The sequence below is a fragment of the Onychostoma macrolepis genome, chromosome 19, assembly GCF_012432095.1.
Source record: "Onychostoma macrolepis isolate SWU-2019 chromosome 19, ASM1243209v1, whole genome shotgun sequence".
Classification (NCBI taxonomy): Eukaryota; Metazoa; Chordata; class Actinopteri; order Cypriniformes; family Cyprinidae; genus Onychostoma; species Onychostoma macrolepis.
This window is the reverse complement of record NC_081173.1, coordinates 11,617,685-11,761,863: the sequence shown is the minus strand read 5'-3', so window position 1 is coordinate 11,761,863 and position 144,179 is coordinate 11,617,685. Positions and strand designations below refer to the sequence as shown.

The following is a 144,179-nucleotide window of genomic DNA, read 5'->3' as shown; positions in this document are numbered from 1 at the left end:
GCGGGAATCGCTTCGATCGATTCAAACTGAGGATGACTTGTGAATTCGAATCTTTTCGACCGATTCCTTGAAGCGAACCGACTGAAAATAGTCATTCATTATTGTTGGTATTTGTTGATGAAATATTATCAAGAAAAAATATGTTTGTGATTCACTGACTTCTAATAATCAATAAAATAGCTTAATTACTGAAAATGCATAATTCCTGCACAATGTGGTTGAATTATTCGCTACTTTTACTTACAGTCAGGCCCGGATTCACACTGTGTAGTACCCTAGGGTGACCACATTTAAACTCCAGTATTTTGACTTTTGAGCAGTGAGTGGATTCTGAATAACATTGCATTCAAGGAATCAACATATGTCTGTGATACATTAGCCTACTAAACGCTGCAAAAAGACATAAGTAGACATCTTTGAAGCTCCCCTGAGCTCAAACACAAATATGCTGATCAGGTTAGTTGCAAAGGTGCACCTAAATATTTTTTGATAGTCGCATGCAGTACTTTTCAGTTTCAAATGTGACTAAAATGGTCGCATTGTAGAGCCCTGTCTATGTGTCGTGATATTTTCTCTCTTTTTTTGATGCTTCCTATCCACTCTGACAGGGGGGAGGGGGCAAAACTGTGACCTGACCCAATCGCAATTCTTTATGTATATATTGTATCATTAACTGTTCATTTTGTATGTATCTGCATCTCTTCCAGCAAAATAATATATTTACAAAACATGAAAAATATTTTAAAGGTCTAGTCATTATCTTAATCACTTGGTGCCTCAGGGCACTCGTCCAATCCCGTCTATGGATAATCCGGCCCTGTTTACAGTAGGCCTAGGCTATTAGGCCTAGGCTATTGGACATGCTCAGATAGGCCTAAATGAATGTGCAGCAATGGATGTACGGTGGCCACATGTTTTTATGTTTTTACATGCCCAAAAATTCATTCCAATATAAACATCATATTCCATCTGTTAGATTCAGATTTCTAAAAATCTGAATATTATCTCTAGACATTCAGGTTAATGTGTTTACATGACATTTAGAGACAGAATTTGACCAAAGCATAATATTATTGTTCGTGTAAACAGCCAGTGATTAAAAACAATGTAAGTGACCATTTTAGGGCTTTAGACTTCTTAAATAGGACTCAATGCACAGTGCACACATCCAAGTGCAATGTGTTTTACACAGGCAATCTGTTACAGTGGGATCAATTCCATGGATGATTAAGCATGATAATGAAGGTTTTTGGACATTCTCCACAGAGGCGCAGACACAGCAGCTGGTGACATTCATGAGCGCATCACAATGAATTCCCATTACTTTCAATGATCATGAAGTCTGCTTTTGGCAATGTTACAAACCCAATAAAATCGCTAAAGTATGCCATATGTGTATGTTAAGAGGGGAATTAAAGTCAAATTGCTTTATTCATAGTAAAAAGGAATGCAAATCCAGCAGATGATTTTGTGCTTTCATGCTATTGACATAATGATCAAATTAATTTACAGAGGGCAATACATTAAACATATAAGCAAGGAGGAGAAAAATGCCAATGGATAGGCTATGGTCATTTTCATATGGACTTTTAATCTTAAAATTCTAAAACCTTAAAGAATGAACATTGTCACATCATGGGATGTATGCCTTATATAGGCTAAGTGAACATTAAAATATTGTATTATGAAACAAATATAAATGTCTGCTAATTTTACATTCATAAACACGTTTACAGAACCTGTATTTGGTGTTGGGAATGGAAATGTTGGGAAAAAAATAATAAAGATTTTTTTTTTTTTCATGTATTCTCTTTTTGATATATTATATTGCAAACATTTTATCTTAACATAATTTAGGCCATTTCATTAGTCTATCTAGACAAACTATTCACGTTATTTACCCATTATTAATCATATACTGCATTGACTTCAGCGATATTTTTTTTATAATTTAATATTTTTTGTTTGTTTTGTTTTTCCTTTATTTGCCTTTAGAGGGCGCATCTTTAGCTCCATGGTAACGGAACGGCGTTCTTCCAGATTTCCTGCTGCAGCTTTAGCACAGAGAATAGACACAAAACAGTCTTTAGCTTTTTAAATACGTCAAGATTCACATCGCTTGAGATTTTATTTTTAACCAGTACATATACATTGGTTTCTAGTAATCATGAGCCGCACTCCTGATGCAAGAGCGAGGTAAAAGTTGTCCAGATTTGTTTTGACGGTTGGGAAGCTAACGTTAGCTAGCCAGCTAACGTTAAGCTAAATGATACAAGCAGCAACGTTAGTTCATCAGCTAGCGCGTTTTATAATATCATTGACCGTAAATGCATAAGCAGAACTTCTTTCAATTTATTAAAACAGAAACTACATAATTGTCTGTGTAGCCGAAATGTAAAAGTGCTAAAAGTATAACATGTTTGCACATTTTCAAGATACAAGAGGATAAAAGATGCTACATGTGAAGCGTCCTCAATTAATGTGTCTTAAGACATGTCTGCTTAGTTTTGTATTATAATTTATCACGCCATATAAACGTTGGTCGTATTTTTAGTGTGCGACAGAAAACAGCATTTTTAAAATAACTCTTACCTGAAGGAATATACACCATGATATGCTTGTAATAACCGACTGTTTCTCTCTTGCACAATAACATGCTGATAGAAGGCAAAACCTGTAGTCTAATTTATATCAACAACATTACCTCAGTCAGATCATTTTAATTTTTCTTTTTTGCACATTACAGAGACACCCAGACCAAGCAGATCCAAGACAACATCACCAATGTTGAGAAGCACTTTGGAGATCTCTGCCAACTGTTTGCAGCTTACGTCCGTAAAAATGCACGACTGCGGGACAAAGCCGACCTTCTGGTTAAAGAAGTTGGCCTTTATGCTGACACAGAGACACCGAACCTGAAACTTGGATTAAAGAATTTTGCAGATCAGCTAGCCAAGATTCAGGACTATCGACAAGCAGAAGTGTGTTTAAAATCATGAAAACTTACTTCAGCATATTTGTGTTTCCTGCTAATATACACACACATATACTGTTGTTCACAGGTGGAGAGGCTGGAAGTGAAAGTTATAGAGCCTTTGAAAGCATATGGGAATATTGTCAAAACAAAAAGGGTAAGGTTTTTCTCTATAAGCCCCTCAGATAGAAGGATTTATACTTTATAGTTCAAATATACAAATGACCTTCTCCCAGTGATCTCATGAGGGCAGCATTGCATCACATTCTGAGTAAGCATGAGGTACAGTAACTGTTGTCATAGGTCGAAACCTAAGAACTAGAGTGCTCTTTTTCTACCAACCTTTTGTGATTTTATCAAATTTATGTACAGGAGGACCTGAAGCAGACACAGATGGCACGGAACAGAGAGGCCAAGCAGATGCAGCAGCTTGAAAGGATGAGGCAGAGAAACCCCTCAGACAGACAGATTATTGTATCCTACGGTCCAATGTTATTATTTCTTCTTTCGCTGACAATACATAGCTGTGAAGCAGAAGAGTAGGTCTGACGGATTTTGCATTCAAGATGCCACAGTTCTCAAATTACCCTGTAGGTTAGGGCTGTCAATCAATTAAAACAAATTAATAGATTTAAATGCATGATACGCTGTTTAATTTGTCAAAATGAATTCCATACATATCAATATTTGCATAAGACAATTATTGTGTCAGATGAGTACATTACTGAATAGATACTGTAAATAAAAACGTGACATTAAAAGTTAGTTACGTCTGCAAGTTAAAATGTTTTTAAACATATTTACAACAGTATAACTCAAAATGTCTGCATATTGCTGCATATTTGCATAAGGTTCTGAATTAAATGTGTTTAGTTTTTAACACATAATTTTTAATACAATTAACAAGAATCAACAGCCCTACTAGACATTTTAATGGCAATTAATTTGAAAGATATTTGTTGTAAACCACAATCACAGATTTACCTTAACAGCCTCTCTCAGTCACAGGTGGGACTTGTGTGCAACGAACTGTAATATTATCTTGAAACTACTTTTAATTAATTCAGTTATAATCAAGTAGGTCCAACTCAGTCTGGCACTAATATGTCAGTTATACTCAACCTGACGTGAGTTCTCTTATCTTTCTCAATTCAAAACGTCTTTGTGAGCTGATAGGCTCAAATGGTGTATGTCTGCTTCTTGAGGCCATTTTGTACTTTACATTTCTTTGTTGTGTCACGAAAGGCTGAGAGTGAACTCCAGAGAGCCACAATGGACGCCACACGCACGACTCGCCAGTTGGAGGAGACAATAGATGACTTTGAAAAGCAGAAGATTCGTGATATCAAGGTCCTTCAGACTGCACGATGACTTATTTAATAAGCAATATCAGTTTATTTTGTGAATGGATAAAAGAAACTTTAATATTATACTGTATATTATACAAAAATAATGTAAAATATATTTATATCTTAGTATACAAATATAATCTAACATAATACAAATTCAAACAGAGTCCCTGAAAACTTTACTGTGTTTAAAACTGAACCCGCATTATTAATAGTTTTATTCAACGAGGATGCATTAAATTGATTAAAGTGACAGTAAAGGTATTTCTGATGATACACGAGATTTCTATAATTACACTGTTTCATACATCAAATCCTCCAAAGCTACTTCACAGAAATGGTTATTTTGACTGATGTCCTCATGTGTTCGATGCAGAAAATTCTTGGTGAATTTGTAACAGTGGAGATGGCATTCCATGCCAAGGCTTTGGAAATTTACACGACTGCCTACCAGCACATTCAGAATGTTGATGAGGAAGGAGACCTTGAGGTGAGCGCTCTGCACCAGCACCGCTGCTCCGGCAGTCCTGCTGGTTCGAGCTTGTCTGTCTTAATGTCTAATCAAATTATATTCTTTCTCCTTCTGAGAAACCCCCTGCTGTCATAATGATGAAAGCTCTGGTTGCTGGGGTATAAGGCCTCCTCCAATCCTGATGCTAAAAGAACCATAGAGGCATCTTGCAACGCATGTTCAGTCAGCTGTGGAATGTTCGCACTGGCTAATGCATTTATTTTTTAATTCATAGTTTGGCATGCCAAAACGATTTTTTTCCCTCAACTTTGTTAATATTTCCTTGTCTTGCCGGGGAAGAAAATCACATGAATATTATTTCATCAGGGATTTTCTGGGAAACGTTTCCTCGTTCTTCTCTGAACTTTGCCTGTAATTGAATGTGTAAACTTGTAATAGTCATATATTGGCACATGGTGACAGGTTTATGAAGACACATCTAGAGCATATAGAGATAGGTCATAAATATTCTTCCTGTAATATTTAACTGGAGTTAATAAAGTTGAGGTGACAATGTTTGTTGGCACACCCTCACCAGGACCAAAATGTTTTGTAAATGTTTTTCCCCAATCTAAATGACATGGTTCTCTGTTGCTACAACACAGTATGTGATACTAGTTTGTGTTGACTCATTTCTCTTTTTAATGTATCTTGTTTAATGTCTCTCGGCTGTACTTGTTATTGTTTTATTATGTGGGGAGTGATGAGATGACATTAGGTTCCTGGTGGTCCATATGTAGAGTAGTCTACAGACCCTTTTTTTTTGTCTTGACAGGTGTTCAGGAACTCACTGCACCCCGCTGATTACCAGTCTCGATTAGAAATAGTTCGTGCCAATTCTAAACTGTCCCTAAATCGAACTGGTACATCAATGAGTAAGTCAGGAACAATGCAGGTTAGTTCTTCCCCATATCTTATGTTACAAATAAAATGACTTTCTATTGTTAGATGGATAATTAATGTGAATGCATCTTATTCAAAGAAAACATCTACTTCAATACAGCTCATTATCTATTTATACCAAAAAAAAATTATACCTAATGTAAAATGGCTTATAATGCTTTAAATACACGGTTTGAATTCAAGACTTCAAGTCTTAATAGCATATACAGTCATGGCCAAAAATATCGGCAACCTTGGTAAATATGATCAAAGAAGGCTGTGAAAATTAATCTGCATTGTTAATCCTTTTGATCTTTTATTTAAAAAATTCACAAAAATCTAACCTTTCATTGGATAATAAGAATTTCAAATGGGGGGGGAAATATCATTATGAAATAAGTGTTTTTCTCTAATACACATTGGCCACAATTAACGGCATCCATTTGTCAGTTTAACAGCTCTAAATTTTCTCCTATAATGCCTGATGAGGTTAGAGAACACCTGACAAGAAATCAGAGACCATTCCTTCATCCAGAATCACTCCAGACCCTTCAGATTCCCAGCTCCATGTTGGTGCCTCTTCTCTTCAGTCAGTCACTTATTGATTTTTTTATCTGTTGGTATTTGATAGAATCACTGATGCCATGCGTCTAAACAAGATGTCCAGGACCTCCAGCAGAAATATAGGCCCACAACATCAAAAATACAGCAGTATATTTCATTGTACACATGGGGTACTTTTAATCCCTGTGTTCACCAAACCCATCTTGAGTGTTTGCTGCTAAAAAGATAATTTTTTTAGTTTCATCTGACCATAGAAGCGAGTCCCATTTGAAGTTCCAGTCGTGTCTGATAACTTAATATGCTGGAAATTGTTTTTGGATGAGCGAGGAGAATTTTTCTTGAAACCCTCCCAAACAACACGTGGTGATGTAGATGCTGTTTGACAATTTTTTTGTTTTGTTTTAAGGTTTTCTGAACTATTTTCTGCAATTCTCCAGCTGTGGTCCTTGGAGAGTCTTTAGCCACTCAAACTCCTTCTCACCGTGCATTAGGACGATATAGACAAACGTCCTCTTCCAGGCACTTTCGTAACATTTTATGTTGATTGGAAATTCTTAATTATGGTGGAAATGGGAATTTTCACTGCTCTAGCTCTTTTCTTAAAGCCACTTCACTAATTTGTGAAGCTCAATTATCTTTTGCTGCACATCAGAAATATATTCTTTGGTTTTTTTCATTGTGATGGATGATTAAGGGAATTTGGGCTTTTTTTCCCCTCCTATTTATATTTCTGTGAAACATGAAGCTGTGGCTGGTTAATTTCATGTTCATAATCACCCTGGAGTGCTCAAAATTGTGAATATGAATGGGAATATACTTCAGAGATATTTTACTCATAAGAATTTCTAGGGGTGCCAATAATTGTCCAATGTGTATTTGAGAAAAACATTTATTTCATAATGATATTTCTCCCCATTTTAAATTCTTGTTATCCAACGAAAGGTTAGATTTTTGTGATTTGTTTTTAATAAAAGATCAAAAGGATTAACAATGCAGATTAATTCTCATAGCCTTCTTTGATCATATTTACCAAGGGTGCCGATATTTTTGGCCATGACTGTATCTTTGTGGAGAAATACTTATTTTTGATGTTAAAACGACACAAAAGAAGATATTTTTGTAGAATTTTAGTAACCAAACATTTGCTGGTCTCCTTTGACTTTAGTAGTATGGAAAAAATTGTATGGAAGTTAACCAGAAACTGTTTGGTTGCCCACATTCTTCTTTTGTGTTCAGCAGAAGAAAGACATTTATATAGGTTACAACCTGAGGGCAAATAAATGACAATTTTTGGGGTGACCTATTCCTTTAAGGCCCATTCACACAAGAACGATAACTGTAAACATAATAATAATCATAACTGTATTAATGTCTACACTAAGAGAAGATAACGCTCTGTTTACTATAAGAGTGTGCTGCAGTTTTGTCTTCTGCCGCTTTAAATGCTCAAGCCTTTTAACGCTCATTAAAGGGTGGATTCTGATGACTGCCAATGTTCTTTAATAGCTCGTTAGCTGGAAGAAAATCATTCTTAAAGTGATTCCAATGATTTTGATCCTCTGTGTCGTTATTGTTGTAGTTGTGATGTGGACTTCTCTGTTCTCACAGAATTAGAATTTTATAAATGGCCCTTTAGTTGTATCTTGTATCCCAAAACTGAGTTTTTTTTTTTTTTTCTGGTGTAGTCAAGAACGTCTAGCAGACAGAGGAAAAGGGATGACGAAGAAGATGAGGATGAGGAGGAAGATGACGAAGATGAGGATGATTTAGAAGAAGTGACTGATGATGAGCATTAAAACATTTTCTTTGCCATTTCGTCAAATATTTTCAGACAGTGACATTCCTGAACTGTATTTAAGAGCGTTTGAATGGAGATGAGTGATATTATAAAACTAATTTGCATCACCAGCAATAAGTGATGTAATGATAGCTCAGTTATGTTAGGTAAAGGTGAGTGTGTGGTTAGTTGTTTGCTCTCTTGTAAATCATATACTATAAAATTATATATATACTGAAAACACCTTCGAAGAGAGTGTAACTTTTTTTTTTTTTAAATGATTTTAAATCTCCCATTATGTTTTTTTGTGTGTACAAAGTGCCAAGCAGTTTATGTGGTCAATATATTTGGTTAGAATGTGCCTTAGAGCATTTTGGTTTACCAATAAAGCTGGCTCTTGCTTATGCATAATAGCCAATTTTCATGACTTCAAATGTCTGAGTGCGTATTTGTTCTTCTGTTTACAGAGTGTGCATACCGAAACACTCACTACGTTATACACACAAACAATAGTGAGCCCCTGGAAGTTGACCCACCCTGTGCAGGGTATCATTGTGTCTCATAGCTTTTATGTCAGTCATGAATGAGTCAGAAACAGTAACCAGTACTGCTCGTGTAATTATGACTTGGAGCAAAAGTGTTGAAGACACATAATTAACATTAAAATGCTATGTACATTGTTGAAATGTATGTTTATGGGATCACTGTATTTGAACCAAGAACCAAGTCCGCTGAAAAAATAAAATAAAAAATGAACAGGCAATTATTTTCTAATCAAATGCATGCATCTCAATTATCTATACAATATATTCACAGTGTTTAGCATTTGTGAAGATTTCATTCATTTAAAATTCTAATTGGATGCACCTTTGGATTGTGAACTGAATGGTCGTAGGGCTTTGTCTCCAGGTGTGCGGATACGTGGCGTTTCGTGACAGATGCACAACGTGGCCATTCATTCAGTGGCATTGAGGATGACAATATCTGAGGAAAGGATTCCCTCCTCACCCGTATGACTCATCCTTTACAGAGGCCGTAATGGGAACCAGTGTGTGTTTGTGTGCGCTGTAGCGCCTGACTGTACTGAATATTAACACGATGGTTGCCTCGCAGCGGTTTAAAAAAAAAAAAGAACATAACTACAGCATGAGTCAGAGAGAGAGAGAGAGGTGCTGCGGGCTCTGGGTAAATGTTCCCCAGTATATACACTCTCTCTATCCATCAAGCAGATGCAGAGATTTGGTTGTCACGAAAACCCTCTTTGACCGCTGCAGTGGCGTGATTTTGGCATGTATCATCTCTGAATGACAGACAGTACTGCACGACTGAAATATTTCTGATCTTTTTTATTATTGAATGACACATACACAATTAACCATGTAAAAATAATTGTTACTAATTTTATTTTTTTCATCTCAAACTAAAAATAGTAAATAAATAGATTATTTTAACAATTTTTTTTTTTTTTTTTTTTTCTGATGTAATGTCCCAATGAAAACGAAGTAGTGACAGATTTTTTCTGTATTGTGGCATACATAGTAGAGGATTGTTGTAAAAGGAAAAATGTAGGGCGAGGACATGGTTCTACTGATTGGTTGTTGATTGGATGTTGAGATGGCATTGCACTTAAAAATCAATGCAATCAATTGTGGAGAGGTGGGGTTTAATGATGGGAGAAGTCCTGCATATGTCACCAGAAAGATGTCTGACGTTTGACTGGAAGATTGAGTTGGGATGTTCAAAGATGAATTGTTTGCAATAAGATCAATTTTAAAAATAGATAGGGTGAATTTTCATTCCATGCCGACTTTAATAGCACAACAGGGGCTTTTCAGCATGTGTTTCCCTCTGAGAGTGACCAGAGGTCTTGGAAAGGAAATCAAATGTCATGTGGCTTAAAAACTAAATATTTTTAGTTTCTTCAATACAATGTGTTGTCTTTCTTCTGAATTCCTAGAAAGCGAATGCAAATTATGTTGCATTTTCCCCTTTCAAAATTCTTTGGAATTATGAGTAATGAACTGAGTAACAGTTGAAACATGTCTCAAGTCAAGACTTATTTATCAAGAATTAGCGTGATTCTTTATTGACAGATTTCATTGTCTCTGCATCAAATGAATTCAAATGAAAGCAAAAAACTGGTTTATATACTACGTTCTGAGTAGAAGTACCTGCACTCCAGGTTTGTTCTGTCACTCTGCTTGTTTTTGTTAATGGTTTCGACATCCGCCTTCAAAAGCATACTGCTGCCACATATAATATTGCGCAAGTGCTTATCTGAGTCTAGGATGATACAATCTGCCAGAGATGCCTTGGGGTCATAAGCTACAGCAGGCGGAAAAGAAAACAGGCATCTGTCTTTGCTGGCTCTGACCCACTCAGCTGTGCAATGATGAGGATATGCAAATCTGCATGCTTGGATAAGTGTGTTTGTAGAAATATCTATGTACATTCCATTATTGGTGTTCAAATATGCAGCAGGTTTAAGTCAGCAGCCACTATGCAGCAGTTTCCTCTGTTTTCAGTGTCAAGAACTAACTCTGATTCATTGGAGAAGCATGTTGTATGAAGCACCAGACCCATACATTTTGCTCTTAGTTTCACAAATAAGGAGTGGCTTCGCCCCCTGAACAGAGTTTGGAGACACGAGTCAAAATGCTGATTAAAAGTGATACTTGAAACTGCAGAGTCTGGGTGAATACGTGACACACACCTACTCTGCTTCAGATAGTCTGGATGGCAAAAAAAATAAGCTAAATAAAAACCTTTTCTGATGGTTTTACACACAGAATCAGTGGTAGATCTGTGAGGAAGTTGAATTTTTCTATGTACTCTTCAAAAAAAGGTTCTAAAAGGGGGTTTTTGCAGTGACGCCATAGAAGAACCATTTTTGGTCCCCCAAAGTACCTTTCAGTAAACAGTTCTTAACAGAACTATTTTTGTGAAGACAATTTTAATAATCTAAAGAACCTTCTTCCACTATAAAGAACAATTTGTTCAATGGAAAGGTTCCATGGATGTTAAAGGTTCTTCGTGGAACCAACAATACCAAAAAATAACCATTATTTTTAGGCGTGTAGGGGTTCAGGAAATTCTCACAAGGTCATAGAGCAGGAGTCCAGACCCGCAGGGGCCTGTCAACCCCTGAAGAACCATCGTAGGTCTTGACCTCATTGGCATAAATCCTCCTTGTTTGAATTATACGACATACGAAAACGTAGACTGGGTGCATGATTGAGCTATAGCCTGCGATATGAAAGCAATTCATTACCCACAGTATGGAGCCAGTGGTTTTACTAATGTCTGGGAACAGCACGCTAATTGGGAAAATCCCATAGGATTTCTACAACAAAGAGGAATGTGTCCCAACTCTTTATGACCACACATGTTGTCAGCCAAGCACATTTTCTATTTCCATCAAACGTGCCAACTTTGTGCTGGATCCACAGAAACAGTGTATTTCCACAGGTGAGACATTGAAGAAAAATGTCTTCTATTGCATTAAAGTGTTTATATTCTCACACGGCTTAATGGTGCTTTCATTAAACTTCCATTAAACTAATGAAACTTATGTCATGAGGACTGCTTGTTTGATAAGCAGTGCCGTATTTCATGTGAGCAAAAGCCCAGATTTCCTTATCAAGTGACATACGGCTTCTCAAACTCCTTACATGGGCTGCTGGGCCATGTGTCATCGGAAATAAACAGAGTAGGCAGAGACGAACAAGCGGTGGCCGTTTCAAAGGAACCGATAAGAGAGATGGTTACGGCGCTTTGTTTTGGAAAAAGTGGAGAGGTTTCCATGGAGCCACTATTTGATCCCATGATAATTAGCTTAGTTCAATGATTGCACAACATCCTCTCCATTGGCTGCGAGGTGGACTCATCATCTGGAACGTGCCTCTGTTTATGCTTACGGTCGCCACAATGCCTGACTTGAGTTTAAAACGGCTCATGATCAACACAGGAAACACAATGGAGGGATGTTTGTTGTTGTACATCTGCTCTTGTTTTCACACAAATGACGTTTAATGGTTATTGCTATAGCCGTATGCCAGGGTTACCAGATCAGCATAACAAATCCAACCTACTGGCCAATCAAAACTAGCCCACTGACCAATTAAACTAGCCCCAAATCTAGCCAAAATACTTAAACTCAAAATATGAAATTTCAGCACCTAAATACATTTTTTAAAGTTATGTTTTACACACAATATCAAAATTACATACGTTAACACTTTAAGGTCATATTAGTTACTAATTTTAACTAACAATGAGCAATATTTGTTACAGTGTTTATTTATTTTTGCTAATGTTACTAAAAATAAAACTGTTCATTGTTAGTTCATGTTAACTGTGATTCATTAAATAATATTAACAGATAAAACTTTTGATTTTAATAAACGTATTAGTAAATGCTGAAATGAACTAAGATTAATAAATTGCTTTTTTTTTGTATATTTGGTTTTTCATTGTTAGTTCATGTTAACTAATGTAGTTAAATAATATTAATAATAATGATACCTCATTGTAAAGTGTTACCAAAATCACAATTTCTTTAATGAATGGAAAATGCTTTTAAAAATTGACATACTTTTTTTATTTATTTGCAACAATCCTTGAGAGACTCGCCAAACTGTTACCATGGTAACGGAAACAGCCACATTAAAGCTCATTACGTCTCATCATCTAGCACAGTTTTATCATTGGTATTAGGTAGAGTAAAATATTTCAATACAAGCTTTTCTGTCAAATATCATTTACGCAATATGTCAAACCTTTAACCCTAGGGGAAAAAAACCAACCCGCTGCAACTTGGCAACCCTGCTGTAGAGCTGCAGTGCAATCATGAGCTGTTTAAAACAGGAATTTGTGTATATTTGCCTTGAGAAATGTGTAGAGGCATCTTAAAGAGAGAGTACACCCAAAAATAAAAACTCTTCATCATTTACTTCGCAGATGTTATTCACAACCATTGTATGTTAAAAAAATTAAAATAAGAGCAGCTTGCACATTCTGCTAAATTTCTCATTTTGTGTTCTACACAAGACAGACAGTCTCATGGTTTTGGAAGAAAAAGCTTGTGAATAAACTTTAAGGATGCAGTTTCAGTATCCCCCAAATCCCATAAACCACACCAGGCTTTGGATAGGAGTTACAGTAATAGAGGATTAACCTAAACCAGTGTAAACCCAGAGTAATATAACCCCATCAATATCCAGTCTATTCCACAGAAGAAAAGCTTATCCAATTTACAGTTTTGTTTTTATGCAAGACAATGCTATGTTCAAATATATGGGTTTCATTGAACTTTCGTTATTTCGTAATTAGACTGTTTCCATAGGCTGCAGCTCTAATCTATTATTTGCATCAGAGAGTGGCTGGGGTTAAAAAGGTCTTGTGTAAGTGTGGCGGAAAGGGGCAAAAAGGGTCTGTTTGAAGGCTTGGGGGGTGGATTTTGCAAACCGGCACTGCTTGCTTTTGTGCCTTTTGTTTACAGCAGGTTGTTGTGAGAAGCCGTTTGAACAGCATTGGTAGAACAGTTGTGCAACTGGCCCATTTGCCCAGAGCAAATAGCAGTCTTCTGAGAAGGGGGGCGAGGCCTCATACTGAGCCTCTGCTTTTTTCCACTAGTGTCATCGCTTTTAATCTCCTTGACTCCTGCACAATTCGTTTCAAATTCTTATTGTGCAATGTGTTGATAAAGGTCTCAAAGAAAAGTAGCACACAAAACCATTACAGACGAAGCCGATGTTTGCCGATGACTCACACGGTGCCCATTATGATCTAATTATGCACAATCACGTTCCCATTTATGGAATGTCTCTTCATGAATAATCTCAGGCGTCGCATGAGAACTTCTAAAGGTCAACACCAACAATCGGCTGTTTGAATTAATGTGCATATACGTGGACAAGCCATGTTGAGTAACTGGATGCTGGCTTGTAAAGACCTGCAAAGTTAATTTACACATTCCAAAATCTCTAGAACACCTTTAAGAGCTGCAGATAAGAAACACTGTGGGTCATTGTATTGCATTTTAGGAATTCCTGCAGAATATTCAACTGTACATAATCCAAATACAATGATGCATATGCATACATATAAATTTTGTTTTAATAATTTGTTTTAACTAAAACATTATTCTGGTCTGACAGTGGGGTCCAATATTCTGAAACCAAATTTTGGATGTCGCTACTATTGAGTTTAGGATTTAGAGTCAGTAAATATTTTAATTTTTACATATTTTTCAAAATAAATTCATATTTTTATTCAGCTAGGATACATTAAATTGATCAAAAGTGACAGTAAAGGTAAATGCTGTTCTTTTTAGCTTCCTATTCGTCAAGTTTCCACAAAACTATTAAGCAGCACAAATGTTTTCAACATTGATAATAATAAAAAAAAAAAAAAGGTTTCCTGAGCACCAACGATCATGAGACACTGAAGTCTGGAGTAATAACTGCTGAAAATTCAGCTTTCCTATCACAGGAATAAATTATATTTTAAAATACAGTAAAATGGAAAACAGCTAATTTAAATTGTAACAATATTTTACAAACATTACAGTATTTTTCATCAAAAAAATTCAGCTTTGGTGACTTTTTTCAAAACATTAAATATCTTACTAACACTAAAGTGTATATAAATTATAATTAATAAAGGTAAAAATAATTTACAAATATTTTTATACTAAATTAATTAATTGTAATTTTCTTTATTATTATTTCTTACGTTTTAGTATTTTGAAAAATGTAGCCTAATAAAAAGGTTACAAAACGCAGAAGGTTCAGCCATATTTTTAGTTCACTAATGAAATAAATAATCTTGTGACATCGATCATGAGAACACCTTCATACAGACAATCAGATGTTCTTGCTTCCATTGATACACAAAATGCTTTTGGGAACATTCTCAAATCATGCTCAAATGGTTTTACACACAATAAGATTCATTAAGAAAATGTATGCAAGATAGAAGCATTTTCACTTGTGGTGTATATTCCATATATGACAGATATAGGATGTAATGATGGAAGAAGCCCAAAAAGCCCAGTGGGGCTGAATTATCATCTGTTCTGAGCACAGCCGACAGACAGAACAGGAACAGCTGGTGTAAGAAGTAGAAGCAAACCTGACCTTTCCATAGAGAGGGTCCCTTCTTTATTAAGAACAAACACTGGGCAACAGAGCAAAGACAGGAAATGATACGTTTGTGTCAATATGTCTGAGCACAAACACACTCATATAAACAAGTGTCCCTTTCTGTTATCAAAGGCAGAGGGATGTTGCTCGTTGGCCAATGATAAAGCCAATGTTGAATGGGGACTACTGGGAATCCGTGTTTACTGACCGTCCAGCGGTGTTATTAAGAAGTGATCATCCGATTCAGAGCATGGTCAATATTTCAATTCAAAATTTCCTCCTGTTGCCACTTAAGCAGCTTTCCATAAAGATCCAGCTGGGATTCTGAATTAAAACTGGTTCTTGGGTCATCACGGGTGTGAATATGGTTTTTGTACTGAGATGAAAAATATTTCTTCTATTGAAAAATCCTCTGAAACAATGTTTTGATGGCCTATTGAGACAAAGCAGTCCATGTAGGATGGAATTCCTCACATTAATTTGTTTATTTTGAGTCATGCTGCATCTTTCCTTTGTCGGACTACTGACAGAAGCCGGTAAAACTTCCCATAAACAGAGCTGCCTTTGAAAAACGGCGAATTTGAAATGTAAAAATGTTCTTTTCAGCCGGCGCTGTGATTAATGCAGCAGACCACACACTCAGTGGGTGAACAAGCGAAGGAATTTTTCCTTTTAATGAGCATCTCAGGTCATAACAAGCAGTTTCATTCATATTCATGTGTAACTGTCTATACGCAACCAGCCTAATGTTATTTCACATCAGAGGCATTTCTTCAAAGCTAACAGGGGTGTTGTCAACAGACCGTAAATCTCTAACTTTAATGATTTAAAATGAAAGAGCTTCTTAACATTAATAATTGTCTCTTCATATTCCGGTGGGTCCGTGTGGTTGATTGATTGTGGAGATGCAGCAACTGTTGCGTGATCATAAACATTCGTGATGAGATAATAACCCAAGTTACCACAGCGATTGCATAGCAACCATTTTTATATAAGAGTGTTGCAGGCTAAAACTAAGTCGATTTAGGCAGAACCGGAAAAACTTCAGGTAAAACAGCTGGAGCATCCTCTTTATCTCAGCATCATTAATTACTCACCCTCATATCGTTCCAAACCCGTAAGACCTTCGTTCATCTTCGGAGCACAAATTAAGATATTTTTGATGAAATCCGAGAGCTTTCTGACCCTGCACCTGACACGTACAATTCAAAATTATGCAAACATGCAACTTGATCAGCTAATTCAGCTGTAATCCATGTAATTTAATTACATTTAATTGCATTACAATTTAATTATCTGGAATATTTCACCCAAAAATGAAAATTGTACAGTAAATGGGTGCCATCACAATGACAGTTCAAACTGCTGATGAAACATCAAGTTATCCACATGTCTTGTAAAGTGAAAAGCTGCATATTCATGAGAAACAAATGCATTATTAAGGCATTTTAACTTTTGTTCTGGCCAAAACACCAGTCCATAATCTATAATAACACTTCCTCCAGTGAAAAAGTCCATCCTCTGTTGTCCTCTCACATTAAAATCCACCAACATAATTGTTTAGAACTGTTTTTGCTTATAATCTGTGCATATTTCTCTCCTAATTCAGACGAGATTACATTTCCACTACAGAAAGCAATATTATGTACAGAGGACTATTTTAGCTGGAAGCAACAGTTTGAATTAAAAAACATTAATGATGGATTTGTTTATTATAAACACAGCTTTTTACTTTAGAAATCATTAATTGCTGGATATTACATGGATTATTATCATGTTTTTATCATTCTGATGGCACCCATTCACTGCAGAGGATCCATTGGTTAAATTTCTCCAAATCTGTCCTGATGAAGAAATCTTGAATGCCTTGAGGGTGAGTACATTTTCACATTTCATTTTTGGGTGAACTATTCCTTTAAATTTGCAAAATAAAAGTTTGCTTAAACCATTTGCATTGGGATTACATTAATAATTTTCTTTGGCGCTAATGTAGCTGGGCAGGGAATTTCCAGTTCCATGCAAAGCAAGGCATGAAGGGAGTAAATGTTGAAATTAATCGTTATTTTGTGTTTTTGAAAAAGAAGAAAAGGTTGAGACTAGTTCATGTTTAATGTTCTATTATGCTGGGATTTAGACACGTTTCTGTTATGCTGTGGTGAAGAGCGGAGCTTGTACTGCTGTCAGGGCGGGATTTTGTGCATGAAAAACTACGCTGTATGTTGCTTTAATCAAGGAGCAATTACTGAACAAATGTCTTCCAAGTGCAAACACCATAGAAACATGATTGCTTATTTCTTGTTAGGTTACATTTAGTATGCTAACCCTAGCGTGCCATTCAATTCAGTTACACAAATTTGAGTTCACGGCTTTATTGAATGACCAAAAAAATTAAAAGAAACATGTGAACCATTGTCCAACTGAATTCGGCTCAGCTAAAGAATTTTTTGGCCATATATTTGAGCAAAAACACATCCTACAAACAGGAGACATGTAGTAACAGATAGACAGTAACTGAGTGTGCTTGGCATCAGACTTGAAGAACACAAGAGCACAGGGAGGATACACAGTGTAATGGAGCACATGCAGGATCCCTGCTTTGTGTCCCTCTGCCTTTGTGCTGAGAGTTTGTTTGGGTAGGACAGGATGTAGAAAGACATCTGGAGGAAATCAATCCAGTGTTTGCTATACCCATCTCCGGGACCTTTAAGGGTTTCTTGTGCATGGATGGTCATGGAGAGGACACCACTGACTCTGATGCTCAAAGGTTAGATATGCTCGAGCTCGAATATGTCCAGTCTAGGTAATATCTCTACAGTTTGGGATACTTCATGACCTAGAAATCAATGAGACAATGTTTAGCAATACCATTAGTCAAATCCTTTCAAAATAAAGAGCAGGTATAACCTTTGGAGTTCATGAACCTGTTTAGAGGTAACTGGGTCAATGACATGTTAATTGCATTGTCCAGATCTATTAATTCATTAAAAAACACATTAAAAATGCAATTCATACAATGACTTGAAAACACCTCTTACATGATCAATTAAAAATAATTTTTACAAAATGTTTATATAATTTTTGTCTAAATAAAAATTCTATGAAGTGATAAATATCTGGGTGATAAAACTGTCCTGCAAGGTCAGGAATTAATGAGGGCTTGGGACAAATAAAAAATAGTTCTAACTAAGCCACAGCAGAAATGTTGCACATACTAAATGAATCTGCATTTTTGAATGAATCAGTTGGATAAATGATTCAATGACTTATCAGTTAAATTAATGATTTACTGGCTCATCACCTACTGGTGATTTTAGTTACATATTTAAAGTATCATTTCATTTTTAATGATTTCATATTATATTCAAAATATCACATTTGAAACACAAATATCATAACCTTGTTTATGCAGCTATAATTGCAGTGTAAACACATCTATACCACCAAACATCTAAATGCCACTAAATGCGGCTTCTGTCCCACCTATTGCAAAGATGGATTTTCCTGATACAGATTTCATTTGATTGGTAACAGCCGTATAGTTTTTTATTATTCCAATAAAATGTATTAAAGTTATGAATTCGACATTAAAGATTATGCATACATAATGATTAATTAAAAGAATGAAACTCTCTCTCACACACACACACACACATATATATATATATATATATATATATATATTAGGACTTTAACATGTTTTAAACTACACTGTAAAAAAAAAAAAAGTTGAGCCAACTTAAAATTTTAAGGCAACTGTCAGGGTTCTGTCACTTCGGTCTAGTGTTATTCATGGTTTTGTGACAGAGCCCTGACACTCCCGTCTTGTCCTGTTTTATGTGGGTGCGCGCGCTCTCTTGTCTGCGTGCTTTGTTTCGTGTTGGAGCGTCGTGTTCGGATCCCGGCACTCATGTCTTGAGTTTCGGTTTTGTGTCGGGGTTCGGACACTCACGCTCCATGTTCTGTCTCGTTGTGTGAGCGTGCGGTCTCGAGTTCGCTCGGCCGCGCGCTCTTTTGCCCGCGTATGTTGTGTTTTGTGTTGCACGCAGTTCGTGTTTTTATCGGCTGCGTGCATTCATGTTATGAATGAATGAATGAGGCATTTATATAGCGCTTTTAATGTGTATTGCAATACACCCAAAGCGCTTTACAATCATGTGGGGGGTCTCTCCTCAACCACCACCAGTGTGCAGCATCCACTTGGATGATGCGACGGCAGCCACAGGACAACGGCGCCAGTGCGCTCACCACACACCAGCTACAGGTGGAGAGGAGAGAGATAGAGCCAATCAAGTGGATGGGGATTATTGGGAAGCCATGATAGACAAGGGCCAGTGGAGGGAATTTGGCCAGGACACCGGGGTTACACCCCTACTCTTTACGATGAGTGTCATGGGATTTTTAATGACCACAGAGAGTCAGGACCTCGGTTTAACGTCTCATTCGAAAGACGATGTTATGTCTTGTGCTTTGTGGCACGCAGCTTGTGTTTTTCATTGGCTGCGTGCTTTCATGTTGTCATGTCTTGTGTGAACGCGCGGCTTATGAGTATTCTCATTAGCTGCGTGTTCGTGTCCTGTTTAGCACATGGCTGGTGATTTGTGTTGCTGGCCATGTGCTTGTGTTTTTGTTTTGTGTGAGCACATGGCTTTTGTCTTAGTTTGTGTGCCATGTGCTCTCATGTCAATTGTCTTGACCCCACCCATCTTGTTTCCTGATTATTGGTTAATTTGCCCCACCTGTTTTTCTCCTTGCCCTCCTAATTTGCTCCCTTTATAATCTCCTTGTGTTTGCAGTCCTGTACCAGTTCGTCATCTATATTCCTGTGGATGTGTCCTTGTGTTTGCCTTGCCTTGTTTTTCCCCTACGGGGTGGTTTGGTTTGGTTTGGTTTGTTTTGTTTTGTTTTGTTTATTTTTATTATTCAATAAAAGCCCATTCTCCTGCACCACTGAGTCCTCGCCTCATCCCTTCACCCCAACCCTGACAGCAACCAGCTTCAGCAGATTTTTGAGTTTTCTCAACTTGTTGTTTTAAGTTTATACAACAAAAATTTGAGCAAACTCAAAAATCTGCTGAAGCTGGTAAAAAAAAAAAAAAATTGTAATTTTGGTTAAAAATTTATTTATTTATTTTTTATTTTTTTTAAAGTGTAGACTGTTAAAAGATTTCTCCTTTTCTTTACTCTCTTGTATGTCATTGACTAAACTAGCAGTGGATTTAGCCAAAAGTCTTTTAGCATGGCTAACAAAATAATTTGTTCTATTGGTTTAAACTTGTGATTAAAATGTAGCTTGCCAAGCAACAAGATATTTAGTACAAGCTACTAATAAAAGTAGCTAATAATCAAGCTTTCGTTGTTAAGTTGCACCACAACTTTAGTTAGTTTGCTTGAGAGCGCAATAGTGAAAGTCTAATAACAGAGTTCAGGCAGAACACAAAACTAATAAATCTTTACATCTTCTGAATATGATCCAAAAGGTTGCTGTTACTCATACAGACCAAGACACGAGCATGGTGGTCTATTACGTTAACTCACTTTCTTCCATCACGAGCGTTGCAGGAGCTGGCATGTTACATTGCCTTCTTCTCTCACCATGCAAGTGTCAGAGAAGCAGCAGGGGAATGTCTCTCCTCCTCGGCCAGCTCCGGCTGTTTCCATTTACCTTCCAAACTGATGAAAATATTTACTCCTGAAAACCAAGAGGATCATTTTCCTTCTCTGACTCTACTCCAAAGGCATCTGGACTGTGTTAAGAGCTTTTGTGTGAGGTGGGAACAGACGGAGTGTGAAGACAAAACCTGAGGAATGTCTGCGCAGTTAACTCCTGAACCCAGAATGACCCATCATGACACTGAGACATCGTTGTTTGCTTTGCTTTACCAAGAAATGTTGCGTCTAATAATACAAACACTGTGAGATATTCATAAAACTCCAGTCTTCAATATCAAAAGATCCTTCAGAAATCAATCTACACTGTAAAAAGTGATAAGTTGACTTAACTTAAAAAAAAATTGAGGAAACCTGTTGCCTTAAAATGATTAAGTACATAATAATTTTAAAAAATTAAACTTGACAGTTCAATTAACTTATTTTTTTTAATTATCATTTACTTAAAATTTTTAAGGCAACGGGTCTCCTCAATTTATTTAAGTTAAGTCAACTTATCACTTTTTACAGTGTAATATGCTGGTTTATATACATTTGTTATTATATTATCATCAATGTTGAAAATCAGAAACTTAAAAAAAATTGAATAAAATACATTGTGAGAATATAAATTACAATAATGTCACGTTTAATCTATTTAATGTAATTTAATGGTAATTATTTAACCAAGAAATTACGCATAATAACACAAAGAGAGAGAGAGAGAGATGTTCATAAAAGGCATTGAATTGCTTTGAGCACACAAAATAAATTGCACTGGCATACTGAATCGTTAAGAACGCAGAAGAAATATAGGGTTTATACTAAGTTCAGTAACTTGTTAAACTATGCAGAGCTGGCGCACAGACGCTCCTGATGAGCCTTTTCTCTGTTCCCATGTATCAAGTACAGTGTGTTCAAAAGCACACAGGCCTCATCCCAGCTCCAGACTGCACATACTGTATGCCAATTCTCCTTTGGACTGCACAGCAGCTGATATTCAATCTAGTTTGTTTTGTTCCTCTCAGTATGGAGAGATAGAGTCTCATTATCCATATAGGGCTATGCTTGCCTTTGTCTTGGCTTGTTCAATTCCCATGAAGATTTGATTCGCAGCCTCATTTCATATCATTTCCCCATTGTGGGAAATTTGGCACTCTGTAGCAAGCGTGTTGCAGTCAGAGAGGCAATTTGCATAATGAGTTTGTTTTTGGTGTCAGCAAGAGCCGTCGGAAAGCTTTCGTCATCCTGTTTATAGTAAAACTAATCTCATCATCAGCTTTGGAAGAGAGACAAAGCAAATACGGCTATTGGTCTTTACTCCTCATATGGCATGTACAGCCTTGTGTCCCGAGCATATCACGACTCAGCTGAGATCGAGAGCTCTCGATTTGGTGAGTGAGAGTTCTGACAGGTCCAGGGAACAACAGCGGGTACATCAACATGCCGACGACCCAGGGTGGTGGTCACGACAGATCATGCCACAGACTATTATTGTAACTCATTAGCATTAATAATGCATGTTTCCTTCTCTTAATTACCTCCGCCTACATGCTATCATAACACCTTCCTCTCAGCACTCACTTCATACCCAGTCCATATGACAAGTACGAACCAGTCGCTGACCCCGAACAGAGCTCTCACGAGTCCACGTTTATGGAAATAGCGGTTGCATAACCAGTGCACACCTCTGAACAAAGCTGACAGGGGCACTTCTTTTCTACTCGAGTTGAGCAAGTGCTGCTGGGGTAAATGCACTTTAGAACTGATGTTAACAAGTCTTTACTAAAATGACACTCAACTCCAGGGTTTGCTGGGAATTTCTTGACACTGATCCAGTGTCAGAAATCAACATTTAAGAGCAATATTCACACCAACCCCGGAAAACATTTTCCAGTGAATTTTACTTTTATATGGGCATATTGCTAACATAGGATCCCAATTATTTGTATAAAATAAAAAATATGGTTGTTGCATACAAAATTAACATAAAATATACACTACCAAAATGTTTTTGAACAGTAAGATTTTTAATGTTTTTAAAGAATGCTCTTCTGCTCACCAAGCCTGCATTTATTTGATCCAAAATACAGAAAAAGCAGTAATATTGTGAAATATTTTTACTATTTAAAATAATTATAATATAATGTAATAAATATAATGTAATTTATTCCTGTGATCAAGGCAAATTTTTTAGCATCATTACTCCAGTCTTCAGTGTCACATGATCCTTCAGAAATAATTCTAATATGCTGATTTGCTGCTCAAGAAACATTTATTAATATTATTATTATTATCAATATTTAAAACAGTTGAGTACATTTTTTTTCAGGTTTCTTTGATGAAAAGAAAGATCCAAAGATCAACATTTATCTGAAATAAAAAACTTTTGTAACATTATACACTATACCATTCAGTACAATTTTTATTTTATTTATTTTTTGGGGGTGGGAAGAAATTATAGAAATGAATGATTTTATTTAGCAAGGATGCTTTAAATTGATGATAAAGACATTTATAATGTTACAAAAGATTTTTATTTCAGATAAATGCTGTTCTTTTGAACTTTCTATTCATCAAAGAATCTGAACATTTCTACTCGGCTGTTTCCAACATAATAATAATAATAATAATAAATGTATTTTTGAGCAGCAAATCAGTATATTAGAATGATTTCTGAAGTATCATGTGACTGGAGTAATGATGCTAAAAATTCAGCTTTGAAATCACAGGAATTAATTACATTTTAAAATATATTCAAATAGAAAACAGTTATTTTAAATAGTAAAAATATTAAAAATTGTACTGTTTTTGCTGTACTTTGGATCAAATAAGTGCAGGCTTGGTGAGAAGAGGAGACTTATTTAAAAAACATTAAAAATCTTACTGTTCAAAAACTTTTGACTGGTATAGTGTTCTAAAGTATGGGATAAAAGTATTTTATGTTTTAAAGGAAATATCTTATGCACACCAATTTTTTTTTTACCAAAAACAGTATTTTTATGAAATATTATAGTGATTTATTGTTGTGTTTTCCTTATTTAATATATTTTAAAATTGAATTCATTCCTGTGAAGCAAAGCTGAATTTTCAGAATCATAACTCCCTTCTTCAGTGTCGCATGATCCTTCAAATCACTAATATGCTAACATTAGTCATTATTATCAATGTTGAACCGTGATACATTTTTTCCCAGAATTATTTGATGAATAGAAAGTTCAAAAGAATAGCATTTATTTGGAATAGAAATTGTTTGTAATATTATAAATGACTAAATGACTGTTCCATTTAATCAATTTAATGCATCCTCGCTGAATAAAAGTATTATTTTATTTTTAAAAATATTCTTACTCCAAACTGGTAGTGTGTATTTACATATCAAGTCATTTTAAATAATTGTGCAGTCCATAATGTTAGATGGATTCACTATATAGGGGTCTTTTTTCTTCCTCATTTTAAATGTGGGTTTTAAAAATAATGTTCCATGGCATATTTGATTAATCATGAGTCAATTAATATCAAAATGCAAAAAGTTAATACAGAGGTATCCCTTTGCTCAAGCACTACTGTGGATAATCTGGCTAAAAACAGCTTATAGACACTCAAATTGTTCTACTACAACACTTTCTTCCTGGTCTTCCCTGGCATCCTGCCATAATGCCTGTGAAATTATTGCTTTATCCTTTCACGGTATTATTGGTGTAAATCTCCACTGTTGCAGTACAATGCTGAAGGCCATTGAAATCCTGTTAATATGCTGCAATTAAATTCTTTTTGAAATGCTAAGCTGTCCCTCCCTTTGATAATTTAAGAACGAGTTACTCACTCTTGATGACTGAAAGGTTTAGAAGGATTCACGCTAACGGACTCAAGACGAGTGTAAACTGTAGGCCTGTGCTTGAGTGGCATTAATGCGTTTTTAAGAGGTTCCCCTCCTCTGTTTCTTTTCCAAATGGAATTAAACCCAGCTACTTAATGCTTTTTGAACCTGCAAGAAGCTATTAGCAGAACTCAAGGCGATATTGCGGCAGACGTCGCTCTCACTATTTAACCTCTCACTTAGGCATCATATGAGAATCTCAACACAGCTCCACATTCCAAACCTCTTTCTTAAGGTCATACGGTTGTAAGCAGCGGCGCCCTGCCTCTCAGAATGACTGTACTTTTATTTTCTCGACTGAAGGAGACTGGCGTCTGTGTGGTGTGGGGAACTGCCCTTAGCCACCACATCACATTTTATTTCCTCAGGCTGACAGGATGAGCTCTTACTCATCACGGCTGATTGTTGATGATAACACTTACCACAACAAACACTTGGTATTTTCTTGTGTAACTGGATCCTGAGGAACATGGCGTAAAAAAAGACAGCAACACTACAGCACATGGGAAAAGTTCTCAGTAGAAATACAGAAGCTGCATGGAAGCTTAATATTGGTTCAACTTGGCCTGTTTGAAATTTGATGCTGGTTAAACCATGGAATGTTTACAAGAGCGTTTTAGTGGTGCTGAATGTGAGCCAACGCGGCTGAATGTATTATGTCTTGTAAACCGTGAGGATTTCAAAATCTTGCCACTTGAGATTTTATGAGCCTAGCAGTAGATGTCTAGGCAACACTTCAAAAGTCCCTGCACACATCTGTGACCAAACCACAGCCGCCGAAGAGGAAAGACTCCTGATTGAATTACCGTGGGGCTGTTTGTTTCACAATCTGCTCACGGTAGCCCCAGACCTTTCTGACCTCCTGACCCCCACACTACATCAGCTACTAAGATCACTGTGTCAGCCATTACCATCATGACTTCTGATGTTTTTGATAATAATTACGCATATTTTTAATGGCATTATTAATTCATTCATAATTATTGACAGGAATGTAAAACGATTGTTTACCTGCCATATATAAGCATGTTTCTGCATTCAAGAAATAATAAAAGGTAATTGTGACATTATGTCTTTTATTTCTCACAAATTCTACTTTCTTTCTCAAAAGTGCAACCTTAAGAGGAAGGTTCACTTGTCATTCCAATGTTGTTCCAAATCTCGTTCTTCTGAATAAACATGTTTTGAGAAATGTCTCTGTGGGTTATTATGTTTTCTGACACCTAACTGCATGTTATTTGCAATCAATTAAAATTTATTATAGTTTAAATTTACACTAAATGCAAGCAGTTTTTTGACCCACTTAAGTAGGACTTAAGTACATCGTTATATGCAATAGCATAATTATTGTCTTCGAAATACAGTTAAAATGTACTACCAAATGTACAGATACGTATTGATGGTAAACTAAAATACACTGTAAAAAGTGATAAGTTGACTTAACTTAAAAAACTTGAGGAAACCTGTTGCCTTAAAATTTGTAAGTAATGATAATTAAAAAAATAAGTTAAGTGAATTGTCATGTGACACTGAAGAAGGGAGTTATAATAACAAAGTGTTAGAAGATATTAAACAGACAGTCTACCAATACTCTAATGACTGCTAGTTGACATGTAGTTGCAAAGTTACTTACTGTTAGTAGAATGTCTAAAGTGGACTCGAATTAAAGTGTTACCAAAAAGTGTACTTACAGTGGGGCAAAAAAGTATTTAGTCAGCCACCAATTGTGCAAGTTCTCCCACTTAAAAAGATGAGAGAGGCCTGTAATTTTCATCATAGGTATACCTCAACTATGAGAGACAAAATGAGGGGAAAAAATCACATTGTAGGATTGTAGGATTTTTAAAGAATTAATTGGTAAATTCCTCGGTAAAATAAGTATTTGGTCACCTACAAACAAGCAACATTTCTGGCTCTCACAGACCTGTAACTTCTTCTTTAAGAGGCTCCTCTGTCCTCCACTCGTTACCTGTATTAATGGCATCTGTTTGAACTCGTTATCAGTATAAAAGACACCTGTCCACAACCTCAAACAGTCCAACTCCAAACTCCACCATGGCCAAGACCAAAGAGCTGTCAAAGGACACCAGAAACAAAATTGTAGACCTGCACCAGGCTGGGAAGACTGAATCTGCAATAGGTAAGCAGCTTGGTGTGAAGAAATCAACTGTGGGAGCAATTATTAGAAAATGGAAGACATACAAGACCACTGATAATCTCCCTCGATCTGGGGCTCCACGCAAGATCGCACCTAGTGAATGACCTGCAGATAGCTGGGACCAAAGTAATAAAGGCTACCATCAGTAACACACTGCGCCGCCAGGGACTCAAATCCTGCAGTGCCAGACGTGTCCCCCTGCTTAAGCCAGTACATGTCCGGGCCTGTCTGAAGTTTGCTAGAGAGTATTTGGATGATCCAGAAGAGGATTGGGAGAATGTCATATGGTCAGATGAAACCAAAATAGAACTTTTTGGTAAAAACTCAAAGAATGCTGAGTTGCATCCGAAGAACACCATACCTACTGTGAAGCATGGGGGTGGAAACATCATGCTTTGGGGCTGTTTTTCTGCAAAGGGACCAGGACGACTGATCCGTGTAAACGAAAGAATGAATGGGGCCATGTATCGTGAGATTTTGAGTGAAAACCTCCTTCCGTCAGCAAGGGCATTGAAGATGAAACGTGGCTGGGTCTTTCAGCATGACAATGATCCCAAACACACCACCCGGGCAACGAAGGAGTGGCTTCGTAAGAAGCATTTCAAGATCCTGGAGTTGCCTAGCCAGTCTCCAGATCTCAACCCGCTGTTGCCCAGCGACAGCCCCAAAACATTACTGCTCTAGAGGAGATCTGCACGGAGGAATGGGCCAAAATACCAGCAACAGTGTGTGAAAACCTTGTGAAGACTTACAGAAAACGTTTGACCTCTGTCATTGCCAACAAAGGGTATATAACAAAGTATTGAGATGAAATTTTGTTATTGACCAAATACTTATTTTCCACCATAATTTGCAAATAAATTCTTTAAAAATTCTACAATGTGATTTTCTGGTTTTTTATTCTCATTTTGTCTCTCATAGTTGAGGTATACCTATGATGAAAATTACAGGCCTCTCTCATCTTTTTAAGTGGGAGAACTTGCACAATTGGTGGCTGACTAAATACTTTTTTGCCCCACTGTAAGTATATAAATAAACAGCCATTAAAATGCACTTAATTACTATTCAGTAATATTATATCATCTGCACATTTTAAAAATATGCCTTTAAAGATTTGAAGTACACTACAAGTGTGCATTTAATACAATTAAGCTCCCGGTTACACGTTATTTTAAGGTGTCCTTGTTACAGTGTAATTATACATTTAAGTAGAGTAATATTAATTAACATGTATTTACAATAGGGTTAGGATGAGGTTTTGGCTTAGTGTTACGTTCATGTAATTATGTAAAATTATAATTATAAAAATAATTATCTTTATTTCTTATTTTAAATTCTCTCTCACAATTACTTTTTTTAAATATATTTTTTACTCTGAGGCAGAAATGGGCCTCCATAAATAGTTTTATCTTGCTGAAATGCTTTCTTGTGCAGTAAATATTGTGTGTATAGTACTCCGAACTTCCCTATTTCGTGATTGCTTTTGACAGTCATATTCATGGTTAAAGTTCAGCCACACTTATGATGTATTCCTGTCAAGGCCAGATTCACCAGTATTTTTTTCTTTTCTTCCGAAGCAGCTGGTGTATGTGCAGACTGTCTAAGGAGAACGTACCTGTTTCTGGCCGAGTTGTTCTGTGTACAGAATGATCAGTTTGCTTTGTCTTTGCTACTGGCAATGAGTCAGCTAATTACAGTGGAAAAGAGCTCTGTTAGGGCTCTCAAGCGAGAATGACCTCAAATAGCCATGTTCTCTGAATCACATGCAAACATAACACAAATACCGTCCAGTGTGGTCTCAGTGACACCTGTTTATGTCATAACAAAGGAGAAGTAGATATTTCCCATGGAGTATAGGGTGTTTTACTCTACAGGGAGAGGAAGCGCAGAAAACCTGTTCTGTTCCTGCTTAACAGCATGACAAACGCACACATCAGATACTGAGTCATCAGAGAGATATTTTACAGTCAAAGAAAACATGGTTACTAAAAATAATCCGTCTTTAATGTTAAATCCTCAATCCGACCACATTTGAACTCCAAACCTGCAGGCCGTAGATACACCATCTATTATACACAGTCACGAATTCAGGCAAGCAGGACAGGAACGAAGCACACTGAAATATTGCACACTTCTTTTTTGGAACTGCAGAAACTTTCTCATACCGCAAAATCACCCTCAGAAGACTTTTAATCGGCACATATTTTAGACTTTGATCATTAGCCCACAAAACCACTCATTTATCTTTCTCATTAACACTGAAAAAGTACAATCTGATAAAGCTCTGATATTTTAAGCATCAAAAACAGCCCACATTCCCTTGAGTCTGTTCTAAACAGGGCTCTCTTTTTCTGTCTAGTGAAACAGGTGCTCGTTCAATTACACCCTTCCAAATTAAGAGCGTTCCCAACCAATGAAATGGGGACAAAGGTTTCAATAGCCACTTACTTAACAGTCTGTGTGGGATATATAGCCATATGCAGCCAATTAGGAGCTGTGTCGGATTTTATTTTGTCACACAACTGATGTTTCAAATACAATGTGGGAGTCACTGTCTTGCGTGCCCTGCAGGCTATACTGTTTGCCGAAGTATGCTAATAGGCCGAATGACACGGTGAGACACAAAATTATTTTGTGCGTCATAGGCATATGTTTTCCAGCTCTTTGTGCATTACCCTTCTGGTTAAATTAAACAAATATCTCCTTCCTAGTAAGATCTATGGTTATTCTACAAAGGGCACCACCACCACTCCCATGTCTTTCTCTTTATGGCGATGACTCACCAGCACATTAACAAATATGAACTGCAAATATGAAGTACAAACCCACCGATTCCTCAGACACAGACATTTTTTTTTTTTTTTATGCCAAGCGGGATAAATATGTAATTGTGGTGGTTGACATATTTGCAGGAAGATGATAGGCCTACATAAAACATTTTAGTAAGAAAACAGGCATATAGTGCAGCAGAATTAATGAACACAACATAACCCTCTGAGCCCTGAATGTCGAAATAAGTTAATCATTGCCGCGCCATGTGTTTTGATGAAGAATGAAAAATATGAATGCAACTTCCTTGGATTTCACAATGACAAACATTTGGAGTAAATTGTAAACATTTGAAAAGAATACAAAGGCAGTAGTTTTACATAAGTGTTACTTAAACGCTTTGCGTGCAGATTTGACTGCTGAGGGGAAAGGAAAGTTGATTAAACCAGCGCTTTACTATTCATCTGGAAGGTGAATGGCATGTGGCGATTGCTCAATCGTCGAGACTGCAATGAATGTGTCACTAGAGAGAGTCTGAACCGGGCGGAGTTCCAGCTTTGGGAAGTCCGATTCATTTTAGCGAATCATAAAAGCGATTCAATGATTCTTTTTAGTCATCAGTCAAAGGTTCCGCTAAAGTACCGACAAGCGCGATATTGTGTGCGTCACGTATGAAGTAAAACCCATTTTAGTTAAGCTAATTATCGCTGTGTTTGGTTTCGGCTGTATCGATCGTGTTGCTTTTGGATTCAAACACCTCGCAGTTTTGCTGCCAAGGTTCTTCCATTCAATGGAATGATTAAAGAAGCTTCCGAATCGATTCAATTGAATCACTAAAATGAACCGACTCGTTCGAATCGGACATCAGCTGAAAGTAGAGCTCAGAAAACAGCATCAGTAGTTCAGTGAGTCAGACAGCCCTTCTCTCGGGCTCAGATCTACACCGGGAATATTTCACACCACACAGCTGCCTCATACAGTATCTCTTGGGCTTGTTCACAAAGCTCAAACGGACTAGCTAATGCAACAACAACAAAAAAAAAAAACTGAAAAACAATGGATAAGCGAAACTGCAAACCTATGATACAGACACTTGCATATCACATTCATTGACGAGTAAGTAGGACCTTTTTTCCTTTTTGCACCGCAGTGCACAGATCCTTTCCTGGAATATGCTTGCTTGAAATCAGCCCGGTTATATCAGTTTCAACTACTGCAGTTTGTAAGAATGAGCGTGCAGTGGCTTCAGAATCCGGTACCGGGAAGACACGGACACAAGCGCTTTGACACAGACGAACCTGTGACCAGATGTCCGCGGCTCAGCGAGTCCTCGGCAGATGCGGGTCTCCTGGGTTCTTCACCTGGATCCCCGGTAAGCGGAGCACCTCTGAGCCTCACCTCAGCCCACCAGGGTCCCGCTCGTATCGGCCAGTTCCTGCTAGTGCCCCTGACCGACCGACCGGGGGTGCACAGCGCTTTGGACATGGACACAGGAGAGGAACTGCTCTGCAAGGTAAACCGCTGCATAGCCTACTATAATGTACATGACCTACATAAGTATGATCCACTTCGGTCAACTAAAACGTTTTATGCCTCCGAGACCCAGCACAACATATTTTTTTTTTTTTAATGAAAGTGTTAAGAACGCAATGATTTTAAAGTTTCAATAATAATAATAACAAAAAATTATTATTATATTGTTTGTTATTTATATTATTTATATTTATTGTATAAATATTATAGGCTAGTCCTATATTATATAGAAATATCCTAATAAAATAGAAAAAAATACTGCAACTTAAAACTGGCAGGTACTGTATGATCTCAGAGATATTAACAAAAAAATCTATAGGCCTATGAAAAACAGAAATTGCAAAAAAGAATTGCAAGGTCTCATAATCTTTTTTTTTTTTACATTAAAAAAATGTTAAAATAATTATACACTTTCAGTGGGGAAGGGATATCAGAATTTGTGTGCAGATTACATGGATGCCATTTTATTTATATCTATAAAATCAAATATGACAGTCTTGTGTATCTGTATCAAGTATTTGCAAATGCATCTGCAACTGTGTGAGAAAAATGGGGCTGACGTGACACACAAAAAAAGCTGTATACGATTATTACTTCAAAAGACATTACATTTTTCATAGTATGTTTGTGCTTTAATCTTAGAGCATCACCTCCATTCACTTCCAGTGAACTGACTTTATCAGGTCAGAGCTGTAGTTGACTTATAATACTATACTGATCACTTTTTTTGTTTTGCCATCTGCAGGTGTTTGATATGGGCCATTACCAGGAGAAAATAAGAGCCTACAGCATGCTGTCATGTCATAAGAACATTGCACAGATCAAAGACATAGTTCTTGGGGAGTGCAAGGCATATGTGTTCCAAGAGAAGGATTTTGGCGACATGCACACCTTTGTAAAGAGCAGCAAGAGGCTTTCCGAAGACCTGGCTTCCAAGCTTTTCTACCAAGTGGTATCTGCAGTGAACCACTGCCACCAGGTCGGCATCGTTTTAGGAGACCTCAAGCTTCGCAAGTTTGTGTTCTCAGAAGAGAAAAGGTGAGAGTTATAGTTAGTGTGTCTGTGTGAGAGTGTGAGAAAGCAGGAGTTTTTTTGGGCATGCCAGGTGCGGTACTGTAACTCATGCATCAATGCTGTGACATCAGCAGCGTTTTACTGGGTGAATGGTGTCAGTTCTAGTTTCATTCAGTTTTCGCTTCCTCACAGCAATGTGTCACATTGCAGGTGATTGGTGCTGCTTCCCTAGAGATTCAATGGAACAAACATATTAACACTAATTTACTCATGTTTCTCTGTAAGAGGAACAAATGGTAATCCGACCTCTGAACCAGAGATTTTTCTGTAGAAAACGAGAGTGCTCTGAATTATGCAAGTTAATTATGTATTAAAAATAAAAGTGACTGAATTTAATTATTTTTATCCACAATCCACAATGAAGAGAACATTGGAGCATGCTGATCGATCTATATATACTGTATACACTGTAAAAAAAAGAAAAAAAAAGAAAGTTGAGCCAACTTAAAATTTGAAGACAACCAGCTTCAGCAGTTTTTTGAGTTTGCTCAACTTATTTTTGTGGGAGATTCTTAAATTTTTGTTGTATAAACTTAAAACGACAAGTTGAGAAAACTCAAAAATCTGCTGAAGCTGGTTGCCTTAAAATTTTATGTTGGCTCAACTTTTTTTTCTACAGTGTATATATATATATATATATAGAGAGAGAGAGAGAGAGAGAAATGATATATATAAAGAATAAAACTGATATAAAAAAATATTACTTTATATATACATATATATATATATATATACACACACACATACACACACAAAGTATTTTTATTATTGTTATATGCATTGTATAATGTCATTTTTATATATATTTTCAACTTTTACTTTTATATATTTTAACATGTTTATTAAATATTATTTTATTTTTAGATTAAAACTATTTAGATTTTATTTTTAGACTAAAACTATAAAACTTACATATGAAACATTGTGTATACATATTTTATCCTTTTAATATTTTATTAAATATTAGTTTATGTATTTTTAGATAAAATATTACTTATTTTTATATAAAGATAAATATGAAACATTACTTTTTATATTTTAACACAGATGCTTTAATTAGCATGCTGTGTTTTGGCTGCTAGACGATCACTTTGAAAAGTTACGCTTCCAAAATAATTGTGTGTCAAATTAATCCAGTTTATACACACATGGCTTGGGATTCCTGCATTCTGTTACATTACATCATGTCTAAATGTTTTTGAATGCAAAAAAAACAATGTACATTTCCCTTTAAAACGCATCTGTTTAGTGTCAACTATACTCCAAACTCACCTAATTATACTGGGCTTCCTTAAAACCAATTAGTCAACTAGTCTGTCAGGCAACCCACCAATTAGCCGATTTAGCAAATATGTTGTTTTTCACATCCCTCAATACATACAGTAGGTTTGCCATTTCTGGGCCAACATTTTAAGCCTGACCTTTGGGCATCGTTTTTCATTTGAGTGAATGTAAGCAGACAAGAACGTGTAAGAGGACGTAGTCACCCTTCTCTCATAGCAGCCAACGGGTGCAGCAAGATGAGTCATAGCAATGCACACAGAGGGGAAACTCACCATTCAGGATCCAACACACTCGACACTCCACTCCTGAATACGGCACCGCTCGTAGGTGAGGCGCGCCGGCTGTGGCCATTGCGACACTTACAGATTGGCGGTCTGGCCTGGCAGAGGCGTCCGTCTAGCGCAGACGTGACCAGGGCATGCTGACATTTGGTCAGACGAAAAGCGCAAAGAAGCGTTTGTGTATTCTTTCACTTTGTTCGGCACCAAGCAGCGTAGTGACAGGTTATGCAAACCTCCTGTTCGTACACACTGTATCTTTCCGAATGCAATTTCCATAGCTAGAATAGCTTTTGCGAAATGCGGTAATGATGAGTGATGGATAAGCAACAAAAAGGCCGAAACTGTGATAACGCTGAGATACGGCGTGTGATCGCATACACAGAGACGCTCATTGACCTGGAATGCGTCTGTAGTTAGATTGTGAAACATGCACACAAACAGGCAGGCTGAGCAGGGGCCGTTCATGCGTCACTGATGTAACAGCGCTGTTCGTGGGTAATAAGGCTCTGCCAGATGCCGTGAGCGTACGGCACAGGTGCAGGAAGAACACAGTGGACCTGCAGCACAGCGCAGTGCACTCATTTGTCCTCAGTCTCTCTGTCTGTCACACACACACACACACAGGACTATGACTCATTCTCTCCACCTCTCTGGCAGAATGCTGTTGTGTCATCTGCAAACCCCCCCAAACCGAGGCTGATAGCCAGTGATGAAACACAATAGCATGCCGGGCAGCTCATGTTTTACTGAAAGGGATATCACAGACTCATTGGTCATCAAGTCTACCGTTAAAGTCCACAGGGATATTCCTAGAGTAGTAGGGGATTTGTTTCCTATTGGAAATTGAGCTAAACTTAGCCCAGACTTTACAAGAATACATTACAGAGCGCTTCGGAATGAGAGGAAGTGTGTTTATTTTGTGTGCGTGCATTGTGGAAACTCTCGTGCATGCTTTTGTTTAAACGAAGGCTGTAATTAGATGAGGATCTGTGCTTTATTTGTTGTAGTAGCGGTGTTTGAGGGTCAGAACTACTTAGAGCGGCTGTCTTTGCCGTGATTTACGTTCACAGCAATCTGTGAGCTCAACAAAAGTGACGGAGAGTTGTTTCAGCTCAGTGCACAATAAAGGAAGGCTTCAATACATCACTTTGTTTAGCAGGGGAAGAGGAAGATACTAAATCCATCATCGGCAGGCCCACGTGAAATCTGTGCCCACAGAGTTCTGCAGAAAGCTATGCAGATTTCCACAGAGCCGGATCACCCACCCCCCGTGTTTTATACTGGCTAATTTGATTGTGCTTTCAGATTTGTTAAAAGTGTTAACACAAGGTTAACATATTTTTCAATGTTTAAGGCTGTTTGAAACTTACGAAATTAAGAAATTACCAGCTATGGAAATGCATAACAAGGGTTGTCAAATTTTTTGATACCAAGGAACAAATGAGGCCAAAAATGATCATCTTTTTGCAACAAAAAAAAAACTCTTCTTAAAAATGTAGGCAGCTTAATATTTTAATCTATAAAAAAAAAAGTCATTGCGCTAAAGCAAAAAATATTTAAAGGATCTTTACTTTTTAGTAATTTCTGATCTGTATTTAGAAAGCAGAATGAAGTATTATTTTTTATAAAATCTAGTGAATGTAAAATAATCATTGCATCAATATCTTTATATTCATTTATAAATTCATGCATTAAATATGACAGCCTTAAAATACACTACTGTTCAAACATTTGGGATCAGTACGATATTTTAAAATAAATAATACTTTTATTCAGCAATGATGCATTCAATTGATCTAAAGTGACAATAAATATATTTCTATTTTGAATAAATACTGTTCTTTTGAACTTTCAAAACAAAAATATCAAGTAAAACAACTATTTGATGATAACAGCACTGATAATATAAAAAAAAAATGTTTCTTGAGCAGCAAACCAGAATTATTTCTGAAGGATCATGTGACAGTGAAGACTGAAGTAATGATGCTGAAAATTCAGCTTTGCCATCACAGGAATAAATTATATCTTAAAATAGAAAAAGAGTTGTTTTAAACTGTAGTGTATTTCACAATTTTACTGCATTTTTGATCAAATTAATTGATTTTTTTTCCAAAGCATTAAGAAATCTTACTTATTTTACCATGGAAAGTGGCAACTTCAACTTGGAAAATTTCACAAGTTTTACAAGAATAATTAAGTGTGGAAATGTAAAATACAACCTGACCATTAGTGAAATGTAGCTGATTCTAAATGGACTGCATAAGCCAGTCATATGATTTTCTTAACAGCCACAACACTATAACTCTTCCATGGCTGTACTAAACATGATGTGTTTGTTTTAGGACCCAACTGAAATTAGAGGGTCTGGAGGACTGCCATATTCTGTGCGGAGAGGACGACTCGATGTTCGACACGCACGGCTGCCCTGCGTACGTGAGTCCGGAGATTTTGAACGGCGGAGGGTGTTACTCAGGCAAACAGGCAGACGCGTGGAGCCTCGGCGTCATGCTGTACACAATGCTGGTGGGCCGCTACCCTTTCCACGACCCGGACCCCGCAACCCTGTTCTCTAAGATTCGACGGGGCACATATTGCCTCCCCGATGGGCTGTCCTTAAGGGCACGCTGCCTACTTCGCAGTCTGCTGAGAAAGGACCCGGGCGAAAGACTGACCACAGCGGACGTCCTCATTCACCCGTGGTTCAATGGCAACACGCAGGATACAGGAAACGCAGAACAGCAAGTCAACCTCAGAGAACAGACAGTGCCCCAGATAGAAATGGAGCAGGACGAGGATCTTTTCTCCTGAGGAAACCAATATAGCTTGAATATGGACCAAAACTGTTGGTTATCTTGGTGTTTTGTTTTTATTATTTGGTTTCTTATATGGATTTTGTAATAGATTCAGAAGTATACACTCAGTGAATACTCACTCAAAGTACTGTATCATCTGTGTCAGGTTTAAGGACGGTGTGCACAACAGCCAGTGTATTTTGAAGTCGTTTGCTAGTGAACCATTCTTGTGCTGCATGAAGTGAATGAGACTGGGCATTATGGGTCGCGTGATAATGAGAGAATGTGAGAATGTCGGCTTGGTGACTAAACTCGGCCTATGGGCCAGACCTGTGGCTTCAAAACTACTGTCAAAACGAAACACGTAGGTTGACTTACCAATTGAATACTGCGGTATCAAAGGTACGTGTCTATTTTAATAGGAGGAGAATGAAACCTAGAGGAATCTGACACATACATACATATGGAGGGCTAGAAGTGCAGCTTAAAAAATATAATGAAGAAACAATTATCAAATTAATGTCAATAAAAACATTTTTAAATACACATTAACTTATTTAATTCATGCTTATAAATGTAGTTAAATATAAAAATAGATGATACATTGATAAATAGTTTTTAAATGCAAATGTATATTTTTTAAAGCATTTAAAACAACAACAAATTGCTTTTCTTTATTCTTTTAATCTTTACACATTGGCAGCCATTGTGCGTCAAAGGTGTGTATCCTAAAATTCTGTCAAAAGTTCATTGGTTGCTGCCATTTATGAACTATCCAATGATATTTTCGAAATCGACTGACAAAAGGATAAAGAAAACAATTGGCAAATGGCTCAAGAAAAACAATTATCGATGCTTTATCATATAAAATTTAAAAGTTTAATTATTTATGTTAATAATTAAAAATCATATTTCGTTGTTGCATTTAAAATTTTAAACATTAATTAAATAAAATACTAGTAATTAAGTCTGTATTTGTTCATTTTGAATAAATTGATCATTTAATTCTTCATTTAATTTTTAAGTGGCACTTCGTCTTTCATGCTATAAGCTGTTTTAAATCACAGATACTGTGTGCTATTCTGACTTATGCCTCTCAGAATTGCCAAACTGTTCAGAAGAGCCATTCAAAGGTTAAATGTCACTCATTGACCTTTAAGACTCTGTGACAACCAAGAGGTACATACAGATTCTTAAATGTTCAGGATGAGCTTCTTACAGGCTGATAAAAAGTGTTCATTTTTTCTGCTGTATCCTGATCTCTCAAGTCCTTCTAGTCACAGTTTCCTTACTTGAATCCAAGCAACCTCATAAAAGCACGAGGCTTCAGTATGGCAGGCCAGTTCATACCGTGCGGGAAAGATATAAGATGACTCAACAGCTGGGCGTTGGTGTAACGAAGAGGAAAGGGCTATGAACCCAGATTAGTGCGCTCAGTATGACTACATATGCGTAGCTTTACTCTCATTTTAAAGAAAGGAGAACAGAACTACAATAGCACTACTGTAAGGGTAGAGCGTCCTATAAAGGTCTGTTTTCTGCTTGCCCTCATGTTGGGGGTTGTGTGTTACCTCTGAATCCAAGCATAATGGTGATGCACGACGTTTATGGTTTCTGAAAGGTCTCTTTATAAGCGAAGGCTGGAGGGTATGCAAAATGCCTGTCTCATGCATGCAACACATGGGGAAAGCTGACACGAGTGCACAGAGTTCATATTGCACTGTGAATTATGTATTTGTGACACAAACCTCAAGGCTTGACCACGAGGGTTTAACGGTTAAAATTCATTGTACAAATGAGCATTTGTAAATATGTACATCTTAAGTGTGTGAACAAAACTGAATAAAGATTACTCTTTCTTATTTACATCTGTGGTGCATTCTGTGAAATACATCTCTCTAGTGTAGCACAGTGCATTGCATGTAATTCCTTGTGATTTCTTTTTACATTTCCAGACCATCAGAAATCACTAATAATTTTCTTGAAGTTGCAGGATGTCAATATATAACTCTGGTTTAAAAAAAGGTTTAAAAAAAAGGGTGCTTAATTGAATATGCACTTTTAGTGTACTACAAATTTTAAAAGTACATTTTATACTTTTTAAATATATAGCCTAGCTGTACTTGCAGATAATATAATATGTAAGAAATATGTTAATAACTTGCTGTTAATAACAACGAATGGAATATATTTTCTTACTCTTTGAATTTTTACATCAATATGATTCCAGATTATCCTATTCAAATCAATGTGATAAACGAGTTAGGTCAAAAGTAATCTAAAATAGTTAGATTATAGCATATTGCCTAAAATATAATGTAATGGATTACATTACTATTACAAATTTTTTCATGTAATTTGGAATCAGTAATGGATTACAATTTGTAAGTAATCTACCCAGCTTTGCCCATGTAATGATGAAATAAAAGGCCATTAAAATGTACTTAAAGAGAGTATACTTTCATTACCGTTTTTTACACACTTAAGTTCACTTTAAAAAAATCTTACATTGTGCTCTTAAACACTTATTTTGATGCGCTGACTAAAACATTAAAAATAACTAATAAAGTACTTGATTATAATTTTAACTGCAGGGTTATTCAATATTAAATTTAAAATTAGCATTTTAAATGTACAAAATTGCAACTTCATTATTAAATTTTTAATGATTCAAATACATGATATGCAAAATACAAAAAAGCCCACTAAAGTTCAGCTAACTGCATTTAATAGGCATATTAACCTAAACTGTAACTTTATTTTGTTGCAATTAAGATTATGAAAACATTATATTTAGTTTGCACTTAAGTATATATTAAAGCATATTATTTCTTAAAAGTATGTTAAAGTGTACTTTTTTTCACAAGGGAACTTAACCACTGGCAGCAGTAAAATGTCCTCTTGTGCTAAATTCAGGGCAGACTGAAAGAGAAAGCTTAATGTGCATTTTGACCTGAGAGTCAGGTAGCTCCGCCCTCTGTTATGACCTCACAGAGACTTGCGTAAGAGGCTGATTGGGTATCAACAGAGTAGCTGGAGCGTCTCTTTTTTTGGGCAGCTGCCAGGGAGCGTTGCACGCCATGGACGCAATTGCCAAACATGTCAGAGCTGGCCTTGGGTGACGCTCTGATAAAAAGCGCCACTGTGCTTGCACTACCCATATTATCTTGACACTAGTCTCTCTGAATGACATTATGAGTCACTACCAAGTGTATGAAGTTGTCTCCAAATCAAAAGATGATGTGATGGGATAAGGTCATATTTAAGGGCCTGTTAGCAGCTTAGTTGTGATATGCAGTCAAGCTTTAGACGTGATGATAGATAAAGGGGTGTAAAGTGACTCTGTAAGCAACTTGCGTCACAACATGTCAACTGCATCGACTATTAATCTGCTTCAAGTGAAGGTAATGCCATCAGCCATGGACTTAAGCCTCTAAAGACTTGATTTCAAGATTTACAAGAGCAAGAGCACTCCAGGAGCCATTATGATGCACAGGTTATTACCATAGAGCATTTCATCTTTTGACAGTACCATTTAAACACAGATACTAAATCACACTTGCTGTTATTACTGTCAGTTATATTGCAGAGACTACATTCCCACACATAAATAAGAAGCAGAGGTTCACATGATCAAAAAATAATCCAAACAAATTGTTTCATATTGCGTCATTTTGAAGATTTTCCATCTAAAACAACTTTACAACACTAATTTCAAAAGTACACTAATTTGTGGTCAAGGGAAAGGGCTGACAGGGTTGACAAGATTAGTTGAAGAACGTTATTTGTAAGATGTTCACAGTATCAGTCAGAGGCCAAGCACATGTCTGTTATGGATGTCTGTATTGTTTATTACCATAGTTGAGTTCAAGCCATTTTTAAAAATATTTGAATAATATTATATACTTATACATTTTTTGAATTAGATTTTATGTTTGTATTTTCAGTATTCATTTAATTTTAGTTTACGTTTTAGTAATTGTTATGCTTTTAGTAATTTGTTTTCTTTTTAAAAACATTTCTATTTAGCTTTAATTTATTTTTATTTCAGTTTTTAGTTTTAGGAATTTACTTAAACTTATTTCAGTTAGTTGCAAGGGCAACATTTCAAATTTTCATTTAAGTTTTGTTTATTTTTTTCATCTAATGTTTAAGCTAGATTTTATTTTAGCTTATTCAATTAACCAAAACGATTTTTAATAGTTTTAGTTCAATTAACAACAACACTGTCGACCATGGTTTATGCACATTTCCACATATCCGTAATAAAGCTAAAGTAAGGGCAAATATTTACTAGAATGTCTTTGAGGGCAACCATTCATATTTGATTATTAGTGTTATGTCACACTCATGTGGAGTGGTTTGGTACTGCAACAACGACTTTTTCCAAAGAAAAACATGTATTCCTGGAAAACAGGGACATAATTATATTGGAAAAAGAAAGGAAAAATCACTAGAATTCACAGAATAATTCAAGCATGTTTCAAATAACGCATTTTCATATGTGCTAAAATACACAAAAAGCCTGTAGTTCTTATTATGCATGACAATTATTAACCAGCAGAGGCCAGTATTTAAGCAAAAGCTGATAAAGTTGTTGTCATGCCTGTTGAACAGATGGTTTGATGGTTCTCCATGCTAAAGTGCAAGCATCTGTTTCACGGTCTGTTTCAGTAGTAAGCTACATCAGAGCTCAAAACATTCTGCCGCAAACTCACACAAAATGAAACGCTTTACCCTGTAAACATGGCATCTAAGGAAATCATGGATCTCCTGTCAATTTTAATAGCTTGCTAAAGGTGTGTATCTCGCGTGCTCATATTGACATCCTGAAGTAGTTCCTTTAAGTCAGTACGACTATGAAACCATCAAAGTTTAAGCGTTTTTTAGCATATGGTTGATTGACAGGTAAGGGCACATCAGTGTTTACACTAATGCGATGTGGTCTCAAGTGTTTTCCCTAATGTGAATGAAAGTGAAAAACCTCAAAACGTTTCGTACCCCATTTATACTCCTATAAAGCCTGTTGAGATTCAACTTAATGCAATGTAAACAAAGTCCTATGCCTATATTACACTTGGAATGCTTTAGCTAGCAACTTTTGAGAAAGTTTTTGTAGAGACAAAAAAATCTTGAGGTAGAGGTGAAAAAGCTAGTTTTCTGTCCTTGTGGTGTTTCCTCAGGATTTTTTATCCTTTTCTGCTTTGTACAGAATATGATTCAGGTTTGAACCAGCTTCCTTAACATTTCAAAAGGCTTTTGTCTCCTGCAAGTGACAAATAACATGGGGAATGTTGCAACAAATCTGAGAGAGAGAGAGCTAATCTTTTAATAATCGCACTATGGTGTTCTGAATGCAAGCTGCAGTATGCTTGCTCTCCCTCATGAGATCACGGGTTTGTCAGAGCTCTGTTGGCTGGGTTATATCATAACCCCTCCTGATGGAAGTGAAACTTTCAGAGGAGCCATAATTTCGAAACTGCTCAGACAGATGACGTTTGAGTCACACTCATCATTTTATTACCGCTCTCTCTAAATGTCATGTTCATTCCTGCTCAGTCATTCATCAGCCATCACATCTGTTAATAGACCTGCTGGAAATCATGCAGTCTGTACATCATTGAGATGGTAACACTAAACAGAGAAGCTACTTGTTGAGCCTGTTTTCACTCACGACATCGACTGGTTTTATATTAACAGTGAATCACTGTAGTAATAGCAAGCTTAAGATGATGATATGTAGGTTAAAATAAACATAATAGGTTAAAAAGAATTAGAAGGAACATATTTTTGATTTGGTGTCGATGAAGGAGTGCTTAAATGTCTCTAATGGGACAGAGAGGGCATTTAAAGCAACAGAAAAAAAATCTTGCTGAAATGATGTTGATGTAACTTAATTGCTTTATGTGTAACCAATCTACAATCTTCATTTTTTTAGTGAATAAAAATTGGGAAACTGATTTATTAATTGGTTTATCTCAGGGATATATGCTATTAGCACCAGAGAGGGTGAAATTATGTACAGTTTTATTAGCAAGAAAACACTTTGTGGTCGTAACATGTTATTCTGTCAAATAAAATTCAAAAAGAGGATGTTTTTTTATATTTAAAGAGGGGCACAAGGAGCACTACAGCAGAAACACGCGGTAGCATAAAGATATAAAAGTTTTCATTTTTAGGCAGAAGTAACTTTCAAAAATATATGCTGTTTTATTCAAAGAGTGTGCTCTTTATCGAGAGTAAATTGGACATGTTGGATGTATTGAATGTGACACAGTGGAGCAAGAGGCCTAAGTAGCTTATCTTCCAGGCTCCATCAGCAAATACCCAATCAGCATTTTTGAAGAAAAAAAAAAAAAACACCCAAAATAGCCAGAAAGATTAATTCTAATCAGACTTACACCACATTGTGAGAGGCTTAGCTGCACTTTCCAAAAATTGACCATTATATCCAAGCGCACAGGCCACTTTTGGTAAGGAAGCTGTGCATTTTTTGGTGTAAAAATTAGTTAACGCCCAGCCTTTGTAAAGCCACAGAAGAGAAAATCCTGGCTTGAGCAACCAGATTAGATTCTCAGCACATAACACCTATTGTGTTCGCTTCAAATCCCACAGATCAGCCATCTCATTGGCAGCCTTGCTGGTTGTTCTCCCCATACGACTACGGGTATGGGATGTGTTAACAAGAATACAAATAAACTCTGGCTGAAAACTCAGTTACTGAGTTTATTTATTATGTATATATAAATACACACACATTCAGTATATATTTTGAAAATATTTACATATATATACATTTATATATTTATATTATATTTATATTATATATAAATATATTTAATACATAAACAACATATTTTTCATAAATATATACATGCATATGTTTGTATTTATATATACATAATAAATATACACAGTACACACACACATACATTATGTAAACAAAAACTTTTATTGTGATTAATCATTTGACAGCACTAATTAAAATGCGTTTTTGAACCACATATTTTACCTATAGCTTATAAATTTGTAAGAAAAAAAGGAAGGATGCAACATAACTTCAAGACTGCCCAACCTTTTGTTTTTACGTTAACACCTCCACTCCCTGCTGTCATGTGGCAAATTAATTTTTAAACATGCAAATGCTCCATGTAATTTCCTAATTAACATGAGCTCATAAAAGCATTTAACACTGCAGGATATCTCAACATCCCAAAAAATAAAAAGTAAAAGAATTCATCTCAACTACTTGTATGCATGTATGTATGCAGTGTGTATATTCACATATGCATCTGGCAAATGCCTTCCAACCAAAGCAATTTACAAAGACAGGAGTGAGTGAGTTTTGTTCCATTATTATGTCAGGGAGAATGCAAAACCTTAGATTAACTTCTCCACCCAAACAGAAAAACCTTCCTTTGACTTTTTATTGTTGCTCTTTTAAATGACACTATCTTGCAAATTCTTTCAAAGGAACAAGAAGGACTTTCAGAATTTTAGTTTCAACTTTTTGTGACATTGTGCACTTCTAAACCCCTGTTTTAAACTCCTTGCAAAGTGCACAAGCATACGTTATCGGCCCATATAAGGTGTTTAATGATAGCTACCTCATTCTTGTGGTTGATTTCAGGGTGAACAGCATCAGAATGCTTGTGGTTATAACCTTGTGGTTATGCACACCTCCCTCCACCCATCACCGAAACCATGAACTGTCATTCTGATGCTGTAGTGGATTGTGAACTAGAGTATGATGAAAGGCCATTTGCCCTATAAATGCAATGAAGGACATTACATGATCAGAAACCAAAGAATATTTTATAAAAATAGACAAAACATTCAGAGGCTGCATTAAAATCCGTGACCCGTACAGATGTGTAACAGCGTGAGATTCACATGTCAGCGGGTGAAGTAAAGGAGGAGAATGGTATGCATGACCTCCTGCTGGAGAAGCTGGGCTACTTTAATTACATTTCAGCAGTGCTGCTTTTCAGAGGCATAGACCATGGTTCTGATCATCTCCTTCTGATTATTAGACCTTTGTAGAGACTCTGTGTGCTGTCAGGCTGTAATTATAAGAAGCTCAGATAGCTTTTTACATGTCAGTGCCTTACACAAAGCAGTTCCGGAGATCCACTGGCATTAGGAGAAGAAAAAATTATTTCGATGAGAACTGCACCAGCTATAAAACTGAAGACAAATAAGGTAAACATGCATGTCTTATTTCAGTTATAACTATTCCGGTGTTTCTTTTATCTTGCATTAATTTCAACTGCATGGAATGAATGTAACATTGCGTTAAATGTCATCGTGCAGGGAGCAAATTGCTTATTAACTGCACCGTAAAAAGCACAGTGTGAAGGCTGTATGAAGAAATGCCATGAAATTGTCAGCTGTATTAAAGTTCACCCCAAATTTTTAATTCTGCCATCATTTACTCACCTTCATGTCATTCCAAACCCGTAGGATTCTTGTGCAACACAAATTAAATTAAACCAATAAAGTAAAAATAAAAATGAAAATTTGCTGAAAATGTACTTACCCTAAGGCCATCCAAGATATAGATGAATTTGTTTCTTCATCGGAACAGATTTAGTGAAATTTAGGATTACAGCACTTGCTCACACATGGATCCTCAGCAGTGAATGGGTGCCGTCAGAATGAGATTCCAAACAGCAGATAAAAACATCACAATAATCCACAAGTAATCCATGACTCCAGTCCATCAATTAACGTCTTGTGAAGTAAAAATCTGTCTGTTTTTAAGAAACAAATCTTTCATTGAGGCGTTTTAACTTTAAAATGTCGCTTCTGGCCAAAATATGAGACCATAATCCATAATAACCCTTCCTCTGGTGAAAAAGTCCATCCTGTGTCATCCTCTCACATCAAAATCCACCAACATACTTGTTTAGAACAGTTTTTCCTTGTAAATTGTCCTTGTCATGTGGACTACTTGTGGATTATTGTGATGTTTTTATCAGCTGTTTGGACTCTCATTCTGACGGCACCCATTCACTGCAGAGGATCCATTGGTGAGCAAGTGATGTAATGCTAAATTTCTCCAGATCTGTTTAGCTGAAGAAACAAACAACTTTTTGGCCTGAGGGTCAGTACATTTTCTGCAAATTTTTATTTTAGGGTGATCTACTCTTTTAAGTAGTCCATACAGCTCATGCACTATATTCTAATTCTTCTGAAGTCATGCGATAGCTTTATGTGAGAATGAGACTAAAAATATGCACACATGAAAGAGATTAAACAGTTGTGGCAGAGGGTAAACTATTCAGTGAATGACAGATTTTAATTGTTCCTCTGTTATCATATGGCTTTAGTACACTTACAGTACAGAGCATGACCTGTTTAGACCACTTTGGCTGGGTTTTGGTTTTAAATTTTGAAACCTGTCAGCCTCTGGTCCCAATTCACATACTGAACGGCAAAAAACAGCTTAGACTTTCCGCCACACATACAGGTCATAAAGGGTTTGGAATGGCTTAAGGGTAAATAATGACAGAATCTTTATATTTGAGTGAACCATCTTTTTAAGTACTGAGGAAAGTTGGTCAGAAGTGGATTGGCCTCATTGAGTTCAAAGATAAAAGGAGCTTTTTGGAGAACGGGAGAGTGAGAACTTTATTATGTGACTCATCCTTTCAGCCAGAAGCAGCTATGCTATAAAAAAGGCTTAACACAAGCAAATATACAGCCATGAAGCTGTAATATAAATAAATCTTATTCATTTTTCTCATGTCGTTAAGAAATATCCAAAATCAACCAGGCTTATGGAACATGAGACATTATGATTGTTAGTTATTTGTTATTTATACAGTGCCATGAAAAGGTTTTCAACCCCTTCTTGTTTTTTTTATTTTTTGCATATTTGTCACACTTAAAAGTGTGTTTAATATTACACAAAGATAATGCAAGTAAATACAAAATGCAGTTTTTAAATTATGATTTCATTTATTAAGGGAAAAAAAGCTGTCCACCTGGCCCTACTACGTGAAAAATGAATTGCCCCCTCCTGTTAAATCATGAAAGAATTGTGATTAACCACGTTATTTTAGAAAGCTGGGTTAAATTTTCACTAGCCAAACCCAGGCCTGATTACTGCCAGACCTGTCTGACAAAGTGAAGCATGTTTAAAGAGCAACACATCATTCCGCAATCTAAAGAAATTCATAAACAAATGAGAAACAAAATAGTTTACATGTATCAGTCTGGAAAGGGTTATAAAGCCATTTCTAAGGCTTTGGGACTCCAGCGAACCACGGTCAGAGCCATTATCCACAAATGGAGAAAACTTGGAACAGTGGTGAACCTTCCCAGGAGTGGCCGGCCTACCAAAATTACTCCAAGAGCGCAAAGACGACTCATCCAGGAGGTCATAAAAGAACCCAGAACAACATCTAAAGAACTGCAGGCCTCACTTGCCTCAATTAAGGTCAGTGTTCATGATTCAACAATAAGAAAGAGACTGGGCAAAAACAGCATCCATGGGAGAGTTCCAGGGCAAAAGCCATTGCTGACCAAAAAGAACACAAAGGCTCGTCTCACATTTGCCAAAAAAATATCTTGATTTTATCCCCAAGACTTTTGGGCAAATATTCTGTGGACCAATAAGACAAAAATTGAACTTTTTGCAAGGTGTGTGTCCCGTTACATCTGGTGTAAAACCAACACAGCATTTCATAAAAAGAACATCATACCAACAGTCAAACACGGTGGTGGTAGTGTGATGGTCTGAGGCTGCTTTGCAGCTTCAGGACCTGGACGATTTGCCATAATTGACGGAACCATGAATTCTGCACTCTATCAGAAAATCCTGAAGGAGAATGTCCGGCCATCAGTTTGTGACCTCAAGCTCAAGTGCACTTGGGTTATGCAGCAGGACAATGATCCCAAACACAGCAGCAAGTCCACCTCTGAATGTCTCAAGAAAAACAAGATTAAGGTTTTGGAGTGGCCAAATCAAAGTCTGGACTTAAATCCAATTGAGATGCTGTGGCATGACCTTAAACAGTCCATTTATGCTCGAAAACCCTCCAATGTGGCTAAATTAAAACAATTCTGCAAAGAAGAGTGGGCCAAAATTCCTCCACAGCGATGTGAAAGACTCAATGCCAGTTATCGCAAGCACTTGATTACAGTTGTTGCTGCAAAGGGTGGCACAACCAATTATTAGATTTAGGGGGTAATTACTTTTTCACGTAGTGCCAGGCAGGTTTGGACAGTTTTTTTCCCCTTGTTTCCAAACTGTATTTTGTATTTACTCTGGTTATTTTTGTGTAATATTAAAATTAGTTTAATGATCTGAATCATTCAAGTGTGACAAATGTGCAAAAAATGTAAAAAAACAGGAAAGAGGCAAAAACGTTTTCACACCACTGTATGTATCTATAGATGATGATCTGTTGCAGTGCTTGTGCCAATTCTTGCTCATCTAGATTACCCTCTTATGTCTCACAATATCTTTCAACTGGACCACAGCGCGCAGCAGGTGTTCATTGATGTCCAGCAGTGTCCAAAGCTCCGTATCCCACAATTCCCTTCCCCTGTGTTGACTGAAGGTCCTTCACCCTCTGGGTGAACAGGAGGCTTCAAACAGATGCTGCAGAGCTTTGAGTGGATCACTCTCATCTCTGTCTCCAAGTTGGCATCAAACTGAAAGGTGCTTCACACTTCCCATCTCCTGAGAGAGGTATGCTCTCAGGGCAAATACTGTTATGGACTATAAATCCAGGTTTTGCTCTGGAGATACAGTATGAACAAAAACTATTCATATTCCAAGACTTTATTGTTTGAATATAACTTGATAGACTTCAAGTAGATGGTGTCAGTTCTCCTCAGGTTAACAGAGGAACCACAGGTGTTTTGATTCTTCTCATTAACTATAGCATGTTGTGTCCAAATACGTTTAGTCTTTGTTTTGAACAGTACAGTATTTGTGTTATTCAATAACTTACCTAATACATTTTTTTTTTTTTTTGTATTTAATATTTTGTTATCTATTGCTTTGCCATTTATTGATGTGTATTCAGCACATTTATCTGAAATTATATATTGTGTTTAACATATTTAAAATATCTTTCTGTGGTTAAAATAATGAATTTTTTAAATTTTTGGAAACAAAAAGGCTGATAAGTTTGTCTTGCTAAAGCTAAGTTAGAATTTTGTGTATCCTAAATAACACTTCTTTACATAATTTAAAAAATAACACTTGATTGGGAATGACGCACAGTAAACATATTCAAATCTATATCTAAAGGGCATTTGAAAGGTAGAAAAAATGATGAAGGCCTGGTAAAAAGTTTCCAAAATAGTTTTATTGTGATCTTCATATAACAAAAAAGAAAAAGAAAATTCTGTGAGCGTTAATAAAATATAGCCCCCCTGGGACATTAAAATTCCTGAAGTTAAGAAACACGCTTATATATCTGTACGTGTCGCTTATAAGTCTAAATACGCTTTGGGACCACTGCATGTCTACACTGATACTAAAAGTGATACATCTTGAACAGATGCCTTCAGTATCACTCCTGACAGTAATATCAAACAGACTGTTCTTTCAACAAAGCTAAATGGCTTTTTGAAACCCCCCTGGCATCGTTCTGTTTCTTTAGACAAGAGTGTTTTGCTAGTTGATATTAGACTTGATATTAGATATCAAGCTTTATGGTTTCCCCCACATGAGTTTCTTTGACGTTACTGGGCACATGGAGGAGGCTGGGATGTGAAATTAACGTTCCGCTCTGATAGCTCTGACCCTGAGCTTGCTGTATTCAGTGCTCCAAATATTGATGTACTTAAAATGCATCCGAGGCAATCACCGATGGGCACCAGTAAGGCGCTGTGAATGAATCATTCAGGCAGCCCATGGGAAAGTGAACAGGAGCAGTGATCGGATCATTCAGGCCTTACCTGCAGAACAAGCAACGAATGAAATCAAATTGCAAGAGATTTGGCATTTGGTATAACCGAGGAATGTATGATTCAGCGTTTGGTGTTCGTCACAGTGGCTCCTGGAGTTCTCTTCACAATAATGATCAAAGGAAATAGGCCTGCCCTGCAGGTAGTCTGCAGTACTAGCTCTAGCGTTCTTCTGAGTATTCAGAGAGTAACGTGACAGCTATCAAAACACAGTCAGACAGGGTAAACAGTGAAAGTAGCTTGCACACTGTTTGGTGGTATAGGCATGATATTAAGTGACTTGTTTGCTCAGGGAAACAAAATGTTCCCAGAATGAATTTGGACACTAATTTCATTGCATTTGATAAACCAAGTGGCATCTGCAAACAAATAATGCTAGACCATTTCTCAGAACCAGACATATTCTAATTATTTTTAACCATCTGGTCCCAGGATCATTTTTAGTGGATGAACTCAGTTCCCTTAAAGTTTTAGGAAAGTAAACACAGATGTGGTTCATCACATTAACTATAAATAGAATCCACTCTGAAAACTTTAAAACTTTATTTTAAAACCGAGAAACTAGTTCTGTTTTTTTTACTGTTTGTATCACTCGGCTTGTTTTTGTGCAGTAACTCGTTCTGCAGGTTACATCATTACACTAGTAGGAGGCAACAAGAAACTATCTTTGAGTGAGTCAGCGAATCAATACTTCAGCCGTTTCCTTTAAATACATTGATTAATTCAGCAATGAAAGCAGTGACTGTCTTTATGAATGAGTCAATGAATCGTTCATTTAATTGGTTCGTTCAAAAACAGTGATTCATTCAGGACGGAAATGTCACTACTGTGTATTGCTCACACCCTTAAAGATTGGGAACATTCCTCAGTGTGGTCAAGACTATTCACACCAGGGATGATAACTATAACTCAAAAGTTTTAATAATAGTTTTAATTATGAGAATAGACCATTGGCAATACTGTAGACAACACAGTTACGTCACTTTGCATGTGCACTTTGGCGGCAGTGGAGGAAAACAGGCGAGATGGATATAAAAATGCCTTTCTTGTGTCTTACCGTCAGAATCAGAATGCAAAAAAGATTGTCTTTATTTTTATATAATACCATCTGTCGAAGACGGCCTCTGAAGCTAAATACAGACGCTTATGGTTGCAAGCTACGGACGACCCTATCCTGCAATGATTAGCCTACTACAGTGTGAAATTGATGTAAAAAATAGATCATTATATTTACCTATGCAGTTTATAGAGGGCATAATGTATTACAGCATGAAATAATATTTAAGGGGTGTTTACATGACACCTTTTTCAACTAAAAATGGAAAACTTTTTATACCACTCATTTAGCAACATGCCTAAAAACTGCCTCTTTCTGCCACCATGTAGGCTCTGCCCACAAAACATGTCATGGCTTTTTACACTCTCAGAAATAAAGGTACAAAAGCTGTCCCTGGGGCGGTACCTTTTCAAAAGGTACATGTTTGTACCTAAAGTGTCCATTTTGGTACTTTAAAGGTACATATTAGTACTTAAAGTGTACATATTTGAACCTAATAGGTACAAAATTGTACCTTTTGAAAAGGTACCGCCCCAGTGACAGCTTTTGTACCTTTATTTCTGAGAGTGTACAAACACCAAAATGCTCTATAGGGAAGTCCATAGCACAGTTATAAAGACAATGGCACACAGGAACAGCATTGTTGAAATCACTTTCAGAACCATTTTTCTGGCTGATGAACAATAAAAACATTAGCAGCCAATCAGAATCCACCCCACTTTAAAGAACTTGAGCCTTTAAAGTGAAAGACAATACAACTGCAACCCACTTATAATAAACAGAACGTTATTGTCCGTTGATGTGGACACTAATATAGTTATTCACAGTTATCTTTACAGTTATTGTTTTTGCTGTGAATGGACCTTTAGAGAGATAATTTGACTTCATTTAACAAAATTTGTCTATTAGACAATGTAACTGTCATTGTGTCTAAATATAAGTTGCTCAATAATAACATCTTGTTTATTGAACTTTTGTAGGCCTGTAAAAGCAATATCACACTGTGCTGCTGGTTTGAACGTTCAGCAGGACTATGATTAGCTGATATACAGACAAACGGTATTCTTGTGATATTGCTTAGGCTTAATTGAAAAGCCAAATTTAAAATTACATGGATGCACACCGGAAAAAGCTCTCAGTGACTGATATAGCCTAACATTTGATTCAAGCACTCATTTTAACAGTGTTCAAACACACAGACAACATCATTTATGCGGCTTCTTCATTCATTCTGTTATTGAAGCAAGTGTGAAACAAGTGACTAAGAAACAAGCTGTGGAGGGAGAATATGCTCCAATTTATTGGAACCATGTAATTAAATGCAAAGCAGATTACCCAGTGAATTCATACATCAGTGAAGGCTTGATTAGAGCCTGGAGTATGTGACTATTGGCGTTTCTCCACAGCCAAAATAAAGCTTTTTCACTCATATTCTCAGATGTTTGGTGTCAGACAGGTTTTTGTATCTTGGCAACCATTTAATCTCCCCTTAAACACGGTGGTGTCTAAATGAGCCTCATTTCCCAGCAAACTACTCATAGGTATTGACGTGTCAAATGTTGTTATGGCTGCTAAGCCTGAGTACTGTCAAGAGTGTGTGTACGTGTGTATACATCCAATAACAATTAAATCACTTAAAGCTTTTTCCTTCAAGTTAATGGGATAGTTCACCAGACATAAAAATACTGTCACCATCACTCACCCTCATTTCTTCTTTCAAAGCATGAAATGAAAATTCACCCTGTTTGTTTTCTAAACGCATATCTTACTGTGAACAATTCATCTGTGCATACAGTTTTTTTTTTAATGTTCTGACCTTGTAATATCAAACCTGGTGAAAATTACAGACTTCCCTTTGGTGATGGACTTCTCCAATCAATTAGTCATGTTCATGTTCATCTGCATCCACAAGTCCACATCTCAAAATGTATTCCCCCTTTGGATAATTTGTTACACTTCTGTTTCATCTTGACTTTAAAGAATGTTTTACAAAAGCAAAAAAATGCTATACGGTTTTAAAGGGACAAAGAATATAATTCATATATCCCAAGACCATTGAAGCCTTATCATAGTGTTGTGTCAGGAACAGACTGAAATTTTACATTTAATTTTCATTTTCATTTTTAATAATTTATAATATTTTGAATAATTTAAGAAGTCCTTTTAATAAAATTTTTTATCATTTATAATCATTTTAAATAATTTAAAAAGTCCTTTTTTCTCAAAATCGTTCCATCTGCCATTAGTCAAATTACATTTCCATATGCATATACTAGAACTTGATTGATCAAGATGCCAGTTTAGAAAAAAAATAATAATAAAATAAAAAATAAAATAAAAAACACCACTGATTGTCTCTGGTGTCTCATAACCGAATGTGATGTGCAAAGTTTGAATCATTTTTTATTTTATTTATTTATTTATTTATTTTTGAGCTTGACCTTCCCTAGTACTTTCTAAATATATTCTTTTGGATATATATATTACTTTGGAACAACATGAGAAAAAAAGAATGTAAATTATCACATAATTATTATTATTATTATAAGTGCAGTAAATTTGACCATTGTCTTGTTTTGTAACAGATAAAACCTAACATTAATAATATTATCTGTTTGTGACAGGTAAAGTGGCTACAAATATTGAAGCTCTTCTCTGTTGCTTTGTTCCAATAAGAAATCTTTTGTTTGTAAGTGCTATAATTGTCTTCCCTCAAGATGATCAAATTTACCATTACTATGAATGTAAGATGATGCATGAAAAGTGTCATACAGGATGCTGTTCCTATTTCCCACGCGCATCTTTTGCATTTCATGCTGTGTTTGAAACCCACTTAGTGGCCTCCATCGGCCTTGTTTAAATGCACTCACGTTCACAGTCCTCTGGAGTTGAGCAGAACACATTTACTACCAATTACCCTCCTCAAGTCATTTACTTTTCTGACATAAAACTTTTAACTCACTCACCATTGGGTCCTTTTAGCAGTAAAGGTGCAGTATTATGAATGATGGAGGTTTGGGCTGCAGGAGCTTTTATGAGTCAGACAGGAGAAGTGAGAGAGCTGTAATGACAGATAAGGCCAGTCCTCCACAGCACTTATCTGCATGATGCAGACCTCAAGACGCCCTCTTCTCTTAAAAGTATTAATGCATAACCAATCCCTGTCTCAACACACAGAAAGAAGCGTTGATTATTCCCAACACATTTAAGCTCTCTCACAAATACATTAGGCTGTTGTTCAAAAGCACTCAATTGATCAGAATGTAATGTGCAGTGGCTAGGGATGTGCAAAACTACATATATTTTCTTAATCGACACGTCAGTGGGTTTCCTGAATGACTAGCTGACAACGAGATCTTAAGAGAGGTTTGTATAATCGAGGAAGTCTGTAATAGGGCTCAACAGTCTCTTCTGGAAGGAAAATTCCATTTGTTTTGTCCATAGAGAAATTGATTTTAAAACAACTGTGTGTAAACCTTTCAAACTGACCTATTATGAGATCCAAGATTATTGATTGATGGAATATGCTTCTCTTGAAGCCATTAGTAAGTGTTCTTTCAATCTCATTTTTTAAAAATCACATTTAATAGCCAAATCCCAGGTGACCAACTACAGTACCGATGAATCCTGAAGAGACAGATCCATCAATCGAGAAATTGTAGTAAGCAAATCATGACACTCCCACGAAGCATATATATTTGAAGGAAGCAGCAGTCTTTCTATTATAAAAATGTAATTTATTTCTGTGATGGTAAAGCTGAATTTTCAGCATCATTACTTCAGTCTTCAGTGTAACATGATCTTTCAGAAATCATTCTAATATGCTGATTTGCTGCTATGGAAACATTACTTATTGTTATCAATGGTGAAAACACTTGTGCTGTTTCATATAGTTCAAAAGAACAGCATTTATTTGAAGTAGTCATTTTTTAAATCATTATAAATGTCGCTAGTCACTTTTGATCAAGTTAATGCGTACTTGTTAAATAAAATGATTGATTTATTTAAAAATTTTACTGACCTCAAACTTTTGAAAAATACTGTATGACTCCTGGCAAGTCATTATTTTGTTTGACTCTTATACACTACCAGCCAAAAGTTTTTGAACAGTAAGATTTTTAACGTTTTTTAAAGAAGTCGCTTCTGCTCATCAAGCCTGCATTTATTTGAACCAAAATACGGCAAAAACAGTACAATTTTGAAATATTTTTACTATATAAAATAACTGTTTTCTATTTGAATATATTTTAAAATGTAATTTATTCCTGTGATTTCAAATCTGAATTTTTAGCATCATTACTCCAGTCGCATGATCCTTCAGAAATCATCCTAATATTCATATTTGCAGCTCAAAAAACATTTATTATTATTATTATTATGTTGAATAGTTGAGTAGAATTTTTTTCAGGTTTCTTTGATGAGTAGAAAGATCCAAAGATCAGCATTTACCTGAGAAATAATAAAGGGGTGGGTTACAGAAATGAATATTTGTATTAGCAAGGATGCTTTAAATTGATCATAATTGATGATAAAGACATTTATAATGTTACAAAAGATTTCTATTTCAGATAAATGCTGATCTTTTGTTACATTATAAATGTCTTTATCATCACTTTTCACAATTTAAAGCATAAAGCTAAATAAAAGTATTAATTTCTGTAACCCCCCCCCCCCCCCCCCAAAGATAAATGCTGATCTTTGGATCTTTCTATTCATCAAAGAATCCTGAAAAAAATTTACTCAACTGTTATTGATATTGATAATAATCATAATAAATGTTTCTTGAACAGCAAATCAACATATTAGAATGATTTCTAAAGGATCATGTGACACTGAAGACTGGAGTAATGATGCTGAAAATTGAGCTTTGATCACGGGAATACATTATATTTTAAAATATATTCAAATAGACAGCAGTTCTTTTAAATAGTAAAAATATTTCACAATATTGCTTTTGCTGTATAGGCCTATTTTGGATCAAATAAATGCAGGCTTGGTGAGCAGAAGAGAATTCTTTAGAAAACATTACAAATCTTTTGACTGGTAGTGTAGCTTTTAGTCATGTCCTAATGTCCTTCATCATTGCATTAAAAATGATTAAACGAAGTACAGCTAAATAATAATTTCATAAATATGTGAATAAGGTATTCTGACATTATCTCCACACATTATCCTAATTCTAAACTGTTATCTACATCATAAAATATTTAATGCATCCGATCACAGCGCTGACAAAGGCACCTGATATGATTGATATGCTAATGCCTTGTATTTTCAGACATGTCATGCTTGTCTCATAAAAGAGAAAAATCAACATTAATCAAATTAGAATAAGGCGCTGCGTCTATCAGCACCACATGCAGTGACTTTCTATTGTGCGCCCAGTGTTATGATGCTGCCCGGCATCACAATGAGGCCCTGGAATTTCCATTGCTTTGATTGAGCCAGCAGGTACTCAAGCTAGGAGTGATCCTAAAACACCCGTGTGAGTTCATTCTAATACAAATGAATATATAACTCACGGTCTGGATGACTGATAGATGTGTTTGGCATTTTTATGTCACCTCGGGCCATTTATTAATTATCACCAGCTTTAGGAGTAATTTAATCCTTTAAATTCAGTGTCATTACGCTGTTTAAACAGCAGTTCTGAAGGACGAACTTTAAAACCTTTAAAAGCTTTCTAGAACATATTGGCACTCTTTCATACGTCTACAGTGTAGGACCGAATTCAATCTACCTTTATAAAAAATTTATTGATGTGGGGTTTTTTTGAGACGGGGAAAACAATATTTCATGAGTCCAGCAGTGGTTTCCATGTTCTTCTATGATAGCTTTTATGTTGCCGATCAAATACGGTTTTCTTCTGGAGAAATAAGATAAATAATCAAACAGGCTTTCCTCTAGGATGTTCAAAGCAGAACACAGACAGTGGGTAAAAGTTAATTTTACTACATTGCCTGACAAAATTGCTTCATGACATTTTTGTCTTTCATGTGGAAGAACAATGGTAATTAAATACAAGATCAAATATAAGCACTATGTTTTTATATTCAGCCACTTTTTTTTTTTTCAAAGTAATAATAATAATAAAATGCAAGATGAAATAAGCACTAAATGAACTAAACAGGTTTATATTCAGCCACTATATTTTGCATTTTATAATAATAAATAATAATAATAATAATAAAATACAAAACAATTCACTACATTAAACAAGTTTATATTCAGCCACTTTTTTATTTTTATAATGATAGATTTATTTTGTTGTTGCTAATATTATTATTATTATTAACTACACAGATTTCACCTGGTAGTTATTATATATTTTTTAACACCTAACTCAAATCTTTTAAGTATTTTATTAGTTTAAATAAAATATTAATTTAATTTATAATATAAAAATTTAAATAAATATTTTAGTTATCTCTGAGCACAACATTTCACATTTTAATTAGTCAGTCAGTGACTATTTTCACGTTGAAATATCTAGTTGCAATAACTAATTCTTATAGAAAGTGTCTTTATGTAGCTATTTCAAGGCCACTTGCCTCTAAATCCAACAGAGGCTTCATACAGACTGTCTCTTTTAGGACATGGAAAGATTAAAACATTCAGAAAGGCCTTGCCTTATCTTTCTGATAACAGTCATTTTTCAAAATTACAACAAACCTTTTAAAAGAAGAAATAACTGATGCACCTTTAATGCATCAAGATGTTACTGTACTTACAGTGTTTTGTAATGGCTGAGAGGTCATTGTTTTAAAGGTAACACAATTTCTCTTTAGTGGTTTTTAAATGGATCTTTTAGGGTAATGAATTGTTCTCATTCATTTCCAATGACTCCAACCAGTGAATAAGAGGCAGCTGACAAATGTGCCAAAATTACTGATGACCGCACACAACGCAATGCCATAAGGACATTACTAAACTTTACTCATAAAGAAAAAATCCAGAATCAGTATTTTTGAACAAACTGGCTGAATGAACGATTTAAATGACTCACTCGTATAGAAAGTCACTTTTCGCCACTTTTGGCATGATTCATTACCTATATTTCTCCTTTAAACACTGTATTGTCCACTGAAAACACAATTACACAATATTCTCCAATGCTGCTCACTGTGTGAGTTCTCAACTAAAACAGTTGCTTAAAAAGGGTTTCAATTTAACTTTGAGATGAAGTTGGAGAAGTCTGTCAAAGCTTTGAACCATGATACAAGAAGACTGTCAAACTGAGAACGAGGGCAGCTTTCAGAGAAATGACCGAGAGGCAGGTTACAACCCCCAGAAGAAGAGCTGCAGGTCTTTTTGGCAGAAATAGTAAAAACAGCCCGCATATCAACACACATACAGCACTTCACAGATCACGACTCTGAGAGTGGCTAGAAGGAAGACACTTCTGACCAACATTAAATCATGTCTGGAGTTTGAGAACATCTGACACCTTCTGAGGAACAATTTGTGGACTGATGAGACTAAAATTGAGCACTTTGTCATGAGAGTGAGGTGTTATATGTGGCACAAACCAAATACACTTCACAGTACCATGCTGTGGAGATTTACACCTTGGATAACCTGCTTCAGTTAGCCAGAGATCCACATGGTGAAGATTGATTTTCCATCAGGACAATGACACAAAGCACACAACAAAAAGGATAAAAGGGTGGCTTGGAACTGCTGCAGCTAGAGCTGGCCTTGAATCCAGTCGGAAATGTTTGGTAGACTCGACAATTGCTGTCCACCGACGCTCTCGTCTAATAGCAGAACTAATCTGCATTGAAGAACAGGTAAAAAAATTCCTAATGTAAATGTAGAAAGCTACCTTTGTAAGTGGGAAATATGTTTTTAATTTCAGAGACATCACTGTACTTCAATAAATATTTATTTTTGGTTCATAAATATGTTGTTGGGGGAGGAAATTTATTTGGAAATGAGGAGGGGGTGCATTTTCTGTCCAAATATTGTATTTAAACGCTTGTTTAATAATCTCAAATCATATTTGGCGTAAGCTGAAACAGGCCTGAAACTACAGTACACACTGCAACTGCTTGCAACAGGAAGATTTATAAGTACAAGAAGTGAGAAAGCAAATTGACTGCAACTTCCTTCCTGCTCGTTACTGCAGTTAAAACTGAATTTGCTGTAGCCTTTTGTGTCTTGTGAAAGAGAGGCCTTGTATAGTGTCACCACTGCAAGGGTTAAAAGGATGGTTGAGGCTTAATCTCACTGAAATATTAGCATAATTTAAACATGGCTTAAAAAGGCATTTTGTAAAGCCCTAAGGATATCAGAGGTATATCATTAAAGGACACACTCTTAACTTGCATGCTAATTTGCAAGAAAACTGTGACTATATTTATAATATTAATTAAATGTTATTATGAAAGGCTATCGAATGCTTCAGACATTACAGCATAAAGTAGATTTACATAATGACTCAGGTATGAAGAGTACGATAATGAGATAATGAGAAGCAAGGAAAAGATTTTGCTGTGGTTAAATAAGCATGTTTGACAAATGAGCTTCACAAGTTCACCTCAACCCAGGTCATCTGAAGTAAAGGTCAGCCAGAAACCATGCAGCTATGATAAGGACACTGGGATTTTTGTCACTGGACTATACTTTTAAAATAGTTTGGTTTATCTATTTATTAGAATGTTTATGCCTGATAACTGATTTTTCATTCTTTCTTAATATTTGTTTTTTAATTTAACTTCAGAGAATTTATGCAGCTACAATAATGACACTTGAATTTGATGACTGACACTTTTTAAATCATTTCAAATTTGTATTAATTTTATTTATTATTTATTTATTTAATTTTACTTTAATTTAGAGAATATGCAGCTACAATGAGGAAACTAGGATTTGATTAATGTCCCTGGACTACTCCTTTTAAATATTTAAATTTTTCATTTATTTATTTACTTATTTGGGAGCATATGCAGCAACAATAAAAACTCTGAGGTTCAACGGCTTAACTTAATTTATTTCCATTTTTCATTATGTATATATATATATATATATATATATATATATATAATAAATTAGAGAATCTCTGCAGCAACAATAAGAACATTTGATGAATGTCACTTCAAATTATTTCAATTTTTCATTATTTATTTATTTTAGATAATCCTCAGCTACACTGAGGACACTGGAATTTAATGAATGTGGGCTACTCTATTTAAATATTTATTTATGTATTTATTTATTTATTTATTAGGAAATCCATGCAGTCAATTTTAATTATTTTGTTTGATTTAGAAAATGACGAACACACTTGGATTTGAAGGACATCACTGGACCACTTATTTAATTATTTTAAAGTTTAATTATTTAAATTCTATTTTTCATTTTCTATTAATTAGAGAATCTAGCTATAGGGCACTGGGATTTGATGGCCATCACATGTCTACTTGTCTATATTTATTTAGTTATTTTAATTTTTTAATTAGAGAATCTTTACAGCTATGAAAAGGACAAGGGGATTTGATTAATGTCACTGGTTAGAACTTTGCTACTGGTTAGAAAATTACTTTCATTTTTAAATATTTCCATGGTATCCATGGTCTATTATTTTACTTGCGTAGTTCAAACCAACAGAACTGTTTAATTAAGAGGTCAGTGTGTTGCCTAACCCCGGAGGTTGCCATGGGTTCCCTCAGGAATTTCTCATACTAATTCTATTCAGCGTTTTTGCACAACAAACCAAAAACAGCTCTATGGCGGAAACTGCTATCTATACACAGCTCAGCTGAAGGAACAGGGCAGAGACCTGCACTCACAGCACAAAGAGCAGTGTCACAGAGTCAGATCACATTCAAAACATCACCGACTAAGTGCTCATTAGGGGGCTGTTGTCTCAAGCTGGCAAGAGTGTTGGCTTTCCAATGATTCACAAAGACTGTCTTGTTGCCTTTGTGGGCAGCCATTACTCACTCACAGTATGGCAGTTGTAATTACTTCCCTGTTTCCCAGCATCCCGTGTTTACTCAGAGTGGCCCTGTGGCAGTGCGATTGGGCGCAAATCATAAAACATCCTTTCCTCCTGTAACAAAACACGTCATCTGCGGCATATCTCAAAGGCAGGGCTCCTGTTCAGAGAGATAAGTCACACCGAGTTTCTGTGACATTGTGTTTCGACCCTTCGGATTGTCCATGCATTTCAAGTCTGACCACCTGGTGTTTTCCCATAGGCAAAGTTTGAGGTCAAAGTCTAGTTTGGATGAAGCATTTGCTTCATGATCTCATGACTGAACGGCTATGAACTACCGCCTGTGGCATTTGTTAGGGCTTTTATTATAAAGCGTCGAAGCAGAGATTAATAAATTATTACCTACGTGGCATTTTATGCCTCGGCCTTGCTATATTTATTTAACCCAGTGTTAGCAAACTGTTGCTTTCAGCTTCTTTTCTACAGCTTCACATCATCAAATTCAATTCACACACTCAAGAGAAAATTGTATTAAAATTCAAGTGGGAGGACAATTAGAAGGTAAGCCAACTTTGGCAGCCTTGCAAATGAAAGTCGTGGAGAGTTTGCAGGATATTGAACAGGCTCAGGATTAAAGCATATTCTGAATATTAAAACACTACATCAATTGATTTCCATCAGATTTTTTAAAACAAGCTCATGTTTTTACCTGTGGCTTTCAAACTCCACCATATTACGTGGCCTTTGGTAATAAAAAAAAAAGTAAAATCTATAAACATATGAAAAAACGGAAACTGTAGCCATCTTTTTCTAACCAATGAGTGCTGTCATGATGGATTTTCATGCTCCAGTCTCATTAAAGGGAGAGTTCACCCCAAAATGAAAATTCTGTCATTAATTACTCAGCCTTATGTCGTTCCAAACCTGTAATACCTTTGTTCACCTTCAGAATACAAAATATATTTTTGATGAAATCCGAGAGCTTTCTGACCCTGCATAGACAGCAATGCAACTACCACATTCAAGGCTCAGAAAGGTAGTAAGGACATCGTTAACGGGTGTCGAAGACTGACACGGAAGAGAAGAAATTGTTGAATAAAGACGTTATTATAGTGGTAAGTATTCTCGCTTCATAAAATTACGGTTGAACCACTGATGTCACATGGACTATTTTAATGATGTCCTTATACTGTTCTGGGCCTTGAACGTGGTAGTTGCGTTGTTGTCTATGCAGAGTCAGAAAGTATCTTAATTAGTGTTCGAAGGTCTTACGGGTTTGGAATGTCATGAGGTGAGTGCTTAATGACAGAATTTTTGGGTGAACTATCCCTTTAAAAGCCATGTTAAAACAGGGTTAAAAGATCGACTGAATTAATTAAAACAAAACATTTTCAATATAACTTCCGGCCGCCTCAAAAAAGACGGTCACTGCGACACTGTAAAGTGATTAAACTATGGAGCCACATTACTTAAACTATTTTCATAGGTTTAACGTTACATTATCCATTAGGATATAAATTGACTAGGAACACCAGAAACCGGAAATGTAAAGCATTGTTCCGGTATGAATCGGGTGCAACTTTCCTTGTTCAGGAAGAATGTGGATACTAATGTCAAAAGTATAATGAATGCTCAGTTAATTAAAGCAATTTTTATCTACGTTTTTTACCTTCAAGTATCAGTTTCAAAATCATTATCCTGAGTGACTTCTGTTTCTTTTCCCTGCTTCCCGCCAAATGTCTGTCTGGAAGTCAGTAGTTTGATGAGAGGGTACGAAATTCCACGAAAAGAGTAGATTGTTTTACGGCAGCAACAAATGCACATGTACAGCTACATTGCTATATTTACGACAGTGAATTCCACTCACTTAACTGTAGGGGGCTCCAAAGTCGCAAAAATTACACAAAACTACATACAGTTGTGTTAGAAAATGCAGCATACTGACGTAAAACCATAAAGAGCAATATGTTAGGTCAGATGTGTTCTCAGATTGTGTAATGATAAAAGCAAGAATAACTGAGAGAGAGAGAGGGGGTAAGCAGGTGGATTCAGTCACTGTTTACTTGCTGTAATTTCATGTGTGCCAAAACTTTTATAAAGCAAGGTCCACATATGATGATTTATGGCTATTTTGCAACTCACAGAGAGCCTGATTATACATTATAGAGAACAGCTTACAACTTGAGAGGCAATCTATTTGAAAAACAATATCACCCAACTTAAAATATTTAATAACTGAGTGTGAAATTATTTCGATTTCCAACAGAAGGAAAATTAACATAATTTGTCATCATAATATGTGATGTCAGATACCAACATATAGATGAATCTCACGAAGCCCCAAAATTAATTCATTTTTATTATTAATTAATTATTTTTGCAAAAAGTAAATGAAGCCTACATTTACAACAGTTAAGATGCTTTGCATTGTAACATTATTTTGAAGACAATTTAGCAAGTTTTACCACCCAAGTCTCATTACCATAATTTAGCTTGCTTACTTCTAGGCGATTTCCATTATTTTCAATGCATTTTATTTTATTGAAATTAACATACATTAAAGGTGGTAATACTAGCCTACTATATTTTCACCACATTACGGTAATGAGTGCATAAGAACATAGTTGTTGCATTACTGCAATAAGAATTTAGCTTAATTGTTATGAAAAGAACGATTCGCATTCACAGTAAGTTACAATGCAAAACATCCTAACCAATAAACCCATAAATTGTCAATATGGGTACACTGCAGCTGATTCTTTTAGCCATTAGCCTACTATATTCACAATGCAGCGTGGCCTTGAGTGTTTTATTGTTTTTATAAAGATGATTGCAAAAAAATTTAAAATATCGAGGACACATTTTTTTTTTTTTTTAATTATTGAAACATTTTATTATTAATAATTAAATTCATTAAGTGATATCCCTCCGCTAAAAGATGTAGTCCCTGACATGACAGAACATCTGCTATGGGAGCGGCGCATTGATATGATGGAGAGCTAGTACTGTAACCCAATCAGAATCTGTCCCAGTTCTGTCATTTTCTTTGAACAAAAAATAATTAATTTTAATTTTGCAGTTAAGTGTTCAGGACGGGTTTCGTGAGAATCACGCACATGTTATGTTGGGATACATTTGTCTCCGCTACCTGTTGCGCGTCAATGAACGTTCGCTTCACTTCCGCTATTGCTCAAATGATGCGCCAACTCCTGTAAAACTGCCGCTTTACCGATCTGATCATTTCTCCTCTTTTCCATGATCAAATCCTCCAAACTCTGAAACTCAAGCACATGAAACTGTTTGTCAGGCAAGGAGAGCTTTAATCTGTACGGCTGTTTTCCTATCCGTATCTCCCCTCCCATCTTGAACTCCCGTTTACCGAATTTGCACCAGGCGGCGAAACACTCCGAATTTCTCCAACTTATCTCTCTGTCTTTGGCCCCCACCTGCTCCATCGCGTTCTGCACCACCATGTCAGGACTGAGGGGCTTGAATTTGTACAGCTCGTTCGCGATCCTGCCCCTCCTGCCCTGACTAGCGTCGGTCAGGAAACTGTTCTTGACCTCCGCCCGGTGCAGGTGCACCACCTGGAAATCCCCGACGTACACAGCCCAGTGTGGGTACTGACCGGCGGACACGAACTCCAGCACATCTCCGGGCTTACATTTGTTCAATAAATTCTCCGGGCTGAACGTCTCCAGTTCCGTAGTGTGGCTACTTCTCTCATAAATGCACTCGTCTCGGTGGTAAACCGCGCAGTCCAGCTCGTTGTAGTGCTTCTCTTCCTCCTTCTGCTCCGGTCCATCGACATGCTGGTGATGGTTATCGTCCAGTTCGTCGTCGTCGGTGGCGAAAATGTAGGAGACGCCGATCCGCGGGCCGTCTTCCTCCGTGTCCAGTCCGTTAGGGTCGGTCGTGGGAACTTCGGCGTAACTTAGGTGTGACAGTTTGTCAACCTGGTTGCCCATATATGCCACTTCAGCAGCGGACAGATGGAGTGAAATGAGCTCCACCTGTTACGAGCAGAGAGAGATGGACATCTGGAAGTAGATTCACTGCGATGCTCCGTCTGCGCAGATAGTTGCTTACTAAAGCTGCATATGCCAGATCCGCGCGCATCACAATTACAAACAAAGCACTTTATATAAGAAGAGTTATTGTGTGGGATAAGTCATCCGGTCTGTGTGTCCAATGATTCGTGCCGCTGCTCCAGGCAGTTAGTTAGTTAGTAGTCCTATCACACCTGATGTTTCCAAGCAGAAAGTTCTTCAAAGCTTCACTGGCATAGCCTGCTGATGAAATGAATAAAATGCTGCTGAACAGAGCGGCAAACACGACATTTCCGTCCTCGCGGAAGCGTAAAGCGCTCTGTTTGTTTGTCAAAATGTTCTCTGTTTTGAACAGCACCTGCTGCGCGTTGCTCGGGTTTATCAGATATTATGCGAATTAACAAGCAGAGCTGAAGAAAACCAACCACAGCCACACTTATTACACACGCTCCCTCATTTAAAGAGACATCGCTGGGAAAGCGTAACACAGTGTAAAGCAGTTTAGACAGGCGTCATTAAGAATTATTAATATGATAAAGCAGCTCACCCAGGGCTGTCCAGTTAACAGCTACTGCAGTGCTGCTCTGCCAGTCATATATTACAGGAGCCTAACTACTGTAAACAACAAACAAACCAAAAATATCTTCGTGTCATAATAATAATACATAACATAATTTTGTTAATAATTACATATAAAGTAATTTTGTTCACAAACAGGGGTGTCGACTCTTTTTACTGATAAATCCTTGGGATTACCATATATTTTATGTAGCCTAATATTTACGGTATTCCAGGGATTCGTGTTTTCTGAGCTGTTAGAATCGCGTTGCCAGATTCGCAAATCAATCGCTATAATCGCTCAAACTAGTCTGAAAGTGATTCATTCACTTGTTCAATGAGCAGCAGTTTCTCCAAATAGTTTAACTTGACCATGAATAGTAGGCTAACACAAAAATATTAACGGGATATTTCAAAATACCAAAATCAAAAACTGCTGCATGTTCACCTACAGTCCATTTTAAGAAACAAAACTATAAGATTTTAATAATTGGTCTCATTCTATGAGAATAGTAGGCCTATGGAATCCAGTTTTTGGCACAGGATAAAAACAAAACAAAAAAGGTTATTGTGAATTTTTAACTTGCAGTTCAGACTTTTCTTCTAGATATAAACTCAGAATTTACGTCTCACAGTTCTGAATTTGTTTCTTTGTTAACATTTCACAATTCTAAAAAAAAAAAAATCTTGAATTGTGAGATAAAGATGACATTGGACTCGCATTCAGAATGATTTTTTCCACCTTAATGAACAGCTTGAGCATTTAAAGACAGACAATGTAACTGCAGAGCTTGCTCATATAATAAGCACAATGGTTTCATCTGTTGGTGTGGATGCTAATAGTTATTGTTAGTTATCAATCTTGGTGTGAATTCGCCATCTGCGTACAGGTTGTGAATGGCTCTGTACTGTATGTAAAGACACAGTATGTAACAGTGTCACAAAAGAGTATCAAAATATGGCAACACATTTTTGATTTTTGATGGGGGGGGGGGGTGCTTGTGCTTTGTGAATTTAATAATTCAGACTTTATTTACAGTCGTTTAAATTGTTAATAAAAGTGTTTACCCTTCTTCCAATTAAGTGACAAATTACATCAAGATATATTTAATTACATGGATAATGCCAGTTTAGTTTTTCTACATGCACTGCTTAGAAACATCAAAGGCTGAAAATACAGAGAAACTGAAGTAGAAGGTTATATTCCTTTTGTGCAAGTCTGTATTTCTCTGTGTGAAAGTTTCATAGGCTGCAGCACATCTACAATAAAAATGGATAGGGTAGCCACCCGCTGTGTCAAATTTCCTCCCATACACACATTTCTTGAAATATTGAAAGTTTCTGACTATAGTCACTGACCTAGTTTTAAAGAGCAAGCCTCCAGATAAAACCAATTTTAATTATTAAGCTACAAGAAGATTAATTATAAAATTAATGACAGAAATTCAAACCACTACATACAGTACACTGACCTCGCACATACTGTAGGATGAAAAATAAAGAGCATGTCAATATGAATTGTTGAAAGGCATCATCAGAAGCTTTTTTTTTTTTCTCCTTCTGGTTTGTGCTATTCCTATGATGACATGCCCCATTTCAGAGCCTCAGTGCCCCCTGGTGACACCCTGAATTTGTGTTGCTATAGTAATTACAGTCACCGGGGAGCCAGCCTGTCTGTAGCCAACCCATCAACAACCTGAAGAAAACAGCTTTTTAAATGACAAACTCCATGCTAACACTTGCAATGGGTGTTTTTGTAACATATTTATTAGTACTTTCATATACTTTTTACATATTCATTTGTTATGACATATATTTTGGAGAATGGGATGGAGTGAGGGGAAAATGTAACTTCTGTACCCATTTAATTACAAGAGCATGTTCACAGTCCCATCAAGTACACTACAACAGAGAGTTCCTAAAATGCAGGGAGACTTTATAAAACTACCGGTTATTTTTTCCCTAACAGTGTGACAGGGTCAGGCACGGAGCCGGTGTTGTTTTGGACCGTATCGTTGCAGGAAGGAATGGAAAGGGGAAATAAAGAGATGAGGAGAGGATGGTGCACAATACACACAACGACTCTACACACTCATCATGCAGCACCAAGATCTCTAATCGGTCTTCATACACCACTACCATAAGGTTTGATTGGGGAAACACTGGCAACACCCTCAGTAAAGGCATGAGGGAAAAAAATCAGGCCACTGAGGGGAATTTTAATGCTGTATTACTGCATATTCGCACAACAAACTCTAAACTTATACTGATATTCAACACATCTAGGTACTGATGGATAATCGACGACCTTGTTGTCACTATTTGAAGGTTTGTGGACTAAAGCAGATAGTGTGAACATATTCAAACTGGCCTAGTGGAATAAATGCATTCGGTGATAAAGTAGTCTAATGGGCACAAAGCAAATAAGGCAGCGATAATTAAAATAATAGTAAAAATCAACATAAAACAAGTAGGTCTTTGGTCTCAGTGAAGCTGAAACGCTCCTCTGCTAAGCAGAATTGAGACGGACAAGATTTCCAGCTGGAATACTACCTAATAAACCGTAATCAAGTCTCACCCAAAAAAAAAAAAAAAAAATCGAATAAACCTGAATTTCATCCTCAGGCTTTGTGCAAAACGTAAACCTCAAATTTGTGTTTTCAAACCCTGCTGATTCAGTCAAGTAGTTTCTGAGATTTTGTGCAGTGATATCATGCATCAGGTCACAAAACATGGTAATACAAGTAGGGCGATTTCATCCAACCCCAGGATTGGTCCTATGTTTTCCAAGCAAAGTCTATATACACATTAAAAGGTTTTTTGTAAATAGATTTTCTATTTTTTGATTGGGTGAATGGGACGTGTGAGCCGTCGGGACTTTACTCTGGAGGCTCGCATCCAGACGTGACGGATGGCGGCAGCAGCACTTGATGGCTGTGTGTGATTGAGTGCCACAGGTAACATGGTAACTCATGACATAAGCGGTGTATGGTGTGGATCTGAACAGGGTTATTTTGAGGGTGGTGTTTTATGTGGGCTGATCTCTCTGTGGGGCAGAGATGTGCAGGGAGGGCGGCGCTCGGCCGCTCCATTCCTTCAGCTCGCCCTCCTTGAAGAGCAGGTTGATTGCGGGGAGGGGGACGCCAGACTCTGCTGGGGGCTGACTCAGGGGACCATAGACCCCACTGTCAGGGTCCGCGGGCTGTTTTCCGTTCTGTGAGCGACGGTGAAAAATAGTCAACTCAACACACATACAAAGAACATATGACAATGAAAAATACCAGGGGTCTCACACATCTTGCCTAGTTTTATAGAGATTGCACTCTCATAGAGCAATTTCTAGCTGATGAAATATTTTAGAGCAGAACATAACTAGAAAAAATATATATATCCACTACAGAAAAGTCCATGACTTTATAAGATTTCATTAAGTTCCTGTAGGAAATAGCTATTTTAAAACTGGCTGATACTTCATGGATTTCCATGACTGTAATACAGCTGAATGGCATCTGTGAAATAAGACATTAGCACTGCTACTTTGAACTATACCCACATTATATTAGGAACAAAATAAAATTGGTGAAGATTTACCTGGAATGCATAAACAAAACTGAGAACCTTTAATGCCAGTTTTCGACTGGAATGTAGTAACTCTTGAAGACTGCAAAAGAAACAGAGTGTGTTCTTTATTCTATAGTCCTTTATTTTAACATATACATTGTAATTAAGGCTGTCAAAACAAACATAATTAAATATGCATAATGCTGCTTAAATATGCTTCATTTTTCTTAACACTGTTAATGCATTCATTCAAGAGACGTTGGTTCTGATTAAAGAAGAGGCCAGTCACAGACTATCACAGAGACAAGTGTGATTTCTCATACCACCGATTTTAGTTTTATCTGTCACTGTAGTAGGGGCGATAATATTAAAAAAAGCCAGCGATGACAATAAAACGTGCCAAAAGGTGAAATATTAATATTTGTGCTATGGAATACGTACATAGAATTGGTACTCTATGTGTATGATTATTTACATGTTTATTTATAGCATGTTACATAAAATGTCTAATTATAATGAAAGCTCAACAGACCGTCATTTGTACAAACATGAATGTTAATTACTTAATTACAGCAGACTGATTATATCATTACACATTTAATTTAGTTTTATTTCTGGAAAAGGAACTGAATGCATTAACTACAAAAAAAAATAAAAAATACTACAAAATTAATTTGACATTTAAAGCCGCGGTCACATTTAAAAATGGATTTTGGATCATTTTTAACCAAAAATGTTACAGACTGCGGCTTTAAATTGATTGAAAGTAACCTATATATAACAATTAACATATTACAATAGAAAAACGTTATTTAAATTATAATAATATTTCACAATATTAATAATAATATTAAATAATAATAAATTATTATTATTATTATTATTATTATTATTATTATTATATTTCACAATAATATTGTGAATAGAAAACAATCTTACCAACCCAAACATTTAAATAGAAGTGTATTAATATAGATAGTGGACAGAGGAAAGGAATAGATAAGATAAAGAGGTGGGATTGGGATCAGTAAAATAACGGGCTGGATTCAAATTTGCTTTGCTAGAAATATTTGCAGACATGCACTGGCACATTAAGCTACGGTGCTCATCGCAGCTCAATATGCCAGTGCATGTCTGCAAACAGTATTTTTAAAGATTCTTATGCACACTAAAAAAAGGGGACATTTGTTCAGGTTGTCACCTGTCTTTGCTGCAGAGTTTGTGGGAGACGATCCTCTGACACACTTTGTGGTTTAACTCAGAGCTAAAAAGAGGCATCCCAAAGCAAAGCTCCAGAGGAACCCATTCATCCTCACTGGACGACCCTGGGAGAGTGAACAAACAGGACTTAGTCTCATGACCTGATTGATTTTCAGGACCCACAACACATGTTTAACTCTATTCTGCGTGTTTTCTACAAATAAATCTTCAGATTCTGGCTCTCAGTCAAAGAACACCTACCTTCTGTTCCCGTTTTCTTGCTGCCGTCTCCGTTATTCTCCTCTGTAACCAGCTCAAAAGATTCATTGCTTCCGTTGGCATCAAGCACTCCACTAAGCTCAGGGTCTCCTGTGAGGAAAGCAAAGAGAGTGAATCTCAAGTTCCTTTGAGACCGTCAAGGTAGCGTTCAGGTTTCACTCTGATTAGTGATGCAATCAAACGTGTGGACTGCAATTAAAACATTAATTGAATTAGAGACCTGTTCTAATAAAACACACTGGCAAAAGCTTTAACTGGTTGCTCTCATTCGAATCTAATTGCAGCATTTATCGATAGAGCCCTGGAGTGGCTAATGATCAGTATTGGGGTTGCCCTTATCAGGCATTTCAGAGATTGGTTAAATGGACAGTTGGAATTAAGAAGAAGCCCTTAGCCCCACCGTCGGCGTCACTGGGTCGTCTGCGATGTCTGTTGTTGTGGTTGAGCATGGTGATGTAGCCACACTGGTGCTCCAGATCCACTTTGTCCCGGAGGATCTTAAGGGCTTTGTGCGCACACATATTGGAATATGAGAACTCTGGGAGAGGCAACACAAATCAGAGTGGTCAGTTAGAAAGACCGGGCTATTCAGAGTGCTAAACACATCTAAAGTGACCCTAAAAGCCCCGGACCACTATATGTATAGACAGCTAAGATTTTACCTGCTTTAAGGTCTTCGTCGTCAAATGGGAATGGGACATGGACAGTTTCACCGTGTCCATGCATTCCATGACCCTGAAAAAGTGATTTTGTTAAATGTTTTAAAATTAAATAACAATTACATTAGATTTGAGAATGTGTTAGATATGAGAATTCTTGGGTGTTCAGGGTCTCCCTGTATTACCTGGATGAGCACAGCAGAGTGGGTGAGGGCATCGTTCAGCATTGTTAGCACATTGGATGTCGGAACAACCCCAGGGTCATGACCCCATGATGTAATAAGCAGTCGGTCATAGGCCTGAGTAACATATCAAATGATTATGTAAATGATATTTTACTTGAAAAGGATTTAGTATAGTATATATATATATATATATATATATATATATATATATATATATATATATATATATATATAGTATATAAAGTATATAAATAATTTATTTATTAAAATCATATACGATAATAACAGGATATTTAACATGTTTATAATGCATATACTGCCGTTCAAATTTTTGGAGACAGTGAGTTTTTTTGTCTTTTTGAAAGAAAGTAATACTTTTGTTTAGTGAGAATGCATTCAATTTATCAACAGTATAGACAATTATAACATTTATAATCAAAGAAGGCTTAAAAATGCATTATAGTTTCCAGAAAGAAAATTTTGCACACAACTGTTTTCAATATTAATAATAAGAAATGTTTGAGCAGTAAATCAGCATATTACAATGACTTCTGAAGGATCATGTGACACTGAAGACTGGAGTAATGATGCTGAAAATTCAGCTCTGCTATGACAGGAATAAATTACATTTCATAATATATTAAAATAGAAAATAGTTATTTCAAATTGTAATAATATTTCACAATATTAATGTTTTACTGTATTTTTTTTTCATCAAATAAATGCAGCCTTGGTGAACATAGGCTTCTTCAAAAACATTAAAAAAATCGTAAGACCCCTAATATACCCCCCTAATATGCATATATATACATACAAAGTTCAAACAAAAATGAAATAAACATTTCAATGCTGAAACGGACCTGGAAGATCTCTGGCAGCTTCCTGAGCCTGGAGCCCTTGGACAACAGAAGTGATGGAGGGCCTTGACCAGTGACAGAATACAGATACAGTTTGAACCAGATGGAGCTGACCTCAGGAATGGCTGGACCAATGTGCTGGAAGAGACACATCAGACACATAATATAAAGCTACTCTAAGATACATGGCCAACTTCCAACCAACAGCTCCTAGTGACAAAACATGTAATGAAGTGTAACGAAATGAATTTATTCCAAATGCACACCGTAACTTCTCCCCCCAGGCCAAATGCTGACCTTATTTGTAAAAGACATCTAAACAGCATGTAAAAGATCATTATGGAAATGCAGAGATGTAGTTGGTGGGTAGCGTTTTTGTACACGGTGCAACTTTTATAAAGAAACCCGGAGGCAAAGAAAGACCTATTTAGCTTGAATGATACTCTCAAGAGGACGATGATCTGACTGCTCACTGAGCGCGCACACGGTCTCGTAAACTCCCAGCATTCACACAACCCTCTCTACGGGTCTGACTACAGTCTCCTGGGCTACCTGAGGCGTGCAGCTGCTGATTGGCCGGATCTCGTTGCTGAGTGGCGCCATGGAAACTAGCAGTTTGTAGTTCTTGTTCAACACACGGCTGCAGGTGGCAGGGTCCAATCCCAGCAGGCTTTCACAGCGGAGGAGGTCCAGAGGCAGGCCTGGCGAGAAACACAAACATACATCAGTGCCAACCAGGACGTGTGAACATGTGTCTACTTGTACCGCTCCATAATTGAAAGAAAATTTAATTTAATAAAGATCACAGTGATACAGTTTAAATAAGGACACTGATAGTGACGTGTATTACCCATCAGAATAATTTCCACAAAATATTAAGCAGCAAAAACTGTTTTCAACACTGATAATAAGTATGTTTCCTGAGCAGCAAATCAGTACATTAGAATGATTTTTGATGGATCATGTGACCCTGAAGACTAGAGTAATGATGCTGAAAATTTTGCTTTGCATCACAGGAACAAATTGCATTTTTAAATATATTAAAATTGAAAATTGTAATAATATTTCACAATAATAAGGTTATTTTTGAATAAATGCAAATAAATGCAACCTTGGTCACATCTTTCAAACATGTAAATTTCCTAAATATTCCAAATATTGGTACTATGGCCACCTGTGTATATTTTTTTATGATGTAAGATTATATTTCACATGCTCAATATGTACAGTGAGGAAAATAAGTATTTGAACACCCTGCTATTTTGCAAGTTCTCCCACTTCGTAGGTGCATGTCCACTGTGAGAGACATAATCTAAAAAAAAAAATCCAGAAATCACAATGTATGATTTTTTAACTATTTATTTGTATGATACAGCTGCAAATAAGTATTTGAACACCTGTCTATCAGCTAGAATTCTGACCCTCAAAGACCTGTTAGTCTGCCTTTAAAATGTCCACCTCCACTCCATTTATTATCCTAAATTAGATGCACCTGTTTGAGGTCGTTAGCTGCATAAAGACACCTGTCCACCCCATACAATCAGTAAGAATCCAACTACTAACATGGCCAAGACCAAAGAGCTGTCCAAAGATAATAGAGACAAAATTGTACACCTCCACAAGGCTGGAAAGGGCTACGGGAAATTGCCAAGCAGCTTGGTGAAAAAGGTCCACTGTTGGAGCAATCATTAGAAAATGGAAGAAGCTAAACATGACTGTCAATCTCCTCGGACTGGGGCTCCATGCAAGATCTCACCTCGTGGGGTCTCAATGATCCTAAGAAAGGTGAGAAATCAGCCCAGAACTACACGGGAGGAGCTGGTCAATGACCTGAAAAGAGCTGGGACCACCGCTTCCAAGGTTACTGTTGGTAATACACTAAGACGTCATGGTTTGAAATCATGCATGGCACGGAAGGTTCCCCTGCTTAAACCAGCACATGTCCAGCCCGACTTAAGTTTGCCAATGACCATTTGGATGATCCAGAGGAGTCATGGGAGAAAGTCATGTGGTCAGATGAGACCAAAATAGAACTTTTGGTCATAATTCCACTAAACGTGTTTGGAGGAAGAAGAATGATGAGTACCATCCCAAGAACACCATCCCTACTGTGAAGCATGGGGTGGTAGCATCATGCTTTGGGGGTGTTTTTCTGCACATGGGACAGGGTGACTGCACTGTATTAAGGAGAGGATGGGGCCATGTATTGCGAGATTTTGGGGAACAACCTCCTTCCCTCAGTTAGAGCATTGAAGATGGGTCGAGGCTGGGTCTTCCAACATGACAATGACCAAGCACACAGCCAGGATAACCAAGGAGTGGCTCTGTAAGAAGCATATCAAGGTTCTGGCGTGGCCTAGCCAGTCTCCAGACCTAAACCCAATAGAGAATCTTTGAGGGAGCTCAAACTCCGTGTTTCTCAGCGACAGGCCAGAAACCTGACTGATCTAGAGAAGATCTGTGTGGAGGAGTGGGCCAAAATCCCTCCTGCAGTGTGTGCAAACCTGGTGAAAAACTACAGGAAACTTTGACCTCTGTAATTGCAAACAAAGGCTACTGTACCAAATATTAACATTGATTTTCTCAGGTGTTCAAATACTTATTTGCAGCTGTATCATACAAATAAATAGTTAAAAAATCATACATTGTGATTTCTGGATTTTTTTTTTTAGATTGTCTCTCACAGTGGACATGCACCTACGATGACAATTTCAGACCCCTCCATGATTTCCAAGTGGGAGAACTTGCAAAATAGCAGGGTGTTCAAATACTTATTTTCCTCACTGTATATAAATCTTGATGTATTTGCTTTTGCTCTGAAATTACTACATTTGCTTAATTCATTTTTCTATAGTGAATTTGAATTAAAATGAAATTATTACAATTATTAATACATTTAACAACTAAAACAGGGTAAAGAATTACTGCATCCTTTTTGCATTGTTAAAAATCCATCCAAGGATTCAAAAGAACTGATTCACAGAAATAAATTTAATTTGTATGCAACAATATAACATTTATTACTTAAATATTTTATTGATAACCCAGGTCTAGTATATACAAGCTCTCAAATACTAACACATACCTATATTTGGTACATCAGGGCCCTGATCAGGCGTGAGATCTTTGTTGTAGCGCAGAAAGAGTATTGTGTTCCTGAGGGTCAGCGCATGGTCAAAATATCTCTGAGCCTCTCCTTCAGCAGTGCTCTCAACCTTACAACATAAAAGCATCCTTATCAAGCTCAACACACAAAAAAAGTCATTATGTCAGTGAGTAAAAGAACGTGTGCAAACAAGAAAAGAGTAACTAAAGGTTGGAGAGATATTAAGGGAGAAATGCAATAGCCTTTATGCTTTTGTGTGCACAGGAGATGTGAGAGCAGTGCCAAAGCGAAAAATGTGTGTGTGTGCTGTATAATCAGCCCCTGGAGGTGGCCCCTTTCTATTTCAACACGGGCACAGAGACGGAGATTGTCTGTCCACTGTGTGTCCCTCAGCTTCTTTTGTGTCCTATAATAAGGGTATTACCTTCTCCAGTTCCATGAGAAAACTGTCCAGGGTCTCATCAGACAACTTCCCCACCTCAAACATCGTCACAGCGTGGCTCTTCAAGTTCTGAGACGAAAAACACCACATGAAATCCTGATATTTATAGATGACATACTAAACATATTTGATGATTGACAATCTTGGAAAACACTTGAGCATGACTCCTCCTCTAAGTTCACTAAATCACCAGTTCTTAACTGGTTTAGCTTCAGGATCCAGCTTTTCCACTGGACTTCAAGCGGTGACACAACACAGAACTGTTTAGTGTACAAAATTGAATTTCAATGTTTTCATGCTCTCGGCAGGCAATAATTCACCACACTAAACACATTGTGGAGGGCACAAACCAGGTTTTGTCTTTTCAGCAAGTGAACTCATATTTAACATATTCTGGGCTGCATTTAAGTAGCTTTGTTCATGTTTTGTTTTTAGGATAAATGCATGTCATACAACTTGCCCATACTGGCATCTGCCTCATTTGGCTGCTTCTACAAAGTAACAGATGAATTGGCATCTAAATACCATAGAGGACAATTAGAGGCAATTACTGTTGTAGGGATGCCCGACATATAAGTATCAGTAAGATCGGATATAGGCTGATACGAGAGTTCTTAAATTTATTGTGGATACTCCCTACCAGTGCCTCTCCATCACAAAACTTCTCATTTAGCATAGCATTATCATTGGTAGAATATTAAATGGGTAAAAATATTTCAGTTGAAGCATTTCAGTCAAATACAATTTATGTAATATGTCAAACCTTTCACCTTCAGGAAGGCAAAAAAAATAAATAAATCAACCCGTGGCAACAGTTTAAAAGTAGTTCCACGGTATAACCACAGACTTGGCAACCCTGTATGCAACCTGTTTTCAGTCACAACCCACCAACTATGAACCAGTGCACTAAATATTATCAAACACATTTAAAGGGGTCATAAACTGAGAAATCAAAAATCCTTTTAACTTTTGATATATAAGGGGTCATTGTACTATAAAAACATCCTGTAATATTCAGAACTCAAAACTTTCCTGTTAGTCTAAAAACAGCTTATATTGAAGCCAAAACGACAGAAGAAGATCAACGCCTGCTTCTACATCACTGCATGTTTAGCCCTGCCCACTGTGCCTCGTGCACATAGTAGGTAAATGACAAGAGCAGCAAACGCAGGTCTACGCAGAAACCAAACGATAAACTTTATTTGATGAACTTTATTTTCAATTTAAGTTCCAGACCACGTCAGTAAAAATGTGGTCCTTTGTTCACTTGAAGCGAATTCAGATTGAAACGAAAAGACGATGCTGTGCCAACTATATTGGATCCAATGTCACACCACACAATAATAGATATATAGAACAGATATATGATAGAGGTGGAGTACTGCATGCGTTAGGTGTCAACAATTATCCACCACTAACCCAGCGACATCTGCTAGACGTGAGGTGGCAAAAATTGTGTCTGGCAGACATGTTCATGCATCAACTACAAGCGCATAAATTAAAATACCAATCCTAGGATTTTAAGAATCAATATTCAATTCATTGGAAGGATTTAATCCTAGTCATATTTGTGTCACATTATGATGTGGTATGGCCAGATTAAGATATGGCCAGCCTAACAATAAACTCTGGATGTCCAGCAGTAAGAATAGCCACTATGACCAATAACACAAATTATTACATGATCAATATTACTTTGTCTGTTGTTACAGATCGTTTGATATGTACTGAGTATTTATGCGTTTTTAACCTAAAACACAGCAGCGTCCATTTAGGAAGGATGTAGGCTGTCAAATATTCACAACTGTTAGCCAGTTATGGCAGTGGGCCTATTCAAACGGAGCGTTCTGATGAGGGGGTTAAAAACAGGACAGTAAATAGCCTGTTACTTCAAAATTATGTTTTTTATGTAAAAATCTTGATAACATTATAAGTGAACCTCAGAGAACAGTGCAAAATAAAAAACAAAGGCAGTTCATGACCCCTTTAAAGTACACAGTAAAATAAGCCACATGTAGTGTTTCAACTATGTCAATTGGAAAGCAGAAATACTTTAATCTGTGAATGAGACACTAACAGGGGACAGATTGCCCATCATGAGGAAGGCGGTGAGCGTGGAGTCAAACAGAAAGGCGATCCTCTTAGTCGGGGCGGCTGGAATACTTAGACTGCTCACACTTGCAGTGTCTAGAGGACAGGGAAAAATCACAGTCAATTTAATTCACATTATTATGATGCATGTACTGATTGGAGCCAGACTAATGTTTAATAATACACTGCAGTAAAGTAAGCTAGTGTCTAACGGATAAGTGGAAAGCCGTTTATGATTTAATGAATGCTGCTGTGTTCTCACCCTGGTCCTCCAGGCTGGTGGTGTCTGTATCAGTGGCTGAGGAACCGGCCTCCATCACTGGACTCCCACCCTCCCATGACAGCAGCATCTTCTGAGGGTCCATAGTGCCTCTGGAAAGTGTGAGAAAACACTCAGATATAAAACATAGTGAAACACCAGACTAAAAATACATTCACACATACAGCAACTGCTGGTCACATTATAATGAGATTTTTTAACCAGCTATACATTCCCATTCTGATTTGATTGGATTCTCAATCACGATTCAGTTCTGCTTTCAATTTGTTAGTGAATAATTTGGGAACATTCAAGTTATAATGTCAACAATTACTTACCGCATAACACTACAGGCTCTCTTTATTTTTCCTTTCACATTTGCAAATATTTCAGCCATTACAGATTGTTAGATTATTAGCTATTAGATGCAAAGCTAATATAGCACATTGGTACAGAGAAGGAGATTATATGATTTTTCTAGATTTGCAATGAAGAGTTATTATAATGTCACTATGAGGAACACAAAAAATAAATTAAAAAAACAAAAAACAAAACAAAGGTTTTCTTTTATGGTAAATAAACAAATAACAATGCATAATAATAATAATAGCAATAATATAATAAAAGGATTTTTTTTTTTAAGTATTCATTCATTTTAATTATTACATTATCAAAAAATGATTAATTATAATTAAAATTAATGTATTATTTAACATGTTTAGCATAATAAATAAATATTGAATAGATAATAGATATATAGAATAGATATATGATAGAGGTGGAGTACTGCATGTGTTAGGTGTCAACAATTATCCACCACTAACCCAGCGACATCTGCTAGATGTGAGGTGGCAAAAATTGTGTCTGGCAGAAATGTTCATGCATCAACTAAAAACGCATAAATTAAAATACCAATCCTAGGATTTTAAGAATCAATATTCAATTCATTGGAAGGATTTAATCCTAGTCATATTTATGATTATGATGTGGTATGGCCAGATTAGGATATGGCCAGCCCAACAATAAACTCTGGATGTCCAGCAGTAAGAATAGCCACTATGTCCAATGACACAAATAAAATCTCTTAATGTGTGAACAGCCCAGAGTTTGAGATTTCTAGAGCAGCAAATATTTTGTTTGTTTCTCAGACGTGAGCCAGCACTAAAAGCCTATTCATCAGTGTCAGGTATGTCTTCTCATACTTGAGTCTGTTGACCGAAGGGGCACTCTTCCATGAGGGGTGCAGCTGGTCCGGGCTGATCACATGACCCTTTTTGATAGCGAACCCCAGGCGACAATACATGGACACTGCATTCTGGAAGACAATAAAAAATTTTTTTTAAAAAGTGTCCAATATTCATTCAGCATTCATACACAATCCAGCGATGATTATTAACTACTATAATTGCATGTTAATTTACGAGGAAGTCAGCCAGGCTCTGAATTATGTTTGGAAAGCATCCACACACATCTTCATGAATAATCCATAGCGATATCGAAAACAGCTTTATAATAATAAACATTATCACAGCATCATTGCCAAAACACAATTTCCATCTGCCCTTTTCACCTGACAACAAGAAACATCAAATCTGTTGCATCCAACTGATTCTGTAGCTAGGCCAACCAAGCTAAGGTTATGAATACATATTCCCTTATTTTTCCAAAGGTTATTCTCGACATGGCCATAAGCACGACTCAGAATGGTTCTAGGTGAAGTGGAACAGAAAAGAAAGTTACGGTACTGTCACATATGAAGATAAAACTCTGTTAGCTATTGAGAAAGATTGAATAGTACTGGAGAAAGTAGGTCAGGATTTGGGCTCCATACGGCCTGATACTATATTCATTCCCTCATTGTACTATAAATTATGGTGAAAAAAAGAGAATTTAAATATCACTGCGTATATGTGTGTGTGTGTGTGTGTGTGTGTGTGTGTGAGAGAGAGAGTGTTCGTTATTTTAAAGTATTCCGTGAAAAATGAGCAGAATTAAATTCTGTATAAATCATTCATTTATAATGTTCATAAAACTATTCTTACATAAATGGATACTTTGATTGGCTTTATAAATGATTTACAAAAAAAATAAGAAAAAGAAAAATGAAAAAAAAAAATAAGGTCCAATATTCAAGCTTTTCCAATGAAAGTATTTGTCTTCAGGCACATCGCTATCAAAAGGAACCATGTCTGCCACGCATAAACGCTGACAGCAATGGATCTATTCAAAGATACTCTGTCATTATCATTTACTAAATGAATATGTTTTCACTAATAGGATGACTGCAGGAAACGTTTCATTCTATTTGTCTTAGGAAAATGTCAAAGAGATAATGAAAATGAATACTAGCTATCTTGTGTAAAAATAAATTCATTGTTAAAGATCGTGTCCTTTGAGTCACGTCAGCGTTGGCTTTTCTAATAAGGAGTTATGGATTTTCATGACGGATCTCATGAATAAGCTTGTTTTCCACTCTGCCAGATACTGAAACGGTGCTAAACAGCTACAAAGGAAATGTGTGAACACAATGGTTCAGTCCTCATTCTCCTCAGTCTGCATCATACATTCAAAGAAGGACTCATTTCACAACCCATCAAAAGGCCAAAGAATTTTGAAAATTGCCTTTGCGGCAGCAGCGGTAATTCCAGAACCGGTGCATCCTAGATTCACCGTCCTCCCAGTCAGCTATAAAGGCATCATTTCATATCAAACATTCCATGTAAATGGCCTTCCATTTTCATCCCTGCATGACACGTACCTTCACCAGGCCCAAGTCAATCTCCAGTACATTAGCCAGCTGAAATGACAAACAGAAAAGTGCTATGAGATTCTCAAAGTCAAGCAGAATCACCGAAAAGAAATGAAAGGTGCACTGCAAAGTGAAAACTGAATATGTACCTCCGACACATTAGTCTGCTCATCGATGGAAACGAAGATTTTGTAGAGTAGCGTTTCGAAATAATCACCCTGGACTCTGTTCATGACAAACCCCTCAAGCGGCGGCACTGAAAATGAAAACCAAGAAGAGTAACCTAGATGTTTTCTCTGCTATTCTTCCAAATGGATTTGTGATCATCCTATCAACACTTTTTGATCAATGATTCTCCCATCCACTATTACGTACAATCTGTGGCAATGGACGAGCAAAATCCTTTTTCAAAGAGGTTATAAATAAAGCCTATTTGATAAACTGCGGTGCATACCTGATATACAGCTGTCATCTGATATGGGCACATCAAGATATATATAGCCCCGGTTGTACAAACCTGAAAAAAAATGGAGAAGATAAATAGATAGAAAGTTCTTGCACTGAATGTACCACCCATAAAAACACAGGGCTTTCAGATTGTGACTGGCTGGTGGCTTTTTCCAACCACTTTTCATGCATGTGCGACTACATTTTTGTTAGAGGTCGTACTGGTCCAACTTCAAAATTGCCCCACACTTTTGGATTGTGCGCTGCCATTATCTGCTGTGCATGGAAACCAATCATCTGCATAGGCCAATGGACAGCTCTGCACAGACCGGATGCAGAGACTATGATAGTTTGGCTGAAATGTTAAATATTCAGTATATATTACGTTGTTTTTATTAGTAGTAGTAGTAGTAGTATGTTATTAATATAATATATTAATATAATAATTAGTGGAGTGAGGGAATTTAACTTTTACTATTTTAATCATTTTTATTATTAACCATGGCAGTTATAAAGTCTCATTTCAATCTCACTGTCAAAGTTTAAAAAGTTAAAGTCTATCAAAATTAAGCCTATATAAAAAGTGTAAATAAAAATTTTAATTAGGAGTTGTAAAATTCTGTACCATTATATCATTATATGCAATATCATTGGCAATTGCACTTACTGGTGCAATACAATAATAATGTCACAAATTTTTTTCTTTTTTTTTTTTTTTTCTTTAAAGGCCTGGTCACCATTGCTACCAAATCAGTATGTTCCACCATATGCAGTCCTGAAAAAGGATGACAATCAAAGCTAAGTCTTTTACATTCCATTATAACATTAATGCTAATGCAGCATGCATGACCTGGTTTGATCATCATTATTTCAAGAGGTTTTCTAAAAAACTGAAACGGTCTCTGTGACACTCACTCAGAACCACGTTGTACTCCATTGATCCAGCCAGCTGGGGTCCAGAATCTATCATCTTATCAATGGCCGTCTTCTCCGCCACAGAGCAGATCTGGAATCAACCCAACACGAAAACACTTTCACTCCAGTTACAAACCTTCAAATGAGCAACTAGAAGACAGTTTCACGCGGGAAATATGAGAGAAAATATAGCGGTTGAGAATAATTTGGTTCTTTGTTTTGATGTTTTGCTCATCTTTTTTATTTAAAAATGACATAACTGTTAATGGTGTGTTAGAAAACAGTTACATCATAAAATAAATATTAAATGAATAATTTATTTCTATTCTCAGTAATTCGATTTCTTTGAAGTAATATTATTTCCCTTTTTCCATTTCCAAAAGCCTAATGTAATGTAATTTTATGAACACGACTAAAGAAACATTGTTAAATTAATCCGTTGTCCTTACCCTGATGTCATCCTCGGTGATATATCCGGTCTGTACCACCCACCAGGGCTCTACCGTGATCTCCACAGGTTTTGCTGGCAGGAGATCCCGAGCCGATTTCCTCCGGAAGAATTTCTAGCCACAGACAGATGCTGCTTAGGCAACAGTGTGAGGTTATCACCGTGTGTACAAAGCACTGCTCTCTATGGATTACATCTTTCATCTTCAAAGGGAGCAATGAAACCATCCAGATTTGAGAACCATCTAATGAACATCATGTTAAACTCCCAGAAGATATTACATGGAAGTTCACCACAACATCCTAATTGATCTAAAGTGTAAAACCAAGAGCGACTTACTTTGGAAGATCTGCACTGGTTCATTAGGTCAATGTACTGGTTCCTGCCAATCCCAAGCAGCCTCAGACCTGAAAGGTCAACAGGCAGATCAATACATACGCTAATGGACACTAACTACCAAATATTTTATGTATGGACACATAATCTGCAATCTATGACCCTGTTTAAACCAGGATCGGAAATTAACGAGGTTTTGGGGCAAAAATTCAAGATAAGGGGGCAAAAAGAACACAAAATTAAACTAAATAAATTTTAACTGTCGCTATTAAAGTCAAATGCGAAAATGACAATTGTTGATAGTAGAGTTAGAGTAAAAGTAAGACAGCTTCAGTGGTTATAACAGGAGTCATGGACCATTTGTAATGTTTTTTTTTACATGATATAATTGTAAATACATTTGTCACCTATGAGCAGCATTAATGCCATGTCAGATGCAGCTTCTTTTCTACCTCTGCAGTGTAAAGTTGTTAATAAAATTTGATTGGTAAAAGTCTAGTATTCACTCCACGTTGGTAAATAAAATGCTAAATATTCTGCACACTGTTGATTCCAAATTTTAAACTCACAAATTTTCCTTTAATTGCAATCATTATGATCACAACATGTAATCATTGCCTTAATCGTGTTCTTTGTTTCTGCTTGAATGCGTCATTAACTGCATGATTTTTATTATAACAGAACTGTACATTTCTGCCATATGGACATTACTTTGACAGTCAGCTCTGATAACAATTTACTCTTAACTGTAATGTAGAAACATGCATCTCTTGTAAAACTGCTTTGAAACAATATGTCTCGTGAAAAGCGCTATACGAATAAATGTGAACTGAAATTAATAAAAATTTAATTTTGAGCAGAATCATTATTTAAACTGTGGATGTACATGCATGTGCATTTAAAGTACAATGGATAATTTATAAGTGACCAGGCAGCATTACAAACACTTATGCAATGTGGCTTACATGCGTTTTCAAATGTCTCCAAATGTGGTTTGAGGTTCACAAAACATTTTGGACCCAGTTTTCATCTCTATTGAGAGCTGACCATTTATGCATGCAATTGGTAGGACATCATAGATGTCCTTTAGTGTTTGGAGGAACCTCTGTGACTAACATATTCCTCTATGCCCCAGATCCTGCCTTCCTGGGGCCTCAGCAGCCTGTCCCTCACCATGCATAAAGGCACAGGGGTCTGGGATCATTAGAGAAGGCCAGGCCTGACCGCGACGTGCCAGGCATGATGCCAAAGGCTGTGGGGTGAGCTGTGAAGGGCAGGAGAGCAGCTTCACTTCAGACAAAGAGATTAGAGCGAGAAACCCATGCATAGCCTGCTGGCTACCTTCTGTCTACCCAACCCAAAGACCATGTTCTGTGAGATCTCTAAGCATGCCAATTACAAATGATTTGTTTCATAACATAGTTTAATGATGTGCTACTATGCCAATGATTTTGTACCCAGATGCTTTGGGGTACAAATATATGTATGACTGTAAATTCACTTTAATCTTTGCCTGTAATTCACATAAGAGTGTTGACATCAATTCCCCGAAGATACGCGAGCACATTTCTTTCAGTTGAATAATGACAAGACATATGAGGAAAATATAAGGGGTTTGTAAAATGCAATGATACTCTAAAAATCGAACTCAACATTTTTCCACAAAATAATATGAGATGGTTTGTCTTGTTGTCAGGTGCTTGTACACTATTATATTGATCCTTTGTAGTGATTGTAAAACTCATTTGCACAAATGAATAATCCAACTATCCATACGAAATGCCACAGTCCAAAGTCTAAATACATTTTATGTCAATGTCTATTTACACAATATTTTACACTAGAACCTCAGCAACCCTTTAAAACAGCATTATGTAATGTAATTTTAATGTCACCATTTAATGTAACTTTACCACTGTCATGAATAAATTTTATAATCATACTTCATATTTCATTTTTATACTGTGCCATTTTCACGAACTATTTCACTTTGTTAACACTTCACAATAGCATTCAATTCATTAACATCAGTTAATGTACAGTATTAGGAATCATAATTAACAATGAACATTTAATATTCATAATGTTAATTTCTACATATATAGCATAATGTTAATTTCTACATATAACTGAAATGTTACAAATTTATTATTATGTTAATTTATAATAAATTAACAATGACCATAAGTATATTCAAAAAAAGTAATATTAAGCTAAATGTTAAGAAATGAAACCTTATTATAAAATGCTAGCCATGTTTCTGTATATTCATATTTTTCACATTTTCTAAATATTATTTCACTAATCATTTAGTAAATGCATGTATGCCATGTCTGAGCCGCATTAAACAGTAAATGCTTTTTTTTTTTTGTGGTATATGGAACATTTAAAGCATCAAGAAAGCAATGCCATATTTCTTCTGAAGAATTAGCTAAGTACATTCATTAAAATATTTACATTCACTATTAGTCAGAGTAATTCTGTGCCATTTCATTCTGAGTGAGCAATGTACATTCGTCTCTAGTGGCTTGTGGCCTCGTTATTGTGCATGAGCAGTCAGCAACAGTCACAAATAATGATTCCCAGCTCTGACAGAGAGAGAACAACTTACAGTCAGCAGCAGTGAAGTTGGGCAGGGAATCATAACTCTTCTCACAGTTCATGATGTCCTGAATGAAGGGGAAAGAGATTGGGTCATGCACTTGCAATCAATTAAAGTCCAATGAAACAATAGTTTCACCTAAGAGTTATGATTCTGCCGTCATTTACTCTTCCTCATGCCTTTAAAAACCCATGACCTTCTTTCCTCAATGGAAAACAAAAATAAATGTGTACAGCAGAAGCTGCTATTTTCCATAGAATGCAAGTGAATAATGACTGATTTTTTTTTTTTCACACAAAGCAATAAACTACTTGTTGGAGGCTTTTATTGTGTTTTTCTTCTTTTTCAGAGTTTGGCATCCTGGTTCCCATCAACATTCATTGCATGGAAGAGAGCAGTATTAAAACTTCTCCTTTCTCAGAAAGACATACAAGTTTGGAATAACATGAGAGTAAGTAAATGATCCTTTCCCTTTGAATGCTTACAGACTGCATCATTTAAAAACTTACTAAGAACACCGGTAAATGAATTTGCATAAGTGACACCAGAAGTCATAAAGACAGAAAGCAGACACTGTTGTTTTATACGATAAAATATGGTAAGCTGACACTCTGCATGAGTCATTTACAGTAATCCTTATATGCGCAAACAAAACACTACCGTCCAACAAACATGCCTGTCTGAAGCATTATCAGAATGCAGAACTTGTACTGTAATGAGCTTATGAGTTAATACTTCTCTATCGACTCTATCATTAAAGGAAGAAAAACAGTTGCAAACTAGATCAGTAAAACACTGAACGTTTGGATGCCAGCAAATGTCTGACGCCCATGGCGACTGTTTTCAGACAAAAGTGCAGACAAGTGTAGACAATATAATGTGGTAGTTTGAGAAAATTAAATTAGTAAACTTCCTATTCTCCTCATTACTCTCTCTTTACAATTAAAAGCTGCAAAAAAAAATTATAAATAAGAATGAAAAAGCTATTACAGTAAACGCTATTCAAATAGTTGACTTGTCCTTACCTCCATGATGCTGATGTAGTAGGAGAAGGGGGTGACCCGCAGACCCTTGACCATGATGTCAGACAGGTGGTAGGGGTAGAGCATCAGATGCTCCCGGCTGTACTTCAACAGCTCTTCATAATACTTGCGTTCATCCTTCTTCACATGCCTGACTGTTAGAGAAGAGGTTTTTGACAGTGTTGTGGGACACTAAATCAGAGCAACGAGGCTCATTATTTCAATGTAATTACATCTGCTGACAGGAGCTACAATGAGCTTGTTGGTCTGGTCAGAGTGGAGTGAGAAACACAAACGGTTTGGAACAATGTCAGAATGAAAAACAGGAGTTACGGGAGAGAAAAGTAATAGATTTTCTCCGTTCATCTAATGCTTACCTAGGTTATTGCGGAAGCGAAGCTGGTTTCGGATACTGTACAGAAGAACCTGTTTGTCATATTCACGCTGTGAGTTTCCCAGGCTCTATGAATAAAGCAAGATGACAATTAAAACACTGAAAAACATTTCTTACAGAAATGAATGTGCAACAATATTTAATTCCAATGGATTTAGTTATACAATGCAAACACATAATGTTTGGCATTATTGAATATTATGAATGTGAAATTGACTGTCTTTGTGATGAAAATCATGTCAAATGTCAAAAATAATTTCCTTCTGAAACAAAATCTAAATTTTATCAAATATTTCCAAAGCCACAATTTCTATGCTATCCACATTTATTCCTACTGCATTTGTCTCATTTGTTCTCCTTTTAACCCTTTGATGCATGGTTTCTCTACCCATAATTCTTCTATTCTATATTGCCGTGGACAAATAACTCTCAAAATATATCTTTTTGATTAAAAAAGAAAAAAGAAAAAAATTCAATTCAAAATATTAATAAACAATTATAAAACACGTAAATAAATACAAATTTATAAAAAATTATAATTTACATTTTGTTCACTGCAAAATAAAACAACATGAATTATTATATTTTCATTTACATTTATGCATTTAGCAGACGCTTTTATCCAAAGCGACTTACAGTGCATTCAGGCTATACATTTTTTTTTTTTATCAGTATAATATTATTCAATAAAAACTAAACATTTATATATATTTGAAAAATGTTCAGTGTAATATATTGTACATATTATTTCAAAGCATAAAGAAATATTCCAATATTTTATTCCCACATGCTTTAATAACACATGCATCAGAGGGTTACTGTCTCCAATGGAATTTTAGAAGAAACATCTGACACAAAGTCTACACAAACACACAACTAATGCAATGATTAATTTATATTTAAAAAATGCTTAGCCTTCTTATATGTATTGATCTGCAGGTATCATGCAGAGGAATCTGATGACAGTAACGAAACTATAATGATGATGATGATGGTGTGTGTGTGTGTGTGTGTGTGTGTGTGTGTGTGTTTACAGATAACTGAATGAATGAGAAGAATGACAGAATCTCTGGAAATCATGCTGATGCTGTGAATTATGATTATGCAGGCAGGGCAGGCAGTGATGGGAAAGTCGTGTCAGATGGTGTTTGTGTGTGTTGTGTGTTACTGTACCTGTTTGACATTAGCTGGCAGTTTGTTCCACGGGTAATTCTGCCTGATGTGAAATTCTACGTCCGTGTTCATTGCTGGACTCGAGCTCCACGGTTATTCAAACAGATACTCACGGGCTTTCGGGTAAGTCCGAGATGACTATACCCTCCCGGTACTTATTCAGTGATAAGACACCGATAGGTAATTCAATGTCTCCTTTATGAATGTTATTTTAGCCTTGACAGTAAACGTCCACTTCCTTGTTGTATTTTTAAGCCAGCCTTCGTCACGCTTCTGGCTATGTACGTCACTTCCGCTCAGCGCGTGACGAAAGGGGATTAGTTTCAAGCGCAGAACAGTAGTGATGGGAAGTCCGACTCATTTTCGCGTATCGGTTCTTTTAAATGATTCGTTCCAATGAACGACTTTGAAAAAATGATTCAGCGGTCACTGACATTCCGTCTTTTTGATGAGTGGGTTCAATGGAATCATGAAAAAGATCCGACTCAAATGAACGATTCATTCACGAATCAGGCATCGCTGCAGACCAAACATCAAAACGCATTGCATTCAAATGTAGTGGGGGTGTAACCAAAATAAGCTGTGATAGCACAAATTGAAACTCGTATGCTAAATCTTTGCCCACACCTTATTATAAAAAACTGTATCACTGTCAAGTCTTTCATACAAATATGTTCTGTTCTGTTTTGATCAATGCTTTAACCACACCTATTACAAGCCACTAGGTAGGAAAGCAGTGCAGTAGGCAAAGCAAACACAGCTGTGTACATCAAAGGGAACAGGTGACATTACTAAAGATGATGCTCCCTTGCTGACATTCCAGACTCCGTGGCATTCTGGGACTGTCATATAATCTGCCTAGATGCATGTTTGTTTTTCTTTCTCTCTCCAGCAATCTAAACATGACAGTAATTCATCTTCTCCCAGCATGCAGCTGATGATAGGGCTGTAAGAATTATATGTACTAGTATCTAGAGTTCAGTTCATCTGATTTTTTTATCTCTTTCATTTGCCATGCTTTTGCCGCCCTTTTCATTTTCTTTTATGTTGACTGCATTATACTTACAAAAAAGCAATTAATTGCCAATCTTTCACTATAGGACACTGACAGAAATATATAAAAAGATATGTTAGGTCTCTATGTAACATAAAGTCTGTGAAACTAGATAAATTGATAACACAAATGAAAAGTAAAAAAACTTTACTTGACTTCGAGCTTGATTTGAAAAACAAAATGTTTACAATTCTGAAGGGTGAATGTGCAAATTCATAGGTGGCAGATAAATAGCAGTCTGTATTGTTTTTTTCCTTATTGTCTCAAGCAAGAGGCAAAGCAAGGTAACCGGGCCTAACAGTTCAGCTGTTCACCGTACTCATCCTAGCCATCAGCACTGCACTATATTTACCAGCTTCCTGGGTTACACAAGCCTGCCAAGGGGTGTACACAAGCCCTCAACCCCTTCCTCTGTCCTCCGGATAAGCTGGGTTCTCTGTCACTGCCATAGAAAACACACAAAATGCATGGTGCATGGCCTACCACTGTGGGAACAAACAAGGGGAGGGTCACATGTGAGCCCTGGACGACAGCAGCCCTCCAGACTATTCTAGGTAACTGGAATGTACACAGCGACCTCATGGCAAACTCCAAACTTGAGACCTCATGTCTTTCTCCATGCCACTTTTGACTGTGTCGTCTTTGAGAGAGAAATCTGGGAGAAATGTATTTGCTTTTATCCTGCTAAACTGTGCCTGATTCGGGTCAGACTCGTCAACTTGAGTGTAAAGAACAAACAGGTGAGTTCAAGAGCTACTTTAAAAATATATACAAAACAAGATTTATTTGAAGAAATGCTTTATTGTATAGATTGTGAATTCTGATAGAGCATTTACTTTAAAAAAAAAAAAAAAAAAAAAAAGTAGTTTACCTCTTCTGAATTGTCCTGGTAATGCAATGCAAGATTTTAATAATACTACTAAGCAGTTACATGTTATGATCTAGCAAAATTACAGAGTCAAGATAGTGAAATCCTTATTTATTCAGATTCTCTTACGGCAGTTGTTGTTACTGTCGTTTTCACAACTGCACTGACGACTGAGAGTTTGCTGTCTATTTTAAATAAGTGCCACTGAAATATGATATGGTATCTTTTATCTTTGGGGAATACTTTTAGCCTTGTTGTGGTGTCTCAGAATGGTGTTTAATAATAAGAAAAAAACAATTAGCCTCCCAAAATAGACGTCAGACAGGCCCATGTGATCTGCAGTGAAATAAAATCAGTAGCTGTCTCTGGGGTGATTAGACGACTTAGCGTTGATAATAGCCCCATGAAATGTCCTCGTCTAAATGGTTAGGCTGTCAAGGGCAAACCTACCGAGGGGATCAGAAACAGCTGGCAAGTGATACAACGGCGTTGATAAACTTAGCTTTGAAAGGGAAATGTAGCCAAGCTCTGCACATGGAAGCATTAAAATGATTTAAGGGACACTGGAATAGAACGTTGTGGCCTGGCGCTAAGCATCAGGGGTGATAAAATAGAGAGAGGGAGCAAGGAAAGGGAGGAAAGGTTGTGTGGTGGCCATGACAACAGCAAACCGTAACTTCTTACTCACTGTGACTCAACTGTAATTTGCCAGTAAACTCTCAATCCTTTCCTTTTGCAGCATGGCTAGTACATCAACAGAGATCTTTCCATTCAAGGACCAAGAGCTCCCTGCTCACCTCCTGTTTCAGTTGAACATACTGAGACAGGAGCAGATCTTCACCGATGTGATCTTGTGCACCGAAGACAAGGAGATCCCATGCCACAGGAACGTCTTGGTTTCCAGTAGCCCATACTTTCGAGCCATGTTCTGCAGCAACTTCCGGGAGAGTAGCCAGGCTAGAGTGGACCTGAAAGGCATTGCATCGGAGGTCATCGAATGTGTTGTGGATTACATCTATACTGGTACCATCACCATCACCATGGAGCTGGTGCTGCCCCTGATGCAGGCAGCCTCCATGCTGCATTACGGGAGGCTCTTCGAGGCCTGCTCCACCTTCCTACAGGATCAGCTCAATCCGGAAAACTGCCTGAGCATGATCCGGCTCTCAGAGATCCTTCACTGCGAAAGCCTCAAGGAGAGAGCCAAAGAAATGGCTGTGCGGTGTTTCTCAGACGTAGCTGCTTCTGAGGACTTCTGCGAACTTTCCCTTCCTGAGCTAATGTGTTACCTGGAGGACGACCGACTGTGCGCGGAGGAAGAGCAGGTTTTCGAGACGTTACTTGCTTGGATCCACCATGACCCCTTTTCCCGGCGAGGAGCCATTCATGACCTCTTTAAGAAAGTCCGTTTGAGGTACATCCATCCAACGTACCTCTTCCAGTTTATCGCCAACGATCCACTCGTCCAGTCGTCTACGCTGTGCACGGAGATCATCGAGTCTGTGCGACGTCTGATGTTTTCCGTAAGCGCCAAATGCACTCAAGAGCTGAAGCCTCTTTGGACCACACCACGTCGCTACACATGCCGTGAGACTCTGGTGGTGGTTGGAGGCCGCAAGAACAATGAACAGACATCTCGAGAGGCGCTTCTCTACGACGAACGGACACAACGGTGGCAGTGGCTCGCCAAACTACCTCTGCGACTCTACAAAGCGGCGTATGTGTGTATTCATAGCATTCTGTACGTGGTTGGTGGCCTCAGTCTTAGTCTGGTATCCGGAGACAGTGCGGTTAGCGCCACAGTTTATACTCTCTCATTGAAGACCAACCAGTGGAGGACCGCCGAGCCTATGCTGGAGCCACGTTACGCCCATCAGTGCGTCTCCTACCTACATTTCATCTTCGCTCTTGGTGGAATAGGGCCGGATAAGCAGATCTCAAATACGGTGGAGCGCTACAACAGTATGTTCAATCAGTGGGAGGCCATGGCGCCGATGCCCACAGCAGTCCTACACCCTGCAGTCGCAGCCAACGATCAGAGGATTTACGTGTTTGGAGGCGAGGATGCCTTGCAGAATCCAGTGAGACAAATACAGGTAACAAATGTCGTTCAGAGAATATGATCTGTGCTTTGCTCAAGGTATGATCCCACATGACAAATGCATTTTGTCTCCCCAAGGTTTATCACATCTCCCGCAACTTGTGGTCTAGACTGGAAACCAGGACAGTGAAGAACGTCTGCGCACCTGCTGCTGTGATAGAAGACAAGATTTATATTGTTGGAGGTGGGTTAAACTGTAAGAAAGAATATGGACAATCTGATATTTAAAACTATGGGACTATGGTTCTTCAAAAGGAAAAAGCAGTTGTTGAGTAGGTGAATTAAAAAATAAGAAATAGTTGTTTTGGATTTTTTTTGGTCTTTTTTTAAATCATTTTAAGTCATCTTGAAGATGCCTTGGAAGTTTGGTGATGCCCCCTAGTGGGTGCTGGATTTAGTTAGTTAATTGACCCTTCGCAAAGACCCACCCCCCTTAGTTACTGTTGATACGTCCGACAAGTCATGCCGCTCTCACAGTGAAAAATACATTGCGGAGCAAAGAGAACATTGAAAATGCGCCGACAGACAAGACAGAGCAGGTTACTTTTGGTATGAAACAAAGTCTCAGCTTTTAAATTTTGTAATTTTGTAATAAATTAAATTAATAAATACCATTTTGTGGCTCTTTAATGTGTCCTGACAGATCACAGTAGCGCCTCAGTTCAAGCGGCATGTGGACCAATCATCTTTTCATATTTACTTAAAGCATGAAATAAACGTGAATGAACATCTGAAAGTATTTTATTTTAACTGTGGAAAGACTCAATACACCATTTTTCAAGTTTAAGTCCACCAAAGTTAATCTACTCTCCTGTCTAATTTGTTTGTCGGACAAAAATGGCAGATTCTGCGTTATGAATGGTCAGATCGCCTGTCAATCAAGCTCCCTGCAAAGGGTCAGTTGAATAGACTATGATTTTAGATTGAATGGTTCCACTCACTTGGCCTATAATGATGATGTTTAAAATTTTAATTTTAAATTATTACATAAATTCAACAGTTCTACCCTACAAATCTAAATGTCATGAACAAGTTAACAAATAGACATAAAAACCTCAAAGCTAATCTGTTCATAAATCTGACAAATGCTGTTGTCAAGATTAAAGTCAAGAGGAAAATCAAGGGGAAAATCTTGCCCCTTGCTAGGATCACACAGTAATCCAACCAAGAAACATTATGCATCATTTGATGAGTTGATACATTAATTAAATTTCTGTTTATTTTTAGGATACACAAGAAGAGTGATTGCCTATGACACCAAAGCTAATAAATTTGTGAAGTGCACCAACATGAAGGAGAGAAGGATGCATCATGCGGCCACAGTCATCAATAACAAACTCTATGTGACCGGAGGACGTTTCCTCAACGGTCATGATGTTATCGAAGACTCAGACTGCTTTGAGTGCTATGACCCTAAAACAGACGTGTGGACGTCTAAAGGATCGTTACCGTACAAACTGTTTGATCACGGTTCACTGTCGCTGATCTGCGTCTCCAACCGCCCCAACCGCCCCAACCCACCATGACTGCTCAGAGAGTGCAACATCTCTGCTTGGGCGTCCCGTTCGCTCCCCTGCTCATTAAGGGAAATGAGAAATATGGGGCCACAGCTGAGACTGGAAACCATCTGAGGAAGGTTGCATTCGTTTGTGGGTTGAGTACATCTCAGCTGTGGCTTTGATGGTATGCTGCTGGTGCTCGCCAGCATCTGTGCCGTCTTAAATCAAAAGAGATTTGAGCTGGCAATTGCAAGTGTCACAGTGGACCTCAGGGAGTGAGCCCAGGACCTCAGAGCAAAACGGCAGACTTATGCAATGTACAGCTGTCCCCGCAGAACTGTGACCCGAAAATCTTCAGACAGATGTTTCTCATCATGATCTCCTTCTCTCAGAACGGCTTGAGCAGCCAAATTTTAGTCAATAGTGCCTTGTTAGCATGAATTTAATTGGAATCCAGGAGATATGGCAATCTTTTTAGCCAGTGTAAAATCTAAGCATAAGGACATGACTGTTTGATGAAGTAATTGGTGAAGTGAAGAGAACATTCCCTGAGAGCTGTGGTGTGTGGTCAGTTCTATGTAATTAACGAAGGCCAAAAACGAACCTAATGGATCATGAAATGCTTGATGTACCATGCATGCTAAAAGTATGTGGACACCTGCTTCTAATTAACATTGTTTACTATTCCTGCTACACACATATCTAACAGATGCATAAAATCAAGCATACAGCCATGCAATCTGCTGAGATGAACATTTTCAGTATGGGGCCCTTTTCTGTTCCAGCATGACAATGAACCCATTTCGGGGGTTTGGAACGTGGAAATTAACTGGGGTAAACTTTTATAGATGTACAAGGGTGATTATATTCAAATCAAATATGCTTTTTGGATTTCCAATTGCTCCATCAGCAAAATAATAATTAAAAAAAACAAAAAACAAAAAAAAAACAGTAGTGGTTCTCAACCTTTTTGACGCCAAGTTCCCCCTTTGTTTGAGACAGCATTCGAAGACCCTCCTATCTAAGCTGAGAAGCACCTCTTAGCATTTTAGCAAGTTAACGTAATTAAATATAAATAAGTTTGAGACTTATTGTTGGCCCTCTGGAGGTTTGCCTGGGTCAGTGGTTTTCAATTCTGCTCTATACAATTTGTATGTCTCCCTTATTTGACACACTAAGCTGAATTCATGGAGCTTTCGCCTAATGAGCTGGTGATCTGAATCAGGTGTGTTTAATAAGTGAGACAATACCAGCAGAGCGGTGGCTCCCCAGGACCAGGGCTTAAGGCTAGATGGGATACAGCTGCGGCTACTGGGCATTCGCACATTAATATTGTGTAATTTTTGTCACATGGAACAACAATAATTACTGTATTTGGGATAGGTTTAGGGTTGGGCTAGGTATAGAAGTTAATGAAACACAATCTAATAGGTAGCAAATTTATTTTATTCTTACTTTCTAGCCACAGCTATATCCCTTCTAGCAATAACCAGGACCAGGGTTCAAAAGCACTGGTCTATAGGTCCTCTAGGTCCTGTTTGAGAACCAATAAACTACCATATTTCAACAATTAACTATCCAACTTTAGAAAGCCCCTTGTAACTGTGCTTTTTTTTTTTTGTATCGTGAGGGCCATATAACACAAAGTGTAGTTAGGAATTTTTATCATATATTAAAAATTATTTAAAAAAAAAACAATTAAAAATACATTAGTCAACATTTGAAGTGGATCAAAACCTTTCATCAAATTTGTCCTAAAACCTAAAATCAAAATGCGTTTTTATCTTATCGGACAACTTTGATTAACTTTTTTGATCCACTTCAAATGTTGATTACTATATATATATATATATATATATATATATATATATTAACAACAACTAATTACTGGGTTAATTATTGCAGAAATACAACATTACAGTCTGTGAAAAGTTAATCCACTATTAATCCATAACACTAACAGGGTTATTGACAGCGCATGTCTGTGATCCGGGTATATATCATTTTCACACACTGATTCAAACTTAATACTGAACTGAACTATAATTAAATGTGATTAATTAAAATTATGTTTCATTTTTACCTGAAGCTGCTAGTTGACAATTACCTTCTGAGCCTTTTCCATGACCAGAATATATTGCTTGATTTATTTTATTTTATTTGTTTTATTTTTTGTCTGATGACAAAAAGGTCTATATTTGTAATAAAACTTGGTCAGTGGACAAAATGAACTAGGTAATTAGGCTTATATAATTATAATTGCAATTAATATACATGCATACATACACACACACACACACACACACACACTGTGTTCCAAATTATGTAAGTGACCTTTCAGTAGGATTTCAGTAAAATAAACATTATTATTAATAATAATTAATAAACATATTTTAGTTTTTCAAAGAAAGTGTTTGTTTTATTTCACATGATTTTTTTTAAATGTATTTATTTATTTTAGATAAAAAAAAATAGCTTGTCAGTTCTTATGTAGGCTAAATGAAAATCCCTAAGTAAATCACAGTTCTCATGCAAGAAAGATCTTTCTGAAGATGAAAAGCATGAATGTCTTGCAAAAGGCATAAAGACAATTAATATTTTAAGAAAACTGAATAGAGATCATCAAACATAATAAATAGGGGAAAAGTGTATACAAACACACAGTAAATGAATGAATTGTGGTGTCCACATACTTTTGGCCATGTATTTTATTTCATATTTCCCCTTGGTAGCAAAAAAGCTTTGATGATAAAAATGAAATCATGGCTTCTGAAAGAACAGGAAGTGCTTGTTTGCAATGATTTGTGTTTGCTGTATTATGTTGATCTCAAAGTGCAGTGCTTACGGTTTGAAGAGGTTGTTTTGTCCGCAAACTCCATTATCAAATAAAAGATATGGGCTTGAAGAGCCTTGACATCACTTAAGATACAAAGGACCAGTGGATAGAGATTCAGCCAAGATGTCCATTGCCTCATAGTATTTAATGCTGCTGGGAAACGGTTTACTTTGTGCCTGGTGACTTTACCTTTGATGATTAAACCAAAAATGAGGTATATAAGACATCTCTGTTTTTCTATTGAATTGCACTACTGAATGAAAGAAATATCGAAGGGTTTCTAAGCTATTCATTTCTAAAACTGATCGATTCAGCTTAGTTTTCGCTGCACTTTGTCATTTACAGGACACAACAAGAAGTAAACAGCTACATACTGAGCATAACAAAGGGGCCTGACCGCAGGAGAGGCGGCATAATCGGAAGCACAGCTGGTCTGGAGCTAAAACTCACCACTAACTTAGCCCCAAGCTTTTAGACAGAAAGTACACCCCTCAAGCGTAGCTAGCCCTTGACAACTGTTGTTATGGGAACCACCAATCAGACTGCAGGACAGGCTTGTTTCGCCACTATCATCTCAGTATACAGTCCACTCCCATTAAGACCATTTCAGCTGAACCTCAGTGGGAATGTGTTTGTTTGCAAATACGTCGACATGATCTATGTAATTAGGCTTTTTGAAACAAGTCTTAAGAAGTTTATTGATAAGTGGTGTTTTTTTATTTGAAGTAGAAACATCTAAAGTAAAATATTGAGACTTTAAGTACTTATGTGCTGTGTTTTGGACATATTACGTTGTGCAATTGTGTTTCTGATCTGAACCTCATGAGTATTGCTATGCATACCTGAAACGAAAGAAAAAATCTGTATTTTAAAATTTTCACAATGTTATGCTCATGTAATGGAAAAGGAGCCACAAGCAGGGTCAAAGTGCACAATGAAGCATTTTGTCACATTTAGAAAGTGGTTTGTTGCCCTCTACAGTTGTGTTTACCACACAACATGTGCAGAAAAAAACATGGACTACAAATCATTATTTTGTTCAAAACTGAGATTTATTTAGATTTAGAGAGGGTTTTTAGAGAGAATTTAGAGAGAGATTTTTAATTACTAAAACGATATTTAGTTACAGAACGATGCATGATGCAACCGTTTAAGAAATGTAGAATTTGCCAGAAGTTTTAGTCAGCCGTTGAAAGTGATGTTTTTCTGCCCTCTAGAGGAGAATTACAGTTCTGTCTCTTTCCCACTAGTTTGGGACAAGCATTCACTTCTATTTAGACAGTCAAATGTCAAAATCATAAGTCAAAATCTTTAGTTTGGCCAAACGTCCAAAGACCCCAGAAACAGTAGCTACAACAGGCTTCAGGTTAGACGCCATGTTGAATTTAACGCGGGTAAAAACGAGATTATGAGGGATAGACTATGGTTTTTACAATGACACACTGTATCAAAGTACTAGATTAAGTCATATTCAAAGCTCAGAACTTAAAACCACAACTTTTGTCATCTGCATAATCGGTCATTCTTGAGACATGGGACAAAACATGTCCAGCAGTTGAAACTGCTATCAGGTTTAAAACATATTTTCAATCGTAAATGTTATGGGGATTAATAATAGAATGTATTTAACACAATTATCCCCTTGAATTTAATTTTATCATTATTATGTGAAATCTGTGACACTTGTCTTCTCATTACATTTAAAACAGTGTGTCCACAGAGAAGGGTTCAATCATTCATATGCTATAAAATGGATAAAAATGTCTTGTTTTACCAAAAGTAACCCTTAATAATATCTCATATCAAAGCAAGGTTATTTTTCAGTGATACATGCATGTTTCATAAGGTTTCAAAGTTGTGTCCCCACTTTTTGTCAACACTGTCAGACATTCATTAAAATGTAATAAAATCAGGGAATATCAGGGGCAGCTGTCACTCTAAAGGACCCCCGTGCCACAGCACTGTCAGACAGGCTCTGATCAGTTTTATAGTTTTAGAATATTTTAAATCCTAATGTTAATATTTCCTGTGCCACAACCACAATATGTCAACACCATCTTCCAATTTCAGAGGAAATTATTTGAAATATTTAGATCATTTTATTCTCCTGAAGCAGGTTCCATTAGCATCTAGCATCAACAGAAAAAAACAAAATGGCTATTACATGAACTCCATTTGTTTTGTGAAAGGAATGCCAAATTTGTCACCACCGTCAGATTTTGTGTTCCAATAATATATCAAAATACTTAAATGTGACTCTTAAAGGCTTTATAAACAATAACATACTCACTGTTGTTTGTTTTAATACAGTAATTGATTGATTCAATGTATTTTATCGTTAAAAAGACTACAAATTCAGGTTTTCGTCACCACCGTCAGATGTGTCAACTCTGTCAGAGGAATCTTTTGATAATATTTCATTATGATATTTTATATTTGTTGAGGAATTGTTGGTCACATGTGAAAGTGTAATCTGTCCGCTAACATGAGAATGTGTTTTGAAATGTTAAAAACATCTTGAATGCTGTTAAAGAAAGTTGAAATTTTATTACACAGTCCAAGGTCAAAAGCACATTTTGTTAGAAAAAGAGAAAGTTGGGAGGTGGTATCAAAGCATAGCTCAGTAGCTTAGTACATATAAGATACATAAATGTAGTTTCATTTGTCTGAGTAAAAGGTTTGATTTTTTTCAATTTTGCACTGTTTTGTCCCACTGTGTTGTTAAACAACAGTATAATCCATTAAACGCACTGTACTTCTAAGCCTTGTTTTAAATGAAATACGACATTAACCTGGGTCTATTCCTCCATAGGTTTGTCACAAAAACATTATGTGGCTATTATTAAAGGCTACATATTAAGGCATGAATATGCAGATAAGTTTGAATTGTTTTGAAGATTAAATGCATCTCATAATTTGCAAAATTAATGTTAATTTGCCGGTGTCATTAACATCCTCACAGATGATAGACCTATTATTTTTCTTTTATGGTATCTAATTTAAATGTTTAATATATCCTAGTAATGTTATCTTCATCATATGAGATAAATGTAAGCACAAAATTCTTCATTGGCATATCAACGCAATTCTGATGAGGAACGTGTAATAAAATCAAATGCAATTTCAAATACTCAAATTTGATGCTTTATTTATTGGCAATTTGGTTCTTATTTAAAAAAATCATAGATTTCATCATGCACACAAATCATTCTTCAGAGGAAGGCAGTACAGTCAGTTTAGCACAAAACAAAAGAACAGGCCTGTATACCATTGCAGTGCATGTCTATTTCTAAGTGTGTTTTATTTATTTATTTATTTTTTATTTATTTATTTATTTATTAAGACAATAAACAATCCTTCCAAAAACCCTGACATGACTTCAGTACCTTCATATTTAAAGTCTCCTGGGGTGTTTCATTGCACAAAACGGGTAATTAATAATATTATAAATTAATTTACAAAGTTAAGACATCAAAATAAATGTGCAGCTGAAAAATAACAAAATATTTTTAGTTGTTGAGTGAACATGAAAAGAAAGTAACATTTGACACTGAAAAATAAAATTATTATTATTAATAATATAAATCATAACGTTATAACAATAGAGCCTATTTGAATAGATAAGTGGATCAGATGAGATTCGGATATACAGCATGTACATAAACATATCCTACAAAAGTCACTTCCTATATAAAAGAGAGAACTGGCTTCCCCCTTTGGGCCGTCACCATCTCCGGTAAATGTTACTGACTATGTACACCAGGTCCAAGACACATATTGCTCAGATAGTGGAGATTTGTTTGGCACAGCCGATCACTCCTTTAAGAAACACTACAGCTTTCAGCATCCGCTCTTAAAAAACATTTTTTTGACCCTCATCTTTGACTAAAATCTCAAAAGCGCTGCCATCAGACAGGAAAAATATATTTATCTCTGCAAGTACTTTCTGTAATTATCTAAAACGGCATTCGTTTGGACCATGTCACAATCACAGCAGCAATTTTAACAAACAATAAGAAAAACATTTGGTAAGACTTGATCTTGAATTGTTGTGGAGGCTGAATAAATCTACAGTCTCTTGGTCTTTCAGCAATTGACTAGTGCTTCCTAAAAGGGGAAAATAAGTCTGTTTGGATGCCTATTTACATTTAGGCTGAGCATTCAGCAACTATTTACATACATGAGCTCCATTGAAAAATGTACATTCAGGCCTCGTGCCTTTCAGTGATTAAAGCAGCCTTGCGATATCTTTTTTTTTTTTTTTTCACACTGTCATTTCATTCTGTGTCAACTTAGATTAATTTGAGAAAAGCTGGTCAAAGTAAATTTAAAGTGTGTTAAACTACATTCCAAAGCTTTAATCACAGAAGAAACCTTTTTCCTGAGAAGGCTGGTGCTTAAGGGCTCATGCTGGAAGAGGGACGGCTTTATTCCTTCACCTCTGGCACTTTTTAAATGGAAAAGAAGAGGTATTGAAGGAACGTTACAAAGCTAACAAAAGTGGCCGTATTTTTCATACAGTATGTAACATAAGCGCATTACCATCTGGCACCTTAGCGACAGGTGAGAACAGTATAACGGGAGCGTTTAACAGAGGGACTACACCGTGACAGTTCCAAACACTTTGGATGCTAAACCTCTTTGATAGTCCGTTCTGAGGGTTTGTAGTTGGAAGAACTGGTGTTGGACATGTAGACGGAGTGGGTCCTGCGGTGCAGACGGGCACGTTTGGTGGTCAGGTTGCGCCTGCTGTTGCTGATGATGTCGTTGATGAACTTCTTGCAGTCCACGCAGACCTCCATGCTGCTCCAGTCCTCTGTGAACTGCTCCGGCAGCTCCAGCTCAGCGTGCTTTGATGATCTGAGAGAGGAATCGTCACAAGAAATGAGTTTACTGGCAGACATTCTACAGATCAAGAGCTCACAAACTTTTTTGTCAGCTGAACCCTATAGAACACAATTTGATTTGAAGTAAATATTTTAATAATTTAATGACACAATTACATGTTTATGGTTCTCTGATGCAAGTAAAGTAAAAACAAGTAATGCAAGAAAAACTTTTTTTGTATGGGTTTTATTTGATTGTTTTTATTTGAAAGTTATTCATATAAAGGTCTGCGTGACTTGATAATTATTTTGTCATATATCAACTGTGATATGATAAACATTTAACTTTGTATCTGAACTTTAAAGTGACCTCAATCCTCTTCTTGTGCTTTAGCTACCCAGTTAAAATGTAATATAATATATAATAATATTTGTTTTATCTCTAATTATAAAAAATTAAGAAAGAAACATTGTCGTTGTGAATTACAACTGTAGTGTAAAAAAAAAAAAATTAAAAAATAAAGTAACGTGATAATATAACATTTTTATTATTTATTTTTTCATTTTTAAAACCATGATAAAATCATTTTTATTATTTTAAAATAAAGTTAACTGAAATGAAATATTTGATAATAAATATTGTAATATAATATTTTACTTAAATAGTTGCCAAAGCAATCTTTCTCTTTTTTACTTTGTTTATTCTGATGTACTAAAATAACTACAACTAAAATGGAAATTAAAAAAAATATAGACATATTTTTAAAACCTAATAAAAATGACAAATAACAAACACACAAAATTACTGAAATTAAAATAATTGTTTTTTTAAATTGATTCAAAAAATAAAATACTGTATAGCATCTCGATAGTAAAATAACAAGCTTTTCAAAGAAAAGAAATTCAAGCTTTTATTCTGGTGAAATGCCGTACATTTCTGTCCACAAAAATGTTGGAAATTATGTGAATGTGAAAATAACACTACGTTCTCACAAACAGTCTCATTTGTTTATTTTAATGTTAATATTAACGCTTGTTTTAATGCTCTCAAACCCTCTGCAACTCCCTTATGAATCCTGGTACAAATGATACAGACTCTCTCATCATTTGTGAAGCTCACCTGGACATTGTGCGCTGAAGGCTGTGGCGCTTGTGGCTGGATGTGGAGGAGGGCTTTTCTGTTGCGGCTGACGCTGCAGACTCCTTTTTGGGCAGGATGCTGGGGCCCAGAGAAGAGATGGGCAGGCTGGCATGGGGCTTGGAGGGCAACTTCATCTGAGATGAGAGGATATGAGGTCATAAGCAAAGTGAAAAATGCACACTGCAGTTCAAAGGTTTGGGGTCAATCAGATTTATTTTTCAAGAAATTAATACTTTTATTAAGCAAGGATGCATTAAATTGATCAAAAGTCATTGTTTATAGTGTTACAAAAGATTTATATTTCAAATAAAAGCTGTTTATTTCAATTTTCTATTCATCAAAAATATTAAGCAGCACTGTTTTCAACATTGATAATAATGATAAAAGACGCAGCAAATCAGCACAAATTCAGCTTTGCATCTCAGGAATAAATTACATTTTAAAACATTAAAATACAAAAAAAATTATTTTAAATTGTAATAATATTTACAGTCTTACTGTATTTTTGATCAAATAAATACAGCCTTGGTGAACATAAGGTGAAGACGTTACATTTACCTTCTTACAGCACTGTGAACAAACAGGCCTGCGAGAATAAAAGAAGAAAAAACATGATTCCACTGAACATCACTTTATTTTCTATGTATAAAGTCTGAAATTAAAATCTCCACCCACCTCTTACAGAACTGGCAGGTGTAGGACCAGGTGAAGAGCGAAAACTTCTTTGTCCGACATGAGAAGCAAAGCTGAGAGGAAGGGTTACACAATGAAACACTTACATACACACTTACACACACCAAGCATGTTCAAAACCTAGTGGGCTGCCTATATAGACATTTTTAGGCATCATGTGTTCCAAACATGAAGACAATCCCAAAACATAAGCTTGGGCTAATGTATATAGTGCTATACATGTAGAGCAGGCAGTGAATGTGAAGAGTGAATTTACCTTTCCTTTCTTTAGCGCATTATAGACATCTTTATACTGCTGGAACTTCTCCAGCTCTGCTTTAACAAGAACCTGTCTGATATGCATCACCTCCTCTACGGTCAAAGTCAGGCACTCGACGGGGTAGCAGAACTCCTCCTGAAACAACATATCACTTTCACAAACATGCCCAAGTATACACTGCATATTTAAACATGCCATGCTGTCTCACCCAAGAATGAGGGATGGAAAAACCATTACATGCTAGTTCAGGATAATGGTTACACCTTCTGCCAAACACAATGCACAACAAAACCCACAACACAATGTCAATGGAGACAGAGCTGTACATTTAATTCATTAATGAGGAATGGTAAACTGTCTGTTTATGTTATGCAAGTTTCACCTCTATAGGTCAGGTCTTGTATGCAAAATTTGCATATAAGGATGAGTAGAAATGTTCATGCTCTGTGCTAAAACAATGCACGGCGCCCCAGGACTAGTCCTTACCCAACCTTAAAGGTCACACTGATTCAAGCACACATAAAAGCCATTACATATCTCTAATACTTAATACTCTAATACTTTAAATAATAAATACTCTAATAATAAATCATGTCTTGTGAACTACAGAATAAGAGACTCATATCGGCTTTTATGCCCCTTGACACCCAGTGTTAGTATCAGTAATATGTAGTTTGATGACGTACCGCACGACCGCTGCCTAGTGCGTGAGCCTGACCAAAGAAAACAACATTGGGTTTTTTTTGGCATTTGTTGGAAAATAACTGCTGTATATTTTCATTAACAAAAAAAAAAAAAAAAGTTTCACTGAAGCTCCCTAAATGTTACACAAATAAATAAATGTTAAATAAATGTTGTAAAAAAATATTCTAAAGGGACAAAAAGTCTAAGAAACACTAAGATAGTATATAAAAAAAAGAAAGCAGAAAAAGGAAAAAGTTCACTGAAAATTATTTGAAAAAAGCAAGGAATATCTTTAATTGTATTGATGATAAATTATAAATGAATTAAAAAAATTTTAAAAATTAGGTATCAATTTCCATTTAGATTTAGATATTATTATATAAATATAACAAACACTAAGCAAATATTACAAATAAAAAAAAATGACAAAGTTCAGACAAAACAATTTTAAAAAAGCAAACTGGATATCTTTAATTGAATTGCTAAATTATAAATTAAAAAGAAAGAAAGAAAGAAAGAAGATATTTAAAATACTCAATAATAATATAAAATAATATCTAGTTCTGGGCAATGATTAATTGCGATTAATCGCATCAAAATAAAAGTTTTTGTGTACATAATATGTGTGTGTGTGTACTGTGTGTATATATATATATATATATATATATATATATATATATATATATATATATATATATATATATATATATATATATATATATATATATATATATATATATATATATATATATATAATATAAATATATACATATAAATATTTTATATAAATATAAATAATAATAAATATACACAGCACACACACATACATTATATAAACAAAAACATTTATTTTGGATGCGGTTAATTGCAATTAATCATTGCCCAGCACTAAATATAATATAAAATAATATAATATAAACTATTTTTTATGATTATTATTTAGCAAATTTGACCTACTATCTTTGCACTATCCCGTACTTAAACCTTCTTATCTAAATCTAACATTGTTTGAATGATGCACATAACTTGTGCATTATTCAAAAGGAGGAAGTTTGTTGAGCGAAGCCGTTTTTTCCGTTCGATCATAAACCATCCTGATGACGGGTAATTAAAGTGATTTAAGTGTGGGCCATTTCTTTCAGCAGCTTTCCCTACTAGCCATGCAACATTGTGCAACACACACATGAAGCAACCTCCTGCTGGAAGACCGATAAAGCCACTGCAGACAATATAGTGATGAAATGACTCCTCCAACATAATGTAACAGAATCTGTGGGCATGAGAATGTGGAATATGGTGCGCTTTACCTTGTTGTCCGAAGACAGCTTCAGTGTAAGGCAGGAAAGGAAAGCAGAGTGGTTACAGTTCGCTATCTATACTGCAATAAAACTACAGTATCACTCGCTATCTACAACCATTTAAGAATCATTTTCCTGTGAGAGCTCTGTGATTATCAAATTTACAACCGTTCAAAGACCTCAGAAGTTTTGCAATCAACATTGATAAGTTACAGTCCTTTTAGGCAAGACCAAATACAGTCAGCATGGCTAAATCTGAAGTAGTCCGTTCTTCATAAATGAAGCTTCATGTAAGATTTAGTCAAAAATAAGCTGTAAATCTATTAATACTGCCCTTTTTTTAAGATAAAATTCACTGAAAATTTTTCCTTGTATTGTGTGAATGTGAATGACATTAAAAACTGCTGTATGCCATAGATTACCCTTTAATTAGGCTTCTGAATTGAAAATGAAAGCACAAGTTCTTCTTTATTTCTCTCTCTCTCCACACTAAAGACCTGCAGTGCTGCAGCACTAGACAGAATCCGGAGAATCTAATTATACTTTCACAAGACTCAGGACAGTTAAGTGTGACCACAGCCTGCAGCCAATTGACCGCTCAACACTAAATTACCCCTCATTTACTGTCCCGGGATTTGTTCAACAAGGAAAAACAACTTTGCACAGAGCTAAAGGAAGGTTTTGTTGCAGTTACCAGAGATTTGGAGTTTTGGCGAGACGGAGGCAGGAAAGGCCGGACGCTGGTGGGATCTTCTTTCTCTATGGAGTGCCTCCTCTGTGGAGCGATGCGTTTGTCAGGTTGAGGGGTAGAAGATATGGGCAGAAACTGCGGAGGAGCTGGGAAAAGACAAAAATGAAGACAAAAATTGAGGCGAAGAAGAACTGGAGGGTCAGTGACAGGTTTTTGTTGGACTGTGAATAAAAAGTTCTGGATATTTCAAGACGGGTTCTTACCTCTTTTGGCCACGACGGACTCTGGAGATGTGTCCTCAACCAGTGAGGCGGATACGCTGGAGCTGCTGTCAGACTTCTGAGTGGTTTGTTCCTCCTACAGTAGGAAAAAGAGGCGGTTAACAATCGTATTTGGTCTTTTTGAACATTTTGGAAGGGTTTTTGCAATATAGAAGATATAAATCCCACTCACATCCGAGTCGGAGCTATCGAGCTCAGCCAGCGTAGGCGCTTTGAGCAACCTCTTTCTCTGGGACACCGGCTGACCTCCGGCTACACCGTTTACGGGGCTCCGAGCTGGCGACGTGCCATTGGCCAGGGACAGTGTGCTGACAGCCAACTTGCGGGGTCCATCAGGGATGTCTGTGTGTGGGTGGACAATATGGACATAATCAGACACCAATCAGGACAGCAAAGGAAACTATGCTTTGTTTACACTGCACCCAACTACGAACTGTCTACTGATCTTGATTACTGGCTGTTTCCATTGTCAAATTAGAACTGTAGAAATTGGATCTCCTTGTTTCTATACTGGTTGCCACAGTAATGACTTAAGCATCAGCATGATGCTAAGAAACGAGGACAGAAACTGGAGGTTTTGTCCATCATGGCATCTCACTGTTGTTACTGTATTCACACATTCATGGATAAACTGTGAAAGAAATGTTTCTCACTTGTTTTAAGTGAATACATAGCAAATGCCACTAATTAGTGAATTCAGACATTTCTCAAATCACTACAAAGAGACTTCAAATCCAATCTGACCATTAAGACTCAAATAATCTAATTTCTGTTGGATTTCAAATCTCATGTCTAATGTGGTTTGAATTGTAAAAACAGATGAAGACCACAACTGAACAGATTTGAGTTGTATACGCCAAAACAATAATGGCTTTCCTGAACAAGCCACATGTCCACAGCATAATTCACTAAATCAAATCAATAGAAGTTTAAATAAACTATTGTTCAAAAGATTCTTATACTGCAAATAAATACATTCTGGTGAAATACTATAATCATTACTCAGTCACATGATCCTGCAGAAATCCTTCTAATATGCTGATTTGCTGCTCCATTTATCATTATAATCAATGTTGAAAACATCTGTGCTGCTCAATATTTTTGTGGAAACCATGATTTTTTAAATGAATAGAAAGTAAAAAGGGCAGCTTTTTTAATCAAAATATTTTGCAACATTAATAACATGTTATAAACTTTAATGTATTCTTGCTGAATAAAAGTACTCATTTCTTTCTTTTTTTTTTTGAACTGTAATGTAAATCTCTTTTGCACAACACCCTAAAACGTCTCATACAGACTTAAACTACGTATGTGATGTATGAAACTTTCACATAACTAATAGAATACAATCCAAACATTTAAGAAAATAAAGATTGATGTACTACAGATAACATACTGATCCTTTCTATATTAAGAAAAAACAAATGTAGTATTTTAAAAAGCAATATTCCTGGTCATTTGAGGCTCAAGTGAGATATTTATAGAATTTAGATGGACAGAGTATAAAAATAAACAGTGCAGCATATTAAATATTGATGCCTGCAGACCCAGAGTTACATAACCCTTCTTAAACTAGACTAATCCTCATTCAGAAATGAATTCTGCGAGCTCTGCTGTTTACCCACACAGTTTGTGTTTGATTCATACTCGAGCTCTCAGAACCCTGGCTTTTCTCTCTCACTGGGCTCGGAGGCGTGAGGGAGCGATGTGAAAGTCATGCTTGCGTCAGGAATACTTTACCTGAGCTTCGGAACAAGTCCTGTGGGGTGCTCATACTTTTGCCTGCGCCTAGAAAGGAACATATTCTTCAATATGATCCCAAGAAGCACAAAACAGGCCTTTCTATACCTGACATTCACACAGTAAGTCAATATGGGAGTGTAAACTACACTTAGGTAAACCAATCAGAAGCTCTGTGACACCAGCACACAGAAGCACAAGCGTGGTGCAGCCACACAGAAGCAGCAGCCATACTGGACAGAGGATTAGTGGGATATGGAGGTGGAAGGAACAGTGCGGTATAGCAGCAGGAGGACATACAGAGGAAAGTCCAGCACAAGCAGCCATATTGGAGGCTAGCAGCTGATACTTTACATTACAAACTACAAATCTTAGTGTATGACTTATTTAATACAACAAAAGGGAAAGGGAAGGAAATACTTTATTCATTAAACACTGACAGTGATTAAATCTGCACTGCTTCTAATTTGAATAAAAGCTGAGCTGGCTCACAGTCATGTTTTCAGAAATTACCAACTCTCATTGTTGAAGTTGTTGCAAATTGCTGTCAGTGTGAACATACCTAAAATAAAGGGTTTTAAAACTTGGAATCAAATGAAATATGGTATATACCATGACCAAAGTCTCTTAGGCATATCTTCTGGTCATTTCTATTTTTTTATTTAGGTTTTTTCATTTAAAACTGATATATTACTACTTTGAATTCTTTTAATTTTTTTAATTTTTTTAATTTTATTATTTAATTTTTATTTTATTTCTTAGTTCCTTTGAACTTTCTATTTATTTGTTTAAAATAATCTCATTCTATTTTTAACAAAATAGACAACTAATCTAATTCTGTTTTTTAACAAATACAGCACTATCTCCGACAGGTTGGAATAGTCTGAAGCTACAATAAAATTAAAAAAATCTGTGCCCATCATATACTACACGATTTTCTATAAATCTGTCAATTCTGACTGTCCAAATCTCCACTGTCAACTTGTCCAGACCAAAAATCTGAGCAAAAGTTGTGTGCCATATTCCAACCTTAACTAAAGAACCTAAACTAAAGTAGTGTTTGAAGAATTCAATCCACAGACATGCAGTCTTGTCAATGTAAGAAGGATTTCTTCAAGACTGGAGGCACTGCCTTGTCCCCTTCCTCCACTACGGACTAATAGGTTCAATGCCATGACCCCACCACCAGAGGAGCGTGACATGACAGGGGTCTGGCACAAACACAGAAGCCACAGGGTCAGTGAGCTGACAGCGGTAAAGCCACAGTGAAGTCTTTACCTGATGAGTCAAAACTGACAGACATGCTAAGTGGGCGCATTACTGTGAGAAAGAGGCAGAGGTTATGGATGAAGAGAGAGGGAGGAGAAGATAAATAAAGCCATTGGTTAAAACAAGGCATTAAATGTAAATGAACTTAATGTTAGATATAAAGAATGCTGCTCTGTAACTCCATTAATAAACAGGAACACAATTCAACAACTAAGCAGCCAAACAACAGGTCATTTCTTTTAGGATCAAGAAAGAATAAATGTTATTTTTACAGCACAGATAAAACTGACAAAGCTACAGTACAATTCACATTACAAAAGGGAGGACTGATGAAGCTTTCTGACAACATATCACACATTCACACAACCAATGGAATACAATTATCGTTTTATACTACTTTAGGATCAAGAACGAAAAAAACTTATTTATAATGTCCTAGTAAAAATGTGAGAAAAATAAATACACTGAAGTAAAGTCCAACTACTCACATAATGCATACAATAGATATTTATGTTAATCTCCTTTAAGTTTTAAAGGTTTATAGACTGTAGACACTGAACTTTGTCTCTTTAGGCAGCTGGAGGAAACAACAGACTCTTTTCACCACACAAACTGATAATACATACGTGCAAACCTTAAGCTTTATTAAGTCTGCTGTAACCGACTGGACCAACATGGATCAGTCCGATATAATGATCGCCAGATTTATGCTTGTGTAACTGTACAATCATCCACACAAACAGCCTAGAGGTCTTTATGTACAAGTGCACGTTCAACTTTAAACCTCACAATCTTTAACTATTGAATCCTACAGCAAATACCACCGTGAGACCAAATCTCAGGGCAAATCCACTATTAAGACTTTGCACCTTCTCTATAACCTTGTAAATGTCAATGGCGTTGATGTACAGTACAAGAATCAAATGGCGTGTAACAATGTGGATGTATGTTTTTAAAAACATACAGTATCAATCCAAGGTGTGAAATATAATTAGAGATTTATAGCTGTAAATAAAATGGGTGGCGCAGAGTTAGAGACACAGGGCAGTACTACAGACACTGTTAGTGAACAAATGGTTGAGTGTAGCACAAGCAGCCATGCATGAGATTGACACACTGTCACACATCTGCACTGCTGTCTGACATGACCTGAGGTCAATCTCTAACACATCGACAAATACTCACCTTCTTCCACATGACTGATATACTTGATATAGAGGTTAACTAACATAACATGAAGCTGGCTTTGTGTAAATACAAGTTATTTAAAAGAAACAATGTATACTGAATATGAATAGAATGTATTTGGAAAAATATCTCTGCATAGGATAATACACATTTATGCAGTGTTAAAGAATAAACACTAGCAGGCAAAAACTTGGACATACTTGAACAATTTGGTTAAATTTGATTAAAATGTTTATCAAGATCTTAAAAACCTTTTGATTATACGAAAATGTTTGTGCTTAATCTTTTAAAAATCTTTTTACTTAAGATTTTTTACAAATAATATAATAAGGATTATTATTATTGTACAATGATAACAAAAGTTTATAATAATTTATTATTAGTAGTAGTAGTAGTACTAGTAGTAATATAAACAATTTATATATTATAATTCTGTGCAATATTTTCCACATTTAAAACTTAAAAACCTTTTTATTTTATTTAATCTTTTAAAAATATTTTAAAAATGTGCCTACATAAGATTTAAAAGGGTCAATATCACTGTAGGGTGCATTTTGGTGTCCTGTATATAAATAACTCATTTGCCATGATAACTTAATATAAAAATGACTATGAAAAGGGTTATATTCATAACAAATGCATTACTTGGCTCTTTAGATACATTTTCTAGATTTTTTTTAGTTTTGTGTGAGAGGATGCGTGTTATTTCGCTATGTTCCATGCACTGCTCATTAAATTTGAATGAGAGCAGAATACAGTCAAATCATAAAGTAAAAAAATGTTGTTCTCTATTAATATTTTGTTAAATTTTTGTTAAACTCAATTTGAGTGTATTGATCATTTGGTAATAAAAACGATATTTTTATTTAATAAAAAATAAGGGTTTGCCCATGTCCCTTGAATGGTTGTCCACCCTGTCGTGTTGGGAAATCCGCCTCTTTAAGAAAAGTCCATCCCCTTTAGTGACATCAGGACAACTGATTTTTTGTCTCTTCAGTGGCGGGAATTTCAACCACTTAGGTGAATAAGAACAAATTTTCTTCGTATGAGTTTGCTTACTTGATTTGCCAAAGCTTAACATGTTCACCCTGTAGCCATAAAACATGCCAGAAGTAATTAGAATACGGTATTTTCAAAATATGTAAGTTTAAATATACCAAATTCTCTTCAACAACCAGACTAAATATTTAGCTAGTCACAGTTTTTTAAGCTAATATGATAATTGAAGCTCAAAATGTCCACCCTGTCGTTGTTCCAAAATGTCCACCCTGTCTGGTGGACAGAATGAAAATGAATGGTGGGGGGGGGGAATATATCAACGTGACTGAGGATGTAATTATATTATTTATTATTATTATATTATTTTTTTAGAAGTCGAATAAATGTTTCATTGTCATATTTTGTCATGATTTGTGTGTTCTGCTTTATGTGTCCACACCGTCATGTACTGGTCCACCCTGTCATCTAGATATTTTACAATAATATTTTAAACAATAATTCAATCATATCTATATAATCCAGTGTGTTCAATAGCTAGGTGTGGGGGCAATTACATGCAAACAAAAAACTGCATCCAAATATCACAGTTTTCTCCGAATAAGAAAAAAATACATGTGCAAGTTTCAGTAAGAACATATGGTTTACATAAAAACTTTTATGTATTTATAATTTGAAAGCAAACAAATAACCCTGTTTAGGAAAGGGACATCATACCTTTCAGAAAATATAATTTCAGAGATATAATTTGCATCTTAATTTTGCAATGAAAACGTATTTAACAGTAATATATATGTCCATGACAGGGTGGACATATCTTATGGTTTATGCTTCGAATAATGGCCCATAATTATCTAAAAAAAAAAAATGTGTGGGAGCTCAGCTATTATGTTTCTATAGTACTTGAGTGTCTACTATTTATGATATGACAAAGCGAATGGGAAATTAAAACCAAAATTTTTGAATATTGTGAGGGTTGAAGGGCACTCTATGGTGATATTGACCCAAAAAAAAGAATAATTAATATTACTATTAATAAAATTATTATTAAGTATTACTATTATAAAATAAGAACCAAAAGTATGTGTATTTTTATAATAATATTTGAAATTTATTTTAGATTTACTGGTCACATACACAATTCCCATAAATCAATTTGTGTTATTTCAGTTATGATAACTTTATTATTATTGTAAATCTGGTCAAATTAGAATAAATATTGAGTACATGTCCCTACATTTTTGACTGCTAGTGCGTACACTGTATATTGTCAGACTTAAGTATATATATATATAAATAAATAAATATACTTAAATATGTACAGTACATATACAGAGAGAGATTTGCCCAGCTTAGGTTTTTAGGTAAATGATGTGCATGAATGAATAAGAGTATGTGTGTTTATGAGAGCAAATGTGATAAAGTGCACTAACCGAGTCGACTTCTACGAATCATATCAGGTGAGACAGGCCTGAGCTTTCTCTCCGACCGGATCCCTTCCAGGATACGTTCATGAAGACAGGGAGGTCTTGGAGGATGAGGCTTTAGTTTACGAGCAGAAACCTTAAAGCACATTCAAACACACGCATGCACAATCATTAACAGGTTTGAGTTAATAGGTGACATTTGTATTAATCGATCTGCATCATTTTAAAGCTACTCCAGCTCACATATGACCAAATGTAAGCGTGTTTGTGTATGCTCTCATGCTCACAGGATTCAGTGGAGGTCTGGAGCGAATGAACTCCAGTATGATCTCGTGAGCGCTCTTCTTTAACCTCGGAGGAATGTCACCATTGACCTACAGCAGAAAGAAGGAACAGCAAGGGTCACTGAAGTTGTCAGTGAACTATAACCTAAAGTCTGTGTCATTTGAAACAATGCACAGGATGCATTTCAAACATGTGTCCTGTATAAAGAATGCATCAAAATAATATCAATGACAGCTATTGTCTATGACAATGCATTAATAACTAGAGGCAAAGGTGTGGTAGGTGAACAAAAACTGACCTTTTACCTCACTCAATTCAAACTGGCCTATCATGTAAGATCTTGACTCTGACGTGGCATCTCTCTGAACGTTTTGCAACCTTATAGGTCTATTTCTAAACCATAACCTCAAGCCACCTTGATTTACTGATTTCAGCGTCATTCACTTGATATATCCAGTTCAACCCTATAAAACATTTTTCTACCCTGCAGCTTCAGAAATAAGCCTGCTCGATTCCTGATAAGCAAAGTAAACATTGTTGTGGTTTATGATCTCTGCAACAAACAGCAATAAAGGTGAATTGCAATGTGTGACTGTAATGTTGGTACAAAGGGAAAAATGACTCATGATTGTTTGTTCATGGAGAAATTCAAAAATAGATTTTGATCATAGATGCTGACATGACCCAATTCAGGATTCGTATATACATGTGCACGCTCACCATGACTTTGCGAAGTTTGTAGCGTTTGGAGCGGATGTCATCCATGAGCATCTCATAAGGCGTAAGCTGGAACTCAATGGCTAGAGGGTTATACTGACGCTCCTGGACCTTCTTCAGCTTCACACCGTGTCTCAGGTCCCTCATCACCTGCACCCAAAACCGTGCCTGTGGAAAATATACACAACACATAGTTAGCCATGACTTATGACTGCCCTGAACCAACAGTGCACCGTCTGAATGGATTCAGCACCGTCATGCTCAGGGGAACTGCTCTCACCCAGTCAGCGTTCTGCAGCTCATTCAGGTCTCTGACGGGCTGCTCTGTTTCTCCTTCCATCTTTCGCAAATTCTGAAAAAGAAAAAAAAACAGAAAAAATTAGTATTACTGTAAGACCAGAGGTTGTTAAGATCCTGCAGAAGGTCCATAAACAGACATTATAAATAGTTAAAAAAATATCTATCTATCTATCTATCTATCTATCTATCAATCACCATGGCATTTCTTTGGTGTTGGATACGTAAAATGACATAGATTGTCCTCAGTCTGGGGTCGCTTTATGTCACTTTATCCATCGTGGGTCTGGCTTGTGTGTAAATCGATTCACTCTCATGTGACAGACAGTCCCAGTAAGCATGCCAATATTAAGGCTCAATCAATATGCAGCTAATGCAGTCTTTAACTAGTCTGCACTACAGCCACACCCACTGATCCACTAGAAAAAAGTCATTTCCACACAGGGTTGAAGTTGGGACAACGGGATACATGATAGACACAATGGTTGTTTCACCTGCACTGGTTAATTGACAAATTGCAAAACGTGTTCAGTAAACGTCAACCATTAATATATTCCCATCTTGTTTGTTTTGAGTGGTTTAACATTCATGGCAAAATAAATGAGATTTACCATCACAGGACAAATTAAATTGTGTATGATTAAATTAGGATTTTTTTTTTCAGCATAGCCTTTGAATTATGTAAGTCAGGCTTATGGTCAGAACAATAAATCATTCTTTTGCTGCCGCCTGGATTGCTTATTAAATCCATTTAGTGAGCTTGCAGTCTCCCTCAGAAGAACTCAAAGTGACGAAGAGATGTGTCCCCCTCTAGAGTTTAACCTGCCCTGACGTAGATTTAGCATGAATGAACAGAAACACACACAAACAGAGCTAATAATATCTGAACAGAAAGAGTCTGATCTCTTAAAGCAAACACAACTGTGCTGCATCACAAAACACAAGCCAAAAAGGCACATTTTATTCATGCATAAGAAAAAAAAAAGAAACACAGACACAGGGGAAAAAAAAAACGGTAGACTCGGAATCATCAGAGCGAGACTATTCTGTCAATCTGGTGAAGATCAAAAGAACCACACAACTGATTCTGCCTTTTTTTCCTGCCCCTTTTCACTCGCTCTCTGCACTCCTGTCCTCTAAAGCAGGGGCGATTACTTAATCCACATTCTGGAAAAGTGCTATGCTGCAGTGTTAGGTTCCAACCTTGACCTAACAAACCTGTCAGTAATATTCAACCGAGCAGTTGATCTAGGCTGCATCCTAATTCTCATACTTCCATTAATATTCGCAAGTAATATGTACTTTGCTAATGTTATTTCACACTTTTATTCTAAATGTGAAAATGAGTATTTATTTAGAATGTGCAGGTGTAACAGGACTAAATTCTGGTTCAGGACTGAGCAGACCTGTTCTAAGACCCATGACAGCTGCTCCTGTTTCACCCACCGACATGTGACCTCCACCCAGTGCCACTTGGTGCTGCAGGATTAGGTCTCCTTTTTGAAAGGAGGAGGAGCTACAGTATAGAAAGCAGGTTAATGCAAACTAATGCCTCGGGGGGGGGAAGAACACATTCAATGGGATAAGGCTCATATTACATGGTGTTCACATGCCTCTTGATTATATGTTACAGTTTAAACAGCCACACTCTGTACTAAAGAGGGCTAAACATGTCTGTCTGACTAGGCCGATCACAGAACAATCCCCTTAAAAACAGCTTCTTGCGAACCTGGTCAAGTTTAGGGTTACACAACTCATGCAAATAAGAGATTTTTGATTAATTCTGATCAGGGACAGTGTTGAAGCAGTAATAAAATAACACTGTAATATCTATATATAATAAATAATATATTATTAATTTCAAATGCAGATAATGTAATTACAGGTGTTTTAGAATGGTTGCTTTACATAAAAAAAAAAATATTTAATTTTAAAAAATGTCTCTGGCACACTAAGCAGTTGATGCTGTTTAATAATGAAATATCTTCGAGTATTGGCAGGTAAAGCTGTTCATAATTGACAGCTGAAATTTCAGAACGAATCTCTTTAAAAAAAGTTTCTGCATTCAGTCTCTGTGTGGTGTTCAAGACATTCAATGGAAGGTATGAGGGCCATGTTATATGCAAATATTGTTTTTAAGAGTTAAAGATTGATAGCATCTCAATCCTGCAGATGGTGCACCTCACAACATTACCATGTCATAAGAAGCAATAACACTTCATAATAATGTTTGTTAATAAATTCTCGGAACACTTTTTGATAGTTATCCCAATAATACAGTAAGTTGCTCAACTTACCAAGCTATAGTAAAGAACTTTGCATATTTAAGTCTTTATTCATTTTTACAAATGACTTCAGTTGAGACAAGTGGAAAAAATATACAGAAACTTATAATTCATTTTTACAATAAAATAGCTTTTCAAAACGTACACCTTTGCACCACATTTAACCCTAAAGGATGCATATTAGTACCTATACATTTTTGAAAAAAAAGGCCACTTTTGTGTACAAACATTATTATATACCCATACCTCAGAAAATATATATTGTGTACTTGTAATTAGAGGGGATTATAGAAGGATCTAAAATCTCTTAAATGCTAAAGAGAAATAACAGATCTTTATAGGTCATGTGAATGTAAAAATGTAAATGTGAATGTCTAAGAATACTTAGAGAGAAAAAAAAAAACATAAGTACAAGATTTACAGTCTTAAAACCTGAAGAAACAAGTGTATGACAATGTGTTGGGTAATAAAGCACTGGTTTCAATCCACCTCCACAGTCCACAGCCTATTATGAGTCACTTGTGCTGTCAGCCCACTAACTCTATTCAAGCTGATGAACACAACAGCGTCATGCTTTCAGTACTGTACATGCATACAGCTGTTTTGATTTTTTTTTTTTTTACCCTGTAAATATCTTTGTAATATGCTGACTCTAAATTTTTATGTCATATGAGGGTCATTACCTCTTTGGCACTCTTGATCTTCTCCAGGAAGGTGCGTAGCTCCTTGGTCTCTGCGTACAGGGCTCGACATACGGCCTGGTAGTGGTTGGGAGCATCTGATGGGCTAGGAAGGTGAGACGTGCACAGCTGGAGAGGAGAAAACGGTGAGACATACATCACAGCATTAAAGCCACAAAAATCCTGATTTATAATCGAGCCGTCGTCTGATAAAATCAAATAGGCTACACAGAAGACAATATCTGTGCTGTGATTTCAGCTATACTTGCATGTAAAATTAGAGCAGCAACATTATATCTGTTTAACTGACAGCTCTGCTCCTGTGCTGCTCGCTGAACAGAGCAGACCCACAGCGGGAGAAAGAGGTGTGCGTGCGTGCTGGGAAGTCTCGACCTCGACCTGTGCACTAAATAAGGTTTGGGAAAACCCTAAAGATTTGTCGCTTGACGATTTAAAAAAAAAAAAAAAGTCGCTAAAGGAATCTGAAAAGTTGCTAAATCTAGCGACACAACATTGTGCATCTCCATTTCTCCAACTACGGTTAGGCCATGGATCAAACAGAAAATGAGTGCTGCGTTAATAAAATTAGTGCAAAATATATACACACACATACATATACACTGCGTTCCAAATTATTATGCAAGTGACATATCAATAGGATTTTGCTACAATAAAGAGTCAGATTTTTGTTCGTGTGGTTTTTCACATCTTTTTAGTTAACTGGTATCAATCTCAGACAGGTTTGTTCAATAGTTTGCCAGGTCTTCTTAGGTAAATGGAAACCCTACTTAAAGAGGTTGTTCCACATTATTAAGCAAGTCACAGTTCTCATGAAATATGGTGAGGAAGAAAGATCTTTCTGAAGATTAAAAGTATGAAACAATGCAATGTCTTGCAAAAGGCATCAACACAAACAATATTTTGCGAAAAGCAAATGGAAATGATTTAACTGTCAAATGATTTGTGAGTGACTTAGAGCACAGAAGATCTTGGTCAGATAAAGATTTATTAAGGAAAGTTTTTGTCAAACAAATGAACTATTGTATATATACACATGTATTGTAAATTATATTATATTATATATATATATATATATATATATATATATATATATAAAATATATATTATTTATTTATTTATTTATTTATTTTCAAGTGTTTTATTTTGATTGGTTTTATTGAAAAGAAATCTATTTATTTAAATGTTACCTTTGATTTAAATAATTGTTACCTTTTTATCAACTCACAAACCCCAGTTTAGGAAACTCTGCATGAGGCTGCTTTCTTGTTTGGGAAACCATCTTATGATCAAACATTATTGTCCCTTAGATTGAGAGCAAACAAAGAATCACAGAGGAAATTGAATGTTTAATTTTAATTCTTTCCCATTTGAATGTTGCTATAAATACACTGCACAAAGAAATGCTCTCAAACATTCCACTGCTTTGGTTCATTCATGAGCAAATTGGTTACAGTACGACTACAAATCGTTAGTAATTGTTCTGTTTGTCAACAAGTCTCTTTCCTAAAATAGTTGACTGTGTTTCAGAGGACAGAAGTGCATTTAAGGTCTCGTCCAACTCTGTCTGATAAGTTAATCCTTGCATCTTTTCCACAGACCTTAAGAAAATCATCTTCCGAATCTGTCTAACAAGTTAACCCTGGCGTTACACATTATATTTTGGCACATAGCTGAGAGCCAAACCCAAAGCTAGCATGCCTGTCAGGTCAAAAAAAACATAGGCCCATTTAAAGTTCAGAGTTCTCAGGTATAATAGTTTGATCATGACACGTATTTTAAAATGCACAATAACGCCGACCAAATACATCTCCAACCGGCTTAATGACATTTTTCCTCACACCTTCCCTTGAGCTCTGCCCTCTTCAGGAATGTCTTATGTAGACTCACCGTCTCCGTGGCGCGTTTTGCTGAGAAATCACGCTTAACGAGAATATTGTCTACGACGAGGGAAAGTAAATACAACTTGGAAAAAAAACCTGCTAGACCTGACAGGAGAGAGATAAGAAGCAAAAATGAAAACCATTTAAGGAGGATGCGCTGAAGGAAGTTAAAGAAACACTCCAGGAAGTCCTTTTATTTTCCCATTCCAAACGAATGGGCTGAGATAATGAAAGAGGCACATGCCTCAAAGGTAGTCCACTATCTTCTGTTCTCGTCCTCTTTATTTTTGTCAATCTTTCTCTGTCTAAATACAGAATTTAAAAGGTTTCACCAGGTTCAGCTTGGAGAAATCTAATGTCACGGTTCGTTTCTGCACTCAACCTCATCACAAATTCGGACACTGAAAGGAAGGCATGAAAGGACAGACATTATCTAACAAGTCCTGAAATGGCCCTGTAGAATAGTGCAGAACATACTGTGAACCAAACTGACCGCATGTTGCTCGTTTGTTTGTCATTTAACAGCTTCCATGGGTGTTTTCATGGTATTCCTCGTTACGATTTAAATTCATGCTAATGTTAGTATCTGTGTGGACTCAGTCTGGTCATAATCTTTCTTTCCACAGTTTGTAAAGAGCTTCTCCATTAGCGTATTGATAAATATGACTAATTTAAAATAACCGCTGCTGTCAGAAGGCCTTTATGGAGTCTCAGGGTAATGCGTTACTGGAGTGGGCCTAAGGGAGCAGCATAATGAATACCAGCTGAGAGAGTAACTCTCAGTAAATAACACTCACACCGATCTTAAGAGAGATAAACCCAACTCAGGATCTGTGAGGAAGATCTGGCTTCACACTAAAATATATTCATATATTAAAATTCAAAATGAATTTATTTTTTACTTTGAATGAATTCATTTATTACTTAGTATGTGAGCGAATAAATTATTATTAATAAAGTAAGATTTAATTACAATTCTATTTTAACATTTTGATAAATAAAAGAAAAATTGTGCATTGTATGCCATAGAATGTATTATGCATTTAATAAACAAACAAGTAATTTAATAAATATATAATTTAGATTTAAAAGAATTGATGTAAAATAATAAATAAAACAATAGTAATTAATTTAAATAAATTTATAAAATTAAAATTAATTAACAATATATTTTAATTTTGACAGTTTACATAAAATGTTAATTAAAAAAAAAAAAAACTGTATTTGTAAATTGCATCCCATACATTTTTGTATTATATAAATATATAATTTTGATTTAATTTGATTTAGTTCATTAATACATAAAAAAGTTATATTGATAAAAAATGTATTATTAATAAATGCATTTCAATTAAATTACATTATTAAATTCATTGCATTTAATTTAAAATTATTATTTCAAATTTTACAGTTTATAGGCCTACAGATAACAGCATTTGTAAACTGAATCCCAAACATTTTACTATGTAACTAATGAAGAAATACATTTATGGGATATAACCTGAGGATGGTAAAAAGGATGAATTAAATAAAAACAAAATTTTCCAAATATTCACTCAAAAACCACAATTGACAGGGCTATTGGTAGATTTAGTAACTGGCCAAATTGGCAAACACCACTTCTATTGATCGTACAGATGACCACAGTTGTTGGCCAATTCCAATAATGACAAAATAGCCAATAATTGGCCTAGCCCAGGGGTCGGGAACGTTGATCATGGAGGGCCTAAACTCTGCAGGGACACCGGCCCTCCAGTTTCAACGTTCCCCACCCCTGGCCTAGCTGATGTATATGTATATCCATACTTACGGAAATGATATCACGGTAGCCACGGACATTGGAGACTTCTGTGGATTCTTCCTCTCCCTCATCCTCTTCCTCCGTTGCCTCATATCCCTCATCGGGACAATCTGTTTCCGTGTCTGCCATGTTGGTCATGAGGTCGATGAGCTGCTCCAGAGGAGGGCTGAGCTCTCTCTCCTCATGCTCCTTCAGGCCGTAATCCAAAGCCTTGTAGATCATTATACCCAGAGACTCTATGATCTGTAACACACACACACACACAATCACATTCATTAAGCAATAATAAATAACCGTAAAGTCATGACATCAGAAGCAACACGTGCTATGACATATTTTACAACCCATATCATGATCACTGATAAAAGGCATCAGAGATTAGCTCAAAAGAAAAAGAGAGTCAACAACCTCTTGGATAAGCCTCATTACAGTCTCATGACTCTCAGAGGCCTGCATGCTTTCATGGAGGGGGAATTCATATGTTCAGATCTGACAAACACTGGATATTTGGCTCAAACAGGACTTGACAATAATGCAAAGTCGGGCCGGTTTTGCATTTATGCCATTTGTTCTAAATGTTTTGTTAAAAGTATATAAGAATTATATATTAATTCATTAATGTATTATTTATGCTAATGAAAATCGATAGATTAATTATTACTAATAAATAGTTTTATTATAATAATATGAATAATTTTGACACTTTATATAAAAATGTTGATAAAAATTGCACTACGGACATCTCGAGGTCGAATCCTGGTTCGAGGACCTTTTCCTGGGGGAAAATTTTTTTTTTACATTTAAAAAAAAAAAAAAAAATCGAGATTTCAATTTTTTGGCCAATCACCCAGCCCCAACTGTCCTATAATAATAATAGCAAAAACAGCCCAAATTAAATCTTTAAAAAAAAGTGTTGATAAAAATAGTAACAATTTTATTATCCCCTATCAAGCCCCCTTTTAATTATTTTAATTTTTTTTAATTATTTTGGTTGTAAATTTGTCTTACAATTGCTAACAAACTAGCGTTAAAGACATTTAATAATTTTTATTAATATTTATTTATTTATATTAAAAAAATCTGACATTATCTAAAAATATATTATATTATATATTATTAAGTCAAGTCACATTCATTCAAACAGCACTTTAAACAATGCAGACTGTTTCAAAGCAGCTTCACAGTACTACGTAAGTAAATAACAATATTAATGTTGCAAAGTTCTCCAGTTAGGAAACAAATATAATTTTAGTTGTAAAGTCCCAAGTATACTTAGTTTTTTTATGTGTACGCTAGCATTGTTGTTGTTCTGTCTCTTTTGTTTCGTTTTCTACTTTGAAACAATGGCGCGGGTCGGTGTTGCCACCTTGAAGAACAACAGATTAGTGCAAAATAACTTCAATGTGACCTGTGCGTACAAAGTACGCATGGTTACAAAAATCGCGTATTGTTCTAATGACGAAATTTGCTTTCCGCTGTCCCTCACGTACGCATAAAAAGTGAAATGTACCAAAAAGAAACAGAAAAAAGAAAACAGCTCCAAAAAGAAAACAGAATCATTATTGAGCTCAATTTAGTTTAATGCTGATTTAATTTCGTTAAATAACTGAACGTCGCTAAGTTCAGTAGCTATGAAGCAAACTCAGTTCAACTATTAAAGTAGCTCCACAGAAGACAATAGCATCAATATTCTACCTCAAGCCAGTTTAGTGTTGATTCAGTTTAGTTCAATAAGTGCAAAATTCACAATTTACGAAACAAGCTTAATTCAGCTATAAACAGCTCTACAGAAGGCAACAGAGACGTCAGCTTGAGTCAGTTTAGCGTTGATTCATTTTACTTCAATAACAGTGTCGATGTTGCAGCGTTCATCAATTAATGTTAAATAAATTATTCACAATAACAAATGTTGTGACACATTATAGGCCATGTAAACTTTCTAAAAATAGCAGCAATGTTTAGTTTAAGCCTCAGGACCAGTGAAAAACGAGTATCTTTCAGTGCATCACATTTCCAGATAAATATGAACCCGTGCAGTATGCTGACATTACCCACCGTGTGCCTGACTGTTTCTGTGAACAAAGATGCCCTCTGTTATCATATGAGCCATCAAGGAGTTGATTGACTGGCCTAGTGTTGTTTTGTACCAGTTCAATTCAATCATGTCAGAGAAAGTTCAGGCGGCAGGAGCGGATGTACTCGTGAAAATCAGTCTGGGAATCATTTCAGGAGACTGACATGACCCGGCGGCCAACGAGCGATCAATTAAACCTAACTAGTACAATTGAGCTGCGAGAACAGTTCATGCAGAGCAAATTACATTATGCAATTACTGAAAGAGTGGTAAAACCAACTATTTTTTCATGCAAAAGTATGGCAAACATCCCAAAACAGCAAAAAGAAGGTCGGAATTAGATCAAATAAGGAGAATTATACAGTGAATCTATTTACAGATTTGTCTTCAACCCTTTGTCAATAAACTACAACTAGACTCACACATAGTACAGAGAATTAATTATGTTTATAAAGGAGGTTATACAAAACGCCTTATCAGTGAGAAGATAAAATCCAGCGTAATTATTGTTATGTAAGCGAGTGCTCAAACAGATGAGGCTTCGCTCCTGGGCATCATGTCTCCGAAACATTTCTCCACTTCCACCGATCTGATCTCTGTATCAATATTGACACTTTTCCAGGTGTGGATCTGCAGTAGTTCATACCTGCTAATAACATGCTGTGTTCCAGACTTTAATCCTTGTCATGAGGAAAACAAATATTATAAGTGTCCTGCTCTTATGTAATCTAATCCTCTGTGTAATACACTGCACTAGAGCTCAGCTACCAGCAAGTCTAGCCTGCGGTATGATTGTAAACACAGAAAGGGTACTAAACAGTGTGTAGAAGGATTCATTCATTACTTGCAGACTTGTTTTTGCAACTTGTTTGTTGTTTAATAACACTTAGATAGTAGGAGTGGGCAGTATGAACAAAATCTCATATGTCATATGAGTAATTTTATATCACCATAATGTCGGGATCCATCTACAGTTTATTACAATTCTGGCCAATACAGATAAGATGTAAAAAAAATCCGTAAAATTTATGGTAAAAAAAAACGGCAGCTGTGGTTGCCACAATTTTAACCGTAAAAAATACAGTAGCAACATTTTAGGTTTTACGGTTTAAACTTAAATTTACATTTAAATACTGCAATTTCATTAACTGATATCATTTTAATTTACCAAACTATTGAAGTACTGAAATCTGTTTTGTACCTTTGTAATACACTGATAACCACCAAAAGCAGATGATGATGCACAAGCAGCTTTTAAATATTAACATATATAGAAGGTGCACAGTGTCATTCACACAAACACTCTCACAGTAACACATGGAACTGAAATAATGCAACCTAATGTACAAAACTGATAAGAAAAAACTAAGAAGAAACAGTTATTTCAACAAAAAAAAACATCAAATTTGAAATGTAACGCAGGGAATTCTGGGAATATCAATTTACGGTTATTGACTTATATTATAAGTACGGTTATATTATATATCTTTTTCCACTTCCAAAAACGGTAAAATTACATGAAATATACAATACCGTTTTTCACTGTATATAGTAGGGGAGCTTACCGTTAACCATTTAACAGGTTTTTACTGTACCATTTTTATAGCTTTTTACCGTTAAATTCAGGGTCATTTTTTACAGTATATATATATATTTTTTTCTTCACTTTAATTTTAGTTCCTCACTTTAATTTTAGCAACTAGTTGAAATAAAATATTTTTTTTACCTAAAGTAACGATTTACTTTTTGTAATTCTTACATAGAGTAAACAAGCATGCAAAACTACATATGAATAATATTATATTTATAATTAAATAATATTCATTCTGTGAAAACTCAATATCAACTGATATGGATCAATTAAAAAATTACTATAAAACTGATTTATTTGGGACACGTCATTACTCCATGTTTCTTTGTTGCTCTCACATGTAAATAACATATTCTTGCTTTCAGCTTCATAAATATCTCAGTTTAAAAACTCTGTCACAAGCAATCTTTCATTGAAACAATCTTTCAATGATGTCCTTTTATTCCGGGTTTTCCAGGTGTGGTTAACATCAACAAAACATCAAACATCCACCTCAGTTACACATCTAGGAGAGGCAAAGCTTTTACATAACATAAGGACGCAATAAAGAGGAAGTCAGGAGGACGAGAATGCTGTGATGCAGACGCAATGACAGCTCATCATCTGTTAAATAATGAAAATGTTGTTAGGCACACGTCAGTAACTAACAGCCCCAAAGCTAAACATAATTGTTTGACCTTTGTAGAGCTGCCCATGCTGAAAATGCAACAGTATTTATTTTATGTATTGTTTTATTTTATATTTAATATTTTAAATTACAGATGTAACTTGTTTTGGCAAAAGCAGAGGTACTTTGTTCCTGCAGTATTGCGTGCTTGAGGTACTGTGCCCTTACGTTTGCACTCATGTAATTCAGAGGCGGTGGAGGGTGTGACTGTGAGAACAGAGAGTTCCTGCAGACGTCCTGAAACAGTGAAAAAACACAGGAATATTCTCTCAGCAGTTTCTCTCCAGGCTTGTGACTCAGAAAGAGTGAGTGTGAGAGAGCGCAGTGATGCTGGAGGAAAACTGCAGGAGAGACACACTAACACACACAGGTCTAAATCCAGTCAGAAGCACATGACTTCAACTAGACGTGCTCTAAATCATCATCGTCTATCTTCTGATAGAAGAGACCACATGCTTTATTGGCCAAAATGCATATCAAATAAAAAAAACTAGGTCTCAAATCTCCCTTGAAACTGATGATTGCCTTCCTCTCTCTGTCTCACACTATGCAAAACAATGAAGACACAGGCTAGTTTTCATTCAGCCCAGTTCACATGACATCACTGCAGCGAGGCACATCCCAAGTTTGTTAAGCTTTTCTCAAGGCCTGATTTGAGGATGAACAACTTTCATAACCATAAAAATTTGTCTTAAATTGTAATACTTTTTGTGCATGTATAATTGTGACAATTTCTTTTAAATAACAGAGATACCATTAGCTAGTTTTATGTGCCTCTGCCCAATCATTATAAGTAGTTTAATTAAAAAATAATAATTTTCATAATTTAAGTAAAGGTAGTAGTAATAAATGGTGACTTTCGCATATACATAAAAATAATTTCATATGCATTTTTTTTTACATTTCAAGAAAAACTGAATAATAATAATAAATATATAAATAAAATTATAAAAAATAACATTAATATATAATATTATTTTTTAAATTATTTTATTGTTAATTATAATTATTATTATTATAACAATTTGTATATTATATAACAACAACAATAATAATAATAACACTATCATTATTTACAACAATAATAATAATATTTTATACATATTGTTTACAATCCCACACATATATACATATACATATATTAAAATAATATTTTATAAAACAAATCATATTACTAAATCAATATAATTTGATTTTATTTAGATTATTTTATTATCAATTGTAATTATTATTATTTATTAATATTAACCATTTTTGGTTCAATTTGTATATAACAATAATAATAACAGTTATTATAATTTACTATCTTAAAATTATATAATATATATATATTAGGGGTGAAACGGTACGCGTACTGAAACGAAACGGTTCACATGGTAAATTCAAATGGACGTGATCATCCCTATCCCCTTGGTGTGGGTACTTTGGAGTGAACAGGGCACATGCGTACCATTATGTAGTCGTTTGGAATGCACTTGGTGAAGGGAGAGAGTAATTGCCTCATTATCTTCAGCTGGGATGTTCCCGTGACAACGCAGCAGATTCGCTGATGGACACCGGCATAAAAAAATACATTTTGTATTTTAAAAAGTCTTATAAATATTAGTTTTTATATATTATATCGCAAAAAAGCTTTAAAAAAAAAAAACTTTAAACGTTTAAAATATTATATTATACTAATTATACTATATATATATTAGGGATGGGACGATACACCTACCTCCCGATTCGATACTATCACGATACTTGGGTGCCGATACGATATGTTTTGCAATATTATTTTTTTTTTAAGAATTTAAAAATGCTTCTTTCTAAGCTAAACTGGCAACCTCTACATGACTGTTCTTGTTAATCAAACGTATTACTTGGAAACGACAAGATTCTTTTGCAAAAACTAAAGCTGGTCAGCATGTTCTGAGGCAAGACTGTTTTTGAGAAAAACTTTCTTGACGGTATGACGTAAAGTGTGAATCATGTTTCTGAATCCATCATTCTCTACAACGGCATACGGTCGAATGTCTTTACATATAAACATAGCAACTGACTTAGTGATCCACCTTGCCTTATCTCAAACGCTGGGTAGCTTATTCAATGTCTCATTCAGAGTTTGTTAGCATGCAGGCGCTTCTGCTTTCACAGGTTCTTTAGCGTTTAGCTCTGGATGATGTCGAGCAAGATGCACGCTCATGTTAGTTGTATTACCACAGTAGGATACCAGTAGACAACAGATTTTGCACACTGCTTTAGACATGTCTAGCTGTTCATTCCCTGGTAATTTGTGAAATCTGAAGTGTTTTTCTCACTTTGCATGTAAAGTGTGATGGTGCAGGTCGTATATCTCTAGCTGTCTTTCCGTCCACCATTTTTAACTTTCACGTGTTCACTAGTAAGAGATATGACGTCATGTAATACTCACCGATACAACACATCACCCTCTGCTGAAATAAAAGAGGTAACTTTCCTCCGCCTCATATATATATATATATAAGCAAGGACTAAAATAAAGCAATGTATTTTAAAATCATACTTTTTTTTTTTTAAATCACGATAGTTAGGTGAATCGATTTTTTTGTCCCATGCCTAATATATATACACACATCATTTTATGTATATGTAATAATAATAATAATAATAATAATAATAATAATAATAATAATAATAATTATTATTATTATTATTATATACAAATAGATTATTACAAGAAATAAAAAATAATAAAAGATCATAATCAATATATCTTGTTATTGTTTCTTCCTTCCTATATTTTAATAATAATAATAATAATAATAGTAGTAGTAATAATAATAATAATATTATTAATAATAATAATAATAATAATAATAATAACGACTATTATTATTATTATTATTATTATTATTATTATATACAAATAATAGATTATTATAAAATAAAAAATGAATAAAAAGATAATATTAATCAATATATCCTGTAATTTTTTTCCTTCTGATATTTTATTATTTGTATATACCAATTAGTAAACCTATTGGACTAAAACTGTGATTCTGGCTCATTGATTACAGAACTGAAAGTCTATAAAGAGCAAGGGTTGTTTATATGTCCATTAGCCAAACCAGCTAACAGCCTAATTCAGACAGTTATTTACATCCACACAGACTTTTCAGTCTCATTTCAGAGAAAATCCAGACACCTAACAACATCTTGACAATAACAAGAGCTGTCTGTCCATCAGACACACACAGTTGGGTATGGCTCTGCTTCCTCTATTGAGTTAGCATGCCAGTGCCTTTACACAGATGTGGGCAGCAGTCAGCTGTCAGCTGAAGCATCGGCATGTGGCTCAGCGCGCGCACACACACACAAGCACATGATGCATGAACGAATGTGTGCACAACCGCATACATAAGAGGCAATGTGTGTCTGTAACCACTTATCAACGTGCCACAAACAAACAGCCTTCATATCAGGATATTCCCAAGACTTTTTTCTGAACATTACAGAAACCTTATTAAGAGGACGTCAGCTGTGCCAAATCGTCCAGGGAAGCATAATCAATAGCATAGCCTGTACGGAGTCCAATCACATTATGCAAAAGGGAGGGAATGTTTCTGGATTATTTATTAATAGATGACTGACCCTGTTAAGATGGACCGTCTAAAACACAGTGCAGATGAGACAAGATGAGACAGGCTCTTCATCACTGTTCATTCACACCACTTATTTCTGTCTATTCACTGAGGGGCTATTGCACTAATCACTAAGAAATTAACATCAAAACACAAAATGAATTTCTTATGAAGACCAAAACCATTCATTAGTTGCAACCTCAGACTCATGCTATTGATTAAGGCATTAAGCAGCAGACAAACTTGATATCCTTGATGTTTCTGATTACTTTGCATTACTGTTGTCAAAAATATTGATACACATCAATTCTGATGTGCAGTTCATGATCTGGTGTTTTCAGAGCGGCTCAGTTCACTGTGAATGTAGCTTAGTAAAACTAACTCTGCATGTGCTATGAATTTAACATAAGCACCAGGTGCATTTTATTTTCCCAACATTTCCAACATTTTGAGAACAGGTTATTACAGCATTTCACTAGATTTTCAATAAGCATTTGTAAACCTTTTTTCAGAAACATCTGCCAGAATAAGTTTAACTTTGGTAAGTGAATAAATTACATATTGTGATTTCATTTCTTTAAACTAAAATATTAATAATATACTTATGTAATATTAATCTACTTTATAGTGCATTGTATTACAGTAGTAATATATTTCTTAGAATAATAATAATTATTATTAGTAGTAGTAGTATTAAAAAGTCATTTTAATCATTTAGCAATTTTTACATTTAAAATAATAATATTTTGCATATACACATTTGCAAATAAATTTATTTTGCATTTATATATTTCTCACAGTTGTAAGAAAAAGGAAAAAACACATGTAAACAAAATGTAATAATAATAAAAAAATATTATAAAATTATAATAGATACATTTATTATTATTATTATTATTATTATTATTATTATTATTATTATATAATCCCACTCAGAGCTATTAGTCCAGAGGAATCTCAGAGTTTCAGTTGATAAGAAAGTACTTTGACTATTAGATACTGGCCTTTAATTTTGTAGCAAATTAAATATTGTTATTTTCAAGGTATTAAAGTTAAACATTTCTGTATCACCACAAACCCTGCTTAAAGGGATAGTTCACCCCAAATTTAATTCTGTCATGATTTACTCGCATCATTTTCCTATGTATATAAAAAAAAGAAAAAAAAAGGGGAAAAAAAGAATGAATGAATGAAATAAAATGAAATAAAATAAAATAATATAATATACTATGGAAGTCAATGGCTACCAGTAACTGTTTGGCTACCACAGTTCTTCAAAATACCTTTTTGTTCAACAGAAGAAAGAAATTCATACAGGTTTGGAACAAAATCAGGGTGAGTAAATGATTCAGTGAACTATCCCTTCAACATGGCAGATGTTCTCTTTTTCTTTCTTGACCTAAAAAAAAACCGGACCACTCAGTCTGCAAGATGGAACATCCCAAAAGACTCCAAACCATTCAAAAGTGTTTCCATAGCAACATTCCATTAATAGTTATTCATTCACCAAGTGGGTTTCCAGCGCTACCAACAATAAACTACATAAACACTGGTAAACCTCTGCTCATTTCATCTCACTCAAGATGATCTAAGCAAACATTCCCATCTGAGCAGTCTGTGTGGGTTTGACTCCCTCTGTAAGATGAGACAGAGATCAGTGATGGTGGAGGGAAAGAGGTCACTCATGTGGAACTGTGCTGACAGGAGGGAACCAAAACATTCCGCCACTTCTTACACACATATAACACTGCAGCTCTACGACAAAGAATATGAACACACCTGGTTTGACCTCCCACCTCAACTAGTTCAACTGACTTTAGAGTGATATTTCATCCAACTCAATACATCTAACTTCACATTATGATGCAGTTGTTTTCCTTTCTCCCGAGCTCTATCCGTCTCTCACACTACACAAAACAATGAAGACACAGGCTACTGTTCTCAGAGCGCTTCTCACATGACATCACTGCTCCGAGGCAAAGCTCCTTCACCATTTTCCCAGCATCATACGGAGATGAGCCACTGGACATGACCAGAACAATGCCATTCTTCTCTATTTTACACAACCGCATCATGTTGAGTTTTTGAGAATCAACTCAGGGCCAGATTTCTGGCTACGCATGCGGAGCACATGCTTCAAGATCACAGACGCCCAGAGGTCCCAACCACACCTTGATAAACTTACAGTAGCTGCTTCACAATCACATGAATCTAGTTGAGGGGGAATGACAGTTGTGCCCAAGGGTCCTGTGGTCTTTTGTTCCAGCCCTGGATAAACTATATGAACAGGGTGAGAAATTAACATTCACCGCCAACCAAATGTGGGAACTTTGTAATGTAATGTTGAACATTCCCATTCATTAGACCTTGTTTTGCCCATATACTGAGATTTTTTTTTTTATCATTTCAATTGCAAAGATAAAAATATGGTAATATGACAATATTGTGATTTTAATCATGTAAAGCCTGACATTTGAAATAGTTTGAAAAATCTATTTTTATATATTTAGCTTTTAATGTAATTATTTATTGAATCTTTAGAAAAAGAAAGTTTTATTCCGAGGCCCAAACTAAAGAAAAAATATGCAATTTGGTGGAGCGGTGACCCGAAAGCAAGATAAAATTCTGATATTTAGATCAATGAGATTTTCATAATAGCAGCAGACTACTTGCATAAATATCAGTTGTCACTATATCTTTCAATGAAATTTCTTAGTAAGATGATATGTAAATGCTTAGTTTTATGATCAAAGCTTTGTACATTTGTTAAATCACATTTTAACGTGGCTTTTCTAAAAATGACTGATAATCAAGTAAACCTAAGTTGCTTCAGTCAAGTAAGTGCTCATCTTGAAATATTACTACTAACAATGTTTTATTCATGCCTTTGTTTTAGAAAAATCTGTAAAAATATCAATCAGATGACAGAAGGCGTGTAGTAGTTTGTGAACACCAGGATTTTCAGCAAGGTTTTGATCATGTTGATAATTTAGAAGCCTTTGCTATTCATATGACATATGATAAAGTAGACTTTGTAGGGTTAAACATTTTGCAATATTCTGGATTTTGTGTAGCTCACTGTAAATGACGTCAACAGAGCTGATTTAATGTCAGCTTTGCCACACTTGGTTAAGGCTAACACTATCTTTGAATGGTGGTGTGTGAGGGGAATCCTCATTTTCATGACCTTTTAGAGTATTTTATTATTTTCATACGACGCTCCTGGCAAATCTCATCAGTCATATCCACATTCTTCATTCCTTCCTTCCATAAGTTTGATTTAAACACCTTTCTGATTTCTATCTCCAATGCTTTCGTGATTTTTTTTACCAGCTTCTTGGGCAAAAAAAGTACATTTCAAGAACACAAACTGGATTTTAGGGGCATGTAAGAACTGTTTCCAAGGAACATTTGGATCCTGAAGTACAAGACACCCACTGAGCGCTATACTGGCACAGAGATGACCGGCTACAAAAAACACTATGAGAAAGTGAATGAAAGAGAAAAAGTGAACGGTTACATAATGATCTGGGCTTCATCCAGAGCCCTGCAGCAAGGTGGACATTTGCTTCCCGCAGACGAACACTGTGACTCACTGTCCCGTACAGAGACTGACAGGGGATGACTTGTGCTACGGTTCTAATGTTGGGAAAAATCACACTCCCTTACCTCTCTATGACCTCACTCAAGCATCTAAGGTGGAAACGGATGGATAATCCATTCAGGGATGCTAAGAAACACTGCATTGTCCCTTTTTTGCACAGCATGACAGAACACAATGTATCACTGTGCTATAGCCTATACTTTTTTCTAGACTTCAATTGTTCACTACTTTCTTGCAAATATAGTGTAAATCTTACAGTTTCTTTACAATAGCTTAAGATACAGCTCATAATTGTTATAAAACAGTGCTTTAATCCTATTTGTATTGAATAAATATTCACAATATACACTACTGTTTAAATGTTTGAGTGCAGTAAATTATTTTTGTTTTTAATCTTGAACAAAATATATCATGGTACATCATTCACGCCATGTTTTCAACATTGATAATAATAGTAAGAAATGTTTCTTGAGCGGTAAATCAGCATATTAGAATGATTTCTGAAGGATCATGTGACACTGAAGAAAAAAATTACATTTTAAAATATATTAAAATTAGGACTGCCAAACTGATTAAATCGCATCCAAAATTAAAGTGTGTGTTTACGTAATATATGTGTTTGTACTGTACTTATATGTATATATAAATACACAGTGCACACACATACATTAAGAAATATGTCTAATATATATAAAAATATAACTTATTTTGGATGCGATTAATCGTGATTATTCGATTTGACAGCCCTAATTAAAACAGAAAACAGCTATTTTAAATTGCAATAATATTTCACAATATTGCTGCTTTGAAAAAAACATTACTGCCTCCAAACTTTTTCAATACTGCTATGTAGCTGCTATCACTCTCAGCAAAACAGAGCGAAAGACAGCAATGAAGAAAAAGCAAGTAAAGATGTCAGATCCAGAACCCTGGTGAGCTCAAAGCAGCAGACTCAATCTAACAGACGATCTGTGTGAGGGGGCCGGAGACCATGTTTCATCAGAAACCTAAAACCATTAGTCTCACTCTGCTGTTCGCGGCCCTTGAAGTCCTCCGGGAAAGGATGTGGTGGTAACTTTATGAGGTTGACTCATGGCCAAACCAGCAGAAATCTCATCAACTTCTCTCAGACAAAGCCATTCAGCAGTTTAGTTAACCAATCAGTGACAGAAGCCAGAGAAGCAACAGGATAGGGACGCACAAATCTAATGGTGAATTGCCAAAGCAGATGTGTTTCTTAGGGATATTTATCAGTGTTTGTTAGTTTGTTTAATTTTAGTAATTTGCATGTTACGCAATCTAAGAGGCTCTGCAAGACAGGAGCCATTAATAACCCAAGGTGCACATGCATGGTTGGTTTATGACTGATTAGCCAAACATTGATAAATCAGTTCTTGGTTTGATTTATAACATTTATTTCACACCGGATGGAATGATAATATTTAAAAAGTGTGTCAGGACGAAGTTCAAGAAATGTAAAGAATAAAACTGATTCTAGACTGACTTCACACATCTTACATCACACACTCAAGTGATCTTCCTCAGCTGACTACAAAGCATGGCTTTATGCAAATATGTAGGGCTGTCACAGTTATAAAACTTTGTCTGACAAGTAACTGCAATTAATGCTTTAATTATTTATAGAACATGCTTAAATATGCAAGAATTTCACACTGAATTAGGAAACTTATAAACAAAATTCATGATCATTTCCAATAGTATTATAATAAATTAATAAATATAATATTTTTATTACATCATATAAAATGCAAATTATATTACATTTAAAACACTTTAAAAAACAATCATTTGATTTAAAAAAATGTTTTATGTTTTGTTTTATCATCGCCATACAGTAATATGACAAAAATAAAACAGTTTTTCTTCACTTTCACATGCTTTTTATGGCGCTTTATTAAATTAAACCACACTACACTGAAAAGAAATGGTGTAGAAACAATTTTCATTTAGAAATGGCCAGTAAATTTCACAAATACAAAGAACCATCAAGTAACACATTGAATTAAACATGATATTTTGAAGTAGAAAAACTGAAATGGTATTTTCTTGTAAAACATACTCCAATAATCTTTGTGTACAACACTGAAACAAACACATAAAAAAAATATAGTGTGTACTTCAATACTGACTTAAAATTATTCCCCCAAATAATCACCATTATATCAAATAATAATATATTGGGCGATTATGTAATAATCATGACAGACCTAGATATATGGGTCAAGATTATGTCTGACTAGAGATCAGAGTCTTCATGTCTTGTTCTTAAACTGTAAACCGGCTGAAATTCAGAGAATCTTTCAGAAGGCATGGGACAACATAAGAGAACATGTAATTTGAGGTTTATTACGTGACTAAAAAGTAATGGTTGTGCGTAAATTGGCACCAAATGCGAATAGGAAAATTAAGGTTGTGCGTCAAGGCTGTGTGTGACCAGGCCAAAGTACTCACACATTCTATCTCATCCTTACACACAAACACACTCACACCGTCAGCTGAGGAAGGAAAGTTATGCAGCGAGGTGAAAGAAACAGGCTTTGTGCAGTGATAAAGAAAACCTCCGGGGATTAAATCACGAGAGCATCAAGCTCACAGCTAACAAACAAGTTCTCCAACACCACACAACAAAAAAAAAAGAGAAAGCGAAAGCAAGATGAGAAGTATTTTAGAGATGGATTGTTAAAAAACATCAGTCAATGAAGGGGAAGTTGTATTGGGAATTTACAAGAGTCTCAACAGGTGTTTTACAGACCTTCAGCATTCCTACTCCTCATCCAAAGCTGGTCTAACAGCAGCCTCTCCCTCAAGACCAGAACCACAGACAGGTAGTATGACCTGTAGCTTAAAAAAAACTCTCATTAAGAGGTCTGATAATCCCACTTTAGCCACTGAATTGGTTCTTGGGCCTAATCCTCTTTGACTGTGCACCTTGGGGGAGGAAACACAGTGAACCTCACGATTTTTCATTAAACTGCTATGCCTATGGGTCAAAATGTGTATCTTTCATCTTTTAGTGCTTGTAGGTCATAAAATCTTTAATGATCAGTTGGCTGATGCACACTGGTGAATATAGAAGCACTTGGAAACCCACAAGTTTCTCGTTCTGATTTTGATGGAGTAGTTTGTTTTTAGCTGAAGGTCCCTGGTGAGAAGCCAAGGCATCTAAATGTGATCACTATTCTCCTATTTATAACGTGTTTGAGTCCTGCCAATAGTACTGAGTTAATGGGAAAAACTGGGTCAGCTCGCCTTATTCTGTCCGGGTGAACTGCCAAAGTCCAGAGTGGGCCGGATGAAGCCCAACAGAGTGTACTTCCCCAATCGACAGCATTTTGGAGAAGGATCGATATGATTCTGCATTGATAACTAATGCTTAACTGTTAAAGGGATAGTTCACCCAAAAATGAAAATTCTGTCATCATTTACTCACCCTCATGTAGTTTCAAACCTGTATGAATGTCTTTGTTCTGCTGAACACAAAGGAAGATATTCTGAAGAATGTGGGTAACAGAGCAGTTCTGGGGCACCATTGACTTCCATAGTATTTTTTTTTTTTTTTTCCTACTATGGAAGTCAACGGTGCCCCAAAACAGCCTGGTTACAAACTTTCTTCAAAATATCTTCCTTTGAGTTCGGCAAAACAAAGAAATTCATACAGGTTTGGAACTACTTGAGGGTGAGTAAATGGTGACAGAATTTTCATTTTTTGGGTGAACTATCCCTTTAACTATTAACAAATAATGGTTATTTTGAGACAGATTACAGCTGTCTTAAAACTGAAAAATCATCCTGTCCTGAAACATTCTGTCTAGCAAGATGTCTTCATCTGGTTGGTTTTTGAGGGTATAGCACAAATGTGACCTTCACTGCCTATGATATCTGGGTCAATGACACAAGACCAGTGTTGTTATTGTTAACCACTAAAACTGTTTCCATTGAAGTAAAGCTGTAATAAAATACAAATATTAGATGAAAACTAAAACTTGAAAAATTTCGACAAAAGGTTTGGAAATAATCATCTTGTATTAGCATTTTTTAGAAAAAAAGTAATATTTTAACAATATGTATGTTAGCCCACATGACATTTTAGAGTCATTAAATTTAAACCTTTTTTTTTTTAATTTGGAAAACAGACATGAATAAATTGACTGTAGTCTCATCATTGACTCTTCCACTAAGAAATAAGTATTGCAGCAATAAAAAATAAAAAAGTCACTTTGTCATCTCTTAAGCTCACTTGAATCTGTTGTAGATTATTAGGTGGAACATTATGATGCCTGTCTGAAACCAGATTCCTTTGGAGGTACTTTCATGCAAAAACACTACCACTCACTGGGCAGTCGGTTTGGGACACATCCAGAGGGGGCTGTAGTTGTGGCCTGTCTGTGTAGAGGCAGTGCTCAAACGAGGGCGAGGTCTTAAACATGCATACTGCAACATCACATGATCGCTGAGCGAGAGGTGCAGTCATGCAGAACAGAGCACACACACACACACCCTGTCTCATTACTGCCCTCAGACAGTGTAGGCTTTAAGACTGGGAGGACGCCTTAGCCCAAAGCTCTGATCTCACGGAGTGTACACATGAAACATTATGTTCAAACAAAGATTCTGTCATCCTTTACTTACCCTCATGTTGTTCCAAACCTGCAAGACTTTGTTTTTCAGTGGAGCACGAAAGGAGATATTGAGACTGTGGTGGTTGCTCTTTTCCATGCAACTGTCCCTTCGCAGGGAGCTTGATTGGCAGGTGATCTGACCAATCATAACACTGAATCTGCCATTTTGTCCGACAAACAAACCAGACAGGAGAGTAGATTACCTTAGGTGGACTTGAACTTGAAAAATGGTGTATACTGATGTCTTTCCGCAGTTAAAATAAAACACTTCTGATGTTCATTCATATTTATTTTGTTCTGCAAGTAAATATGAAAAGATGATGGGTTCACGTGCCAGTTGAACTGAGGTGCTACAGCGATCTATCACGACACATTAAGCCACAAAACGGTGTGGTTTCGATTTCTTTAAATTTAAATTTCTTTTGTTTCATACCAGAAGTAACCTGCTCTGTCTTGTCTGTTGGCAAGTTGTCAGTTTTCTCTTTGCTCCGTAATGTATTTATCACTGCGTGAGAACATGATGTGTAGCGTGGCTTGTTGGACATAGCAACTAAGGGAGGCGGGTCTTTGTAAAGGGTCAATTACAATGAAGGAGGACTAAAGTTTTAAAGCTTCAAAAATGAAGTAGAAACACTATAAAAGCCTTCTTAAGCTATAAAACTTTGTTGTTATCCACTGATAATTGTTTAACTCGGGAACCAATTTGTTACCAAATATTTCATAATTAGATCATACAATTCTATTTTAGTATTATTTATATACTATTATAGTAATCATTATTTTGAATTAGCTTATATATATATATATATATATATATATATGTATGTGAAGAGTTCATTTGCAAAAACAGATAATTCTGTTTTTAACAATTCTCAGAAATCATGTTTTTTCATTGTGCATTCCAATTAATTGCATGGAAAAGAGCAACCAGCACATTATTCAGAAAGTGTTCCTTTTGTGTTCCACGTAAGAAAGCAAGTCACACAATTTTGAACAACATAAGGGAGACTGAATTTATGGCCGATTTGAATTGCTCGCATTACATACATCAGCAAGGAACAGACATCATTCAACTTGAAGAACATTCAATTACCAAAAGTTGTCACATGGCTCATGAATGTTTACAAAATGGCTTATCTTTGCTATGTATTGTCTGGATAGGAGAAGAGATAGTGTTTGTGTGCAGAACAGGCAGGGCCCTGCTGCTCTCCTCTTTGAATATCCTCCCATTCACGGTCACGAGTCTAGCATCTAGTGCTCTGTTGATAATCTCGTTCAGAGAAGGCTCCGAATGCATGCATGCACAGCCGCATGTGTTCTTTTTGTTTGCGAGTCTGTGTGTGTGTGTTGCTGTGTGGGCGCGTGCTTGCATGTGCGCATCCCTCCTGTGGACCCATCTGTTACCGCTGAAGGCGTTTTAAAATCTATCACATTTAGCCAAAAGATCTTCAGTATTTTTAGCATAACACACAGCACCTATATGTACAGAACTCTCTTGTTTACTAAATCAAAAGTCAGTAAATATGTCTTGTCCTGTTCGGCTCGGACAGCAGGAGATCTCTTGGTGCTGAAAAGCTTGGGAAAACTATTTCCAAATGGATTACAGCAAAGCTCTGGCTACTTCCCAAAGTGGCAGGGAGCTTTAGAGACCAAAACATTCAATCTTTGAGGCAGGCTGAGATCCACATGGTTGTCACACCGACAAAGAACAAACAGCTAATGAATACCATGAAGACAATGAGGTTGCCATCGACGCAAACTCTCCTGAAAACCACTCTCACTTAAATCTCATTCACAAGGATCCACGCCATGAACACAGACAGCAGCACAAAGTCAGCAAAAAAACAAACAAAACCTGCATCTAGAAACCTTCAGAAACCAAACATACTGAGATGAAAACTAGCTTTTTCCTGAGGATGGCTTGTCAAGCTGATGCCTGAAACCAAATATAGCAACAGAGTGACTCATTTCTCTCAAAAGTCAAAAACCAGTCTGGCACCTCTACAAAAGCGAACAAGATGACTCACCTCTATTGATGAACTGGGCGGGATGTGTTTATCTGTAATGGGGAGGAGAAAAAAGAAAGAAAAACAAATCAGATATGCATTATCATACTAAAATGTTTTAAATTCACATACCACAAATCATTCATTTTTCACATATGTTACAATTTTCTCTTTTTCAACAAGCTTGACCATCTAGAGCTAGATTTTTCCAATTCTGGGTAGTTGCTAATGTGTCAAGGATTGTTAGGTGGTTAACAGTGTGTTTGCTAAGGTGTTCTGGGCAGTTGTTAGTGTGCTGCTATTGCGATTGTTGGATTGAAGTTGCTATACTTCCAATGCAATAGTACTTTTCCTGCGGCCTTGGTTACATCAGTATTATTTATGTATTTATTTCTATTGTATGAGGTCAATCAAAACATTACAAGCTTTTATTTGAAGCAAAAATTTATTTTAAAAGCATTTAAAATATACAAAAGGTACAAGGTACAAGACTGAGTTTAATGGCTTTGATGCAGGAAAGAACAACAACAAATGATATAATCGAATTACAAACAATGGAGAAATATAAAACTATTGATGTTGATTATGTGTTTGGAAATAATAGCTATATTTTAATTTTTTTGCTAAATATGCACATATACATAAATATTGAAGTAGTTTGAGAGTGTAGGGAGATTGACTGTTAAGTCATTCGCAGTGCTTCACGGGAGCAGGTGAGGGCTAAAGAGTTAATTTGGCATGATTTTTTCTGATTCTATGATTGGTGCGATTTCTACACTGGATGTGGCGCGGTGCAACACAACAAATCCCCGACAGTAAAATGCTGCCGCATTCTATTTATGATGTATTGACACAAATTTCAAATGATTTTCGTTGGTTGCTTTGTTGCGTCCAGTGTAGACAGAATTTAGCTGTCGCGCCCAGTGTAGACACGGTGTTAGTCTGTCTTTAATGGTTTACAAGTAATTATTTTTTTTTTTTAAATACATTTGGTTATGGAGAAAATAAATAAAATTTTTACTTCAAAACCTGACTGTCGCACTCTATTTTATGGCTAGAACTGGTGGTTGCTAATGCATCGGTATGCGGTTCATAGGATGTATTGAATGGTTTTATTGGTCCAAGTCAAAAGAGAAAAGGGTCCAACTTTCAATGCAAGTCTATAGAGTTTTTGGTTTGTTTTTCATTCTAGCCAAAAATCAGAAAAGTAAATATCACACCTCAACATGCCACATGATTTGAGGTAACATTCATTTCCGAAGAACAGATGATGTGGGACGAGATAGGCACTTAATTTTAATGCATATGATTATGCAATAATAACAGAGATGCTGACCGCAGCAAGCACCGTTAATTAACAGCAGAGGAGTGTGCAGTATGGGTTGCAGCCATGAATAAATTTAATAGAAGGGAAATTGACCGTGACAAACCCCCTTCCCCCATTTCTATATTACACTGAGGGACCCAGGGGTTCACCTCAGACAACCTTCACATGAAATATTTCACTCAAATCTATAAAAGGCAGACAGAGACGCAATTTGTGCCCATTAAGCCTGAGATACACAACATCTACACTGGGGTTAGAATCATAATGTCTGTCTTTTAGCCCTTCCTTCGGTGGCACTGGAGGTATAATGTTACAGCGTTAAAAGAAAGAGCCTCCTCTGGGATTGGCTGAGACCCAGAGTTCATTTCTGCCCCTAATGAATGAACCTAGTGTCATTGCAACGGCAACTTTCAACAACTGAAACTCAAATATAACTGAAAATGTGCAAAGACATCTGAAACTGAATCCTCTTAGAGTCTAACCTGCACCATCAGGACACGAAAGAGGTGTTTTTGAAGAGGTTCTTTTGTCTTTTAGCGCAAAACATATGCATTGTTGTATGAAAAGAGACAAGTACTGTAATATTATCTTCCAATAAAAATGAAAGGAGATCGCTGGAAATAATTCATCCTTTACATTGTGACCTTGTTACCATGGAAAGCCATTCACAAGGATGTTGACTCAATAGGAAAGTAACTAACCAAAATTGGGACAAAAAGGAAAAGGTGCAAACCCATGCTGCTAAAAATGACTCATTTGAACAAATATTCATATTTTTGAGCTTAGTCAGACAATTAATTAAAGCTACCAAGCGGATTACTAAATATGTTAATGATCGTGTATTAATATTTGTTCATGGAAAATACTAGCAACAACATCTGTAACAAATAAGCAATATATTCTGATGCAATCACAACACCTTGTAGGACAGAAAGTGAAAGCGTTATCTATCTCAGATTAACCTATATCTTAGGCTTCTCAGATAATTCAGAGCTTACACTTTCAAATTTCATAGTTGGAATACATGCTATTTCCAGGGTTGCAGCAACTACAAATCAAAAGAAGACATAAACATCACTGAAGCATTGCCTGGAGCTTGGAGGCAGATGTTGGTCCTTATTTACACATCAAATCTCTAATAGACTCTCAAACTGTTTTGCTTGGTTTGACGGACAGATCTATTGACCAGGGACAGACCACGACTGAAACTGGCAGGTTCACAACCCACAGTCTGATATCATAGGTCAGTCAGCGTAATTTGAACGTATCCACATTTGCCAGGCCAGCAAACTTCCCCAGGAGAGTATAATTCAGCAGACCATGTTACATAAGCATTGATTTTCCTGTCTGATAGGGACCATATGATCTAATTACTTGCTTGACATTTGGCATTACACTTCTATACTTAAGGAAACAGGAGATATATCTCTTCTCTTCAAAAAAAAAAAAGTTTGTATGAAGAGGCTCATGGACTATCAACTGCATGTGATTGTCTTGATATAAATTACTTCAAGGAGAAGAAACCTATGGATGTGTGCTTTGGAAATTAAATCTCAGATGAAGATACTAGCGACATAAAACAGCAAAAAGATCTCAAATAACTGACTATCATGTCTAAATCCTTGTTAGGGAGATGAAAGGATTGAGACATTCATCCCAATAATTACAATTATAACCAGCAGTGAGATTGACTCCCAAAGGAGAAACAGAGATGGATGCCAAATCCAAAAGCCTGAGGCTAAGGAACCCAAATGAGATAATGGTTGCAAATGTAATTACACTAGTTCTGTCTGAGACATCCCACTCTCTAAATTAATTTTTTGGAAATGACGATTAAAAATAAATAAATAAATAGAAGCCAGTTATTATCTATATTCAAAGCCTTGCTATTCATTCTCACATTGATATAAAATAAATAATTTTACCCAGTAATCTGATGGTATATTATAATTTCAATTGGTTTAATATTATTCACTTAGAACATCCAATCCACTAAATATGATTGGGAGTATAACATCAGAGCTGTGTTTAACACATTAAATGTTCTACATTTATCAAACTTGGCACTGTAGAAATATTGCATTCTGAACAATACATAAACATTCCTAAATGTTGAATCAAGATGAGAAGTATGCATGATATCACACGAGTACGAGGCCAAAGAGCAGGTCCCTTTTGTTGCCCTCATGACTGAAGGTGCTTATGGATGAATCCATCACATGGCCCCATTGTTTACAGTGGCACGATGGTCGCCACGATATAACTGTTATTATAGAGAGTAAATGGTTTGTATTGCACTGAATAATGGTTGAAACCCATGAATTGCTAATAAAATCAAAGCATATGATATACATACAATTATATATTTAAATTCTTGAATAAAACGCCTAAATTAACCGGCGTAAAGCTAGAATTGAAGTGTAAGTACATCTCTAAATCTGTCTAAAATCCGAAATGGCCTCCATTGATCATAATTTCGCTTATAAATAACGCGTCTCAATGCCATTGCTGTTTAGCTGGCTTCATGCTGCGCCATTTACTGCGCATTTACTTGGACTTCTCATGTAAACATTCAGTTTACCTGGACTGCTCTGTTGATATAATTTCACAGTCCCGTCCTTCCGGATCCTCACATCTCCAGGACCCGCAATCCGTCCAGGTGGACTCCCACCTGTCTCTTTCCGTCTCTGTTTTTGCGTTAACCACCTGCAACACTGGTAACACACGGCCCAGGCTTGCTCCTCATTGATGGGCTGACTGTACAGTGTTAAAATCTCTTCCAGACATAATTCATCTTCCCCGTCCGTACAATCCATACTGATGTCTTCAGGTTTCGCTCCATCTCCGTGATCCTGGAGAGCCGACGGTGAGATTAGCATTCCTTCGTCAGTCATTCTTCTTCTCCAGACTTCCCGAGAGCAGGAAAGACGGCGTTACGATGATAAAGAGGCAGGAAAGGTATGTTTACGTTAGGTCTGTCATCTAGAAGCAGCGCGCGTGCCCTCCTCTGCTTGCTGTCTGTGTCGCTAGTTCTGAGCTCGCGCTGCTGCTGCTGTTCGACTCTGTGAGGCGCTCGGAGGACTTTTCCGCATGGTCTCAGAGTCAGTCAGATCCCCAGCCAGGTGTGTCACAAAACAAACTGCCAAGAAGACTTTTCCCACATTTTATAATAATCTAAGAACTTTACAATTAGCTAAAACGCGTAGCCAGAAATGGTTTGTTTACAGTGTCTAATGTTTAAAAAACAACAAACTCCCTGAAACATCTGAAGGTTAATGTAAGTAGGCTACATATGTTAAATCTAGACATAAATTTGGATGAAAACGTTTAATTTAAATCTAACTGTGAACTTTAAATGTTAACCCATTAAATGTAAAATTATTTGGTTTGCAAATATGCTTGGCGCCAGTCAAATGATTGAGGAATAAACCAGTAAACATAGGCTTTGCACCAATGGCCTGTGCTAAATTGAAATAGATTAACATTTAGTTTTAGATCGCCCAATTAAAGCTGATTCATAAATAATTAGGCTGCTGTACCCTTTTCTCTATAAAAAAAAAAAAGGTGACAACTCAAAAGGTGACTCCATTTCCTCAACCAATTAACAATGAGTAACAGCTATAGTAATTGAAATGGTAAAAGCAAAAAAGGATTTACGGAGGTAAAGTAAAATATCATGTCTGGTTTATACTTTGATTTGCTTGGTAATGGATAGTATAAAACTAAATTGGTAAAAATCTTAAACAGCAGGAAAGTCATTGAAGGTTAACAAGCACGTATATCTGTTACCCTTAATGGAAGAGGTTTGAAACAACCTGGGCTTTGTTTCCCAAAGGCATTGTAAACCTAAGTTGATCGTAGCTCCATTGCTTTCAATTATGTACTTACGATGCTTTTGGGAAACGCAGCCCAGGACTCTTCCTAGAGCTGGCCTCCTGGCCAAACTGAACAACTGATGGAGAAGGGCCTT

The 144,179-nt window shown here is 36.1% G+C and overlaps 6 protein-coding genes across 11 annotated transcripts; 3 read left to right on the top strand and 3 right to left on the bottom strand.

Annotated features, from left to right (window-relative positions):
• Positions 1-2,005: 2,005 nt before the first annotated feature.
• On the top strand, positions 2,006-8,484 carry cibar1 (CBY1 interacting BAR domain containing 1). Its single transcript, XM_058752753.1, has 8 exons — positions 2,006-2,196; positions 2,747-2,981; positions 3,063-3,131; positions 3,347-3,448; positions 4,151-4,324; positions 4,700-4,813; positions 5,610-5,729; positions 7,966-8,484. Exons 1-8 carry the CDS (start codon positions 2,168-2,170, stop codon positions 8,074-8,076), a joined length of 954 nt encoding a protein of 317 aa, XP_058608736.1. The 5' UTR covers positions 2,006-2,167; the 3' UTR covers positions 8,077-8,484.
• Positions 8,485-30,536: 22,052 nt separating this feature from the next.
• Positions 30,537-38,485, top strand: trib1 (tribbles pseudokinase 1). Its single transcript, XM_058752748.1, has 3 exons — positions 30,537-31,168; positions 31,934-32,226; positions 36,170-38,485. The coding sequence occupies exons 1-3, from the start codon at positions 30,884-30,886 to the stop codon at positions 36,633-36,635; spliced, it is 1,044 nt and encodes a 347-aa protein (XP_058608731.1). The 5' UTR covers positions 30,537-30,883; the 3' UTR covers positions 36,636-38,485.
• Positions 38,486-62,589: 24,104 nt separating this feature from the next.
• On the bottom strand, positions 62,590-65,110 carry lratd2a (LRAT domain containing 2a). The gene has a single exon (XM_058752749.1). It carries the CDS (start codon positions 64,512-64,514, stop codon positions 63,705-63,707), a length of 810 nt encoding a protein of 269 aa, XP_058608732.1. The 5' UTR covers positions 64,515-65,110; the 3' UTR covers positions 62,590-63,704.
• A 1,792-nt stretch (positions 65,111-66,902) lies between these two features.
• On the bottom strand, positions 66,903-88,334 carry fam91a1 (family with sequence similarity 91 member A1). Of its 2 annotated transcripts, XM_058753972.1 has the most exons (24): positions 87,879-88,330; positions 86,689-86,773; positions 86,315-86,466; positions 85,299-85,356; positions 82,691-82,758; positions 82,353-82,466; positions 81,904-81,994; positions 80,996-81,058; positions 80,691-80,797; positions 80,551-80,589; positions 78,995-79,107; positions 77,796-77,905; positions 77,520-77,629; positions 75,425-75,511; positions 74,980-75,109; positions 72,447-72,595; positions 71,898-72,032; positions 71,038-71,151; positions 70,856-70,928; positions 70,594-70,731; positions 70,176-70,283; positions 69,916-70,039; positions 68,745-68,814; positions 66,903-68,367 (listed from the first exon to the last, which is right to left on the bottom strand). In XM_058753972.1, exons 1-24 carry the CDS (start codon positions 87,948-87,950, stop codon positions 68,182-68,184), a joined length of 2,496 nt encoding a protein of 831 aa, XP_058609955.1. In that variant the 5' UTR covers positions 87,951-88,330; the 3' UTR covers positions 66,903-68,181. The 2 variants fall into 2 exon arrangements, with proteins under 2 accessions (XP_058609955.1, XP_058609956.1); XM_058753973.1 differs by lacking the exons at positions 66,903-68,367; positions 68,745-68,814 and adding an exon at positions 69,648-69,798 and having other exon boundaries at positions 69,882-70,039; positions 87,879-88,334.
• A 106-nt stretch (positions 88,335-88,440) lies between these two features.
• Positions 88,441-95,125, top strand: klhl38a (kelch-like family member 38a). Its single transcript, XM_058753975.1, has 4 exons — positions 88,441-89,672; positions 90,540-91,896; positions 91,980-92,085; positions 93,129-95,125. The coding sequence occupies exons 2-4, from the start codon at positions 90,541-90,543 to the stop codon at positions 93,425-93,427; spliced, it is 1,761 nt and encodes a 586-aa protein (XP_058609958.1). The 5' UTR covers positions 88,441-89,672; position 90,540; the 3' UTR covers positions 93,428-95,125.
• A 4,426-nt stretch (positions 95,126-99,551) lies between these two features.
• spire1a (spire-type actin nucleation factor 1a) lies at positions 99,552-143,358 on the bottom strand. 5 transcript variants are annotated; one of them, XM_058754109.1, is made up of 19 exons: positions 142,791-143,358; positions 138,904-138,935; positions 120,705-120,938; positions 116,997-117,122; positions 114,012-114,083; positions 113,735-113,899; positions 113,017-113,103; positions 112,736-112,865; positions 107,850-107,897; positions 106,282-106,451; positions 106,092-106,185; positions 105,832-105,974; positions 105,147-105,164; positions 103,842-103,868; positions 103,153-103,290; positions 102,879-102,949; positions 102,762-102,789; positions 102,183-102,337; positions 99,552-101,096 (listed from the first exon to the last, which is right to left on the bottom strand). In XM_058754109.1, exons 1-19 carry the CDS (start codon positions 143,101-143,103, stop codon positions 100,868-100,870), a joined length of 2,280 nt encoding a protein of 759 aa, XP_058610092.1. In that variant the 5' UTR covers positions 143,104-143,358; the 3' UTR covers positions 99,552-100,867. The 5 variants fall into 5 exon arrangements, with proteins under 5 accessions (XP_058610092.1, XP_058610093.1, XP_058610095.1 ...); XM_058754110.1 differs by lacking the exon at positions 103,842-103,868; XM_058754112.1 differs by lacking the exon at positions 107,850-107,897 and having other exon boundaries at positions 142,791-143,357.
• Between the last annotated feature and the right edge of the window lie 821 nt (positions 143,359-144,179).

What these genes read in the sequence shown, in the direction of transcription:
- cibar1 (XM_058752753.1), top strand. Translation starts at nt 2,168, where the DNA reads ATGAGCCGCACTCCTGATGCAAGAGCGAG. An exon ending in CCTCAGACAGACAGATTATT is followed by an intron (nt 3,449 to 4,150) that starts GTATCCTACGGT and finishes GTGAGCTGATAG; the next exon opens with GCTCAAATGGTGTATGTCTG. An exon ending in GTAAGTCAGGAACAATGCAG is followed by an intron (nt 5,730 to 7,965) that starts GTTAGTTCTTCC and finishes TTTCTGGTGTAG; the next exon opens with TCAAGAACGTCTAGCAGACA.
- trib1 (XM_058752748.1), top strand. Translation starts at nt 30,884, where the DNA reads ATGAGCGTGCAGTGGCTTCAGAATCCGGTACCGGGAAGACACGGACAC. An exon ending in GAGAGGAACTGCTCTGCAAG is followed by an intron (nt 31,169 to 31,933) that starts GTAAACCGCTGC and finishes TGCCATCTGCAG; the next exon opens with GTGTTTGATATGGGCCATTA. An exon ending in GTGTTCTCAGAAGAGAAAAG is followed by an intron (nt 32,227 to 36,169) that starts GTGAGAGTTATA and finishes TGTTTGTTTTAG; the next exon opens with GACCCAACTGAAATTAGAGG.
- lratd2a (XM_058752749.1), bottom strand. Translation starts at nt 64,514, where the DNA reads ATGGGCAACCAGGTTGACAAACTGTCACACCTAAGTTACGCCGAAGTT.
- fam91a1 (XM_058753972.1), bottom strand. Translation starts at nt 87,950, where the DNA reads ATGAACACGGACGTAGAATTTCACATCAGGCAGAATTACCCGTGGAAC. An exon ending in TTGACTTGGGCCTGGTGAAG is followed by an intron (nt 79,108 to 80,550) that starts GTACGTGTCATG and finishes ATTGTCTTCCAG; the next exon opens with AATGCAGTGTCCATGTATTG. An exon ending in CCCTGATGTACCAAATATAG is followed by an intron (nt 72,596 to 74,979) that starts GTATGTGTTAGT and finishes GTTTCTCGCCAG; the next exon opens with GCCTGCCTCTGGACCTCCTC.
- klhl38a (XM_058753975.1), top strand. Translation starts at nt 90,541, where the DNA reads ATGGCTAGTACATCAACAGAGATCTTTCCATTCAAGGACCAAGAGCTC. An exon ending in ATCCAGTGAGACAAATACAG is followed by an intron (nt 91,897 to 91,979) that starts GTAACAAATGTC and finishes TGTCTCCCCAAG; the next exon opens with GTTTATCACATCTCCCGCAA. An exon ending in CAAGATTTATATTGTTGGAG is followed by an intron (nt 92,086 to 93,128) that starts GTGGGTTAAACT and finishes GTTTATTTTTAG; the next exon opens with GATACACAAGAAGAGTGATT.
- spire1a (XM_058754109.1), bottom strand. Translation starts at nt 143,103, where the DNA reads ATGACTGACGAAGGAATGCTAATCTCACCGTCGGCTCTCCAGGATCAC. An exon ending in CGCCCAGTTCATCAATAGAG is followed by an intron (nt 120,939 to 138,903) that starts GTGAGTCATCTT and finishes TGTGTGTTACAG; the next exon opens with ATCATAGAGTCTCTGGGTAT. An exon ending in CTTCAGCGCACAATGTCCAG is followed by an intron (nt 101,097 to 102,182) that starts GTGAGCTTCACA and finishes TTCCTCTCTCAG; the next exon opens with ATCATCAAAGCACGCTGAGC.